This window comes from Dendrobates tinctorius, unplaced genomic scaffold, assembly GCF_039654945.1.
Source record: "Dendrobates tinctorius isolate UK_male_01 unplaced genomic scaffold, ASM3965494v1 ptg000322l, whole genome shotgun sequence".
NCBI lineage: Eukaryota > Metazoa > Chordata > Amphibia > Anura > Dendrobatidae > Dendrobates > Dendrobates tinctorius.
Genome location: NW_027361989.1, coordinates 1,593,734 through 1,733,233, shown reverse-complemented (window position 1 = coordinate 1,733,233; position 139,500 = coordinate 1,593,734). Strand labels below are relative to the sequence as shown.

Sequence of the window (139,500 nt, the reverse complement as noted above, 5' to 3'; positions counted from 1 at the left end):
GATCAACGCACCCTATGGACCGGGAATTTACACATTACTCTCATGCGCATAAGACATGGTCGAGGTTAGACATGTTTATTCTTTCAGACAAGCTTTTGCTTAAAATGCTGGCTGTCAATATTGAAGACATGGTGATCTCGGATCATAGTCCTGTAACTCTGGACCTGGCTGATATACACCAGAAAGGGACAGACTACATATGGCGTTTTCCGGGAACCATGACGAAAGATTATGATTTTGTTAAACGGATGGGAGAATGGTGGACAGAATTTACATCCCATAATGAAGAACACAAATCCAACCCTAGACTTTATTGGGAAACAGCGAAGGCGGCATTAAGGGGAAACATCATAGCCCACACACAAAGATTAAAGAAGCAATTAAAAGACCAATTTTTAAGGGCAATTAACGAAGTCAGGACAACATATACAAAGTATAAAAACTCCCTATTGGATGAGGATAAAAACAATTGGATGAGAGCTAAAAAAGATTTTGAGGAATGGGCAGAAAAAAGGGAACAAATACATAGGAGCTACTTAGACATAGAATTAAATAGGTATGGCGACAAAGCAGGGAAAGTAATGGCCAATTTAGCCAAGGGAAGGTATGCTCCTACATCTATAATGGCAATTAGGAATAAGGAAGGACAACGACTGACGGACCCTATAGATATAAATAGGGAGTTAGGGAAATTCTACGCTGACCTATACAGAGAGGAAGGACGACAAGACGCAACAGGGGATGACGCATGGCTTGACAAAATTAATATCCTGAAACTTACGGATGAGGAGTTACAGGACTTAAATGGTTATATCACAGAGGAAGAAATAAGTATGGCAATAAAGGGGTTGGGGTCCAATAAAGCTCCTGGACCCGATGGGTTTAATGGATCTTTCTATAAATCATTAAATGGACAAATAACTCCCATACTTAAAGATCTATTTAACAGTATTCTGCAAGGGGAAGCCCTGTCAGAAATTATGAATACGGCTTACATAAAACTCCTCCCGAAGGAAGGGAAAGATCTAGAAGATCCCTCGGGATATAGGCCAATATCATTAATAAACCAAGATGTCAATCTCCTTTCAAAAATAATGGCCGATAGACTGGCTAGAATACTACCTAGGTTAATCTCGAATCATCAAACAGGCTTTGTAAAGGGAAGGTCAGCCGTTACTAATATTAGGAAAGCTATGCTGCTACTAGTCGTGACTAGAAATAAACACCTGGAACGGGGGGAAGATCCAGCCATGGTCACACTAGTCGCAGAAAAAGCGTGTGACGTGAGGTGGCCGTGGCTGGGTCAAGTATTAGACAGAATACATTTGGTGGGCCCATTTAGGGATTTTGTGACAGCTCTATATCATAACCCAAGAGCAAGGATATATACGCCCGGATTTTTGTCAGAAACCTTCAAGCTGAAAAAAGGAACGAGGCAGGGGTGCCCTCTGTCTCCTCTACTGTTTAACCTGGCAATAGAACCCCTGTCAAGATATCTAAATGATCATGATATATACAGGGGAGTGGCGGTGGAGGGACAGATGGCTAAATCTGCATTATTTGCGGATGACATAATTGTATTTATGAGAAATCCAGAAGAAGATCTCCCTAGATTACTATCAGAGATTGAAAAATTTGGAGAATTTTCGGGCTTTCGGTTAAATAAGAGTAAATGCGAGATTTTGTTTATGAGAAATGGTGAGAAACGAAGCCAGGAAAATAATATAGTGGGTATCCCGAAAGCGACAACATCTATAAAATACTTGGGAATAAATTTGGGGACATGCCCGAAACAGATATATGATCTAAACTATAAACCAATTACTGACAAAATAGAAAAAGAATTGGAAAGATGGGGGAGCTTACCCCTCTCACTATTAGGAAGATGCCATCTAATCAAAATGACAAGTTTTGCAAGACTTTTGTACCCATTGCAGACTGTTCCAATGCTGATCAGACACGTGGATGTTCTAAGACTGAATAAGGCCTTTTCTAGGTTCATATGGAGAGGGAGAAGGGCAAGACTTGCTTTGAGAGTTCTAATGCGCTCAAAAGAGGGAGGGGGGTAGGATTTCCAAACATTAGAGGCTACAATCTCTCATGCTTAATGAGAAATGTAATTGATTAGATTAAAAAGACGGGGCGTTATACTGATTATGCGCTAGAATCGGAATTTTGTGGTCCATGGGACCTGACGGCATTGCTTCACACACCATTGTCACCTATTCCTCCAGATATTATGCACTCGGTAATCTGTAAGGACACCATTGCCACATGGAAGGCAGTACGGAAAAAACGGAAAATGTCATGGAGGGTATCAAAACATCTTAATTCTTGGGCGTTCCCAGCTTTTAAATTGGGTAGAGAAAATAAACTATATTCGGAATGGATCCAATAAGGTATACAGACGTTAGATGACTTAATACATGTTCAGGGATGTCATTGGTTGACGGGACCAGAGGTGATAGACAAATATAAAATGCCACGTTTCCATCTGATGCTCTATAGTCAATTAAAGCATTATGTATTAGATAATTTGCAGGATGTGAGGAAGGAAATCGACTCCGAGGTATGGGGTGACATGGTTACCAGGGACATTGGGGAAGTATCGATCTCCTCAATATATGGGGAACTGAGGGACACGCTACGCCCATCGGGAACAGACAGAGTTTTTCACAAATGGGAAAAACATATACAAGATGGAGAACTCAATCATAAAATACTACAAGGTTGGGAACTGGTAAGGAAACATATTATCAATGAGCAGTGGAGGGACAGCCAGTTTAGGATAATGCACAAAACGATATGCGGATTTAATATACAGCCTACTCCACAAAAACCTGATAGACAAACGAGTTGTCCTAAATGTAACACTCCTAAAACAGACATGGAACATGGAATATGGTCGTGCCCTAAAACACAAGAACTCTGGGTCAAGATCCAAGACATGTATTTACAGATATGTGGGATTCGGGTGGATATCGATCCAATGAGCTGGTTGTTTCACTAAACGATAGGCAAAACAAGTGGTGGAAAACTGCTTATACTCTGACTCTGGTAACAAAGCGTCTAATTTTACAACATTGGCTTGCCAAAACGCTTCCAGGGGTAAAAGACGTAAAGGCAGGGCTGCTTTCTGTCTTGTATTTGGAAGAAAAAGAGGCAGAAAGACAGAAAGATAAAATTACAGAAAAGTTTTTCAGAAAATGGAAAATGTTCATGGAATCGATGTTGTCTACTGGAGAAATACAGGGGATAACGGTGTCTTTCATTAACTCAGATTGGTATCTATTAGAAGACTTGCACTCTCTTTCAAACCACATATCCAAACCCTCGCCTCCTCCCGCCGCCTCAAACTCAAAAATATTTCCCGGATCCGCTCATTCCTCAACCACGAAACCACAAAAACACTAGTGCATGCTCTTATCATCTCCCGCCTCGACTACTGCAACCTCCTACTCTCTGGCCTCCCCTCTAGCACTCTGGCTCCACTCCAGTCCATCCTGCACTCTGCTGCCCGACTAATCCACCTGTCTCCCCGCTATTCCCCAGCCTCCCCCCTATGCCAGGCCCTTCACTGGCTTCCTATTGCCCAGAGGCTCCAATTCAAAACCCTGACCATGACATACAAAGCCATCCACAACCTGTCTCCTCCATACATCTGTGACATGATCTCTAGGTACCTAACCGCACGCAACCTTCGATCATCTCAAGATCTCCTTCTCTACTCCCCCCTTATCTCCTCTTCCCACAACCGCATACAAGACTTCTCCCGTGCTTCCCCCATACTCTGGAACTCTCTGCCGCAACACATCAGACTCTCACCATCAACGGAAACCTTCAAGAAGAACCTGAAGACCTACCTGTTCCAACAAGCCTACAGCCTGCAATGATCCTCGGTCTACTGAACCACTGCACGACCTGCTCTACCCTCTCCTACTGTATCCTCATCCATCCCTGTAGACTGTGAGCCCTCGCGGGCAGGGTCCCCTCTCCTTATGTACTTGTGTGTCAATGTCTTACACATGTTTACTATACTTGTCTATATTTCCCCTTTTCCACATGTAAAGCGCCATGGAATAAATGCTCGTAGCTATTGCACTGTATACAATGGTCTTTATGTTGTATTCTATATAAATTCAATAAAAAAGAAGTTTTTTTTAAAAAAAAAGAGATAGAGGCTACTGCGCAGGCGCCGCTGGTGTCATTTTGCTGGATGTAATTTTTTTTCTAAGCCTCACAATAGCCACAATATTATAGGCATTATCACCAATAATATCAATGCTATTATATGCATTATGTAATAATGGGGGCAGGTCAGTGAGGGATCAGCGACCTTTCATAAGCCAATACAGAGGAATATGTAATCAGTGTACCACATAAAGCCACGCCCACAGCCCCGCCCACAGCCCCACCCCAGAGCATGAGAATCTCATGTCAGCACATTCTAAGTACCCTGTCATTTGGCTTTATAGTTACAGATCTGGGCAGGTAACGGTCAGCGTCTCTTAATCCCAGGGGGTAGGTGAATCCTCCAGGTTGTAAGTTCTATAGAAAAGGGCTTTCAATGCCCAAAGTTACTTGAACAGTTTTGGGTGGAGGAGAATGTTGTGGTCGGGAGACAAAATGGTGATCATGGTAATACGGCCGGACTACACCACCGATAAAGCAGCCACAGCCGGTGACTGAGAGGAATCTGTGACTTCTCTGCATTCAGTGGTCACTACTCACCTGGGTAGTCATATGTGGGAATCTCCTCTTTACACCACTCATCACCCCTCACATATGTCTCTGTAGTATTAATATGGGTCAGATCTTCTCCCTGAAACAAATATTGTAAAAGTCACAGACAGATGGAGAAGTCCCCTCTATGATCAGCTCTAATCCTGCCATCTCCACCGTTCTCATTACACAAGTATAAAACATATAATACTGGTGGATAAAACAAGACTGAGCACAAGACCTTCACAGCCATCTACACATCATAGGGGAGATCTCCTGACACCTTCTCTCCTCCTACCTGATGATCCTGAGGAGCACTGGGATCTTCTTGGTTACAGTCCTGTGGAAGAAGAGGACGGGGACATCTCTCTGGTGTTGTCCTCTTACTGGATAGATCTGGAGGAAACACATACAGGGACTGAATTCATTCTCTACATACAGATAATTATAGGCCGTGTGTATTTAGTCCTGTCTATTACCTGGAGATGTGAGGGGCTGGGGAACCTCCATTATGACGTTCTTGTACAGATCTCTGTGTCCTTCTAAATACTCCCACTCCTCCATGGAGAAATAGACAGCGATACCCTGACACCTTATAGGAACCTGACACATACAATGATACCGTCATCCCCCCGATCCCTTCATAGTGTTACTGTATAATGTCCCAGCATTCTCAGCAGTGTCACCTCTCCAGCCAGCAGCTCAATCATCTTGTAGATGAGTTCTAGGATCTTCTGGTCATTGATGTCCTTATGTGTCAGGGGGTGAGGTGGAGGCCCCGTGATTGGGCTCAGGGGTCTTCCCCATCCCTCAGACACAGGGTCCTTACAGCGATCACTAGAGGTCTTCTTCACCACTGTGTAATCCTGGTTATGGAGAGACACATTAATAAATCTCACTACAGACATTCCCAGAGTCCTCACCTCTCCAGTTCTGTCCATCTGTTCTTCCCATAGATAAGAATGATGTAATGTGACGTCATCAGAATCTCTCACCTCTCCAGTGAGACGGAAGAGGATCTCTAGGGTGAGGTGTAACATCCTCTCCGCCATCTTGTCTCTGTCCATATCCATCCTTGATGGGTAAATCAGGAAAATTCTCTTTTGTAGAAGATCTTCACTGAGAGGATCCGATATTGTAGAGACCTGAATGAGAAGAAGATGATCCGATGTAACATCATAAGAATCCTGTGTAATAATACAATTACTGGAGATAATAAGGGAAACATATGAGGAGATTTATTATCTTACAGGGTTTAGTTTTCTTCCCTGACATCTACTAATAAAACCTATATATTTAGGCCACAGACAACAAGCAGTTTCCTCCTCGGAGTCGGCAGCTGAACACGTTCCTCATAGACTCATCTTCCATAACGCTAATTCTTGTCTCATTACCGACACTGGAATCGGCATTAGCAATACTGCAGGAGATATTCATTACACGCGACATGAGAAATAACTCCTTCATGATGAGGACGACATCTCCATCTTCTACTACGGCTCTAGAGACAGATTTGGCCAGAGTCGGTCACTGCCTCCATCCCCACCGGCCGTCTATATGAAGGTTTCCCGTCTTCCCCGCACTGGAATCTTCTCTCCCGTTAGATCTCAGCTCTGAGTCACACACAGAAGTTTGAGGCTTTTCTGGAAGAACAGGACAGGAGAGATCTGAGGCCGATGTCTCCATGTACAGGGTTTCCCCTCGGGATAAGAGGCTTTTCTATCCCTTTCCCCCAATTAGAGGAGACACCTGTGGATATCGGGGTCTTTACCGGCTGCAGTCCTGGGGGGATTTACTCGGTAACGTGGACGTTGGACAAACGTCACCATCAATTCCCATCAGAGTGAAGGAACATCGCTCCTCTATTCAGCTCTATGGATCCAGGATGAAATCCACTGCGGCCCCTGCAAGAAAAGAGCGAAGTCTGGTGAGACCCCCGAGGCCGGAGATTTCTACAGCTGCTCTGTGCACACAGGACCTGTGATGAGGTCACAGGAGGGGCGGAGTCAGGGGTCACATGATCAGGGGCCTCAGTGTGTGCAGGACTCTGCTGTGCTGGTTGTCATGGTGCTGGATGAGGAGAAGTTTATGTGTGGGGTCAGGAGGGGTTTACAGGGTGGATGTAGCAGAACTGTGTGTGTACGAGGTGTACGGAGCAGAGCCGTGTGTGTACGAGGTGTACGGAGCGGAGCCGTGTGTGTACGAGGTGTATGGAGCGGAGCCGTGTGTGTACGGAGCGGAGCCCTGTGTGTACAAGGTGTACGGAGCGGAGCCCTGTGTGTACGAGGTGTACGGAGCGGAGCCGTGTGTGTACGAGGTGTACGGAGCGGAGCCGTGTGTGTACAAGGTGTACGGAGCGGAGCCGTGTGTGTACGAGGTGTACAGAGCGGAGCCGTGTGTGTACGAGGTGTACGGAGCGGAGCCGTGTGTGTACGAGGTGTACGGAGCGGAGCCGTGTGTGTACGAGGTGTACGGAGCGGAGCCCTGTGTGTACAAGGTGTACGGAGCGGAGCCGTGTGTGTACGAGGTGTACAGAGCGGAGCCGTGTGTGTACGAGGTGTACGGAGCGGAGCCGTGTGTGTACGAGGTGTACGGAGCGGAGCCGCACGTGTACGAGGTGTACGGAGCGGAGCCGCGCGTGTACGAGGTGTACGGAGCGGAACCGCGCGTGTACGAGGTGTACGGAGCGGAGCCGCGCGTGTACGAGGTGTACGGAGAGGAGCCGCGCGTGTACGAGGTGTACGGAGAGGAGCCGCGCGTGTACGAGGTGTACGGAGAGGAGCCGCGCGTGTACGAGGTGTACAGAGCGTAGCCGCATGTGTACGAGGTGTACGGAGCGGAGCCGTGTGTGTGTACGAGGTGTACGTAGCGGAGCCGCGCGTGTACGAGGTGTACGGAGCGGAACCGCACGTGTACGAGGTGTACGGAGCGGAACCGCACGTGTACGAGGTGTACGGAGCGGAGCCGCGCGTGTACGAGGTGTACGGAGAGGAGCCGCGCGTGTACGAGGTGTACGGAGAGGAGCCGCGCGTGTACGAGGTGTACGGAGAGGAGCCGCGCGTGTACGAGGTGTACGGAGAGGAGCCGCGCGTGTACGAGGTGTACGGAGAGGAGCCGCATGTGTACGAGGTGTACGGAGCGGAGCCGTGTGTGTGTACGAGGTGTACGTAGCGGAGCCGCGCGTGTACGAGGTGTACGGAGCGGAACCGCACGTGTACGAGGTGTACGGAGCGGAGCCGCGCGTGTACGAGGTGTACGGAGAGGAGCCGCGCGTGTACGAGGTGTACGGAGAGGAGCCGCGCGTCTACGAGGTGTACGGAGAGGAGCCGCGCGTCTACGAGGTGTACGGAGAGGAGCCGCGCGTCTACGAGGTGTACGGAGAGGAGCCGCGCGTCTACGAGGTGTACGGAGAGGAGCCGCGCGTCTACGAGGTGTACGGAGAGGAGCCGCGCGTCTACGAGGTGTACGGAGAGGAGCCGCGCGTCTACGAGGTGTACGGAGAGGAGCCGCGCGTGCACGAGGTGTACGGAGAGGAGCCGCGCGTGTACGAGGTGTACAGAGAGGAGCCGTGTGTGTACGAGGTGTACGGAGCGGAGCCGTGTGTGTACGAGGTGTACGGAGTGGAGCCGTGTGTGTACGAGGTGTATGGAGAGGAGCCGTGTGTACGAGGTGTACAGAGCGGAGCCGTGTGTGTACGATGTGTACGGAGCGGAGCCGTGTGTGTACGAGGTGTACGGAGCGGAGCCGTGTGTGTACGAGGTGTACGGAGAGGAGCCGTGTGTGTACGAGGTGTTAGGAGCGGAGCTGTGTGTACAAGGTGTTAGGAGCGGAGCTGTGTGTACAAGGTGTTAGGAGCGGAGCTGTGTGTACGAGGTGTACGGAGCAGAGCCGTGTGTGTACGATGTGCACGGAGCGGAGCCCTGTGTGTACGAGGTGTACGGAGCGGAGCTGTGTGTGTACGAGGTGAACGGAGCGGAGCTGTGTGTGTACGAGGTGTAAGGAGTGGACCCGTGTGTGTACGAGGTGTACGGAGCGGAGCCGTGTGTGTACGAGGTGTATGGAGAGGAGCCGTGTGTACGAGGTGTACAGAGCGGAGCCGTGTGTGTACGATGTGTACGGAGCGGAGCCGTGTGTGTACGAGGTGTACGGAGCGGAGCCGTGTGTGTACGAGGTGTACGGAGAGGAGCCGTGTGTGTACGAGGTGTACGGAGCGGAGAAGTGTGTGTACGAGGTGTTAGGAGCGGAGCTGTGTGTACAAGGTGTTAGGAGCGGAGCTGTGTGTACGAGGTGTACGGAGCGGAGCCGTGTGTGTACGATGTGCACGGAGCGGAGCCCTGTGTGTACGAGGTGTACGGAGCGGAGCTGTGTGTGTACGAGGTGAACGGAGCGGAGCTGTGTGTGTACGAGGTGTAAGGAGCGGACCCGTGTGTGTACGATGTGTACGGAGCGGAGCTGTGTGTGTACGAGGTGTACGGAGCGGAGCTGTGTGAGTACGAGGTGTAAGGAGCGGAGCCGTGTGTGTACGATGTGTACGGAACGGAGCCCTGTGTGTACGAGGTGTACGGAGCGGAGCCGTGTGTGTACGAGGTGTACAGAGCGGAGAAGTGTGTGTACAAGGTGTACGGAGCGGAGCCCTGTGTGTACGAGGTGTACGGAGCGGAGAAGTGTGTGTACAAGGTGTACGGAGCGGAGCCCTGTGTGAACAAGGTGTACGGAGCGGAGCCCTGTGTGTACGAGGTGTATGGAGCGGAGCCGTGTGTACGAGGTGTACGGAGTGGAGCCGTGTGTGTATGAGGCGTACGGAGCGGAGCCACGTGTGTACGAGATGTACGGAGCAGAGCCGTGTGTGTACGGAGCGGAGCCCTGTGTGTACGAGGTGTACGGAGCGGAGCCGTGTATGTACGAGGTGTATGGAGCGGAGCCGTGTGTGTAATAGGTGTACGGAGCGGAGCTGTGTGTACGAGGTGTACGGAGGTGAGCCGTGTGTGTACGAGGTGTGCGGAACGGAGCCGTGTGTGTACGAGGTGTGCGGAGCGGAGCCACATGTGTACGAGGTGTACAGAGCAGAGCCGTGTGTACGAGGTGTACGGAGTGGAGCCGTGTGTGTATGAGGTGTACGAAGCTGAGCCGCGTGTGTACGAGGTGTACGGAGCAGAGCCGTGTGTGTACGGAGCGGAGCCCTGTGTGTACGAGGTGTACGGAGCGGAGCAGTGTATGTACGAGGTGTATGGAGCGGAGCCGTGTGTGTAATAGGTGTACGGAGCGGAGTCCTGTGTGTACGAGGTGTGCGGAGCGGAGCCACGTGTGTACGAGGTGTATGGAGCGGAGCAGTGTGTGTACGAGGTGTACGGAGCAGAGCCACGTGTGTACGAGGTGTACGGAGTGGAGCCGTGTGTGTACGAGGTGTGCGGAGCAGAGCCATGTGTGTACGAGGTGTACGGAGCAAAGCCGCCTTTGTGCGGACCCTTCTGTGTACTTTGTATACCCCAGCTTCAGTCACAGACACCACTGCATAATCTGTATACACCCGTATACCCCCAGCTTCGGTCGCAGACCCCTGTGTACACTGTATACACCCGTATACCCCCAGCTTCAGTTGCAGACCTCTGTGTACACTGCATACACCCGTATTCCCCCAGCTTCAGTCGCAGACCCCTGTGTATACTGTATACACCCGTATACCCCCAGCTTCGGTCACAGAACCCGCATCTCTCACACTGTAGAACTGATGTCAGACACCAGGGGCGTATCCAGGGGGGGCAGCTGGGGCATTTGCCCAGAGTGCAGCCGACAGGGAGCACCATCGGGCTGCCTGATGCGGTGGTCCAAAGAGGAGACTCCCCGCTGGCAGCATTCTGCCGCCCCCACACTCAGATTCTCCAGTTCTCTGAGCTGGCTGTCAAACTTGCAGCTGGCGCAGAGAAAGTGCTGCACGTCTGTGTACTAGTACATACACTGTCTGACTCACTTGGAGAGGTGTAAGCGCCGCTACGCCGCCACTGCCAGCGGCGCCTCACCGCCACCGGCACTTCCGCATGCGCCAGCAGCATGATCAGGTCACATGATCACGCTGCTGACATCACATGCCAGCTCTACAGAGGCGAAGACTCGGGCAGTGAGGCAGCGTTGCGGTTGGTGCGGTAAGTGCTTCAGACGGGTAATGGAGCTGAAGACACCACCGACTGTGCAAGGGAAGATTGCGGGATGGCTGCAGAGTCCCATGGAATGGATAGGGAGGGAGCAGGGGGAGTAAATTTACTGAGGACAGTGTATGAGGACTCGGCGCAAGGCCAGGATGCAGACATATTCATGTGGTGTGGTGGAGAAAGATGAGGAACATATGGGAGGAGGAGAGGGAAACCTGAGGACATTATGGGGGTTAATGTGGGGTTGGGGGGTTAATGAGGGGGGAAGGGGTTTAATGAGTGGGGGGTTAATTTGGGGAAGGGGGTTAATGAATTGGGATGGGAGGTAATGTGTGGGGGGGTTAATGTGGGGATGGGGGTTAATGAGTGGGGATGGGGGTTAATGTGTGGGGGGGTTAATGTGTGGGGGGTTAATGAGTTGGAATGCGAGTTAATGTGTGGGGGGTTAATGAGTGGGGATCGGGGTTAATGTGTGGGGGGGTTAATGAGTGGGGATGGGGGTTAATGTGTGGGGGGTTAATGAGTGGGGATGGTGGTTAATGTGTGGGGAGTTAATGAGTGGGGATGGGGGTTAATGTGTGGGGGTTAATGAGTGGGGATGGGGGTTAATGTGTGGGGGGTTAATGAGTGGGGATGGGGGTTAATGTGTGGGGGGTTAATGAGTGGGGATGGGGGTGAATGTGTGGGGGTTAATGAGTGGGGATGGGGTGAATGTGTGGGGGGTTAATGAGTGGGGATGGGGGTTAATGTGTGGGGGGATTTGGAGTGGGGGTACATAATGTGTTGGGGGATTTGGGAGTAGGGACGGGGGTTATTTAATGTGTGGGGGGATTTGGAGTGGGGATGGGGGGTTATTTAATGTGTGTGGGGATTTGGAGTGGGGATGGGGGGTTATTTAATGCGTGGGGGGATTTGGAGTGGGGATGGGAGGTTATTTAATGTGGGGGGGATTTCGAGTGGGGATGGGGGTTATTTAATGTGTGTGAGGGATTTGGAGTGGGGATGGGGCATTTAATGTGGGTGGGGGGATTTGGAGTCAGGATGGGGGGTACTTAATGTGTGTGGGGAATTGGGGATGGGGGATTTAATATGAGTGGGGAGATTTGAGGACACAAAATGAAGAGTATGTATGAGGAAACAGTATGGGGGATGGGTGCAGACAGTATGGGGAGCAAACGGGTTAATGTATGTGGACACAGTATGGGGAGTGAGGGTGATGGGATGTGTGCAGACAGTATGGGGAGTCAGGGGTATGTGTGAGCAAACAGTATAGAGAGTGAGGGGGTAAATATATGAGGAGACAGTATTGTGAACAGAGGGATGATAGAGGAGACAGTATGAGGAGGGAGGGGAATAGTGTGAGGCGACAGTATATTGCAGATATTTGTATTTAGGAGCTTTATAATGACACTTCTATCTTTAAGGGCGTCATGTGGAGATTTGCTGCAGAAGACCGGAGAAGATGGAAGTCTGCAGAGATGAGATGTGGATGAGAAAACTCATCATGGGGTCTGGACAAGATGAAGAAAAGGAGAACGACTCCAGAGACGACATCATCTATAAGGTACCTTGAGGTAAATGTTATTTGTGATACTGACTTATTCTCATGTTTTTATTTGTTAGTAACATTAAAGGGGTTGTCCAGGTTTGTGCTGAGTCTGCAGACATTCTATGTGACTGCAGACGTCTGAATTCTCACAGTGCTCACTGCACGCTGTCAGGATTCTCTCGTGCCGGTAATTTACATACATACGGTCACATGCTGACTAGACGTGTGTGGCCTCACTCAATGAAAATGAACGGAGTGAGGCCGGGCATGTCTAGTAGGAATGTGGCCAGAAGTATATAAATCACATACTTGTGCTGACATGACTGTACATCGGCAAGTGAGAATCCTAAAAGTGTGCAGTGCATTCGTTGTGAGAATTCAGAAGCTGCAATGTCAGGATTCAGCTCTGCAGGTTCCCGTGTCATCACACGGACACTTCACTCACATGCGACTCTCATACTTATGGTCCTGTGACAACGAGCTTCTCTTCCTGCTTCTCTCAGATTCTCACTGAACATTGAGGGCATTAGGGAGAGCAGCTCGTGGGTACATGGCTAAGTGTGCAAGTCGCATGTGTGTGTGTGGGGGGGGCGAACCAAATTCTTGCGCCGGGTGCCAGAAAGCCTAGATACGCCTCTGTCGGACACACACGGTAAAACTGCGGTCGTCGGTCTCTCATCTCTCGCACTTATACTAATATTGCTGTAAAAGAGAAATAGCACAATAGTGCATTATCCGGAGTGCAGATAACAATCGCAAGTGATACACTCACCAAATGGAGATTTGTAACCGGCAATGGAGGATTCGCTGCTGCAGAACCACAGATCCACGAGGGACCAACATAGAAGATTCAGGACAGGAAAAATGTGGTCAGTCAATCCGCGCTGCGAATCACGAAAAACTCAGATTATTAATACAGTGGACTTTATTCTACGCGTTTCAGAGTCTCACAGAACTCATTCCTCAGTGATTCACAGCGTGGATTGACTGACCACATTTCTCCTATCCTGCACTTATACTGATAACATAAGATGGAGTCAGACGAACCCTCCTACAAAACGTGAGAACAAAGTCATTACTACAGGACTGTGTGAGAAAGGGATTTATTCTACAGGAAACGCTGGGGCCACAAATGAGAGACTCCGGGCCCCGTGGCTGGATACTCCGGGCCCCCAGCGTGTTAGGACCAGACGGGGTCTTTGTCCCTGGAGCTTCTCTACTCGGGGTAATGAGACTCTGATCTTGGTCATCCGTATGGATAATGGAAATGGAATTACAAAGCTTCTCATAGACTTTCCATGTTACACACGGACGGCACATGTACAACACACGGACGGCACATGTACAGCACACGGACGGCACATGTACAGCACACGGATGGCACATGTACAGCACACGGACGGCACATGTACAGCACACGGACGGCACATGTACAGCACACGGACGGCACATGTACAGCACACGGACGGCACATGTGCAGCACACGGACGGCACATGTGCAGCACACGGACGGCACATGTACTGCACACGGATGGCTCATGTACAGCACACGGACGGCACATGTACAGCACACGGACGGCACATGTACAGCACACGGACGGCACATGTACAGCACACGGACGGCACATGTACAGCACACGGACGGCACATCTGCAGCACACGGACGGCACATCTGCAGCACACGGACGGCACATGTACAGCACACGGACGGCACATGTACAGCACACGGACGGCACATGTACAGCACACGGATGGCACATGTATAGCACACGGACGGCACATGTACAGCACACAGACGGAACAAGTACAGCACACAGATGGCACATGTACAGCACACGGACGGCACATGTACAGCACACGGACGGCACATGTACAGCACACGGACGGCACATGTACAGCACATGGATAGCACATGTACAGCACATGGATAGCACATGTACAGCACACAGGCGGTACATGTACAGCACACAGACGGCACATGTACAGCACACGGACGGCACATGTACAGCACACGGACGGCACATGTACAGCACACGGACGGCACATGTACAGCACACGGACGGCACATGTACAGCACACGGACGGCACATGTACAGCACACAGACGGAACAAGTACAGCACACAGATGGCACATGTACAGCACACGGATGGCACATGTATAGCACACGGACGGCTCATGTACAGCACACGGATGGCACATGTACAGCACACAGACAGCTCATGTACGGCACACAGATGGCACAGGTACAGCACAGGTACAGCACACAGACGGCACATGTACAGCACACGGACGGCACATGTACAGCACATGGATGGCTCATGTACAGCACACGGACAGCACATGGACGGCACATGTACAGCACACGGACGGCTCATGTACAGCACACGGACGGCACATGTACAGCACACAGACTGCACATATACAGCACACGGACGGCTCATGTACAGCACACGGACGGCACATGTACAGCACACGGACTGCACATGTACAGCACACGGACGGCACATGTACAGCACACGGACGGCACATGTACAGCACACGGACGGCACATGTACAGCACACGGACAGCACATTTACAGCACACGGACGGCACATGTACAGCACACGGACGGCACACAGACGGCACACGGACGGCACACGGACGGCACACGGACGGCACACGGACGGCACACGGACGGCACATGTACAGCACATGGATAGCACATGTACAGCACACAGGCGGTACATGTACAGCACACAGACGGCACATGTACAGCACACGGACGGCACATGTACAGCACACGGACGGCACATGTACAGCACACGGATGGCACATGTACAGCACACAGACAGCTCATGTACGGCACACAGATGGCACAGGTACAGCACAGGTACAGCACACAGACGGCACATGTACAGCACACGGACGGCACATGTACAGCACATGGACAGCACATGGACGGCACATGTACAGCACACGGACGGCTCATGTACAGCACACGGACGGCACATGTACAGCACACAGACTGCACATATACAGCACACGGACGGCTCATGTACAGCACACGGACGGCACATGTACAGCACACGGACTGCACATGTACAGCACACGGACGGCACATGTACAGCACACGGACGGCACATGTACAGCACACGGACGGCACATGTACAGCACACGGACGGCACATGTACAGCACACGGACGGCACATGTACAGCACACGGACGGCACATGTACAGCACACGGACGGCACATGTACAGCACACGGACGGCACATGTACAGCAGACAGACAGCTCATGTACGGCATACAGATGGCACAGGTACAGCACAGGTACAGCACACAGACGGCACATGTACAGCACACGGATGGCTCATGTACAGCACACGGACAGCACATGTACAGCACAAAGACGGCACATGTACAGCACACGGACGGCACATGTACAGCACACGGACGGCACATGTACAGCACACAGACTGCACATGTACAGCACACGGACGGCACATGTACAGCACACGGACGGCACATGTACAGCACACGGACGGCACACAGACGGCACACGGACGGCACACGGACGGCACACGGACGGCACACGTACAGCACACGGACGGCACATGTACAGCACATGGATAGCACATGTACAGCACATGGATAGCACATGTACAGCACACAGGCGGTACATGTACAGCACACGGACGGCACATGTACAGCACACGGACGGCACATGTACAGCACACGGACGGCACATGTACAGCACACGGACGGCACATGTACAGCACACGGACGGCACATGTACAGCACACAGACGGCACATGTACAGCACACAGATGGCACATGTACAGCACACAGATGGCACATGTATAGCACACGGACGGCTCATGTACAGCACACGGATGGCACATGTACAGCACACAGACAGCTCATGTACGGCACACAGATGGCACAGGTACAGCACAGGTACAGCACACAGACGGCACATGTACAGCACACGGACGGCACATGTACAGCACATGGATGGCTCATGTACAGCACACGGACAGCACATGGACGGCACATGTACAGCACACGGACGGCTCATGTACAGCACACGGACGGCACATGTACAGCACACAGACTGCACATATACAGCACACGGACGGCTCATGTACAGCACACGGACGGCACATGTACAGCACACGGACTGCACATGTACAGCACACGGACGGCACATGTACAGCACACGGACGGCACATGTACAGCACACGGACAGCACATTTACAGCACACGGACGGCACATGTACAGCACACGGACGGCACATGTACAGCACACAGACGGCTCATGTACAGCACACGGATGGCACATGTACAGCACACAGACAGCTCATGTACGGCACACAGATGGCACAGGTACAGCACAGGTACAGCACACAGACGGCACATGTACAGCACATGGACGGCACATGTACAGCACATGGATGGCTCATGTACAGCACACGGACAGCACATGGACGGCACATGTACAGCACACGGACGGCTCATGTACAGCACACGGACGGCACATGCGCAGCACACGGACTGCACATGTACAGCACACGGACGGCACATGTACAGCACACGGACGGCACATGTACAGCACACGGACGGCACATGTACAGCACACGGACGGCATATGTACAGCACACGGACGGCACATGTACAGCAGACAGACAGCTCATGTACGGCATACAGATGGCACAGGTACAGCACAGGTACAGCACACAGACGGCACATGTACAGCACACGGATGGCTCATGTACAGCACACGGACAGCACATGTACAGCACAAAGACGGCACATGTACAGCACACGGACGGCACATGTACAGCACACGGACGGCACATGTACAGCACACGGACGGCTCATGTATAGCACACGGACGGCACATGAACAGCACACGGACGGCTCATGTACAGCACACAGACGGCACACGGACGGCACATGTACAGCACACGGACGGCACATGTATAGCACACGGACGGCACATGTACAGCACACGGACGGCACATGTACAGCACACGGACGGCTCATGTACAGCACACGGATGGCACATGTACAGCCCACAGACAGCTCATGTACGGCACACAGATGGCACAGGTACAGCACACAGACGGCACATGGACAGCACATGGACGGCACATGTACAGCACATGGACGGCACATGTACAACACGCGGACAGCACATGTACAGCACATGGACGGCACATGTACAACACGCGGACAGCACATATACAGCACTTGGACGGCACATGTACAACACGCGGACAGCACATGTACAGCACACAGACGGCACTTGTATGGCAGACAGATGGCACAAGGACAGCACATGTACAATACACGGACAGCACATCTACAGCACACGGACAGCACATGTACAGCACACGGACTGCACATGTACAGCACACGGACGGCATGTTTATACGGACCCATAGACTTGTCTTGGTCCTTTGTCATCTGTGATGCTGGGAAAACACGGACATGAGAGCAGCACCGTAGGTCAAATAGGGGACACGTGGCATCTGTGAAAAACATGACAGGTCGTGTGAAGGGGCCGTACAGTCACATAATAGAAAACATTAGCAGAATTGCCGTCTTTTTCTACATCCTACCTCACAAACAGCAGAATAAAAAGAGATTAAAGTCCTATATGTCCCCCAAACTACTCTGCTAAATCCCCTCTGGCTCCGTGGCCGATGGTTCGGGGGCCCTGATGGTTTTTATTCATTTTGCAGCTATAATATAAGGTGAAGCCACAAGACCCCTGCAGCCCAGTGCTAAGACTGATGGAGACCCCTGGAGCCACAAGACCCCTGCAGCCCAGCGCTGAGACTGACGGAGAACCCCAAAGCCACAAGACCACTGCAGCCCAGTGCTAAAACTGACAGAGATCCCCGGTGCCACAAGACCACTGCAGCCCAGTGCTGAGACTTATGAAGATCCCTGGTGCCACAAGACCCCTGCAGCCCAGTGCTAAGACTGATGGAGACCCCCGGAGCCACAAGACCACTGCAGCCCAGTGCTAAGACTGACGGAGACCCCTGCAGCCACAAGACCCCTGCAGCCCAGTGCTAAGACTGACGGAGACCCCCAAAGCCACAAGACCCCAGCAGCCTAGTGCTGAGACTGGCAGAGACCCCCGGAGCCACAAGACCTCTGCAGCCCAGTGCTAAGACTGACAGAGACCCCTGGAGCCACAAGACCCCTGCAGCCCAGTGCTGAGACTGGCAGAGACCCCTCGAGCATCGGTGCTGGAGCCACGGGGAATTTATCAGTTCATGCTAATTATTTTTACATTCTCAGAAATCCCCTGTAGTGTCTGTTCACACCCACCATTGTTGCTGTGGATTTATTTACAGTGTTGGCAGGAAATATTCTGAAAGACAACAGCAACAGATTTATAAAAAAAAGTGTCTTCTGGCTGATGTCCGTGTCTGCCAGGTGTCCATGTCTGCCTGGTGACCGTGTGTGGCCGGTGTCCATGTCTGGCTGCTGTCCCTGTCTGTCTGCTGTCTGTGCCTGGCCAGTGTCTGTGTCTGGCCGGTGTCCATGTCTGGCCGGTGTCCGTGTCTGGCCGGTGTCCGTGTCTGGCCGGTGTCCGTGTCTGGCTGCTGTCCGTGTCTGGCTGCTGTCCGTGTCTGGCCGGCGTCTGTGTCTGACCGGTGTCCTTGTCTGCCCGGTGTCCATGTCTGCTTGGTGTCCGTGTCTGGCCTGTGTCCATGCCTGGCTGGTGTCCATGTCTGGCCGGTGTCCATGTCTGCCTGGTGACCGTGTGTGGCCGGTGTCCGTGTCTGGCTGCTGTCCCTGTCTGTCTGCTGTCTGTGCCTGGCCAGTGTCTGTGTCTGGCCGGTGTCTGTGTCTGGCCGGTGTCTGTGTCTGGCCGGTGTCCGTGTCTGGCCGGTGTCCTTGTCTGCCCGGTGTCCATGTCTGCTTGGTGTCCATGTCTGCTTGGTGTCCTTGTCTGCCCAGTGTCCATGCCTGGTTGGTGTCCCTGTCTGGCCGGTGTCCGTGTCTGGCCGGTGTCCGTGTCTGGCTGCTGCACCTGTCTGGCCAGTGTCCATGTCTGTCTGCTGTCTGTGCTTGGCCGGTGTCTGTGTCTGTTCGGTGTCCGTGTCTGGCTGCTGTCCGTGTCTGGCCGGAATCCGTGTCTGCCCGGCGTCCGTGTCTGCCCGGCGTCCATGTCTGCCCGGCGTCCATGTCTGCCCGGCGTCCGTGTCTGGCTGCTGCACTGGGACAGTGTGAATAGTATAGTAGACGGCACTATTCCACACAATAGGATATTAAGCCCTGTTCACACTGCGCTTCTGCAGTGCGTCCGGGGGCTCTGCCTGAATCCCCCTAAAATAGGAATCACATAAATCCCCGTTGGGGCCACAGACGGCACTGACACCAGCAGAGGTCAGAGGAATTTGTTTTTTTTCTGAAATTGACTGATTTATTCCCTTAGGCCGGTGCACACGATCAGGAATTGGCAGCGCTTTGTACGCAGCACACGTCCGCTGCCGGCTACTGAACGCAGGTGACTCCACATGTGATCACTGAACCGTGTGGATTCACCGCGTCCAATACATTGTAGGGTGAGATCTATCGCGTCTCCGCAAATAAACAGACATGTTGTGATCTGGAAAGACGCGCCGCATGTCCGTCTCTAAAGATAGGGAATGTAGATTGTGAGCCTCATTGGGGACAATGCCACTAATGTCTGTAAAGTGCTGTGGAATTAATAGAGCTATATAAATGAGTAAATATAAATATATAAACTGCGGGGGTTCTGTCCTTTCACAAAATGTCGGCAGAGCCCCCGCAGCACCGTACACCCACAGCGGCGCGCCACACATTCAAATGACCCCTCATCCCAGCCTGCGGCCGGCAGCAATGCTCCCCTCTTGGCTCCTCCAGCAGTGTCCCTGGGTGTTATAATAATTGTAATAAAGTTCTTTTTTTTATGTGCATGTATATATATATATAATTTGCCTATTGCAGGAGCCTCTGCGGTTTCCAAACACTTTGCTAATGTGCATAAAGGAGATTTAAAAAGCTTTTCCTTTAGGGGAATAGAGGTGGTTACAAAACCACGTAGGGGTGGTGAGTATAAAAGTAAAATCCTCTCTAGAGAAAGTAGGTGGATCTTTTTATTAGAGACTAGAGTTCCTGACGGATTGAACAGTAGAATGGATCTCATTACACAATATTAAGTAAGAAAATAAGAGTAGAATTTTTTTTTTTTTTTTTTTTATAGAGTGCATATATTAGTTTTCAAAAGATTATATCTCTATCTTATACCTACTCCAATATATTATTCCTTTTGAGAGTTATATTTGTGATTGTCTCTGATATTTAGATCGCGCCTACTACTTGATGTATTTTTTCATATATGTTTATAAAATAATTTTTTTTTTTTTTTTTGTGGCAGTTATTCCACATCACTGTTGATTTATTACCAAATGTTTATATCATTGGTCTATGTATAAAACATGTTCAATATATGTATTTTTCTAGCAATATTTTTGAACTGAGTTTCAACCATCTACTCAGGTGTTTTTAATTGGTTTGTTTCACTGCTTTTAATTAAGGGTCATTTGAATATGTTCCACAAAGGAGGATATATTGTCAGTGTTGGAGCTCAGTTCAAATAGGACCGTGAAGAAGGCACATAGTGCTGAAACATGTAGTCCCTTGCTGGAATGTTACCAATTGTTTGGAGTTCCTCATATATTTTTTACATGAATTAATGGATAAATAAAGAAGAAGATTTTATAATTCTGGTGAACTTTCATCTTTTTGCTGGATCCCAATTCTCTTATATTTATATATATATATACACACTCACTGGCCACTTTATTAGGTACACCTGTCCAACTGTGTGTTAAGACTTAATTTCTAATCAGCCAATCACATGGCGGCAACTCAGTGCATTTAGGCATGTAGACATGGTCAAGACAATCTCCTGCAGTTCAAACCGAGCATCAGTATGGGGAAGAAAGGTGATGAGTGCCTTTGAACGTGGCAAGATTGTTGGTGCCAGAAGGGCTGGTCTGAGAATTTCAGAAACTGCTGATCTACTGGGATTTTCACGCACAACCATCTCTAGGGTTTACAGAGAATGGTCCGAAAAAGAAAAAAAATCCAGTGAGCGGCAGTTCTGTGGCCGGAAATGCCATGTTGATGCCAGAGGTCAGAGGAGAATGGGCAGACTGGTTCGAGCTGATAGAAAGGCAACAGTGACTCAAATTGCCACCCGTTACAACCAAGGTAGGCAGAAGAGCATCTCTGAACGCACAGTGCGTCGAACTTTGAGGCAGATGGGCTACAGCAGCAGAAGACCACACCGGGTACCACTCCTCTCAGCTAAGAACAGGAAACTGAGGCTACAATTTGCACAAGCTCATCGAAATTGGACAGTAGAAGATTGGAAAAACGTTGCCTGGTCTGATGAGTCTCGATTTCTGCTGCGACATTCGGATGGTAGGGTCAGAATTTGGCGTAAACAACATGAAAGCATGGATCCATCCTGCCTTGTATCAACGGTTCAGGCTGGTGGTGGTGGTGTCATGGTGTGGGGAATTTTTTCTTGGCACTCTTTGGGCCCCTTGGTACCAATTGAGCATCGTTGCAACGCCACAGCCTACCTGAGTATTGTTGCTGACCATGTCCATCCCTTTATGACCACAATGTACCCAACATCTGATGGCTACTTTCAGCAGGATAATGCGCCATGTCATAAAGCTCGAATCATCTCAGATTGGTTTCTTGAACATGACAATGAGTTCACTGTACTCAAATGGCCTCCTCAGTCACCAGATCTCAATCCAATAGAGCATCTTTGGGATGTGGTGGAACGGGAGATTCGCATCAGGGATGTGCAGCCGACAAATCTGCGCCAACTGTGTGATGCCATCATGTCAATATGGTCCAAAATCTCTGAGGAATGCTTCCAGCACCTTGTTGAATCTCTGCCACGAAGAATTGAGGCAGTTCTGAAGGCAAAAGGGGGTCCAACCCGTTACTAGCATGGTGTACCTAATAAAGTGGCCAGTGAGTGTATATATATATATATATATATATATATACGTATGTGTGTATGAGTATGTGTATATATATATATATAATATACACATGATTGCATTCTTATGCTTCGACTGAAACTCTTTTCAGCTGGTGTAATGAGAAGACATGGGTGTAATGCTTAGTTTGCTATCCTTGTCTTGCATGCAAATAAAATGTCATACTTCTCTGGTAACATAGATAAGGATTGCTAACAGCTAAGCATATTTCAATGTATGTACTATTTTGCAAACGTAGTATTTTGAACGCCCTCCTCTTTTCTTATTTAAACTCTTTGAATATGTATAGAGTCAGACAGACTGCTCACATATGGTGTGCCTGTCATTCTGCCTCCATGCCGGCATGATCAATAAAGAAACATCTTACTTATTCAGGTCTGGAAGATTTCTAATTGGAAGACTAAAACTCCACTGACATTACTGAGATCTCACTGTAAAGACCTTATTTTGCGGCCTCCAGTCATTCAGCAGAGTATGGGGGTCCGGCACTGTGGGGGCTCTTGTTATCACTGCCTCGCTTACAGATGGGGGCGCCCTCCCTACTGGCTGTGTTACAAGGTGAGCTGGACAGGATATAATCAGCCCTTTTATCAATCCCACATCTGCAGGTCATGTGGACCACAACGATTCTGGGTATGTGATCAATTCTTCCTCTAATTCTAGGAAAGGATCAGCATTTCTCACTCGTTCCCCTGCCTCGCTGCAGGTGGACACTGGGTTTAGAAATGGTGTTCCACTTTAGAACTTGTGAACATGCCTGCAGTCTGGTATTGTAAAATAAGCCATCACCCAAATCCTCCCATTGTTACTTTCCTTACACTCTTTAACAAAATCACAAAGGAATTTCCATGATCTACTTTACATCTGGAGAGGGAAACATGTGGCACAGAACCTCTAAAAAGCAAAAAACAACAATTTAATTAGTTCTGCCAGTTTAAAACTGATGACACATTTCCCTTCATGATCCCAGTATAGAGTGTCCAAGAACAATCTAGAGCATGGAAATTCTCATATTTTACATCAGGACCCCTAAATACCTGTAGTACATGGTGCAGTGTAGTTCTTCAGGTGTGTGAAAATCTACATTTGTATACCTTTATCTATTGCTTCCTTGATAAAGGATGGTCCTGCAGTTACTAGATCTAGACTGTAAAAGTATCTAGATTCCCCATACCCCTGGATCACCATTGTCTCAGCCATGGATTTCACCTATAGTCCGGCAGCAGTAGGAATTATTCCCAGGCTCAGGGCTTGCATCATATCCCTCCCACACAGTTGATATTATAATTTGTATAATTGCATTTTTACCTGTGCCGAGGGCCCGGTGTCTCCACAGGCGTAGACAATGGTTCTCTGTGGCCCTTACCACTTGCTCCTTTTACCACTATGCAGGCAGCAGACAGTCCAATAGTCGGTATCTCTTCTGGATGTACTAAGGTTCTAGTGCTGCTGCTGAATCAACAAGAAAAGTGACCTCATGGCTTACCACAAGGACGGTTACTTCTGGAAATACAGTGTTTTATAAATGTATTTCTACTTTAGCCAAATTAAATTTTTCCTCTCATTACCCCTTTCTTGTACCAAATTTTCACATTTTATCAAAGTAAGTTTTATCATCAAATACAACCCATCTGGTCAGGGGACACCCTCAGCTCTTCTAGTGGTCCCTTCTTATCTTAAAACCACAAACAACCACATTCCAAAACATTTCTCATGCTCACAGCTTATCTCCCCACCTCAGGACTGTGTGCTCTGGGTGGTGCCTTCTCCTAGTTTTTCAAGATTAAAAAGACAATGTCAGGGATCTACAATGTTTACTCTCTATTTGTTATAATATATAAGAGTTAGGCCTATAAGTTACCAATAAGGACACATTGCACATCTGATCTGAAGACTGTTCTCTCTGGGTACCCGATGAGAAAGGACCATATCCAGTTTCATTCCATGGATACCCTCTTGGTACAATCTTAATAACTTTCCAGCCATCACATGAAATGGTCAATAACATTACTGCCTTACAATGAGGACAAGACCTTAAAATATATATATCTGTATCTATGGGATAAAGTCCCATAATGATGTTACATAAAATTCTTAAACACAAAAAGACAAACAAGATGAGGACTATACACAATATAAACCCTGGAGCACAATGGATTTCTACCCACTTATAAGAAGTCTGACAAATATCAGTGAAATTCATATGTCAACAAGAAGATAATAAACCAATAGCAACAATTCAATTACTGCTACTAATATCCAGGATCTAAATAATCCTCACTGATTACACCATGTCCTAGATATTTACCAGCTTGTATCGCTATATCCTGCCACCTCCACCCAATGAAGGCCTGTAAGGGGCGAGTGTCACAACACAGTGTAATAATAACAAAGTTCCCCAAAGACTATGGTCACTGATATCACAAAGATACATATACTCACAAGGACTTCTGACTAGTGTAACAGTACAAACACACAACGATCTTCACAGTTAGGGACTGGACATACACACATACGCAGAGACATATAAGACAAGAGAGTAAAGTTCCCTCGTACTCCTACACCTGAAGTGCTGAGATAAAGTCCAATGACACCGCCTCTTTATAAACAGAGACGTTCCCGTTCTTAATATCAGGTATTCAGAGCACCACCGGCGCGGACTCTCCTCAGTGAAACGAGGAGGTTCAGTCACTCTGTGCTATTAAAAGAAAAACATATAACAAAACTACATAGAATATTCTCTATGGGAATCAGGTGGCATGTATCTAGGTGATTTATACCACTATAATAAACTATGATTTGTCTCCAGTCCACAGGTGAATGTCAACCACGCCTACTGGACTCCCTTATACACCCAGGATTTTATATTCCAATCCTTATACATTCACTCAAGAGATCACTCAAGGAGTCTCATGTGTAACATAAAACATATAGTTATGGCGTTTTCGTTCTATGTAGTTTTAAAAGACAGACAAAACAGCACACTTACCAGAAAACAACATTCAAACAATACCGGCAAAATTTTATACTGGGTTCTATTTTAATGAAACATACTGATCATTGTAGACAATACGCTACTTCCTGATCAAAAAAGTGTGATAGAAATACTCATTAAAAATTCCAATCTTTATTCCAACATATACATATAAAATAAAGTGCCTCATACCATAGAAAGATCAAAATTTAGCGTATACACAAGTTTCAGGGACATAAAAGGAGTCATATATACCCAAATGCATATAATAGTGCAAAAAATATTTACTATAATATCTACAAACATATAAGACCAAAATGTCTCTAAGATCTCACATTATTAAAAGTATATTATTTAATTTGTTATACAAAGTTAAATTGCCTCTTACAGCTTATTTCTCCATAGCAAATATTTATTTTATCTTTGTAATAACCACATGGCTTAATAAATTACAATTCACATAATATTTTAGATTAGCACTGTAGTAGTCACATATAACATAATGAGAACCGTATCCACTAAATATTTTGCACATCAAAGGCGTATAGTAAATGCTCCTATTAATAACAAAATTCTTTATGACGTGCTTCTTCCTATTATGTATATTTAGCCATATGGTCTACTTTAAAGTTACCAGCTCAATCTTTTCATGGCCAAGCTTGAAAGCGACTTTCTGTCCTCATGCCCCATCAGGCCCCTGGCCTACTACCACTTCATTGATGATATTTTAATCATCTGGACGGAGTCTGAGCAACAGCTAAAGACGTTCCACGAACAGTTTAATCAATTTCATCCCACCATCAATTTAACATTCAACTACTCCAGCACTGAGATTAACTTTTTGGACACCATCATTAAGCTAAAAAACAATGAAATAGAGACATCCCTGTATCAGAAGCCAATCGACCGTCCAACATACCTGAAATGGGACAGTTTCCATCCAAAACACATAAAGAACTCTATCTATAGCCAAGCCATCAGATACAATCGTATATGTTCCAACCCCATGGATAGAGACAAACACCTTGGTCGCCTCAAAAAGTCCTTTTTGAGTCAGGGCTACCATCCAAGAACAATTCAAAACCAGATTACAAGAGCCACCAGAATGTCAAGGAATCACCTGCTACATTACAAAGCTGAAGAAGAGAATAACCGGGAGCCTCTAGTGGTCACCTACAACCCAAATCTGGAAGTGCTAAGGGGAGCGGCACGGAAATTACAGCCTTTACTGCAAAAAGATGCCCGATTACAATCCATGTTTCCAGACCCCCCACTGCTGTGTTTTAGGCAGCCCCCAAATGTAAGAAGCATCATTGTCAGAAGCTCCCTGTCCTCTCCATCAGCTGCAGGAACCTTTCCTTGAAACCAGAAAAAAATGTAAAACCTGTCCATTTATAATGACCACGGACAAGATAAAGATCCCCAACTCACATCAGGACTACAAGATCCCAGGTACTCTCAGCTGCATCACATCTAATGGGGTGTACTTAATTATCTGTACTAAATGTCCAACTGGGAGTCTGTATGTGGGGGAGAACGGGCAAAAGCTTAGAACAAGGATGAATGCTCATCATCACACAATAAGAGAAAAAAGAAGGGATCTACCTGTGGCAAAACATTTTTGTATGATGGACCACAACACCACGGATATGAAATTACTGGTATTGAAAGGTAACTTCACATCTCAGAGAGAGAGAAGAGTCTGTGAGTATAAATTTATGACGACCTTTGACACTCTCAGTGCTGGAATGAAAGTGTCGCATGGATTTATGTCTTTTTACATCAATTAAGGAATTTGCTTCCAAGACCTTGTAGGGGCATCACAACACATTAGGAGACCCCAATCAGAGGACTGTAAAACTCCTTATCTATGTACTGGTCCAATATTTATGTTTCTCCCTCTCCCATATTGATAGTTCTGCTTCACGTCACTTGTCTCATCTATTGCATTTTTTCTGTGTTGTATTGTGCATAAATATGTGACTCTTCAGATTTTGTATTAGTCTAGCCTGATAAAGAGACCTGAGTAGTCTAGGAAGCTTGCAATGTGTTACCATCTTTTCAGTTAGCCATTAAAAGGTATCAACCACTGAGGACTCTCAATTCTGAATATTTTTCAGCTCAATATAGACATAGTATAGCACACTCAAAGCCACACTATTAAATGAGTGTGTATCCTGCATTGAAAACACAGGAATCTCATTAAGGCAGTTCCCAATGCTGCCATGTGCCTTGCATAGTGCAAAGTCTCATTATAGACCTAAGCATATAAGGCGGCTGCAAGTGCTGCCATTGTATTACACAGAAAGCTATACTTATGAAGGCTAACAATCAGATATGCGAATAACGCTATAGATGTCTCATAAATACATATTACCTGTTCCCAGCTCTTGTTACATAAATGCCAAGTGGCCCGCTAAAAGATCCTAAACCCCGACGCGCGTTTCGCTGTCAATGCTTCCTCAAGACGGAGGACTTACTTAAGGAGTTCCAGACTCCCCCGTGCATGGGTTACAGTACTCACCGGTGAGGGAAAGGTGTTGGATTTCCTGGCCAACACACCAAATGTCAGTGGAGTTTCAGTCTTCCAATTAGAAATCGTCCAGACCTGAATAAGTAAGATCCTTTATTTGGTCATGCTAGCATGGAGAGAGAATGACAGCCACACCAGATGTGAGCAGTCCTTTGTCTGCCTCAATACATATTCTTAGAGTTTAAATAATAAAAGAGGAGGGCGTTGAAACATACTTCGTTTGCAAAAATAGTACATACAATATACTTAGCTGTTAGCAATCCTTAATAATAATAATACATTTTATTTCTATAGCGCCGACATATTCCGCAGCACATTACATTTCAGAGGGGATTTGTACAGCCAATAGACATTACAGCATAACAATAATCACATACAGTAGATTATAACAAATACCAAGAGGAATGAGGGCCCTGCTCGCAATCTTAGTCTATGAGGAAAGAGGGAGACACGAAAGGTGGGTGGTAACAGTTGCCCTGATTGTATGGACCAGCCATAATGTTAAGTGTGTAACAGTACAGACACAGAGGGCTAATGGATGCATAAAGCATGTGGGAACATGATGCGAGGAACCTGGTTATGGCAAAACTTTTGGCTGTGCCACCCAGGGATAGATTAGGTTAATGTGTTGAGGCGATAAGTCAGTCTGAATATATGCGTTTTCAGGGCACGCTTAAAATTGTGGAGATAAGATATCCTTATCTACGTTACCAGAGAAGTAAAGGTATGACTTTTTATTTTTGTACGTTAGATAAGGATAGCAAACTAAGCATTACACCCATGTATTACATCAGCAGAAAAGAGTTTCAGTCTAAGCATAATAATGGCATATATGCAATCATGTGTATATATATATATATATATACTCACACACATACACGTATGGATATATATGTCTATATACACGCACATAAAAGAAAGAACTTTATTACAATTATTATAACAATCACACACCCCCTGCACCCTCTTGCTCCCCTCTATCACACACCCCTGCACCCTCTCGCTCCCCTCTATCACACACACACCCTGCACCCTCCTGCTCCCCTCTATCACACACCCCCTGCACCCTCTTGCTCCCCTCTATCACACACCCCCTGCACCCTCTTGCTCTCCTCTATCATACACCCCCTGACCCTCTTGCTCCCCTCTATCACACACACTCTGCACCCTCTTGCTCCCCTCTATCACACACCCCCTGCACCCTCTTGCTCTCCTCTATCACACACCCCCTGCACCCTCTTGCTCCCCACTATCACACACCCCCTGCACCCTCTTGCTCCCCTCTATCACACACCCCCTGCACCCTCTTGCTCCCCTCTATCACACACCCCGTGCACCCTCTTGCTCCCCTCTATCACACACCCTGTGCACCCTCTTGCTCCCCTCTATCACACACCCCCTGCACCCTCTTGCTCCCCTCTATCACACTCCCCGTGCACCCTCTTGCTCCCCTCTATCACACACCCTGCACCCTCTTGCTCCCCTCTATCACACACACCCTGCACCCTTTTGCTCCCCTCTATCACACACTCCCTGCACCCTCCTGCTCCCCTCTATCACACACCCCCTGCACCCTCTCGCTCCCCTCTATCACACACCCTCCTGCTCCCCTCTATCACACACCCCCTGCACCCTCTCGCTCCCCTCTATCACACCCCCTGCGCCCTCTCGCTCCCCTCTATCACACACCCCCTGCACCCTCTTGCTCCCCTCTATCACACACCCCCTGCACCCTCTCGCTCCCCTCTATCACACACCCCCTGCGCCCTCTCGCTCCCCTCTATCACACACCCCCTGCGCCCTCTCGCTCCCCTCTATCACACACCCCCTGCGCCCTCTCGCTCCCCTCTATCACACACACCCTGCACCCTCTCGCTCCCCTCTATCACACACCCCCTGCACCCTCTTGCTCCCCTCTATCACACACCCCCTGCTCCCTTCTATCACACACCCCCTGTCCTCCCCATGTTCCCTGTTCCCGCCATTACCTCTCACAAGTTTCCCATCTCCTTCAGCTTCCAGCCTGCAAATGCTGTGGCTCCTCCCCCTTGAGTCACATGATTGTGATGTCATTGCAGGTCCTGTACCATTCCTCCACTGTGGAGAGCGCGCAGCAGAGTAGCAGAGCAGTCAGCTCGGCACAACACACCAAGAAGCCCGGAGGAGGGAGCGGCCGATACCCCGCAGAGGACAGAAGGGAGACGGTGTGTGGAGGGGGGAGGAAGAGTGTGGGGGGAGCAGAGGCTGGGCATGGGGAGGAGCAGAGGCTGAGCATGGGGGGGAGGAGCAGAGGCTGCGCGTGGGGGGGAGGAGCAGAGGCTGGGCGTGGGGGGGAGCAGAGGCTGGGCGTGGGGGGGGAGCAGAGGCTGGGCGTGGGGGGAGCAGAGGTTGGGCATGGGGGGAGCAGAGGTTGGGCGTGGGGGGAGCAGAGGCTGGGCATGTGGGGGGAGCAGAGGCTGGGCGTGGGGGGAGGAGCAGAGGCTGGGCGTGGGGGGAGGAGCAGAGGCTGGGCGTGGGGGGAGGAGCAGAGGCTGGGCGTGGGGGGGAGCAGAGGTTGGGCATGGGGGGAGCAGAGGTTGGGCATGGGGGGAGCAGAGGCTGGGCATGGGGGGGAGCAGAGGTTGGGCATGGGGGGAGCAGAGGTTGGGCGTGGGGGGAGCAGAGGCTGGGCATGTGGGGGGAGCAGAGGCTGGGCGTGGGGGGGAGCAGAGGCTGAGAATGGGGGGTCAGAGGGTGAGCATGAGGGAGCAGAGCCAGAGCTGGCGTGTGGTGGACGGGAGCAGAGCCGGAGCTGGAGTGTGGTGGACGGGAGCGGAGTCGGCGTGTGGTGGATGGGTGTAGGGGCCGAGCTGGTGTGTGGTGGACGGGAGCAGAGCCGAGCTGGTGTGTGGTGGACGGGGGCAGAGCCGGAGCCGGCGTGTGGTGGATGGGAGCAGAGCCGGAGCTGGCGTGTGGTGGACGGGAGCAGAGCCGGAGCTGGCGTGTGGTGGACGGGAGCAGAGCCGGAGCTGGCATGTGGTGGACGGGAGCAGAGCCGGAGCTGGAGTGTGGTGGATGGGAGCAGAGCCAGAGTTGGAGTGTGGTGGATGGGAGCAGAGCCAGAGCCGGCGTGTGGTGGATGGGAGCAGAGCCGGAGCTGGTGTGTGGTGGACGGGAGCGGAGCCGGAGCTGGTGTGTGGTGGACGGGAGATAAAACATACCCTTTAGTAAACATACCCTTTAGGGCGGCACGGTGGCTCAGTGGTGGCGCTGCAGCCTTGCAGTCTGGGGTCCTGGGTTCAAATCCCACTAAGGACAACATCTGCAAGGAGTTTGTATGTTCTCCCCGTGTCTGTGTGGGTTTTCTCCGGGTACTCCGGTTTCCTCCCACATTCTAAAGACATACTAATAGGGAATTTAGATTGTGAGCCCCATCGGGGACAGTGATGATGATGTGGGCAAACTGTAAAGCGCTGCGGATTATGTTAGCGCTATATAAAAATAAAGATTATTATTATTATACATATAAACAATGTATCGGTGAAGTCACAAATAGAGGGGCGTGAGGAGGAATGATTCCCACTTGCAATGGCTGAACTGCAATCAGCAAGTCCCAGAATCTCTCGTGGATCTGGGAGAATCCCACAGAACCCTGCAAACAACGACTGACAGATTCTGGCTGCATATAACAGTAATGACTGGAATCTGGATGAGATTAGTAGAGTTACACTTACCACCCGGAATATGCCAGAGCAATAAGTGAGAAAAAGCACAAGCTCAGCAATTCATGAAGCAGGTGCGGGAGGAAAAGTAGATCCTGGGTCCAGGATGATCCATGCAGGACAAGGGGAAGAAAATGCCCTACAAGACCCTAAAGGGCGAACCATAGTCTATCCCCAAGACTCCACCCTGACAGTCCACAGCTCCCCCTGTGCTAAACAAGCCCTGCACTCCCCCATGGAAGAGCCCAATGTGTTTCTTCCAAGCTGAGTCATCAGGGGACTTATCCTTGTGATAGGAGGTGAGGTGCCATAGTGCTGAGCTAGAGAGGAATGGATCCCTTGCACTCCCTGTCTAAAGTTGTGAGGAACGGGAGGGGACAAAAAGGGTTAACTTTAAATAGATGATGAATTACCACTGCACATTAGGAATTCCCACAGGTGTTAACATTGAACATACCCCATATGGTGTGCATGCCATTATGTCTCCAATCAATAGAGCGTCCTACAGACACGTGTTACCCAGAGAAAGGGGGAGTATGAAAAAACATACCATGGTACTTCTGGTGGATGGAACGCACGCCAGTGTGCCATAAAGGCGCATGAGCCGCAAGAAAAAAATCCGACACCCAAATGAAGGCGGGCTACTAATTGTGTCCAATGAGGCCGAGGTGTGCGCTCCACAACCTAGTGTTTCCAGCAAGTGTAACGCACGCCAATGCCACATCCGGCAAGTGGAACGCATGCCATCGCCAAATCTGGCAAGTGGAATGCACGCCAATGCCACATCCTGCAAGCGGAACGCACGCCAACACCACATCCTAGAAGCGGAACGCACGCCAACGCCACATCCTGCAAGAGGAACGCACGCCACATCCTGTCAGCGGAACACACGCAAACGCCACATCCGGCAAGTGGAACGCACGCCAATGCCACATCCGGCAAGTGGAACGCATGCCATCGCCACATCCGGCAAGTGGAATGCACGCCAATGCCACATCCTGCAAGCGGAACGCACGCCAACACCACATCCTAGAAGCGGAATGCACGCCAACGCCACATCCTGCAAGCGGAACGCACGCCACATCCTGTCAGCGGAACACACGCAAACGCCACATCCGGCAAGTGGAACGCACGCCAATGCCACATCCGGCAAGTGGAACGCATGCCAACGCCACATCCTGCAAGTGGAACGCATGCCAACGCCACATCTGGCAAGTGGAACGCATGCCAACACCACATCCTGCAAGCGGAATGCACGCCAACGCCACATCCGGCAAGTGGAACGCACGCCAATGCCACATCCGGCAAATGGAACGCACGCCAACGCCACATCCGGCTTTGATGGCACCTTCCCTTTAAACTGCCAGGGTTTTTATTGCAGCCACTCCTGTGCTGTCCCTGTGGTGTACATCTATGTTATGGGGCCCAAAAGAGTTCATTTGTAAAAAAAATGTTTCACTTGTTGAAACATAATAAAATGTGTCTTCTGCTTTTTGCATATTTTTTTCTTCTTACAAGAATTGTTGGAGCCAGTTTTCTTCAGAAACATTTTAATATCGGCTTTTTCTGATGTTTCTCTTGTAATATAGGAAAGCCTAAGGCCAGAAATAAACCCCATAAATCACTGTACATGGAGACTTTGGGGTCAGATCATTTCTGTCCGTTGTGTTTGTGGAAACAAAAAATCTTTTCTAAAAGCCTCAAACTTCTGTGTGTGAATCAGAGCTGAGATCTAACGTAGATGGGGAGAGGGTTAAATTAACCCTTCACGGTTGATCCAGTGATTTCCAAATTAATCCACATGGCGTTCCTAGCAACTGGGAATGACCACACGTAGACGGGGGGTCTCTGTACGGGAGGATCAAGACAGATCACTAGTCCCCTTTATTTTAGTCACTTCTTTTATAATATTTTGCTTAATTATGCAAAGTTCTCAACTACCAAAAGCATCATGGTAATGCTTCACTTTATAAGCCAATAATATTGCAAGAAAACCGGAAACTACATATATGTCCGTCATAGAAAGGCGTATAATGGCATATTCTTCAGAGTATTACACCCCAGGGTCCCTTATCTTGTACCTGATGAGGAACAGTTTGGTTTCATAACAGCCTGAACTTTTCATCCCAATTACAAAAAAATTATCTTAAAGCAACAAAAATGGAGAAACGAAACCTTCAGAAAATGGAGAAAATAAAACTTCAGCTCTGATTTTAGTTTTAACCCTTCACAACGTGATAGAAGATTACAGTGCGGGGAAGACGGGAAACATTCATATAGACGGCTGGTGGGGATGGAGGCAGTGACCGACTCTGGCCAAATCTGTCTCTAGAGCCGTAGTAGAAGATGAGGATGTCGTCCTCATCATGAAGGAGTTATTTCTCATGTCACATGTAATGAATATCTCCTGCAGTATGGCTAATGCCGATTCCAGTGTCGGTAATGAGACGAGAATTAGCGTTATGGAAGATGAGTCTATGAGGAACATGTTCAGCTGCCGACTCCGAGGAGGAAACGGCTTGTTGTCTGTGGCCTAAATATATAGGTTTTATTAGTAGATGTCAGGGAAGAAAATTAAACACTGTAAAATAATCTCATATGTTTCCCTTATTATCTCCAGTAATTGTATTATTACACAGGATTCTTATGATTTTACATCGGTTCTTCTTTTCATTCAGGTCTTTATAATATCGGATCCTCTCAGTGAAGATCTTCTACAAAAGAGAATTTTCCTGTTTTACCCATCAAGGATGGATATGGACAAAGACAAGATGGCGGAGAGGATGTTACACCTCACCCTAGAGATCCTCTTCCGTCTCACTGGAGAGGTGAGAGATTCTGATGACGTCACATTACATCATTCTTATCTATGGGAATAACAGATGGACAGAACTGGAGAGGTGAGGACTTTGGAAATGTCTGTAGTGAGATTTATTAATGTGTCTCCATAACCAGGATTACACAGTGGTGAGAAAGACCTCTAGTGATCGCTGTCAGGACCCTGTGCCTGAGGGATGGGGAGGACTCCTGAGCCCAATCACGGGACCTCCACCTCACCCCCTGATCCATGAGGACATCAATGATCAGAAGATCCTAGAAATCATCTACAAGATGATTGAGCTGCTGACTGGAGAGGTGACACTGCTGGGAATGCTGGGACATTATACAGTAACACTATGAAGGGATCGGGGGATGACGGTATCATTGTATGTGTCAGGTTCCTATAAGGTGTCAGGATGTCGCTGTCTATTTCTCCATGGAGGAGTGGGAGTATTTAGAAGGACACAGAGATCTGTACAAGAACATCATAATGGAGGTTCCCCAGTCTCTCACATCTCCAGGTAATAGACAGGACTAAATACACACGGCCTATAATTATCTGTGTGTAAAGTATGAATTCAGTCCCTGTATGTGTTTCCTCCAGATCTATCCAGTAAGAGGACAACACCAGAGAGATGTCCCCGTCCTCTTCTTCCACAGGACTGTAACCAAGAAGATCCTAATGCTCCTCAGGATCATCAGGTAGATGGAGAGAAGGTGTCAGGAGATCTCCCCTATGATGTGTAGATGGCTGTGAAGGTCTTGTGCTCAGTCTTGTTTTATCCACCAGTATTATATGTCTTATACTTGTGTGATGAGAACGGTGGAGATGGCAGGATTAGAGCTGATCATAGATGGGACTTCTCCATCTGTCTGTGACTTTTACAATATTTGTTTCAGGGTGAAGATCTGACCCATATTAATACTACAGAGACATATGTGAGGGGTGATGAGTGGTGTAAAGAGGAGATTCCCACATATGACTACCCAGGTGAGTAGTAACCACTGAATGCAGAGAAGTCACAGATTCCTCTCAGTCACCGGCTATGGCTGCTTTATCGGTGGTGTAGTCCGGCCGTATTACCATGATCACAATTTTGCCTCTAGACCACAACATTCTCCTCCACCCAAAGCTGTTCAAATTTGTTTGGGCATTGAAAGCCCTTTTCTATAGAACTTATAACCTGGAGGATCCACCTACCCCCAGGTATTAGTGTGAGGGTGATCCCTTAAAGCGAGATCTATATGATTGCTTGTACCTGACCCAATATAGGCCGAGTGTCACACCGAACACAGAGTTAGATGTCTACTTCTTTCTTAGCAAAGGCTTTTACACAACTGAAGTTTATTCTCAAGACAAAGAGACAGGAAACGGGTGTCACACAATCTTCTGAGTAGCCAGTGTCAGTCTATGATAGGTCCATTTCAACTTCACTTCCATATATGACCCAGCATAATAGGATTGTGAATTCTGGCTGATGAATTGGGACATATATAAATTTGTAGGATAATATGCTCTAGCAAGCTATCTGTCATAAACAAATGAAAAAAAAATTAGTCCAAATTTTTCCACCTCCACATTTACACTTGGAATGAAATTAAAATTAGGGATGAATGGAGTAGCCGAATCCGAAGCCTCCCATCTGGGAAATGCTTCATCAAGAGGCAAAGCCCCTTGGACATTGGTATGCGCCAATTCACGAGCACTAGGGACAGCGCTAGTACTGGGCATTGTTCCCTGAGTTGGAGACATTTCTCCAGAAGCACTATTTGTCTTTCTTGTTGTACTGGTCCTTGTGTCTGAGAATGGACCAGAATCACTGCTCATTTCTAAGCTATCACTGTCGCTGCTACTAAAGCCCTCGAAATCCACATCGCCATCTGACACTGCACTTTCTTCAATGTCAGAACATAAAAGTGCATAAACCTCCTCTGCACTATAATACTGATGGGCCATTTTATTAGTTTTGATTTTTTTTTTTCCGGAAAAAGAAAACTCTGACATGACTGATGTGACGTGACCCAATTATTGGGGAGACAATTGAGAAAAGCCTAATTCTTTGGCCTAATCCTAACTTTAGCCTAACAGTAACTCTAACTTTAGCCACAACATTAACCATAACTATAGCATTAACTCTATCCTGCCTTATCTGTTTTTCTATTGACAAATGATGGACCTGATTGGGGACTTGTTTTTGTGAGATGAGAATTGGTATTATTTTTGCCTACATAACATTGATTGGTTTCTTTTTATTCGATATTTGGGAGGCAGAATGAACCAACAGTTGAACACCACACACTACTGGTTCATCCAACAAGGTTTTCTATTAGACTGTGAACTGTCATTGTCTTGGTAAATAATTAAAGTTTTTTACATAAACTGTCCATAAAAATGGCAAGCTAAGTAGAAATATTCAAAAATATAAAACTCAAGGATATTTTATTAAAAAAAAATTGTTTATCTTGGCAGATGACTGTACCAGGAGATCAGAGGGACAGCTGACATCTTCAATTTTTAAATCTGATGATCTTGAGATCCTACAAGATACAACTGAAGTGAATGCCATTACTCCAGATATACCATCATCCATTCACAGCAAAGATCTGTCATCTGATCCTATGAAACAGGTCCCATCTCCTGATTCATTACCGACTACTAAGGAAAATCAAAGTCACAAAAGAGGCATTAAAAAACACACTGCTCCTAAAGCAAAGAAGTCATTTTCATGTTCAGAATGTGGGAAATATTTTAACAAGAAATCTCATTTTGTTACACACCAGAGAACTCACACAGGGGAGAAGCTTTTTTCATGTTCTGAATGTGGGAAATGTTTTAACTGGAAATCACAATTGGTTAATCACCATAGAACTCACACAGGGGAGAAGCCTTTTTCATGTTCAGAATGTGGGAAATGTTTTAACTGGAAATCACAATTGGTTAATCACCATAGTACTCACACGGGGGAGAAGCCTTTTTCTTGTTCAGAATGTGGGAAATATTTTAACCGGAAAGAACATCTTATTAGTCACCAAAGAACCCACACAGGAGAGAAGCCTTTTTCATGTTCAGAATGTGGGAAATGTTTTAACCAGAAAGCGATTCTTGTTACACATCACAGAATTCACACAGCAGAGAAGCCATATTCATGTTCAGAATGTGGGAAATGTTTTAACAGGAAATTTCATTTTGTTACACACCAGAGAACGCACACAGGGGAGAAGCCTTTTTCATGTTCTGAATGTGGAAAATGTTTTAACTGGAAATCACAATTGGTTAATCACCATAGAACTCACACAGGGGAGAAGCCTTTTTCCTGTTCAGAATGTGGGAAATGTTTTAACCAGAAAGGAAGTCTTAATGAACACTATAGAACTCACACAGGGAAGAAACCTTTTTCCTGCTCAGAAAGTGGGAAATATTTTAACAGGAAAGCACTTCTTGATCGCCATCAGAGCAGTCACACAGAGGAGAAGCCTTTTTCATTTTCTTAATGTGGGAAATATTTTACTTGAAAATCAACTGTTAAATAACATCAGAGACGTCACATAGGGGAGAAGCCTTTTTTATGTTCATAGTATTGGAATAGTTTTAACCAAAACTGAATCTCCTTACATGGGTTGTCTCTTGTCACTCCTCATGTTTGCTGACAAAAGGATAAAACTAAACTTTATTAATTCCAAATGTAAAACTATACCCATAATTTACCCCCTGAGGCTATGTGTACACGTGTGGAATTGCGGGAATTCCGGAATTCCATTCCGCGGGATATATGCGAGAAAATTCCCACCTATTTCCCGCTTAAAAACTAGTGATTTGCAAGTGTAATTAGTTTTCCAAATGCTAGCGTTTTCCAAGCGATCTGTAAGGCCTCTTTCACACTTCAGTTTTTTGCATCAGTTCAAATCCGCCAAAAAGTCATACAAGCGGATCCGTTGTTAACTGATGTGAACGGATGGCACAGGATCCGTTTTGAGACGGATCCTGAAAATGAGGAAATTTAAAGGAAACGCTGGCCGGGAGCGAGAGAGAGATATTTTTTTTTTCATCCAGCACCCAGAAAGAATTTCGGGTTAAATGAGTGTCTGGAGGATCCGCCATAGAAAAAAACGTTACAAGGTCCGTTTTGAAACCTTTGAGGATGGTGACGGACAGCAACTTTTGGCGGATCCTCAAAAAAACGGATGCAACGGACAGCAATCCGTCACAATCCGCCATTAATGCAAGTCAATGGGGAAAAAAACGGATCCTCAAAAAAAAATTGAGGATCCGTTTTTTTAAAAACCTGGCGGATTGTGACTGATTGTAAAAAACGGAAGTGTGAAAGAGGCCTAACTAATCTCCAAGCAGTGAGGGAAAAACTATGCAAATAGTTTAAATAATCAAGTAATGCTATTTGATTTCATCTTCATTCTTACCCTTTAAGCAAATACTGAATGTGGGACACTTGTTAAGTCTAAAAATAGGTTACATACCTGTATATAAAGAGTAAAGACACAGAGGGAAAAAGCCAGAGAGATTCTGCCAAGACATCCATACATCCCAAAAGGACCAGAGACAGGACGGCAGCCATTTACATCATGGCTTCATTGCGAGGGACACGGATCTATGATTCTATATAGGAAACAACCTAGGGGTTTTCAGCCTCAGTTGGAAGAATACAGATCTGCTCCATTGACCATTGCTGAACTATGGATACGTTTCCTGACAGGTTATGATCCTCAGATCAACTAGCCTTGTTCCTTGTATGGATTCAATGGACTGCCATCTTCCTGCACTTGTTGTCACTTCCTCTCTGTGTGCGTGCCACAGGTGGAGTAACCGACCCTGGAATATGAAGCCAGGTTGTGATCTTCGGATCAACTGGCCGTGTATGGACTGTCATCTTCCTACGCTTGTTGTTACCTCCTCTCTTTGTGCGTGCCACAGGTGAGGTAGCGACCCTGGAAGTTATGTAGTCACAGCTGCTCTTATCCCAGTGGGTCAGTGGAGGGTGAGACTCGGTAATGTGCCCCATCTTGGGTATTTTCCTGGGACTGTTCTATGTGTTATCTGCCTGTTTTGTGGTACAATAAAGCATTGCCACACTGTTTTACCCTCACCCTGTGCTGTATGAGTAGCGTTTTGCCCACTAAAAAAGGAGAGCAGGAGTTTGGCAGGGGAAGAGTCCTGAGGAGATCATTTGCATATTCCCAGTGCCTTCTGGAATAAGTGAAGAGTCTCCGCGAGCTCAACGATCACTGGATTTTGGCCGTTGCAGCTGAAAAGAGGAAATCGGAAAACCAGGGGAAGAGTCTTGAGGAGATCATTTGCATATTCCCAGTGCCTTCTGGAATAAGTGAAGAGTCTCCGCGAGCTCAACGATCACTGGATTTTGGCCGTTGCAGCTGAAAAGAGGAAATCGGTAAACCGCGCGCCTATCAGCACGTGAATTTTGGCTCATTTTTCATCGATTCGAAATTTCTTTAACAATAATATGGAAGAGGCCAGGAGCCATTTGGTGAGCTGCATTTCTTGCTACATGTTCACAGACTTAACAGTGGAAAAGCCAAACTTCACCTGCCACAAATGCAAGCTTGTGTCCCTGTTGGAGGAAAAGTTGCAAAATCTCGAAGAGAGGTTAGCTACATTGAAGATCATTAAGGAAGGTGAAGAGTTCTTAGACAGAGCAGAATTATGTCTTCATGTTACAGAAAGAGAAGAAATTTGAAGTGCACCTGAAGAAACAGAGGAATGGAAACGTGACCCAGAGAAGCAGGAGGATTGGGAGGCAGTCAGCACCCATACTGCTCAGGAACCAGTACCAGGCTCTCACGCAGGAAAACGATGAAGAAATACATCAGGATAAGACTTTGCCAACAAACAGCAACCTTGTACGCCTTCAGAGTCCTCCTGGATGGAGAAAGAAAAATGTTGTGAAGAAGAAACGGAGAGTGGTGGTCATGGGGGATTCCCTGTTGAGAGGAACAGAGGCCGCTATCTGCAGACCGGATATAACTTCAAGAGAAATGTGCTGTCTTCCAGGTGCAAAAATTAAAGATGTGTCTGACAGGATATCAGGACTCTTCAGACCTACAGATGACTACCCATTCCTGCTACTACATGTGGGGACAAATGACACCGCAAGAAACGACCTGGAAACCATCTGCAGAGACTTTGAAGACTTAGGCAAGAAAGTGAAAGAACTGGGAGCGCAGGTGGTCTTCTCTTCCATCCTCCCAGTGGATGGCCATGGAACAAGGAGGTGGAATAAGATTCTGCAGGTGAACAACTGGCTACGTCGATGGTGCCGTCAGCAACGATTTGGATTTCTGGATCACGGAGTGAATTATCTGTACGATGGACTACTTGCCTGAGATGGGGTGTGAAGAAAAAATATCTCTTTCTTACTTTTTTCTTTAGTAAGAGCACAGTGAGGATAGAATGGAAAACAATATTAAATTGTGTGGATAAAGCAAATCTTGTTTACTGTTCATTCAAAAAAAGATTACAAAAATGAAGAAAAGTAAGTTCACAGCACACAGAATATAAATATTAGATTAAAAGAAGAGAAAAAACAAGCATTCATTGGTTCTTACATGTGGTCTTGAGGCATGTGGTATGTGTTGGAGATTCTCAAGGTATGAGAAATCTCCCTGTAAACGACTTAGGTCGGCTTTTATACTATTTTGACCCATAGACTTGCATTAGTGTCTATTTTTCCTGTCTCATAACCACATCTGGTGATCTGCCGCTATGTTCATAGCTTCTACCATGTTAGAACAACAGTAGTAACTTATAGAATATGTATATTAGTTTTTATGCATTACCTTTGAAAAACTTAAGCCTATGGCCTTTGACCTTTGGAACCATTTACAACCTCCAAATAGCCACATATTGACAGTTCTGACAAATGCCCTATAGTTCTGACAGAGAACAGATGTATCAGCCAAAGTACTCAGAATAGCTCAGTCACCCACTAACCAGAGTCTCTGCTTCCCTGCATATGTTAAGCAATCTATATTATTTTTTATTATAGAAATACTGATATTTTAGAGTCCCCCTGATTATGATTTGAGAAATATCATAATCCTAAACTTATTCTCTCACCATTCGTATCACATTCATTCTTTATTCTGAAAACCTTGTATCAACATCTGCTTTGAATGTCATCTGAATTCTCAAACCTATTGTAAAAATTACGTCAGAGAGTTATATTTTTTCCGTTTTAACATCTCTCTTAAAATATCCTCTTCCTTTTTCATTTCTATCTTTATATTTTTATAAATTCTCTTAATTTTACACATAATAACTATTTGATATATTATACACAGCAAAACTATAATAAACCCAGCAAAGAGCAAACAGATGAACGGCATACTAGGGCACACAAATCACCACATTACCAGACGGAGCTCTTTATCTGAAGTATTGCGGTATATGATTCAGTCAAAAAACGGAGGTGCTTGCATGAAAAAACATGAATATTTCAATGTGAAGCGAAAAAAGAAGAAATATGCAGTACTCACCGATGTAGCTGAAAAACTGTGCGTCTTTATTTCACATATTTTCCATCAAATGTGTGGACATGCAGGACGTGGAGGAATGCTAGGGGAGGGAGGTGCCGGACATCGGCCGTTTCGCGATTACTCTCTTCTATGGGTCCAGGCGAGGGGATTAGCTAAAGGTCATTCCCTTTATAGGATCACAGACCTTACTAATTAACATACATAGCAAGTTGTGAAACTAACATTTACAAAAAAATATATAGTTATACAATATACAGAGTGCAAGATACTAGTAAGGAATAAATCTTTCCATATCGATTTACAAGATAATCTATATTTTTACAATATCATAGGAAGATAATCTAAATAACTTTACATACAATTTTTTATATAACATTTTTTTATAGAAATACTGATAGACCGATCCGGTCATTTAGTCCCAAAGGACCTTGTGCGTTCGCTTTCAGGATCCATTTTGCTTCTTGTTGCAGTAAAGCTTTGTCATGGTTGCCTCCTTGAGGTGGAAAATTGACCTTTTCAATCCCTGCAAAACTCAAAATTTCTGGGTTGGCTTTCTGCACATCTTGAATATGCTTAATTAGTCGCAGTGAGCCCTTTCCTGATGTAATAGATCTATAGTGTTCACCAAAACGTATCGTAAGTGGTCTTATAGTTTTTCCAATATAAAAATAACCACATGGACAAAAAATAACATAAACCACGAATTTAGTTTGACAAGAAATGTAGTTTTGTACCTTATGTTCCATAGAGCCGAAATGTATAGAATTCCCTGTCAGATGAGGATGACAGTATTTGCAGTGACCACATTTATAATTTCCTTTTATTGATAAATCTCGTAGCCAATTTTTTTGAGGGGGACGAAGTCTATGATGTACTAATAAATCCCCTATATTATGTGCCCTCTTATATGCAAATTGAGGAACTAATTTACCATCTGTGTGTAAGGTTTTTTCTGTGTCAATGAGATGCCAGTGTTTTCTCACTGCTGCATGTATTGCTCTATCTATTGCACTATGTTTGAAACAAAAATTAAATTTTTTTGTAGGTTTGACTACACTATTTAATTTTTTAGTCCTTTCCTCTAATAAATCCATCTGAGAAAATTTTTTTACCCTTTCATATGCTTCATTTAATAAAGTCATAGGATATCCCCTTTGCAAAAAACGTTGTTTCAGCTCAGAAATTTGTTCATTAAAAATGGTTTCATCATTATTCAGTTTTCTTACTCTAGAGGCTGAGTTCACACGTGGTGTTTTTTTCGCGTTTCCGCTGCGGTTTTAACTGCGCAATTTTGCTGCGAAAACGCGAAAAATAAGCATCCCATGCATTCCTATGGGATTCCGCAATGCTGTGCTAATGCTGCTGTTTTTATCGCGGCGGAATCGCTTTGCGGTAAAAAACGCAGCATGCTCATTAATTTGCGGAATCGCGGCGAACCCGCACCCATAGGAATGTATTGTTCCGCTTACTTCCCGCATGTGGCTGTGCACACCATGCGGAAAGTAAGCAGAATTGCGGATGGTACCCACGGTCCGGAGGAGAGGAGACTGTCCTCCGGGCTTTGGGTACCATATCCCTGTAAAAAATAGAATTTTAAAATAAAAAATATTGTTATTCTTACCTTCCAGCGTCCCGCGCAGCCTTCCCGCCTCTCTCCACGCTTCCGTTCCCAGTAATCCTTTGCGAAAATGCCCGCGATGGCGTCCGTTCTCGCGAGTCTCGCAGTCATTCGCGCGACGTCATCGCGAATAACCGCGATCCCGTGAGAACGGACGTCATCGCGGGCATTTTCGCAAAGGATTACTTTGAACGCCTGCGCGGGACGTCGGAAGGTAAGAATAACACCATTTTTTATTTTTTTTACATTCTATCTTTTACTACTGATGCCACATAGGCAACCTCAGTAGTAAAAAGTTGGTCACACTCGTCAAACACTATGTTTGACGAGTGTGACCAACCTGTCAATCAGTTCTCCAAGCGATGCTACAGATTGCTTGGAAAACGCTAGCATTTTGCAAGCTAAATACGCTTGCAAAATGCTAGTTTTTCCGCGGGAAAATCGTGGGAATTTAAAATGCGATTTTCCCGCGGAATGGAATTCCGGAACTCTCGCGGGAATTTCCGCGAGAGTTCCGGTACGTGTGAACTTAGCCTTAGCATTTGCCTATATGGAAGTCTCTTTTTAGTGTGTAATGGGTGAGCTCTCTTATAATGTAAGTAATTATTTGTTGCTGTTTCTTTTCTAAACACTTCTGTTTTTAAAGAACCATTTTTTATTTTAAATTTGACATCAATAAAATCTATTGTGTTTCCCCCAAATGAAAATGTGAAGCGCATGTTGTCACTGTTCACATTGTTCAGGTATTTTACAAAATCTGCGAATTCTTCCTGAGAACCCCACCAGATAATAAAAATATCATCCACAAAGCGAAAATATGCTTGTAAATGTCTTAAGTGTGGATTTAGGGCTGTTTTTATATAAAACTCTTCAAATCGTGCTAGAAATAAATTTGCATAAACACAAGAGACTGGCGTGCCCATTGCTTTGCCCACCCTTTGTATGACACAAGAGACTGGCGTGCCCATTGCTGTGCCCACCCTTTGTATGACACAAGAGACTGGAGTGCCCATTGCTGTGCCCACCCTTTGTATGACACAAGAGACTGGCGTGCCCATTGCTGTGCCCACCCTTTGTATGACACAAGAGACTGGAGTGCCCATTGCTGTGCCCACCCTTTGTATGACACAAGAGACTGGCGTGCCCATTGCTGTGCCCACCTTTTGTATATACCACTTATCCAGAAATTTGAAGGCATTATGTGTCAAAACATAATCAAGTGACTCGATAATAAAGGAAATAAAATCCTGTGATTTGTTTGTGTAAAATCTCCTTTATTGCTGCTATGCCTTTATCATGGGGGATGCGGGTATATAGACTCTCAACATCAATAGATGCAAAGGAGAAATGTGGTTGCCAATGGAAATCTTTCAATTTTTTCAATAAATCTCCTGAATCTTTTACAAAAGATGGCACAGCTTTTAGTAAAGGTTTTAGTAGCCAGTCCAAGTATTGTGAAAGTGGTTCAGTCAAAGAGTTTTCCCTGAAATTATAGGGCGACCCGGAGGCTCTTTTAAAGACTTGTGCACTTTTGGCACACTATACCAATAGGGAATTTCTGGGTATTCTGGAAAGAGTTTTTCTGCTCTCTTTTTTGATAATATCCCCAATTGAACATACTTTCTTAAAAGAGATCTTAATTTGTCCTTATATTTATGCAAAGGGTTGTCATTTAGCATACAGTAGGTATTACTATCATTCAAGTGATTTAGGGCATCTTGTATATAGTATGTCTTATCCAAAAGAACCAAATTTCCTCCTTTATCAGATCTCCTGAACACAGTATCACTCCATCCCTTCATTTCTTGCAAAGCTTTCATCTCAGATGCTCTCAAATTTTTTTCTGACATGGGATAGAGTAAAGCTTCTACATCCTTGATGACCATATCATGGAAAAGATCGATACTGTTCCCAGGAGATATAGGAGGCATGAAATTTGATTTTATTCCTCCTTTAAAAGGTATTGGTATTTCTTCATTGGAATTAACTGATTCCAGGGAGAAATCCGGTTCAGTTATACTCATTAACATTTCAACATCACTTAAGAATTGTCTGGGACAGATATCTGAATTTAGCATAAAGCCTAAAGGACCAATAGTTGGAGGTTTCTCACCTTCATGTATAGGAACAGAAACTGCAGCTGAAACACTGGAAAAAATTTTTTTAAGATGTAGCTTTCTTATACTTTTAAACAATTCAATCCTAAAATCGACATAATCAAATTTTTCTGGAATACAAAAATTTAAGCCTTTAGATAGAACTTCAGTATGTTCACTGGATAATTGGCGCTTTGAAAGGTTTATTATACGTAGATTGTCCTTGGAGGTGTTATTTCCTCCATGATACTTGCTTGCGTTTCTTTCCTTGATTTTGTAATTTTCCGGCCTCGTCTTGTTTTTTTCCTAAAGGGGGCGTATTATTAGAGGTAGAAGGAAAAGTAAGCATGCTTGAGTCCTCTCGATCGTCTGCAACACTTGAGTCCGAATCCGTGGTCCATCCTTCATAGTTATTTTTATGAGCCATGTTGTATCTCCGCTTTTTAGAAAAAGAGGAACGATTTTTATTCCAGGAAAAAATCATGTTATTTTCGTAGTCATTTTTATCTCTCAAAAACTTTTCTTTTTTCTTCTTCTTAATATCGATTTGTTGTAATACGAGTTTTTTATCCAATTTTTTGTAAAAATTTGTATTTTGGTTTTCTGTGTAGCGTGACTTTATTTCTGATTTCGCTTTCTCCAACTGTTCAGTCAGATGATCATACTCCTGCTCATTTTTCTCTGCTACCAATTGTAATAAATTGAGAGAACATTGGTGAAGGAGATCAGTCCATTTCTTTTGGAAAATAGGATCATCTTGAAATTGTGAAATTTCCTTGAAGATACGTAAACCTCTCGGGACTCTCTTGCATTCAGTGTATGATTTCAATGATTTTACAGTCCAGAATGATCGGATTTCTCTCTCAGCTAATGATTGTATTTTAAATTCAAGTGATCTTGTGCTGATAATATGCAGCTCTTCCTTACGATTGCATCCTCTCGTCCTGCTAAAAGTCCCTGTTCAACCGCATTCATATCAGAAAGCTCCATATTTACGTCTGTGTCCATAGTATAGATAAAAAGTGAGTGAAATAAACCCTGTGCTCAGTTCAATTACACAAGTTGAATGATCCCAGCAAAGAGCAAACAGATGAACGGCGTACTAGGGCACACATCACCACATTACCAGACGGAGCTCTTTATCTGAAGTATTGCGGCATATGATTCAGTCAAAAAATGGAGGTGCTTGTATGAAAAAACATGAATATTTCAATGTGAAGCAAAAAAAGAAATATGCAGCACTCACCAATGTAGCTGAGTTTTGCAGGGATTGAAAAGGTCAATTTTCCACCTCAAGGAGGTAACCATGACAAAGCTTTATTGCAACAAGAAGCAAAATGGATCCTGAAAGCGAATGCACAAGGTCCTTTGGGACTAAATGACCGGATCGATCTATCAGTATTTTTATAAAAAATGTTATATAAAAAATTGTATGTAAAGTTATTTAGATTATCTTCCTATGATATTGTAAAAATATAGATTATCTTGTAAATCGATATGGAAAGATTTATTCCTTACTAGTATCTTGCACTCTGTATATTGTATAACTATATTTTTTTTGTAAATGTTTGTTTCACAACTTGTTATGTATGTTAATTAGTAAGGTCTGTGATCCTATAAAGGGAATCACCTTTAGCTAATCCCCTCACCTGGACCCGTAGAAGCGAGTAATCGTGAAACGGCCGTTGTCCGGCACCTCCCTCCCCTAGCATTCCTCCACGTCCTGCATGTCCACACATTTGATGGAAATTATGTGAAATAAAGACGCACAGTTTTTCAGCTACATCGGTGAGTGCTGCATATTTCTTCTTTTTTTGCTTCACATTGAAATATTCATGTTTTTTCATGCAAGCACCTCCATTTTTTGACTGAATCATATGCCGCAATACTTCAGATAAATAGCTCCGTCTGGTAATGTGGTGATTTGTGTGCCCTAGTATGCCGTTCATCTGTTTGCTCTTTGCTGGGATCAGACTACAGGGGAATGCAGATGCCCTGTCCAGAGTTCACTGTATGTCATGTGTCCACCCCTTAGGGTTGAACATAGGAGGGAGGTACTGTATGTGGTACAGTAAAGGGTGTTTTACTGGATGGAAGATACATTTCTCCCAGCAGGTTAATGTTTGGCTGGGTTTTTCCCTAAAGGCAGGACCTGCGATGATGTCATGGTCACGTGATCATCAGCCCATGTGATGTTTACCTCACTTGTAGGAGGGGTTATGGGCTATGTAATGGAGGTTGATGTTTGGCACATGGTGAGTGTGTGTCTGGAAGTTACAGGACCTTGGCTGGACTTAGCCTGGACACGTACACAGGATCCCCGTGCTGCAGGACTATAGCAGCAAGACTCTCAACAACCATGGGAATGGCACCTGGCAGATGCCGCGGACCTGTCAGCCGCTTAGTTAAGCCCGTCTCGTGCAAGTGGTGAGTATGGGACCAGTGGTTCTCCAAGCTGGAGTATATTTCTGTTTTTCCTTACTTTCTGTTAATCTGCTGTTTACAACGTGACATTAAACCACTGAAATTGGACTTTAAGCCTGTGTGTTGCCTCGTTACTGCAGCCCTGCCATTACCTACCAGAGTGAATCCCTACACCTCCTTAAAACTATTGCACAGAGTCTATTTGGTGGTCTTGTACAATGGTTTCTGGGTTTTGGGATAAGGTGAAGCGTCTGATAGCACAGATGTATGGTGGACCGGTTGTTCTGGAACCTTCTACCCTTTTACTGGGAACCAGGCCTTCCCGGCTTCCAAAAAGCTTTCAGAAGCTAGTAAACTACTTATGTATGGCCACTAAAATCCACATTGCGGCAAAGTGGAAGTCGCCCTCACTGTCAATACAGTTGTGGCCAAAAGTATTGACACCTCTGCAATTCTGTCAGATAATACTCAGTTTCTTCCTGATAATGATTGCAAACACAAATTCTTTGGTGTTATTATCTTCATTTAATTTGTCTTAAATGAAAAAACACAAAAAGAATTGTCCTAAAGCCAAATTGGATATAATTCCACACCAAACATAAAAAAGAAGGTGGACAAAAGTATTGGCACTGTTCGAAAAATCAAGTGATGCTTCTCTAATTTGTGTGATTAACAGCACCTGTAACTTACCTGTGGCACCTAACAGGTGTTGGCAATAACTAAATCACACTTGCAGCCTGTTGACATGGGTTAAAGTTGACTCAACCTCTGTCCTGTGTCCTTGTGTGTACCACATTGAGCATGGAGAAAAGAAAGAAGACCAAAGAACTGTCTGAGGACTTGAGAAACCAAATTGTGAGGAAGCATGAGCAATCTCAAGGCTACAAGTCCATCTCCAAAGACCTGAATGTTCCTGTGTCTACCGTGTGCAGTGTCATCAAGAAGTTTAAAGCCCATGGCACTGTGGCTAACCTCCCTAGATGTGGATGGAAAAGAAAAATTGACAAGAGATTTCAACGCAAGATTGTACAGATGTTGGATAACTCGACTAACATCCAAACAAGTTCAAGCTGCCCTGCAGTCCGAGGGTACAACAGTGTCAACCCGTACTATCTGTCGGCATCTGAATGAAAAGGGACAGTAAGGTAGGAGACCCAGGAAGACCCCACTTCTTACCCCGAGACATAAAAAAGCCAGGCTGGAGTTTGCCAAAACTTGCCTGAAAAAGCCTAAAACGTTTTGGAAGAATGTTCTCTGGTCAGATGAGACAAAAGTAGAGCTTTTTGGGCAAAGGCATCAACATAGTGTTTACAGGAGAAAAAAAGAGGCATTCAAAGAAAAGAACACGGTCCCTACAGTCAAACATGGCGGAGGTTCCCTGATGTTTTGGGGTTGCTTTGCTGCCTCTGGCACTGGAATGCTTGACCATGTGCATGGCATTATGAAGACTACCAACAAATTTTGCAGCATAATGTAGGGCCCAGTGTGAGAAAGCTGGGTCTCCCTCAGAGGTCATGGGTCTTCCAGCAGGACAATGACCCAAAACACACTTCAAAAAGCACTAGAAAATGGTTTGAGAGAAAGCACTGTAGACTTCTAAGATGGCCAGCAATGAGTCCAGACCTGAATCCCATAGAACACCTGTGGAGAGATCTAAAAATGGCAGTTTGGAGAAGGCACCCTTCAAATATCAGGGACCTGGAGCAGTTTGCCAAAGAAGAATGGTCTAAAATTCCAGCAGAGCATTGTAAGAAACTCATTGATGGTTACCGGAAGCGGTTGGTCGCAGTTATTTTGGCTAAAGGTTGTGCAACCAAGTATTAGGCTGAGGGTACCAATACTTTTGTCTGGCCCATTTTTGGAGTTTTGTGTGAAATGATCAATGTTTTGATTTTTGCTTCATTCTCTTTTGTGTTTTTTTCATTTAAGACAAATTAAATGAAGATAATAATACCAAAGAATTTGTGTTTGCAATCATTTTCAGGAAGAAGCTGAGTATTATCTGACAGAATTGCAGGGGTGTCAATACTTTTGGCCACAACTGTATCTATGAACGACATTATGTTATTCTCATTTGTGGCCCCAGCGTTTCTTATAGAATAAATGCCTTTCTCAGACAGTCCTGTAGTAATTACTTTGTTCTCACGGTTTGTAGGAGGGTTCGTTATCAGTATAAGTGCGAGAGATGAGAGACCGACGACTGCAGTTTTACCCTGTGTGTCCGGCGTCAGTTTTACAGTGTGAGAGATGCGGGGTCTGTGACCGAAGCTGGGGGTATATGGGTGTATACAGCATACACAGAGGGGTCTGTGACCGAAGCTGGGGGTATACGGGTGTATACAGCATACATAGGGGTCTGTGACCGAAGCTGGGGGTATACGGGTGTATACAGCATACATAGGGGTCTGTGACCAAAGCTGGGGGTATACGGGTGTATACAGCATACACTGAGGGGTCTATGACCGAAGCTGGGGGTATACGAGGGTATACAGAGTAACAGGGGTCTGTGACCAAAGCTGGGGGAATACAGGTGTATACAGCGTACACTGAGGGGTCTGTGACTGAAGCTGGGGGTATACGGGTGTATACAGCGTACACAAGGGTCTGTGACTGAAGATGGGGGTGTACAGAGTACACAGAGGGGTCCACACAAACGCGGTTTTGCTCAGTACACCTCGTACACACGGCTCCGCTCCGTACACCTCATACACACGGCTCCGCTCCGTACACCTCGTACACGCACGGCTCCGCTCCGTACACCTCGTACACACGCAGCTCCGCTCCATACACCTCGTACACGCGCGGCTCCGCTCCGTACACCTCGTACACGCGCGGCTCCGCTCCGTACACCTCGTACACACAGGGCTCCGCTCCGTACACCTCGTACACGCGCGGCTCCGCTCCGTACACCTCGTACATGCGCAACTCCGCTCCGTACACCTCGTACACGCGCGGCTCCGCTTCGTACACACAGGGCTCCGCTCCGTACACCTCGTACACACGCGGCTCCGCTCCGTACACCTCATACACACACGGCTCCGCTCCGTACACCTCGTACACACAACGGCTCCGCTCCGTACACCTCGTACACATAGGGCTCCGCTCCGTACACCTCATACACACACAGCTCCGCTCCGTACACCTTGTACACACGCGGCTCCGCTCCGTACACCTCATACACACACGGCTCTGCTCCGTACACCTCGTACACACACGCGGCTCCGTACACCTCGTACACATACGGCTCCGCTCCGTACACCTCGTACACACACGGCTCCGCTCCGTACACCTCATACACACGCGGCTCCGCTCCGTACACCTCATACACACACGGCTCCGCTCCGTACACCTCGTACACACACGGCTCCGCTCCGTACACCTCGTACACACACGGCTCCGCTCCGTACACCTCGTACACACACGTGGCTCCACTCCGTACACACATGGCTCTGCTCCGTACACCTCGTACACACGCGGCTCCGCTCCGTACACCTCGTACACACGCGGCTCCGCTCCGTACACCTCGTACACACACGGCTCCGCTCCGTACACCTCATACACACACGGCTCCGCTCCGTACACCTCGTACACACACGGCTCCGCTCCGTACACCTCGTACACACACGGCTCCGCTCCGTACACCTCGTACACACACGGCTCTGCTACATCCACCCTGTAAACCCCTCCTGACCCCACAAATAAACTTCCCCTCATCCAGCACCATGACAACCAGCACAGCAGAGTCCTGCACACACTGAGGCCCCTGATCATGTGACCCCTGACTCCTCCCCTCCTGTGACCTCATCACAGGTCCTGTGCGCACAGAGCAGCTGTAGAAATCTCCGGCCTCGGGGGTCTCACCAGACTTCGCTCTTTTCTTGCAGGGGCCGCAGTGGATTTCATCCTGGATCCATAGAGCTGAATAGAGGAGCGATGTTCCTTCACTCTGATGGGAATTGATGGTGACGTTTGTCCAACGTCCACGTTACCGAGTAAATCCCCCCAGGACTGCAGCCGGTAAAGACCCCGATATCCACAGGTGTCCCCTCTAATTGGGGGAAAGGGATAGAAAAGCCTCTTATCCCGAGGGGAAACCCTGCACATGGAGACATCGGCCTCAGATCTCTCCTGTCCTGTTCTTCCAGAAAAGCCTCAAACTTCTGTGTGTGACTCAGAGCTGAGATCTAACGGGAGAGAAGATTCCAGTGCGGGGAAGACGGGAAACCTTCATATAGACGGCCGGTGGGGATGGAGGCAGTGACCGACTCTGGTCACATCTGTCTCTAGAGCCGTAGTAGAAGATGAAGATGTCGTCCTCATCATGAAGGAGTTATTTCTCATGTCGCGTGTAATGAATATCTCCTGCAGTATTGCTAATGCCGATTCCAGTGTCGGTAATGAGACGAGAATTAGCGTTATGGAAGATGAGTCTATGAGGAACGTGTTCAGCTGCCGACTCCGAGGAGGAAACTGCTTGTTGTCTGTGGCCTAAATATATAGGTTTTATTAGTAGATGTCGGGGAAGAAAACTAAACCCTGTAAGATAATAAATCTCCTCATATGTTTCCCTTATTATCTCCAGTAATTGTATTATTACACAGGATTCTTATGATGTTACATCGGATCATCTTCTTCTCATTCAGGTCTCTACAATATCGGATCCTCTCAGTGAAGATCTTCTACAGAAGAAAATTTTCCTGATTTACCCATCAAGGATGGATATGGACAGAGACAAGATGGCGGAGAGGATGTTACACCTCACCCTAGAGATCCTCTTCCGTCTCACTGGAGAGGTGAGAGATTCTGATGACGTCACATTACATCATTCTTATCTATGGGAATAACAGATGGACAGAACTGGAGAGGTGAGGACTCTGGGAATGTCTGTAGTGAGATTTATTAATGTGTCTCTCCATAACCAGGATTACACAGTGGTGAAGAAGACCTCTAGTGATCGCTGTAAGGACCCTGTGTCTGAGGGATGGGGAAGACCCCTGAGCCCAATCACGGGGCCTCCACCTCACCCCCTGACACATAAGGACATCAATGACCAGAAGATCCTAGAACTCATCTACAAGATGATTGAGCTGCTGGCTGGAGAGGTGACACTGCTGAGAATGCTGGGACATTATACAGTAACACTATGAAGGGATCGGGGGGATGACGGTATCATTGTATGTGTCAGGTTCCTATAAGGTGTCAGGATGTCGCTGTCTATTTCTCCATGGAGGAGTGGGAGTATTTAGAAGGACACAGAGATCTGTACAAGAACGTCATAATGGAGGTTCCCCGGCCCCTCACATCACCAGGTAATAGACAGGACTAAATACACACGGCCTATAATTATCTGTATGTAGAGAATGAATTCAGTCCCTGTATGTGTTTCCTCCAGATCTATCCAGTAAGAGGACAACACCAGAGAGATGTCCCCGTCCTCTTCTTCCACAGGACTGTAACCAAGAAGATCCCAGTGCTCCTCAGGATCATCAGGTAGATGGAGAGAAGGTGTCAGGAGATCTTCCCTATGATGTGTAGACGGCTGTGAAGGTCTTGTGCTCAGTCTTGTTTTATCCACCAGTATTATATGTTTTATACTTGTGTAATTAGAACGGTGGAGATGGCAGGATTAGAGCTGATCATAGATGGGACTTCTCCATCTGTCGGTGACTTTTACAATATTTGTTTCAGGGTGAAGATCTGACCCATATTAATACTACAGAGACATATGTGAGGGGTGATGAGTGGTGTAAAGAGGAGATTCCCACATATGACTACCCAGGTGAGTAGGGACCACTGAATGCAGAGAAGTCACAGATTCCTCTCAGTCACCGGCTGTGGCTGCTTTATCGGTGGTGTAGTCCGGCCATATTACCATGATCACCATTTTGCCTCTAGACCACAACATTCTCCTCCACCCAAAACTGTTCAAATGACTTTGGGCATTGAAAGCCCTTTTCTATAGAACTTACAACCAATTACATTGTTTTCGATCCTAAGGAATTCAGATTACTGCACAATCTCTCCTGAAATGGGGAGCAATATTATTTTCTCTAATCTTCTGGTCAGGATCCATAGTAGCTCCAATGGTCCACCATAAATGAGGGCAACTCTGGTTTACTGTTGTGTAATCTGTATTTGTAGTTTTCAGTTAATGAGATTCTCGTGCTCTGGGGCGGGGCTGTGGGCGGGGCTTTATGTGGTGCTCTGATTACATATTCATCTGTATTGGCTTATGACAGGTCGCTGACCCCTCACTGACCTGCCCCCATTATTACATAATGCATATAATAGCATTGATATTATTGGTGATAATGCCTATAATATTGTGGCTATTGTGAGGCTTAGAAAGAAATTACATCCAGCACAATGTCACCGGCGATGGCGGCGCCTGCGCAGTAGCCTCTATATCAACTATATCAAATTTTTTTTGTTAGGAAGTTATAAGGGTTAAAAGTTAAACAGCGATTTCTCATTTTTACAACAAAATTTACAAAACCATTTTTTTAGGGACCACCTCACATTTGAAATGAGTTTGGGGGGTCAATATGACAGAAAATACCCAAAAGTGACACCATTCTAAAGAGTGCACCCCTCAAGGGGCTCAAAACCACATTCAAGAAGTTTATTAACCCTTCAGGTGCTTCACTGGAATGAATGAAATGTGGAAGGAAAAAATAAACATTTACTTTAATTTTCTTTCACAAAAATTTTCCTTTAGACCTATTTTTTTTTCACTTTCGCCAGGGTAACAGGAGAAAATGGACTATACGTTTTGTTGTGCAATTTCTCCTGAGCATGCCGATACCCCATATGTTGGGGAAATCTACTGTTTGGGCGCACGGCAGGGCTCGGAAGGGAAGGAGCGCCATTTGACTTTTTGAATGTAAAATATGCTGGAATAATTAGCGGTTGCCATGTCGTGTTTGTCGAGACCCTGATGTGCCTAAACAGTGGAAACCACCAACAAGTGACACCATTTTAGAAACTAGACCCCTTAGGGAACTTATCCAGATGTGTATTGAGCACCTTGAACCCACAGGTGCTTCACAGAAGTTTATAACATGGCGCCATGCAAATAAAAAAAAAATACGATTTTTCACAAATCTTTTTAGCTCCATATTTTGCATTTTCATAAGGGTAACGGGAGAAATTGCTCCATACAATTTGTTGTGCAATTTCTCCTGAGCTCGCCGATACCCCACATGTGGGAGAATACCACTGTTTCGGCGCATGGCATGGCTTGGAAGGGAAGGAGCGCCATATTGGAGAGCAGATTTTGCTGGAAGTGTTTGTGGGTGACATGTCACATTGTCAGAGCCCCTGAGGTGCCAGAACAGCATAAGCCCCAAAAGTGACTGCATTTTACCAAATACTTCCCTGAATGAGTTCTTCTAGTGGTGCAGTGAGCATACTGACACCACTGCTGTTCCATAGAAAATTATACCATTGGGCAGTGAAGAAAAAATAATTACTGTATTTTTTGGACTATAAGACGCACCCCAAATTTTCAAAAGGAAAATAGGGGAGAAAAATGTGCAAAATGGGGGTCCATCTTACATCCGAATTCAGCTTACCGGGGGGGTGGAATCAGCACAGGTGCAAGAGTGGTCACAGACGTTGTTCGATGGTCCAGGCTGGTGCGGTGGCCTCCGGAAGCTCCCATTCCAGGCTGGTGTGGCAGCGGTGCTCTGTGCTTGGGTGGAAGTGCTCTGCGTTGGGTCGGCAGCGCTCCACCTGTGGCGGCGGCAGCGCTCTGTGCTGGGGCAGCGGCACTCTGTGCTGCGTGGGGGGCTTTGCCGCCATTTTGTCAAAGCCTTAAGCCCCTGCAGCTCCATTGCTGTGATGCGATGGCCTCCGGGAGAATGGCAGGTGGGGGCGGCACATGCTCAGATTTAGATCTCGGCAACGAGATCTCGGGGCGAGATCTGAATCTGAGCATGCGCCGTTCACAGCGGCCATTTTTCTGGAGACCACCGCATCGTAACAATGAAACTGCAGGGGTCTCTGGACTTTGACAAAATTCCAGTGGAGCCCTCCACGCAGCACAGAGCGCCGCCGCAACAGCATTTGTAAGTAAATTCCTACTATAAGACGCATCCCCATTTCCCCACTAAATTTTTTGGCAAAAAGTGCGACTTATAGTCTGAAAAATATGGTACATTTTTATCACTAAAATGTTGTTTTAACCCCAGATATTACATTGGAAATTAGGTAGATAGGTAAATGGTCACTACACCCAGAGATGAATTCACAGAGGGGGGGTCATTTCTAATTCCCAGAGGGGTGTCATTTCTAAAATGGGGTCACTTCAGGGGGGATTCTGCTGTTGTGGCACTTTGGAGAGCCGCTAAGTGCTAGAACAACAGAATCCCCCTGAAGTGACCCCATTTTGGAAATGACAACCCTCTGGGAATTCATCTATGAATATAGTGACCATTTTCTCTACATGGATGATTTCCAGAAACTCGTAGTGGAAGTTTTAGAGCAAAAATTGCAAAAATGTCATTGTAGTGCCCAATATATTGTGCCCAGCTTGTGTCTCTGGAGACCTCCCCCACCTACCCCCGGAAATTGTTACGTCAGCTCTACTCAAATGTGTCTGTCACTAAATAAACCAAATGCTTGAATGTCAAAACAGTTCAAAAACGTGGTTCTGTGTGGAAGATTGTAAAGCCGTCATGGAGGCATAAGGCTGGCAGTGATGGGCATTGTGGGTAATAATAGCGGGGATCATGCCTCATTCCTCTCTAGGAACATACACGACATCTTCTCTGGGGGTTCTTTCTTGTTTCAGTTACTGGGATGAGTGCAATAAAATGTCGCTCAGTGAGTCTTCTGACATCTTCAGATTCTAAAGGATTGGTGGGGACAAAATTATCAAAAACAAGATTTTCAGTGACCTTTTCCTGATAATCAAGGAAAGTATCTGCATTTCCGGCTTTTTTGTATAACACAAAAGAATTCTATGTGGCCACCTGAAACAAATACATGACTAACTCTTTGTACCAGATATATGATTTTCTTGATACCTGGTATGGCTGTAGAACCTGATCTGCAAGGTCCACACCCCATATATTTGTTGTAGTCAATGACAGACACAGGTTTTGGAGTAGTGGATCCCTGTTGGTCTGCAGTGGCCCTTGTGGCATCTGTGTGGATCGAGCTCAGGATAAAAATATCTTTATCCTTAAGGCCCCGTCTCACTAAGCAATCTTGGTAGCGAGATCGCTGCTGAGTCACAACTTTAGTGACGTAACAGCGATCTCACCAGCGAGATTGCTGTGTGTGACAGCGATCAGCGAGCGGCCCCCCTGCCGGTATCGCTGATCGCTGCAAGAAATCTCTGGACATTTCTTTTGTCGCTGGTCTCCCGCTGGCCAGCACGCATCGCTGTGTGTGACAGGCGGGAGACCAGCGATCAGGAGTAAAAAAATAATAAAAAAAATAAAAAATAGAGTTATTCTCACCTTCCGATGTCCCGTTCAGCCATCCTGCCTCTCTCCACGCTCCGGTCCCAGTGATCCTTTGCATGAATGACCGCGAGACTTTGTTATCCCTCGAGACCGTGACATCTCGCGGTCATTCGTGCAAAGGATCACTGGGACCGGAGCGTGAAGAGAGGCAGGATGGCTGAACGGGACGTCGGAAGGTGAGAATAACTATATTTTTTATTTTGATTCTATTTTCTACAGCGATAGCCAGCGATGCCGGGCGATCACATAGCGACTTACTAGCGATCCTGACACCTTCATATCGGTGTCGGGATCGCTGGTGAGTCGCTTAGTGTGACGGGGCCTTTATACTTAAGGGCAAGCAGCTCTCCATTGTGTAAAGCCCCTGACTGCCACTTTCAGAACTTTTTGCTGACCAATGATTGTGGAAACACCTGACGGTTTTTGCGAATAGTCCCACAAGCCCCTATTTTATGTTCAACCAGACTTTTAAATAGAGGTATGCTGGTGTAGTAGTTGTCAAGTTACAGATTGTAGCCTTTTTGTAAAAATGGAGTTATCAGCTCCCAAACGATTTTTCCCTATGTCCCCAGATAAGTAGGGCATCCTGGTGGGTTTAGTTTGCTGTCTTTCCCCTCATAAATGCGAAAAGCTGATGTGGATCCGGTTGAACTCTCGCACATTTTATAGAGCTTTATTCCAAAAATTGCCCTCTTAGAAGGAATAAATTGCTTGAGGTGCAGTCTTCCTTTTCCTTTTCTGTGATGATGGGTCTGATTTTGAATAGTCTGTCATGTTTTGGGGCATTTCTGGGCAGGCATTGACTATTGTCGTTAAAATGACAAAATCTCATGAGCATTTCATAACAGGTCCTACGAAGAACAGCAGAAAACATAGGGGTGGCTTGAACAGGGCGGTTGGACCAATATGACAGAATGGTTATTTTTTTAAACAAGTTCCATATTGAATGTAAGTCCTAAAAATGCTTTCCTTTCTAGGACATTAGTTGGTGTCCATAAATTTGACCTAGCACAATAGGATCGTGGATTCTGGCTGATGAATTGGGACACATATAAATTTGTAGGACAATATGCTCTAGCAAGTTATCTGTCATAAACAAATTAAAAAAATAATCGTTCCAAAATTTTCCACCTCCACATTTATACCAGGAATGGCATTAAAATTAGGGATGAATGGAGTAGCCGAATCCGAAGCCTCCCATCTGGGAAATGCTACATCAAGAGGCAAAGCCCCTTGGACATTGGTGTGCGCCAATTCACGAGCACTAGGGACAGCGCTAGTACTGGGCATTGTTCCCTGAGTTGGAGACATTTCTCCAGAAGCGCTATTTGTCCTTCTTGTTGTACTGGTCCTTGTGTGAGGATGGACCAGAATCACTGCTCATTTCTGAGCTATCACTGTCGCTGCTACTAAAGCCCTTGAAATCCACATCACCATCTGACACTGCACTTTTTTTGCTGTCAGAACATAAAAGTGCATAAGCCTCCTCTGCACTATAATACTGACGGGCCATTTTATTCGTTTATAGTTTTTTTTTTCCGGAAATAGAAAACTCTCACGTAACATGACTGACGTGACCAAATTATTGGGGAGACAATTGAGAAAAGCCTAATTCTTTAGCCTACCCCTAACTGTAGAATAAACCCTAACTTTTGCCTAACAGTAACCCTAACTTTTGCCTAACAGTAACCCTAACTTTTGCCTAACAGTAACCCTAACTTTTGCCTAACAGTAACCCAACTTTTGCCTAACAGTAACCCAACTTTTGCCTAACAGTAACCCTAACTTTTGCCTAACAGTAACCCTAACTTTTGCCTAACAGTAACCCTAACTTTTGCCTAACAGTAACCCTAACTTTTGCCTAACAGTAACCCTAACTTTTGCCTAACAGTAACCCAACTTTTGCCAAACAGTAACCTTAACTTTCGCCTGACAGGAACCCTTTAGCCCCCGTCTCACATAGCGAGATCGATTTTGTGACGCATCAGCGATCTCGCCTGCGTTCTCGCTACTTGTGACACATAGTGGCGATTGGGCCCCTGCTGCGGTGTTGCTGATCATGCTCGAATGTCCTGGGCCATTTTTTGATCGCTGGTGTCCCGCTGGCCAGCATGCATCGCTGTGTTTGACAGGGACAATGAGGAATGACCTCAGTACTACAGGTCTGAGAGACTGGGTCCCAACGACTGTCGTATCATTCTATATCGCTGCTGCATCGCTGTGAGATCTGACTTTGACATCTCACCAGCGACCATGTAGCGATGCACCAGCGATCCCTATTAGGTCATATCATTGTCGGGATCGCTGGTGCATCGCCAAGAGTGACAGTACTCTTACTTTAGCCCCAACACTAACCCTAACTATAGCATTAACTCTAACCTGCCTTGACTAAGGGTGCTGAGACTCTAGAAATGCGTTGAGAATGCAAGCATCTGTATTTTCTATGCAGGCATTTTAACTTCCTCTTTGTAACGTCTGATGTGAATAAAGAAATCTGTTTTCACAACATCGTGGAGCTGGAGAACTTCTTCCAATTATTTTTGCCTATGTAACATTGATTGGTTTCTTTATATTTGATATTTGGGAGGCAGAATGAACCAACAGTTGAACACCACACACTACTGGTTCATCCAACAAGGTTTTCTATTAGACTGTGAACTGTCATTGTCTTGGTAAATAATTAAAGTTTTTTACATAGCTTGCCATTTTTATGGACAGTTTAAGTAGAAATGTTCAAAAATATAAAACTCAAGGATATTTTATTAAAAAAATTGTTTTTTATCCTAGAAGATGACTGTACCAAGCGATCAGAGGGACAGCTGACATCTTCAATTTTTAAATCTAATGATCTTGAGATCCTACAAGATACAACTGAAGTGAATGCTATTACTCCAGATATATCATCACCTATTCACAGTAAAGATCTGTCATCTGATCCTATGAAACAGGTCACATCTTCTGATTCTTTACCGATTACTAAGGAAATTCAAAGTCACAAAAGAGACATTAAAAAACAAACTGCTCCTAAAGCAAAGAAGCCATTTTCATGTTCAGAATGTGGGAAATGTTTTAACAAGAAATCACAATTGGTTAATCACCATAGATCTCACACAGGGGAGAAGCCTTTTTCCTGTTCAGAATGTGGGAAATGTTTTAGCCGGAAAGAGCATCTTATTAATCACCAGAGAACTCACACAGGGGAGAAGCCGTTTTCCTGTTCAGAATGTGGGAAATGTTTTAAACAGAAAGAGCATCTTATTAATCACCAGAGAACTCACACAGGGGAGAAGCTTTTTTCATGTTCAGAATGTGGGAAATGTTTTACTCAGAAACCAAATCTCATTACACATCAAAGAATTCACACAGCAGAGAAGCCATATTCATGTTCAGAATGTGAGAAATATTTTAAATGGAAAGTAAGTCTTGATAGCCATCAAAGAACCCACACAGGGGAGAAGCCTTTTTCCTGTTCAGAATGTGGGAAATGTTTTAAATGGAAAATATATCTTGATCGCCATCAGAGAACTCACACAGGGGAGAAGCCTTTTTCCTGTTCAGAATGTGGGAAATGTTTTAGCCGGAAAGAGCATCTTATTAATCACCAGAGAACTCACACAGGGGAGAAACCTTTTTCCTGTTCAGAATGTAGGAAATGTTTTAACCAGAAAGAGCATCTTATTAATCACCAGAGAACTCACACAGGAGAGAAGCTTTTTTCATGTTCAGAATGTGGGAAATGTTTTACTCAGAAACCAAATCTTGTTACACATCAGAGAATTCACACAGCAGAGAAGCCATATTCATGTTCAGAATGTGGGAAATATTTTAAATGGAAAGTAAGTCTTGAAAGCCATCAGAGAACTCACACAGGGGAGAAGCCTTTTTCCTGTTCAGAATGTGGGAAATGTTTTACTCATAATTCAAATCTTGTTAGACATCAGAGAATTCACACAGCAGAGAAGCCATATTCATGTTCAGAATGTGGGAAATGTTTTAAATGGAAAGTAAGTCTTGATCGCCATCAGAGAACTCACACAGGGGAGAAGCCTTTTTCATTTTCTTAATGTGGGAAATGTTTTACTTGGAAATCAACTGTTAATAAACATCAGAGATGTCACATAGGGGAGAAGCCTTTTTTATGTTCAGAATGTTGGAAACGTTTTAACCAAAATTAGATCTTCTTAAAGGGGTTGTCTCTTGTCATTCCTCATGTTTGCTGACAAAAGGATAAAACTAAACTTTATTAACTCAAAATGTAAAACTATACCCATAAATTTACCCCCTGAAGGTTAGTCAGAAGATGACTAATAGAAAAAAACATGTACCCCACGTTTCAGTAGATAGGGTGATAGGGTATACACACTCACTCTCCAAGCCTCTCATTTCTGTGAGTTTTGTCATCCTCACCAAAGGCGACTCATCAGCAGACTACATTTAATATTGACCTATATTCAAGCCAGACTAGATGGAAAAAAAACTAAAATCATGTATCATGTTATCCGAAACAGTCAGAAAACTAGCCCCATATTGGCAGATCCCAGACCTCAAACTATATACTGTGTAAGTTTATAAGCCCCTCCAGTGTCAGGAATAGATAGTATGTGAAAATACAGTATAATTCTTGTGATTTTCTCCTATAGGGACTGCCCTAGTTTGGTAATGTAACTGCTGTTAATTAGTAGTGCAGACAAATTGTCCTAGACTAAACTCATTATGTACCACTCAGGGAGAACTTACCTGCTCCAAAGATCATTAGCAGCTTCTAACTAATGGCCATGCTGCGGTCTGTCAGGGAATGAGTGCAATATCGTTATAAAGACTAGGGATATGTGCAGTCATAATGTCTGGGAGATCTGTGCCATTATTTAGTATGAATATGGAAATTATCTCTGAAAGGTAAGTGCTCCCTGAGCGGTATATACGGTATTATCACATACTATCTATTCCTGACACTGGAGGGGCTTATAAACTTACACAGTATATAGTTTGAGGTCTGGGATCTGCCAATATCTGGCTAGTTTTCTGACTGTTTCGGATAACATGATACATGATTTTAGGGTTTTCTTCATCTAGTCCCGCTTGAATATAGTTCAATATTAAATAATCTCCTGATGAATGAATGATGAATCCAATGAATATTCATTTCTCTTAAGTAGCAGCACATGTGACTGCCGGCAGCAGCAGGATGTCGGTGGCTGATACTGCACTCTACTGAAGAGCAATGAATACTCACCGTGATCTTTGAGGAACAGTCCTGGCGAGTACTCTGGCAAATATAATATTTTTTTTGTTTTCTGATGGGGCCATGCATACCAGGATGGGGGTGGGGGCAATAGGGATGGGGCCATACATAACAGGATCGGGATGGGGGCCAATCGTACCAGAATAGAGATGGGGCCCTGCGTACCAGGGTGAAATGGAGGCCCTGCATACTAGTATAGGGATGAAGGCGATCATTCCTGTCAGGATAGGGATGAGGGATCCATGCATACCAGGATAGGGGATGAGGGATCCATGCATACCAGGATAGGGATGAGGGATCCATGCATACCAGGGTAGGGGATGAGGGATCCATGCATACCAGGATAGGGGATGAGGGATCCATGCATACCAGGATAGGGATGAGGGATCCATGCATACCAGGATAGGGGATGAGGGATCCATGCATACCAGGATAGGGATGAGGGATCCATGCATACCAGGGTAGGGGATGAGGGATCCATGCATACCAGGATAGGGGATGAGGGATCCATGCATACCAGGATAGGGATGAGGGATCCATGTATACCAGGGTAGGGATGAAGGGGCCATGTGTATCAGGATAGGGATGAGGGGGCCATATATACCAGGATAGGGGATATTAAGTACAGAATTGACCACATTTTTTACTTCAATTTTTTTCCTAATTTCCTCCTCTAAACCTAGGTGTGTGTTTATAGTCCAAAAAATACGGTATATATCTTAAATAATAGAGTGACACACTGGCGCTAGTCCACTTGGCCCAGAAGAAAAAATTGGGCGTTCCCAGATGCTGCTGGTGATTGACAGGTTCTGTGCTAATACCTGCTAAAAAGAGACAAGCTTAAAATAGTAATTACACCGTGCTATACTGGGAAAGACAAGGGTTAACATTAGACTACTCACTTGATAATGTATAGAAAAAACAAGATGTCCTGGAGGCTGGTTGCCTGGTCTTGGAAATATGGATAGCTGGCACAAAAAGTGAGATGAATAAATGAATGAATAAATAAATAAAGCCTATTTTTTTTTTTTGGTTTTGTTTTAGAAAATAAGCTACTTACTTGTTAGTGTATAGAAAAAACGCAATGCCCTTAAGGCTGATCGCTTTGTCTTGAAAATGTAAGTAGCTGCCAATAAAGTGAATGAATAAATAAAGAAGTGGAGTACGCTTATCTTACAAAAAAGGGGGGGCAAACCCTTAAGGGTTAAAAGAGATTCTGCTAGACTTACTTATTAATGAATCCGACCATAGTGCATCCAACCTTGGAACTGTTACTGGGATATTGGCTGGCACATGTCCCCTAATCCTGGTTTAAATATATTTACTAATAAAAAAAAAAGATTTGAATATCAGAAAAAAAGCCAAAAGGTACCAAGGAATAATGATAGATGGTTGGGGTGGAGGCTGAGGCTAACCTTGCCGAATGCTTGTGGCTGAATATCCTTAGATAAATCAAGAGCACCTGGTACTAGACTGTTCTATGCAGAGGCAGACCTGTGACATGGGTGAGGGTTAGAGGAGGCTTGTGCTGGCTGGTATAGTGCAGGGAGGGGTGGCACTTGGAAGCTGGTGGTCGGTGGTGCAGTCAAGCGTGCTAGATGGGGTGGGTGATGACCGCTGCTGCGGGGCAGTGAAGCAGTGCGGATCGCCGCTACCTTGCGTGCTCCGGCCGTGAGCGACGCTGAGGAGGTCGGCGTGTGGTGGGGGCAGGGTGTAGCGTGACGTCACACTGGGAAAGGACGGTGGCTGGCTAATGGCACAAAACCAACGCGTTTCGAGAGAACGTCTCTCTTCATCAGGGTTGTGCCTGCCATTGCATAGAGCGTCCTTATAACGTATCCTGAAGCCCTGCAGAGTAATCACCTGACCCACAGCTGCCTGATAAGAAAGCCTCATTAGGAGGAGAGATTGTGGATTCAGTGAGAATCAGAAAGGGAGGAGGGGAGGACGGCAGTGTCTGCATCTAACCCTAAAACAAGTAGAGGTTGCATGAGACTGAATCCAAATGGATGGACATCGAGAATATGTGTATATAAAAGGGAATGAATGATGAGATTAAGAAAGACATAAATAAAATATGCATGTGGTGTAACCTTTATTTATTAACATAATTAAAATAGATTAAAAAATGAGAATGCAAATATATATAAAAAATATATATATCAAGAATAATACTAAAAATAGGAAAAAATATAAAAATTAAAATAAAAAGTATGTGCATATTTCAAAAAGCCCCATTTTATCGGGCCCTGTTTTTCATTTATGGGCTGATCAAAAGGTCCGACATTCATATGAAATCATGTCCATACTTCTGATGTAGCTTCACTTTTAAGCCCTTTTGTTTGGGGCTTAGAACTTGTACCACAAAGTGAGGAAAAAACTAGAACGCATAGAGCTCAATTTCGTGATTCAAACCTGCTGGGGCTAGAGTGTCCAGGGTAAAAATCCATCTGGATTCCACTCTGGACATTGCTTTGAGATAGTCGCCCCGTCTATGATTTGGCTTAACTAATTGTATGCCCATATAGGAGACACCTCTGCGTGATCGATTGTGCATGTCTGCAAAGTGGCGGCACAATGGATGTCCCTTATATCCCTTTCTAATGTTGTTAAGGTGCTCCTTGATCCTTACTTGCAGAGGTCTCTTAGTTCTGCCTACATACAATATGGAATCCAGATGGATTTTTACCCTGGACACTCTAGCCCCAGCAGGTTTGAATCACGAAATTGATTGTGTTATGGAGCCAGTTTGTTGACTGCTAAAGCAAAAAAGGAAAAACTATACAAATAGTTTAAATCAGGGGTCTCAAACATGCGGCCCGCGGTGCACCACATGCCTCACTCCCGAGGCAAGGGGAAGGCATGCATTCAGGAGCGGCGATGGCATTGGCTGTTCTGTGTGCACACACTGCACAGGACCTGTGATGAGGTCACAGGAGGGGGAGGAGTTAGGGATCACATGATCAGGGGCCTCAGTGTGTGCAGGATGGACACTGCTGTCTGTGTGGTGGTTGTCATGGTGCTGGATGAAGGTAAGTTTATGCGTGGGTTCAGGAGGAGTTTACAGGATGGATGGAGCAGAGCTGTGTGTGATTGAGGTGTACGGAGCGGAGCCCTGTGTGTACGAGGTCTATGGAGCGGAGCCGTGTGTGTACGAGGTGTACGGAGCGGAGCCGTGTGTGTACGAGGTGTACGGAGCGGAGCCGTGTGTGTACGAGGTGTACGGAGCGGAGCCGTGTGTGTACGAGGTGTACGGAGCAGAGTCGTGTGTGTACGAGGTGTACGGAGCGGAGCCGTGTGTGTACGAGGTGTACGGAGCGGAGCCGTGTGTGTACGAGGTGTACGGAGCGGAGCCGTGTGTGTACGACGTGTAAGGAGCGGGGCCGTGTGTGTACGAGGTGTACGGAGTGGAGCCGTGTGTGTACGAGGTGTACGGAGCGGAGCGGTGTGTGTACGAGGTGTACGGAGCGGAGCCGCGTGTGTACGAGGTGTACGGAGCGGAGCCCTGTGTGTACGAGGTGTACGGAGCGGAGCCGTGTGTGTACGAGGTGTACGGAGCGGAGCGGTGTGTGTACGAGGTGTACGGAGCGGAGCCGTGTGTGTACGAGGTGTACGGAGCGGAGCCACGTGTGTACGAGGTGTACGGAGCGGAGCCGTGTGTGTACGACGTGTAAGGAGCGGGGCCGTGTGTGTACGAGGTGTACGGAGTGGAGCCGTGTGTGTACGAGGTGTACGGAGCGGAGCCGTGTGTGTACGAGGTGTACGGAGCGGAGCCGCGTGTGTACGAGGTGTACGGAGCGGAGCCGCGTGTGTACGAGGTGTACGGAGCGGAGCCGTGTGTGCACGATGTGTATGGAGCGGAGTCGTGTGTGTACGAGGTGTACGGAGCAGAGCCGTGGATGTATGAGGTGTACAGAGCGGAGCCGCGTGTGTACGAGGTGTACGGAGCGGAGCCCTGTGTGTACGAGGAGTACGGAGCGGAGCCGTGTGTGTACGAGGTGTACGGAGCGGAGCCGCTTGTGTACGAGGTGTACGGAGCGGAGCCGTGTGTGTACGAGGTGTACGGAGCGGAGCCCTGTGTGTACGAGGTGTATGGAGCGGAACCCTGTGTGTATGAGGTGTACGAGGTGTACGGAGCGGAGCCGTGTGTGTACAAGGTGTACGGAGCGGAGCCCTGTGTGTACAAGGTGTACGGAGCGGAGCTGTGCGTGTACAGGGTGTATTAAGTTTGAAAGGAATGAGGCCCCCCAGCTCAAATTTTTTTTATGTGCGGCCCATTTACTCTGCCGAGTTTGAGATCCCTGGTTTAAATAATCAAGTAATGCTATAATAATCTCATCTCCATTCTTACCCTTCATGTAAATACTGAATGAGGGACACTTGTTAAGTCTAAAAATAGGTTACATGCCTCTGTATAAAGAGACTGAGAGAAAGAAATAGAGAGATTCTGCCAAGAAATCCATGCATCTCAAAAGGACAAGAGACAGGACAGCAGCCATTTTACATCATGACTCCATTATGAGAAACACGGATCGATTATTCTATAGGAAATAACCTAGGGGTTTTCAGCCTCGGTTGGAAGAATACAGATCTGCTCCATTGACCATCGCTGAACCATGGATACGTTTGGAGAAACCAGGTTGTGATCCTCAGATCAATTGGCCTTCTACCTTGTATGGACTGTCATCTCCCTACGCTTGTCGTTACCTCCTCTCTGTGTGCGTGCCACAGCTGGGTAGTGACCCTGGAAGATCTGAAGTCACAGCTGCTATTATCCCAGCAGATCAGCGAAAGGGTGAGAGTCTGTAATGTGCCCCATCTTGGGTCCTGTGCTGGGACTGTTCTATGTGTTATCTGCCTGTTCTGTGGTACAATAAAGCATTGCCCACACTGTGTTACCCTCACCCTGTGTTGTCTGAGTAGCGTTTTGCCCATGTTAAAAGGGGAGCAAGGTTCGGTGGGATGATCCCTGGTCCATGTGGTTTTGTCTAGCGGGCGGCGCTCATAGCATTCCGGCAGTGAGAAGCATAGAGGTCTGCTGGAGACCTCTGGTTATCATGCCAACCCATCGGTGACCCATGATCATGTGACGGGGTCACCGATGGGCGGGATTTCCGGCACGCTTGCTGGAAGTGCGTATTGAATGCCGCTGTCAGAGGCTGTTCGGGGCAAATGGCAGATGTTCAAAACAGCTGACATGTGCCGGAAAAGATGTGAGCTCACCGCCGGAGCCCACATCAAAGGGAGGAAGTACATTTACACCCGAGGTCAGAAAGGGTTAAAGGGGATAATTTTTACAGAGACAGAAGTGGTAATTAATCATGTATACATACAAATAATTACAGAAATACACAGCTCCTAATGGTAAATAGTATAGAGTTACCACAAGAAAATATAATTTGTGTAAACCATGTGTAGATATAAAAATTCAGGCAAATGTCAAATGTTGTAGCGCCATCTAGTGGCCATGTGCAAAAGTGCCATCATAGAGTAACGTATCCTAAGAGAGCGTCACTATCAAGGTGGAGATGAGATAAGTGCACCGTATTTATTGAGTGTAAGATAAATCCATACATAGATATATGTAACCGGATTGTAGATCTATCCCTGGATATCAGTGTATAAGGGGAATAGATCCTGTGCACTTATAGATGAATAGCTTATATAATGAGAGGACACAGAGCAAAGGGTATAAATAGTGAGAGAATAAAGAGCTGACAGCGCATTACATCCCTGGGATACAGAGAGGAGATATAAAGTGCAGCCAGTGCTATATGGGATATCCCGGGAATACAGCACAGCCCATATAGTGTAAAGGAGGAACCATCCTAACAAGAGATGGAGATTACAGATCCTACAGACGACATGCCGGGAGTGTACAGAGAAAGATGGCAGAGTCACCACTATTCCCTCTTACTGGCGTTTCGCCCCGTCAGCTTCCTCAGAGGGTACGGATAAGTGTTTCCAACACACCAAGGTCCTGCACTAATCCAGGCAAGGGGAGTAACTCTGGGGTAAAGTGGGGGTGTTCCTAAAGGAATTGGGGCTGTTCCCCGGTCACATCTTCCCCAGTGAAGCAGGAGGTTCAGGATGAAAACCTGTTGGTAAGACCAAGATGAATAATGCTGCATAGAGCCATCTGGTAGCGACCAATCAGGTAAAGTGATAGTGAGGGGGGTCCGGAAACAAAACAATGCAGGTGAAAAGAGCCAAATGTGACCCCACCAAGTGACCAGTGAGAGTGCAACTGTGCAACGGGTAAGAAAAGAGAATAAACAGTGATATGGTAAAGATATAAAGAGAAAAGCAGCTTAATAACAGTGATGATAATAAAATCTATGGGAAGTGTTTGTGGTGAAGTGTATACACTCCTAGAAATGTTTCCTCTATAATATAGAGATATAAATGATCAGTATTAGGACGTGTAACAAAGAGGAATCTGTTATTATATAGAGAGAATGTAATGAGCAATAAATGACGGGAATAACCGGGAATGAAATTGTTATTAGTAATATAATGAGATCCCAGCACCTGACACTTCCCGGGATATATGGGCTTATATTAGAATCCCAATTACCAACCGGAAAGATAACAACAAAGGGAAAAGGGCGGAACAAAAAACAAGCCCCAAACACCTCATAACCCACAATGTAAGGGCAGAAAAATACCGGAAATATAAGTTTCTATTCACACTGCAATATTAGTCACATGTGATCTGTGTCTCTCCCAGAAGAGAAGTCATCACAGCGTCATTCCCCGTAATAACCGTATAGAGGAGGAAATGATCGCGGAGAGAGCGTCCATTGTTAGAATAGTGGGGAGACACAGATGGGGTCCAATGCTCCTGACTGTCCGGATGTCTAGAGGATCATCACCATCGGAGAGTAAAGTGCAGATCGGCGATCTTGTGACCGTTGTATTATGGGGAGATAAGAAACAAATAAGACACATTGAGATCAGAGAAAACTGTTCTATGTAATAAAGAGTGTAGAGAACGAATTCCACCAAACCCCCTATAGGAAAGGGGAGAAGCTGAGAACTTCATCTACACCATTGGGATGTCAGGGATTTAATTGCCGGATCCATTTAGTCTCTAATTGTGACCAGATCTTTTCCAGTCGCCCCCTATTGGTAACCAGGACCCTATCGGTGCCAGAGACACGGAGGAAGCTGGAATCACAGGTATGTGTTTTATAGTCAACTCCTCTAAATCAGAAGCCATGAACATAACGCTGACCTGACACAACTAATTTCTAACTTTCCCTGTAAGTGGCAGAAAGACGCAATTAACCCCTTCATGCTGCGGCCCATTTTCGTTTTTTTGTTTCTATTTTTCCCTTCCCTTCTTCCCAGAGCCATAACTCTTTATCTCTCTGGCCACATAGACATATGAGGCTTGATGTTTGCGGGGCGAGTTGTACTTTTCAATGACTCCCTTAATTTTACCACATAGTGTACTCAAAAACGAGGAAAAAATTCCAAGTGCAGTGAAATTGTGAAAAAACAATTCTAACATTGTTTATTGTGAATTGTTTTTGTACATTTTGTGGTATAATTGACCATGTAATATGATTCTCCTCATCACTATGATTACGGTAACACCAAACATGTCCAGTTTTTATTATTCTTTTAGTGGAGAAAAAAAATCTGAGGTTTGGAAAGAAACATTTTTGGAGCAGTTTCTCCATTTCCCGAGACCCGTAACATTGTTATTTTCCTCCGGTGGAGCTGTATGATGGATTATTTTCTGCAGGACGAGATAACGTCTTTATTAGTACAATTGTGATCGCTCGTTACAGCATTTTTTGTGGAATTGTGCCATCCATAAATACGTAATTTTGTCATTCTCACATTTTTCTATTTCCGGTGTTTACTGATCGGGTTAATTGTTTTTATGTTTTTTACAGAGGGGTAAAAGACACACAGGCAGTGCTGTACAAAAACAACAGATAATGTAACAGAAAAGAACAGCGAGCACTGAAGGAGATAAAAACTGCCAAGATCCTGTTATTAGAGAAGCCGATAAAGGCAATAATGTAGTGTTAGTAGCAATGGACAATATAGTAAGGAGCAGAAAGACAGCGATCAGAGAGCAGCACAGAGAAAAACAAGCGCTGATCCCACAAATAACGAGAAGGAACAACTAAGATCTTCTCTGAGATTTCACATAGAGAAGGGACGATTGTCTAAGAAATACCAGAGAAACTCTTCCCTGAATTTCCACACAAGCCGCATTGGTGTTATATTCCTAAAGTCCACAAAGACGCAGCGCCCCCACCAGGCCGCCCGATAGTGTGCGGGGTCGGATCAGTAACAGAATCTTTATCTACATTTATAGACCGGTGTCTGACACCATTACTGAGAATAGCACCTGCTCACATCAAGGACACCGGAGATTTATAGAGAATTGTGTCCGGTATAGATTGGCAGGAGGGTTATAAATTGGCTTTGATCGACGTCAGGAGCTTGTACGCACAAATTCCACAAATCACAGGACTGGAAGCAATAAAAAATCTATGGAAAAAACTGCTGAAACAGATGACTATATTGGATTCATCCTGGAAAGCCTGAATGTTATATTGTCCCATAAGGCCTTCTCTTTTGGGGGCAGCTGGTCCACCCAGATGACGGGGACAGCGATGGGGGCGCCAGATGCTGCAGATTCGCTAATTTGTTCCTCCCAGACTGTGAAAATAAATATATTTATGGTGTAAACCCACCTGACACCTCCGTGCGGACCACCGGTACGTGGATGATGTGTTTCTGGTGTGGGCTGGTACAGAAAGGGGTTAATGATTTCATTACATATATGAATGAGGAGAATAAGGTTAATATGAGATTTATTCACAATTTGGACAGAATAACTTAGATTTCTCAGATGTGAATAATAAAATAGTGGATGGTAGAATAATAACCAGCACCTATAAAAACCTACAGCCACCAATATGTCCCTCCATTCTAATAATGCGCACCTGGAACATACTAACAGAGGCCGACCATACAGCCGGTATCTGAGGCTGAGAACAATGAATAGTAGAGAAGAAGGTTTCCTACAACAAGCGAATGACCTGACAGACGACTTATTACACAGAGGTTATCCGCCAACATTATTACACTGTGCTAGAGCGATGGAGGAACCCATGTGGGTCTAGTTACAAGATCCAGGAGGAAGAGCAGAAAGAAGGACGAGATAATAAAAGGTTTATTGTTACTTTTACACCTAATCCCAATATGGATGTAATAAAATCAGCGATAAACAGGAATTGGCATTTGTGAGGAGATAAAGATTTATCCGTAGCAGCAAAGAACAACCCTCGATTGCTTCTAGAAGAAGCGGTGACTTAGATGACTTATCGCTACAGGAAAGATTCCAGGAGAAGAACAATAAAGTCACCTGGTTACATGGAAGACGTCCAAGAGGCCATTTCCATTGTGGGGATTGCTCCTTCTGTCATCTCCATCTTACAGGAGAAATCTGAGGATCGGGGCGATGACGGTAGATAAACTAATCACAGGCCGCACAGAGCAAGTGCTTTATGTCATATACTGCCCAGGACAATTATTATATTGCCCCGACTATTAGACCGCGGCACATCAGGCTCAGAGAACATTTCCATTCAGTCACACAGGAAAAGGATCTGTGACATTAATGATATAAGAGAGGTCCATAATGCGGACCCCAATGTGCTGAGATCTGCAGGAACTGAGCCCGGTGATTATCCCGTACAAGGCGGTGACCAGAATAGATTACTACTAACAAGAGAAGCAGCATGGATGGTGGATTGCGATGCACAAGTTCCCCTTGGCCTCAATGATACATTGAATATGTCTGTGTGGCTATGATCTATGTAATATTTCTTTTAATTTTTTATATTAATTGTTTCACTGTACTCACTGTAAATGTTTTACACTTCTCAGTTAACCATTCCCTAACCCTTGTTATAAGGAAGTGGTGTAACCCCCTGACAAGCATGGACCGGTAGAAGCGCTAAGTGCAAAACGGCCGTAGTCGTCAGGCTCTCTCATCTGTATAGCTCCCTGCTACCTGCACGCCGCACTCTAATATGGTTTGATGTCACGTTTCACCATGGAATAAAATTGTAAGAAGGATCTGGGTGACAATTCTTTCAATTACTTATGATTACTCTTATACGTATACACAATGGTGATGAATGGAAGGCTGCATTCAATACACCGGAGGGGCATACTGAAAATTTGGTGATGCCAGATTAAACAATGCTCCGGCAGTCTTTGAAAATGTCATTTTTTTTCTCACCGATGGGTAGATTTGCGGTAGTTTACCTGGATGATATATTGAGTTACTCACGTCCTCTGCAGGAGCATCATGAGCATGTCAGACAGCTGGAGTGGGAAAAACATTACCCAGCAATCCGTTTTTGATATTTTGAAGACCTCCATCATTGAAAAATGTCCTAGCACCAAGAAAAATAAAAGAGAAGAAGGAAGATTTGCTAAAAATCGCCTGTCTCCCGAATAAAATCATTACATGCAATCTGAAAACTTGCCTCTGTTGTGACTCGATCTGCCATGGTCTCTCTGAATTCACCCTTATTTCTACTGGTGAAACTTTCCCAATCTAAAGTCCCATGTCATGTTCCACCAGTTATGTTACACACGTGATTATATGCTCATACCAGAAATTATATGTGGGAAGGACGACCCGACCCCTCCACAAAAGGCTGAACTCACACCGTTCCAATACTCCATAGGGTTTTCTCCAACATGGGCTTTCACGTCACTGCACCATCAAACACAAGAAAGATTCCACACAACTGAGAATATTCCCCACAGAGGAGATTCCCCCACAGGGTCAGAATCGCATTGGACAACTACATCGGGAAGAAATCTTCTGGATTTATAAACTAAACCCCCTTACTCCAAATGGCCTCAGTGAGATTACAGATGTTACAGAGCCTCCTGCTGCACCAGCCTGGGATAAGTGAGATCATCACCGGATCCCCGAACACCTCCTGTGACCCGGCTCCACCAGCGCTGCCGATCCCCCCCGGGTTTACTGAATTCGGACTCTGGGACTGACCCCCATTTGGCATATTAACTTTTGCCCTATTTTCCTTCTGAGAATTTGGGGTGCGTCTTATGGTCTGGTGCGGCTTATACTCTGAAAGATACAGTATATCTTTATTCATTCTTTTAGGTGACCGCACTTCATTCATAGGCACTTTATAATATAATTATTGTATGTAAGTGTGTTCTGTTTTCTCATGATCTATAATTTATCTTTGTGTGATGGACTTTCTCATGAACTTTGACATTTTGTGCTTTCTTGGCTTTTTTTCATTCTAAAGACATACTGATAGGGAATTTAGATTGTGAGCCCCATCGGGGACAGTGATGATAATGTGTGCAAACTGTAAAGCGCTGCGGAGTATGTTGGCGCTATATAAATATAAAGATTATTATTAATAATGTTATAAAGACTGCATATAAAATGTTCCAGGGTTGACATGTTTATCCGCTGTCAGGTTTCGTCCTGAGGAAGACGTCCTGCGTGACTGTGAAACGCTTGACTTTGAAAACCTATTTGAATAAACGTTCTTAAGGAAAATCTCCATCTCCGATCGTCTCCATCAGCAGCGCAGGTACAGACACATTATACCCGGATCAGCTCTTCTGCTCGGTCTTTGGCCCCGGGTCCTGCAGCAGCTGATTTATGCATTGAGCATGGTGTAAAGGCGCCACTCCATCAGGTGAGTGTAATACTCCCCTACTCTCATTACATCTGGTTATCAGGTAAGACCCTATTTTTCGCTTGTTTGTTCCTCAGTATCTCGACTACAAGAAATCTCTGTAACGCTTTCAGGTCACTTGGAAAAAACCAATGAAGGGACTGCTGGGACCGTAACGGGGTCCATCTGAGACCCCAATGCAGAAGCCACATGTCCTGAGAACTGGACCTGCTGGACCACAAATTGTCATTTCTCCAGGTTACCAAATAAATAGTTGTCACGTAGAACCTGGAGACCCTGTCTGACATGCTCAGCATGCTCCTCCAGAGGACGCAAGTAACTCACTATATCATCCAGGAAAATTACCACAAATCTACCAATCAGTGAGAAAAATATAATTACTGACATTGTCACAGACTGCCGGAGCATTGGTGACCCCGAATGGCGGCATCAGGTTGGGTTTTCTTACAGCGAATATTGGATTTATGTTGGGGTCCCCTGTCCCTGACAGCCGGTGTCGTTTCCCCTACATAGGCTAATCCACAAGGGCACTGAGGTGCGAGACTCGGGCGAGTTTCTCCCAAGTGTGACCCCGGCCTCAGCCGGACTCTGGAAGGGGGGAAATAACCGAGATTTGAGCATTTTAGCTCCTGGTGTGGAGTCGATAGCACAATCATGCTGCCATATAGTAGACGGCCGGTGACTGGTGATAATTCCCTCATGTGTGGGGTCTATTTCCCTCCAGAGAAATCACACGTTACATTCCACACATAACACTGAGTAGAGAAGGCGGCGCGGGGTAATTGTGCCAGTAGTGAGGGGCGAATAATGGCGGGAATGTCAATGACTGAGGAGAAGGCTCCATGGAGGTCTGCACTCCGGAGATCATGTGACCCCTGACTCCTCCCCTCCTGTGACCTCATCACAGGTCCTGTGCACAGAGCAGCCATATATGTGGAGTGCGGCTCTGCAGGTTAGTGATGGGCAGTCTGGCTCTTCTGGCTCCTTTCCCCACTTTTCTCCCTCCTGTCCCTTCACTATAAAGCCTGGGTCTCATTATACAGCTGTACAGGGGTCTAGTGAAGGCTTTTTAGCCCTTTCCTCAGACTGTAGCTCCTGGGAACAGGCCCTCACTCCTGTCCCTTCACTATAAAGCCTGGGCCTCATTATACAGCTGTACAGGGGTCTAGTGAAGGCTTATTAGCCTTTTCCTCAGACTGTAGCTCCTGGGAACAGGCTCTCACTCCTGTCCCTTCACTGTAAAGCCTGGGCCTCATTATACAGCTGTACAGGGGTCTAGTGAAGGCTTTTTAGCCCTTTTCTCAGACTGTAGCTTCTGGGAGCAGGCCCTCACTCCTGTCCCTTCACTATAAAGCCTGGGCCTCATTATACAGCTGTACAGGGGTCTAGTGAAGGCTTTTTAGCCCTTTCCTCAGACTGCAGCTCCTGGGCACAGGCCCTCACTCCTGTCCCTTCACTATAAAGCCTGGGCCTCATTATACAGCTGTACAGGGGTCTAGTGAAGGCTTTTTAGCCCTTTTCTCAGACTGTAGCTTCTGGGAGCAGGCCCTCACTCCTGTCCCTTCACTATAAAGCCTGGGCCTCATTATACAGCTGTACAGGGGTCTAGTGAAGGCTTTTTAGCCCTTTCCTCAGACTGTAGCTCCTGGGCACAGGCCCTCACTCCTGTCCCTTCACTATAAAGCCTGGGCCTCATTATACAGCTGTACAGGGGTCTAGTGAAGGCTTTTTAGCCCTTTTCTCAGACTGTAGCTCCTGGGATCAGGTCCTCACTCCTGTCTCTTCACTATAAAACCTGGGCCTCATTATATAGCTGTATAGGGGACTAGTGAAGGTTTTTTAGCCCTTTCCTCAGACTGTAGCTCCTGGGAACAGGCCCTCACTCCTGTCCCTTCACTATAAAGCCTGGGCCTCATTATACAGCTGTACAGGGGTCTAGTGAAGGCTTTTTAGCCCTTTTCTCAGACTGTAGCTCCTGGGATCAGGTCCTCACTCCTGTCTCTTCACTATAAAACCTGGGCCTCATTATATAGCTGTATAGGGGACTAGTGAAGGTTTTTTAGCCCTTTCCTCAGACTGTAGCTCCTGGGAACAGGCCCTCACTCCTGTCCCTTCACTATAAAGCCTGGGCATCATTATACAGCTGTACATGGGTCTAGTGAAGGCTTTTTAGCCCTTTTCTCAGACTAGCTCCTGGGAACAGGCCCTCACTCCTGTCCCTTCACTATAAAGCCTGGGCCTCATTATACAGCTGTACAGGGGTCTAGTGAAGGTTTTTTAGCCCTTTCCTCAGACTGTAGCTCCTGGGAACAGGCCTTCACTCCTGTCCCTTCACTATAAAGCCTGGACCTCATTATACAGCTGTATAGGGGACTAGTGAAGGTTTTTTAGCCCTTTCCTCAGACTGTAGCTCCTGGGAACAGGCCCTCACTCCTGTCCCTTCACTATAAAGCCTGGGCCTCATTATACAGCTGTATAGGGGACTAGTGAAGGTTTTTTAGCCCTTTCCTCAGACTGTAGCTCCTGGGAACAGGCCCTCACTCCTGTCCCTTCACTATAAAGCCTGGGTCTCATTATACAGCTGTACAGGGGTCTAGTGAAGGCTTTTTAGCCCTTTTCTCAGACTGTAGCTCCTGGGCACAGGCCCTCACTCCTGTCCCTTCACTATAAAGCCTGGGCCTCATTATACAGCTGTACGGGGGTCTAGTGAAGGCTTTTTAGCCCTTTCCTCAGACTGTAGCTCCTGGGAACAGGCCCTCACTCCTGTCCCTTCACTATAAAGCCTGGGCCTCATTATACAGCTGTACAGGGGTCTAGTGAAGGTTTTTAGCCCTTTCCTCAGACTGTAGCTCCTGGGAACAGGCCCTCAATCCTGTCCCTTCAATATAAAGCCTGGGCCTCATTATACAGCTGTACAGGGGTCTAGTGAAGGCTTTTTAGCTCTTTCCTCAGACTATAGCACCTGGGTACAGGCCATCACTCCTGTCCCTTCACTATAAAGCCTGGGCCTCATTATACAGCTGTACAGGGGTCTAGTGACAGCGTTTTAACCCTTTCCTCAGACTGTAGCTTCTGGGATGAGGCCCTCACTCCTGTCCCTTCACTATAAAGCCTGGGCCATATTATACAGCTGTACAGGGGTCTAGTGAAGGCTTTTTAGCCCTTTCCTCAGACTGTAGCTCCTGGGCACAGGCCCTCACTCCTGTCCCTTCACTATAAAGCCTGGGCCTCATTATACAGCTGTACAGGGGTCAAGTGAAGGCTTTTTAGCCCTTTCCTCAGTCTGTAATTCCTGGGAACAGGCCCTCACTCCTGTCCCTTCACTATAAAGCCTGAGCCTCATTATACAGCTGTACAGGGGTCTAGTGAAGGCTTTTTAGCCCTTTCCTCAGTCTGTAGCTCCTGGGAACAGGCCCTCACTCCTGTCCCTTCACTATAAAGCCTGGGCCTCATTATACAGCTGTACAGGGGTCTACTGAATGCTATTTAGTCCTTTCCTCAGTCTGTAGCTCCTGGGAACAGGCCCTCACTCCTGACCATTCACTAGAAAGCCTGAGCCTCATTATACAGCTGTACAGGGGTCTAGTGAAGGCTTTTTAGCCATTTCCTCAGACTGTAGCTCCTGGGCACAGGCCCTCACTCCTGTCCCTTCACTATAAAGCCTGGGCCTCATTATACAGCTGTACAGGGGTCTAGTGAAGGCTTTTTAGCCCTTTCCTCAGTCTCTAGCTCCTGGGCACAGGCCCTCACTCCTGTCCCTTCACTATAAAGCCTGGGCCTCATTATACAGCTGTACAGGGGTCTAGTGAAGGCTTTTTAGAAATTTCCTCAGACTGTAGCTCCTGGGCACAGGCTCTCACTCGTGTCCCTTCACTATGAAGCCTGGGCCTCATTATACAGCTGTGCTGTACAGGGGTCTAGTGAAGGCTTTTTAGCCCTTTCCTCAGACTGTAGCTCCTGGGCACAGGCCCTCACTCCTGTCCCCTCACTATAAAGCCTGGGCCTCATTATACAGCTGTGCAGGTGTCTAGTGAAGGCTTTTTAGCTCTTTCCTCAGACTGTAGCTCCTGGGAACAGGCCCTCACTCCTGTCCCTTCACTATAAAGCCTGGGCCTCATTATACAGCTGTACAGGGGTCTAGTGAATGCTTTTTAGTCCTTTCCTCAGTCTGTAGCTCCTGGGAACAGGCCCTCACTCCTGACCATTCACTAGAAAGCCTGGGCCTCATTATACAGCTGTACAGGGGTCTAGTGAAGGCTTTTTAGCCCTTTCCTCAGACTGTAGCTCCTGGGCACAGGCCCTCACTCCTGTCCCTTCACTATAAAGCCTGGACCTCATTATACAGCTGCACAGGGGTCTAGTGAAGGCTTTTTAGCCCTTTCCTCAGTCTCTAGCTCCTGGGCACAGGCCCTCACTCCTGTCCCTTCACTATAAAGCCTGGGCCTCATTATACAGCTGTACAGGGGTCTAGTGAAAGCTTTTTAGCCCTTTCCTCAGACTGTAGCTCCTGGGAACAGGCCCTCACTACTGTCCCTTCACTATAAAGCCTGGGCCTCATTAGAGAGCTGTACAGGGGTCTAGTGAAGTCTTTTTCGCCCTTTCCTCAGACTGTAGCTCCTGGGCACAGGCACTCACTCCTGTCCCTTCACTGTAAAGCCTGGGCCTCATTATACAGCTGTACAGGGGTCTAGTGAAGGCTTTTTAGCCCTTTCCTCAGACTGTAGCTCCTGGGAACAGGATCTCACTCCTGTCCCTTCACTATAAAGCCTGGGCCTCATTATACAGCTGTACAGGGGTCTAGTGAAGGCTTTTTAGCCATTTCCTCAGACTGTAGCTCCTGGGAACAGGCCCTCACTCCTGTCCCTTCACTGTAAAGCCTGGGCCTCATTATACAGCTGTACAGGGGTCTAGTGAAGGCTTTTTAGCCCTTTCCTCAGACTGTAGCTCCTGGGAACAGGCCCTCACTCCTGTCCCTTCACTGTAAAGCCTGGGCCTCATTATACAGCTGTACAGGGGTCTAGTGAAGGCTTTTTAGCCCTTTCCTCAGACTGTAGCTCCTGGGAACAGGCCCTCACTCCTGTCCCTTCACTGTAAAGCCTGGGCCTCATTATACAGCTGTACAGGGGTCTAGTGAAGGCTTTTTATCCCTTTACTCAGTCTGTAATTCCTGGGAACAGGCCCTCACTCCTGTCCCTTCACTATAAAGCCTGAGCCTCATTATACAGCTGTACAGGGGTCTAGTGAAGGCTTTTTAGCCCTTTCCTCAGTCTGTAGCTCCTGGGAACAGGCCCTCACTCCTGACCATTCACTATAAAGCCTGGGCCTCATTATACAGCTGTACAGGGGTCTAGTGAAGACTTTTTAGCCCTTTCCTCAGACTGTAGCTCCTGGGCACAGGCCCTCACTCCTGTCCCTTCACTATAAAGCCTGGGCCTCATTATACAGCTGTACAGGGGTCTAGTGAAGGCTTTTTAGCCCTTTCCTCAGACTGTAGCTCCTGGGCACAGGCCCTCACTCCTGTCCCTTCACTATAAAGCCTGGGCCTCATTATACAGCTGTACAGGGGTCTAGTGAAGGCTTTTTAGAAATTTCCTCAGACTGTAGCTCCTGGGCACAGGCCCTCACTCGTGTCCCTTCACTATGAAGCCTGGGCCTCATTATACAGCTGTGCTGTACAGGGGTCTAGTGAAGGCTTTTTAGCCCTTTCCTCAGACTGTAGCTCCTGGGCACAGGCCCTCACTCCTGTCCCCTCACTATAAAGCCTGGGCCTCATTATACAGCTGTGCAGGTGTCTAGTGAAGGCTTTTTAGCTCTTTACTCAGACTGTAGCTCCTGGGAACAGGCCCTCACTCCTGTCCCTTCACTATAAAGCCTGGGCCTCATTATACAGCTGTACAGGGGTCTAGTGAATGCTTTTTAGTCCTTTCCTCAGTCTGTAGCTCCTGGGAATAGGCCCTCACTCCTGACCATTCACTAGAAAGCCTGGGCCTCATTATACAGCTGTATAGGGGACTAGTGAAGGTTTTTTAGCCCTTTCCTCAGACTATAGCTCCTGGGAACAGGCCCTCACTCCTGTCCCTTCACTATAAAGCCTGGGTCTCATTATACAGCTGTACAGGGGTCTAGTGAAGGCTTTTTAGCCCTTTTCTCAGACTGTAGCTCCTGGGCACAGGCCCTCACTCCTGTCCCTTCACTATAAAGCCTGGGCCTCATTATACAGCTGTACGGGGGTCTAGTGAAGGCTTTTTAGCCCTTTCCTCAGACTGTAGCTCCTGGGAACAGGCCCTCACTCCTGTCCCTTCACTATAAAGCCTGGGCCTCATTATACAGCTGTACAGGGGTCTAGTGAAGGTTTTTAGCCCTTTCCTCAGACTGTAGCTCCTGGGAACAGGCCCTCATTCCTGTCCCTTCAATATAAAGCCTGGGCCTCATTATACAGCTGTACAGGGGTCTAGTGAAGGCTTTTTAGCTCTTTCCTCAGACTATAGCACCTGGGTACAGGCCATCACTCCTGTCCCTTCACTATAAAGCCTGGGCCTCATTATACAGCTGTACAGGGGTCTAGTGACAGCGTTTTAACCCTTTCCTCAGACTGTAGCTTCTGGGATGAGGCCCTCACTCCTGTCCCTTCACTATAAAGCCTGGGCCTCATTATACAGCTGTACAGGGGTCTAGTGAAGGCTTTTTAGCCCTTTCCTCAGACTGTAGCTCCTGGGCACAGGCCCTCACTCCTGTCCCTTCACTATAAAGCCTGGGCCTCATTATACAGCTGTACAGGGGTCTAGTGAAGGCTTTTTAGCCCTTTCCTCAGTCTGTAATTCCTGGGAACAGGCCCTCACTCCTGTCCCTTCACTATAAAGCCTGAGCCTCATTATTCAGCTGTACAGGGGTCTAGTGAAGGCTTTTTAGCCCTTTCCTCAGTCTGTAGCTCCTGGGAACAGGCCCTCACTCCTGTCCCTTCACTATAAAGCCTGGGCCTCATTATACAGCTGTACAGGGGTCTAGTGAAGGCTTTTTAGCCCTTTCCTCAGACTGTAGCTCCTGGGCACAGGCCCTCACTCCTGTCCCTTCACTATAAAGCCTGGGCCTCATTATACAGCTGTACAGGGGTCTAGTGAAGGCTTTTTAGCCCTTTCCTCAGACTGTAGCTCCTGGGCACAGGCTCTCACTCGTGTCCCTTCACTATGAAGCCTGGGCCTCATTATACAGCTGTGCTGTACAGGGGTCTAGTGAAGGCTTTTTAGCCCTTTCCTCAGACTGTAGCTCCTGGGCACAGGCCCTCACTCCTGTCCCCTCACTATAAAGCCTGGGCCTCATTATACAGCTGTGCAGGTGTCTAGTGAAGGCTTTTTAGCTCTTTCCTCAGACTGTAGCTCCTGGGAACAGGCCCTCACTCCTGTCCCTTCACTATAAAGCCTGGGCCTCATTATACAGCTGTACAGGGGTCTACTGAATGCTTTTTAGTCCTTTCCTCAGTCTGTAGCTCCTGGGAACAGGCCCTCACTCCTGACCATTCACTAGAAAGCCTGGGCCTCATTATACAGCTGTACAGGGGTCTAGTGAAGGCTTTTTAGCCCTTTCCTCAGACTGTAGCTCCTGGGCACAGGCCCTCACTCCTGTCCCTTCACTATAAAGCCTGGGCCTCATTATACAGCTGTACAGGGGTCTAGTGAAGGCTTTTTAGCCCTTTCCTCAGTCTCTAGCTCCTGGGCACAGGCCCCCACTCCTGTCCCTTCACTATAAAGCCTGGGCCTCATTATACAGCTGTACAGGGGTCTAGTGAAGGCTTTTTAGAAATTTCCTCAGACTGTAGCTCCTGGGCACAGGCTCTCACTCGTGTCCCTTCACTATGAAGCCTGGGCCTCATTATACAGCTGTGCTGTACAGGGGTCTAGTGAAGGCTTTTTAGCCCTTTCCTCAGACTGTAGCTCCTGGGCACAGGCCCTCACTCCTGTCCCCTCACTATAAAGCCTGGGCCTCATTATACAGCTGTGCAGGTGTCTAGTGAAGGCTTTTTAGCTCTTTCCTCAGACTGTAGCTCCTGGGAACAGGCCCTCACTCCTGTCCCTTCACTATAAAGCCTGGGCCTCATTATACAGCTGTACAGGGGTCTAGTGAATGCTTTTTAGTCCTTTCCTCAGTCTGTAGCTCCTGGGAACAGGCCCTCACTCCTGACCATTCACTAGAAAGCCTGGGCCTCATTATACAGCTGTACAGGGGTCTAGTGAAGGCTTTTTAGCCCTTTCCTCAGACTGTAGCTCCTGGGCACAGGCCCTCACTCCTGTCCCTTCACTATAAAGCCTGGGCCTCATTATACAGCTGCACAGGGGTCTAGTGAAGGCTTTTTAGCCCTTTCCTCAGTCTCTAGCTCCTGGGCACAGGCCCTCACTCCTGTCCGTTCACTATAAAGCCTGGGCCTCATTATACAGCTGTACAGGGGTCTAGTGAAGGCTTTTTAGCCCTTTCCTCAGACTGTAGCTCCTGGGAACAGGCCCTCACTACTGTCCCTTCACTATAAAGCCTGGGCCTCATTATAGAGCTGTACAGGGGTCTAGTGAAGTCTTTTTCGCCCTTTCCTCAGACTGTAGCTCCTGGGCACAGGCACTCACTCCTGTCCCTTCACTGTAAAGCCTGGGCCTCATTATACAGCTGTACAGGGGTCTAGTGAAGGCTTTTTAGCCCTTTCCTCAGACTGTAGCTCCTGGGAACAGGCCCTCACTCCTGTCCCTTCACTGTAAAGCCTGGGCCTCATTATACAGCTGTACAGGGGTCTAGTGAAGGCTTTTTAGCCCTTTCCTCAGACTGTAGCTCCTGGGAACAGGATCTCACACCTGTCCCTTCACTATAAAGCCTGGGCCTCATTATACAGCTGTACAGGGGTCTAGTGAAGGCTTTTTAGCCATTTCCTCAGACTGTAGCTCCTGGGAACAGGCCCTCACTCCTGTCCCTTCACTGTAAAGCCTGGGCCTCATTATACAGCTGTACAGGGGTCTAGTGAAGGCTTTTTAGCCCTTTACTCAGACTGTAGCTCCTGGGAACAGGCACTCACTCCTGTCCCTTCACTGTAAAGCCTGGGCCTCATTATACAGCTGTACAGGGGTCTAGTGAAGGCTTTTTAGCCCTTTCCTCAGACTGTAGCTCCTGGGAACAGGCCCTCACTCCTGTCCCTTCACTGTAAAGCCTGGGCCTCATTATACAGCTGTACAGGGGTCTAGTGAAGGCTTTTTATCCCTTTACTCAGTCTGTAATTCCTGGGAACAGGCCCTCACTCCTGTCCCTTCACTATAAAGCCTGAGCCTCATTATACAGCTGTACAGGGGTCTAGTGAAGGCTTTTTATCCCTTTCCTCAGTCTGTAGCTCCTGGGAACAGGCCCTCACTCCTGACCATTCACTATAAAGCCTGGGCCTCATTATACAGCTGTACAGGGGTCTAGTGAAGACTTTTTAGCCCTTTACTCAGACTGTAGCTCCTGGGCACAGGCCCTCACTCCTGTCCCTTCACTATAAAGCCTGGGCCTCATTATACAGCTGTACAGGGGTCTAGTGAAGACTTTTTAGCCCTTTACTCAGACTGTAGCTCCTGGGCACAGGCCCTCACTCCTGTCCCTTCACTATAAAGCCTGGGCCTCATTATACAGCTGTACAGGGGTCTAGTGAAGGCTTTTTAGAAATTTCCTCAGACTGTAGCTCCTGGGCACAGGCCCTCACTCGTGTCCCTTCACTATGAAGCCTGGGCCTCATTATACAGCTGTGCTGTACAGGGGTCTAGTGAAGGCTTTTTAGCCCTTTCCTCAGACTGTAGCTCCTGGGCACAGGCCCTCACTCCTGTCCCCTCACTATAAAGCCTGGGCCTCATTATACAGCTGTGCAGGTGTCTAGTGAAGGCTTTTTAGCTCTTTCCTCAGACTGTAGCTCCTGGGAACAGGCCCTCACTCCTGTCCCTTCACTATAAAGCCTGGGCCTCATTATACAGCTGTACAGGGGTCTAGTGAATGCTTTTTAGTCCTTTCCTCAGTCTGTAGCTCCTGGGAACAGGCCCTCACTCCTGACCATTCACTAGAAAGCCTGGTCCTCATTATACAGCTGTACAGGGGTCTAGTGAAGGCTTTTTAGCCCTTTCCTCAGACTGTAGCTCCTGGGAACAGGCCCTCACTCCTGTCCCTTCACTATAAAGTCTGGGCCTCATTATACAGCTGTACAGGGGTCTAGTGAAGGCTTTTTAGCCCTTTCCTCAGTCTGTAGCTCCTGGGCACAGGCCCTCACTCCTGTCCCTTCACTATAAAGCCTGGGCCTCATTATACAGCTGTACAGGGGTCTAGTGAAGGCTTTTTAGCCCTTTCCTCAGACTGTAGCTCCTGGGAACAGGCCCTCACTACTGTCCCTTCACTATAAAGCCTGGGCCTCATTATAGAGCTGTACAGGGGTCTAGTGAAGTCTTTTTCGCCCTTTCCTCAGACTGTAGCTCCTGGGCACAGGCACTCACTCCTGTCCCTTCACTGTAAAGCCTGGGCCTCATTATACAGCTGTACAGGGGTCTAGTGAAGGCTTTTTAGCCCTTTCCTCAGACTGTAGCTCCTGGGAACAGGCCCTCACTCCTGTCCCTTCACTGTAAAGCCTGGGCCTCATTATACAGCTGTACAGGGGTCTAGTGAAGGCTTTTTAGCCCTTTCCTCAGACTGTAGCTCCTGGGAACAGGCTCTCACTCCTGTCCCTTCACTATAAAGCCTGGGCCTCATTATACAGCTGTACAGGGGTCTAGTGAAGGCTTTTTAGCCATTTCCTCAGACTGTAGCTCCTGGGAACAGGCCCTCACTCCTGTCCCTTCACTGTAAAGCCTGGGCCTCATTATACAGCTGTACAGGGGTCTAGTGAAGGCTTTTTAGCCCTTTCCTCAGACTGTAGCTCCTGGGAACAGGCCCTCACTCCTGTCCCTTCACTGTAAAGCCTGGGCCTCATTATACAGCTGTACAGGGGTCTAGTGAAGGCTTTTTAGCCCTTTCCTCAGACTGTAGCTCCTGGGAACAGGCCCTCACTCCTGTCCCTTCACTATAAAGCCTGGGCCTCATTATACAGCTGTACAGGGGTCTAGTGAAGGCTTTTTAGCCCTTTCCTCAGACTGTAGCTCCTGGGAACAGGCCCTCACTCCTGTCCATTCACTATAAAGCCTGGGCCTCATTATACAGCTGTACAGAGGTCTAGTGAAGGCTTTTTAGCCCTTTTTAGCCCTAATGGTTGAGGAGGTAAAAGTGGCTGGGACCCTAGGAGGTAGCGACCATGCTATTTTAGAATTTTGGATAACTAGAGGCGGAAGACCTGTGAAGACTCAGACGTCAAGGTTAGATTTCAGAAAGGCAGATTTTAAGGGATTCAGAAAGAGAATTGGAGGGATCCAATGGCTGGATATCCTTAAAGACAAAAATGTCCAGGAAGGATGGGAAATCTTGAAAAATGAAATTCTCAAAGCACAGTTGTTAACAATTCCGAAAAGAGGGAAGAATAGGAAGCATTTAAGGAAACCAGGATGGATGAACACAGAACTTAAGCACATGCTAAAAAGGAAGCAAAAAATGTTTATAAAATGGAAAGAAGGAGGCATATCTAAAGAAGAATATAATGCTGTCTGCAGAACCTGCAAGGCACAAATCAGATTAACTAAAGCTGAAAATGAATTGAGGCTTGCAAGAGATGTCAAAAGCAATAATAAAGGATTTTGGGGATATGTCAAAAGTAAAAGAAAAGTCAAAGATGCTATAGGATTTTTACAGGATGAAAATGATGAAATGGTAAGACAGGATGTTGAGAAGGCTGAACTTTTAAATTCCTATTTTGCATCTGTTTTCTCTCAGAAAGGAAATGTAACATCAACTGTTATTCACTGTCCTATTAAGGGAATAGAAGAATCCAGGATATCTATAAACAGAAAGATAGTGAGGAAACACTTAGCTAACCTAAATGTCTTCAAGTCTCCAGGTCCAGATGAATTACACCCCAGAGTACTGAAGGAGATAGCAGAAGAAATTTTTGAACCCCTCTCCATAATCTTTGAAAATTCTTGGAGAACAGGAGAAGTGCCAGAAGACTGGAGAAGAGCAAATGTTGTTCCTATCTTCAAAAAGGGGAAGAAGGTGGACCCAGGCAACTATAGGCTGGTGAGTCTGACTTCTATACCAGGAAAGATCTTTGAACAAATTATTAAACAACATGTATGTCAATACCTGGATAAGAATGAAGTGATTAAACAGAGTCAGCATGGGTTTGTAACTAATAAGTCATGTCAGACTAATTTAATTTCCTTCTATGATGGTATCACTGATTGGGTGGATCGAGGAAATGCTGTAGCTATAGTATATCTTGACTTAAGCAAAGCATTTGACAAAGTCTCTCATACAATCCTTATTGAAAAAATGACTAAGTATGGAATGGACAAGGCAACTGTTAGGTGGATTCATAACTGGCTTAGTGATCGGACCCAAAGAGTGGTCGTAAATGGCTGCACATCCAGTTGGAAGAATGTCTCAAGTGGGGTACCACAGGGCTCTGTCCTGGGCCCTGTATTGTTCAACATCTTTATCAACGATTTAGATGAAGGAATTGAGGGTAAACTGATTAAATTTGCTGATGACACAAAGCTAGGAGGGATAGCTAATACTAGAGAAGAGAGAGAGAGGATTCAAAAAGATTTAAATAAACTGGAGAAGTGGGCAGCAACTAACAGAATGGTTTTTAACAGGGAGAAATGCAAAGTACTACATCTGGGCAATAAAAATGAAAAAAGCATATATAGAATGGGAGGAATAGAGCTAAGTGACAGCACATGTGAAAAAGACTTGGGTATACTAATAGATCACAGACTGAATATGAGTCAACAGTGTGATGCAGCAGCAAAAAAGGCAAATGCAATTCTAGGATGTATTAACAGAAGCATACAGTCTAGATCACGTGAAGTAATTATTGCCCTCTACTCCTCTTTGGTCAGACCTCATCTGGAATATTGTGTCCAATTTTGGGCACCACATTTTAAAAAAGACATCAACAAACTGGAGCAAGTTCAGAAAAGAGCGACCAGAATGGTGACCGGTCTGCAAACCCTGTCTTATGAGGAAAGGTTGCAGGATTTGGGAATGTTTAGTTTGCAAAAGAGAAGACTGAGAGGAGACTTATTAGCTGTCTACAAATATCTAAAGGGCTGTCACATTGTAGAAGGATCAACTTTATTTTCATTTGCACAAGGAAAGACTAGAAGCAATGGGATGAAGCTGAATGGGAGGAGACACAGATTAGATATTAGAAAAAACTTTTTGACAGTTAGAGTGATCAATGAGTGGAACAGGCTGCCACGAGAAGTGGTGAGTTCTCCTTCAATGGAAGTCTTCAAACAGAGGCTGGACAGACATCTAACTGGGATGATTTAGCGAATCCTGCTTTGAGCAGGGGGTTGGACCAGATGGCCCAGGAGGTCCCTTCCAACTCTACGATTCTATGATTCTATGATTCTATGATTCTGGGCTTAACAGGAACTGTACCTGTGTTCTTCCATTTCCTTACTATGTTCCTCACAGTGGAAACTGACTGGTTAAATCTCTGATACAACTTTTTGTATCCTTCCCCTGAAAAGCTATGTTGAATAATCTTTGTTTTCAGATCATTTGAGAGTTGTTTTGAGGAGCCCATGATGCCACTCTTCATAGGAGAATCAAATAGGAGAACTTTCCTCAGACTGTAGCTCCTGGGAACAGGCCCTCACTCCTGTCCCTTCACTGTAAAGCCTGGGCCTCATTATACAGCTGTACAGGGGTCTAGTGAAGGCTTTTTAGCCCTTTCCTCAGTCTGTAGCTCCTGGGAACAGTCCCTCACTCCTGTCCCTTCACTATAATGCCTGGGCCTCATTATACAGCTGTACAGGGGTCTAGTGAAGGCTTTTTAGCCCTTTCCTCAGACTGTAGCTCCTGGGAACAGGCCCTCACTCCTGTCCCTTCACTATAAAGCCTGGGCCTCATTATACAGCTGTACAGGGGTCTAGTGAAGGCTTTTTAGCCCTTTCCTCTGACTGTAGCTCCTGGGAACAGGCCCGCACTCCCAGGGCCGCCATCAGGGCATGACAGGCCTTACATGTGTATGGGGCCCGGTGATTAGGGGGGCCCGACCATGCTGGCAGCCCGATCCACGCTTGGGCCCCCCTACATTTTATACAGGCTTCTGCAGCTATATTTTAAATTCAGACTCAGCGCCTGCCGGGCCCCCGGGCCCCCGGGCCCCTCGGGCAGGCCCCCCCCCCCCGCACCATGGTCCAGCCAGCGCCGAAATCCCCCCCTGCACAATGGTCCAGCCACAGCTCTGCCCTCACCTGACGTCACACACTGCTCTGATCCTCCACTTCCTCATTCAGTCAGTGTGCCACGTGGGACTGGGAGAGGGAGGGAGCCTCGCCGCTGGAGCACAGCCAGATAACAAGGTAAGAAGAATTTTTTTTTTTTTTTTTTTTGAGAGCGGCTATCCAGGGGGCCTGGGGCAGAATGCTGGACACTGGGGCAGAATGCTGGACGCTGGGGGCAGAATGCTGGACGCTGGGGGCAGAATGCTGGAGGCAGAATGCTGGACGCTGGGGGCAGAATGCTGGAGGCAGAATGCTGGACGCTGGGGGCAGAATGCTGGGGGCAGAATGCTGGACGCTGGGGGCAGAATGCTGGAGGCAGAATGTTGGACGCTGGGGGCAGAATGCTGGGGGCAGAATGCTGGACGCTGGGGGCAGAATGCTGGACGCTGGGGGCAGAATGCTGGGGGCAGAATGCTGGATGCTGGGGGCAGAATGCTGGACGCTGGAGGCAGAATGCTGGGGGCAGAATGCTGGACGCTGGGGGCAGAATGCTGGGGGCAGAATGCTGGACGCTGGGGGCAGAATGCTGGGGGCAGAATGCTGGACGCTGGGGGCAGAATGCTGGACGCTGGGGGCAGAATGCTGGGGGCAGAATGCTGGACGCTGGGGGCAGAATGCTGGGGGCAGAATGCTGGACGCTGGGGGCAGAATGTTGGACACTAGGGGCAGAATGCTGGGGGCAGAATGCTGGACGCTGGGGGCAGAATGCTGGGAGCAGAATGCTGGACGCTGGGGGCAGAATGCTGGACATGGGGCAGAATGCTGGACATGGGGCAGAATGCTGGGGGCAGAATGGACATGGGGCAGAATGCTGGACGCTGGGGCAGAATGCTGGACATGGGGCAGAATGCTGGACGCTGGGGGCAGAATGCTGGACATGGGGCATAATGCTGGACACTGGGGGCAGAATGGACATGGGGCAGAATGCTGGACGCTGGGGACAGAATGCTGGACGCTGGTGGCAGAATGCTGGATATGAGGGCAGACTGTGAGACGGGGCAGAATGCTGGACATGGGGCAGAAGAATGCTGGACGCTGGGGCAGAATTCTGGACATGGGGCAGAATGCTCGAAGCTGGGGCAGAATGCTGGAGACTGAGGCAGAATGCTGGACGCTGGGGGGCAGAATGCTGGAAATGGGGGCAGGCTGTGAGCTGGGGCAGAATGTTGGATGCTGCAGGCAGAATGGTGGACGCTGGGGGTAGAATGCAAGACACTGGGGCAGAATGCTGGACATGGGGGCAGAATGTGACAGTGAGACACAGGAGGGGGCAGAATGTGACAGTGAGACACAGAAGGGGGCAGAATGTGACAGTGAGACACAGGAGGGGGCAGAATGTGACAGTGAGACACAGGAGGGAGCAGAATGTGACAGTGAGACACAGGAGGGGGCAGAATGTGACAGTGAGACACAGGAGGGGGCAGAATGTGACAGTGAGACACAGGAGGGGGCAGAATGTGAGACACCGGGCATGATTGGAGATAGATGGAGCAGGGTCATGGGGCAGGATGGATACGATTTAGACAGATTGGTCAGGAGGGGAGATCATATGGGGCAGAATGGATACTGATGAGGGTGGGATGGGAGAACATATGGCTGAAGCCAAAAATGAGACACACGGGAGTCAGGATGGGGGATATTATTACCATAGGGGCTAATTAAGGGATATTATTACTGCAGTGATCGATTTTATTTTCTTGAGGATACTGTTGTAAATGGGGGGGCGGTCCTGTTACTGTGTAGAGTGATACTATGTCGCCTTTTTTTCTTCATGTGGTGTAATGTAGAAGTTAGGAAAAAATAAGTAATGTGTTCTGCAAGCGGAGCTCTAGATAACTGTGTTATTTCCTGCAGAGACAAGTCCTGGCTGGAAGACGTGATGGCGATCTGTGCTGGATGAAAGATGAAAAACAAAGATGAAGGACTTCACCTAGAGACATCACTGGTGAGTTAGTGTGTTACCTGTACACTGACACTATGTACAGAGGTCCTGTGTATAATGTCACCGGTGATCACTGTGTTACCTGTACATTATATACAGAGCTCCTGTGTATAATGTCATTGATCACTATATTACCTGTACACAGACACTGCATACTAAGTACAGATCTTGTGTGTATAATGTCTCTTATGGTCATAGTATTATGTTTTTTTAATTAATGTCAGTATTGTAGTATTCAGTCTCCATGTGGTGGTAATATGTGGTCTGGGCGTGGTGCAGTGGTATTTGTCCCTTGTATATTCTATTATTTGGTCACTTTGTGGTGGTAATTTGCGGTCTGTTCATGGTGCGGTGGTATTTGTTCATTGTATGTGATATTATTCGGTCACTATGGTAGTAATATGTGGTCTGGTCATGGTATGGCGGTATTTGTTCCTTGTATGTCTTATTATAGGTCACTATGTGGTGGTAGTATGTGGTCTGGACATGGTGTAGCGGTATGTGTTCCTTGTATGTGGTGGTAAGTTGTGGTCTGGACATGGTGCGGTGGTATTTGTTCCTTGTATGTGATATTATTGGTCATTTTAAAAAATTGAAAAATAAATAAAAATATACCTAAATTGTATTGCATATTTTAACAAATATTTAATAGGTTACAGTAGAGTAGGGCCTGGCCAAAAGTGTCTACCCTGTTATGGTGGCGACTTAAAACAATCTTTTGGCCAAAGCAAAAGCTGCTGGCTATATGTGTGACCTGGTGATGGGAACTGTTAATGTGTGATAGGTGAGAAGTGGAGTTTATCCAAGAGAGAGCGGTGGGACTGTGGACAGTTCGAGTGGTGGAGGCGGGGCTGGATGGAGCCTGGGCGGAGTCTAAAGGGGGCCCCGAAAATTTTGCCAGTATGGGGCCCCGAAATTCCTAGTGGCAGCCCTGCGCACTCCTGTCCCTTCACTATAAAGCCTGGGCCTCATTATACAGCTGTACAGGGGTCTAGTGAAGGCTTTTTAGCCCTTTCCTCAGACTGTAGCTCCTGGGCACAGGCCCTCACTCCTGTCCCTTCACTATAAAGCCTGGACCTCATTATACAGCTGTACAGGGGTCAAGTGAAGGCATTTTAGCCCTTTCCTCAGACTGTAGCTCCTGGGAACAGGCCCTCACTCCTGTCCCTTCACTATAAAGCCTGGGCCTCATTATACAGCTGTACAGGGGTCTAGTGAAGGCTTTTTAGCCCTTTCCTCAAACTGTAGCTCCTGGGCACAGGCCCTCACTCCTGTCCCTTCACTATAAAGCCTGGGCCTCATTATACAGCTGTACAGGGGTCTAGTGAAGGCTTTTTAGCCCTTTCCTCAGACTGTAGCTCCTGGGAACAGGTCCTCACTCCTGTCCCTTCACTATAAAGCCTGGGCCTCATTATACAGCTGTACAGGGGTCTAGTGAAGGCTTTTTAGCCCTTTCCTCAGTCTGTAGCTCCCGGGAACAGGCCCTCACTCCTGTCCCTTCACTATAAAGCCTGGGCCTCATTATACAGCTGAACAGGGGTCTAGTGAAGGCTTTTTAGCCCTTTCCTCAGACTGTAGCTCCTGGGAACAGGCCCTCACTGCTGTCCCTTCACTATAAAGCCTGGGCCTCATTATACAGCTGTACAGGGGTCTAGTGAAGGCTTTTAGCTCTTTCCTCAGACTGTAGCTCCTGAGCACAGGCCCTCACTCCTGTCCCTTCACTATAAAGCCTGGTCCTCATTATACAGCTGTACAGGGGTCTAGTGAAGGCTTTTTAGCCCTTTCCTCAGACTGTAGCTCCTGGGAACAGGCCCTCATTCCTGTCCCTTCACTATAAAGCCTGGGCCTCATTATACAGATGTACAGGGGTCTAGTGAAGGCTTTTTAGCACTTTTCTCAGACTGTAGCTTCTGGGAGCAGGCCCTCACTCCTGTCCCTTCACTATAAAGCCTGGGCCTCATTATACAGCTGTACAGGGGTCTAGTGAAGGCTTTTTATCCCTTTCCTCAGACTGTAGCTCCTGGGCACAGGCCCTCACTCCTGTCCCTTCACTATAAAGCCTGGACCTCATTATACAGCTGTACAGGGGTCTAGTGAAGGCTTTTTAGGCGTTTCCTCAGACTGTAGCTCCTGGGAACAAGCCCTTACTCCTGTCCCTTCACTATAAAGCCTGGTTCTCATTATACAGCTGTACAGGGGTCTAGTGAAGGCTTTTTAGCCCTTTTCTCAGACTGTAGCTCCTGGGCACAGGCCCTCACTCCTGTCCCTTCACTATAAAGCCTGGGCCTCATTATACAGCTGTACGGGGGTCTAGTGAAGGCTTTTTAGCCCTTTCCTCAGACTGTAGCTCCTGGGAACAGGCCCTCACTCCTGTCCCTTCACTATAAAGCCTGGGCCTCATTATACAGCTGTACAGGGGTCTAGTGAAGGTTTTTAGCCCTTTCCTCAGACTGTAGCTCCTGGGAACAGGCCCTCATTCCTGTCCCTTCAATATAAAGCCTGGGCCTCATTATACAGCTGTACAGGGGTCTAGTGAAGGCTTTTTAGCTCTTTCCTCAGACTATAGCTCCTGGGTACAGGCCCTCACTCCTGTCCCTTCACTATAAAGCCTGGGCCTCATTATACAGCTGTACAGGGGTCTAGTGACGGCTTTTTAACCCTTTCCTCAGACTGTAGCTTCTGGGATGAGGCCCTCACTCCTGTCCCTTCACTATAAAGCCTGGGCCTCATTATACAGCTGTACAGGGGTCTAGTGAAGGCTTTTTAGCCGTTTCCTCAGACTGTAGCTCCTGGGCACAGGCCCTCACTCCTGTCCCTTCACTATAAAGCCTGGGCCTCATTATACAGCTGTACAGGGGTCTAGTGAAGGCTTTTTAGCCCTTTCCTCAGTCTGTAATTCCTGGGAACAGGCCCTCACTCCTGTCCCTTCACTATAAAGCCTGAGCCTCATTATACAGCTGTACAGGGGTCTAGTGAAGGCTTTTTAGCCCTTTCCTCAGTCTGTAGCTCCTGGGAACAGGCCCTCACTCCTGACCATTCACTATAAAGCCTGGGCCTCATTATACAGCTGTACAGGGGTCTAGTGAAGACTTTTTAGCCCTTTACTCAGACTGTAGCTCCTGGGCACAGGCCCTCACTCCTGTCCCTTCACTATAAAGCCTGGGCCTCATTATACAGCTGTACAGGGGTCTAGTGAAGGCTTTTTAGAAATTTCCTCAGACTGTAGCTCCTGGGCACAGGCCCTCACTCCTGTCCCTTCACTATAAAGCCTGGGCCTCATTATACAGCTGTGCTGTACAGGGGTCTAGTGAAGGCTTTTTAGCCCTTTCCTCAGACTGTAGCTCCTGGGAACAGGCCCTCACTCCTGTCCCCTCACTATAAAGCCTGGGCCTCATTATACAGCTGTGCAGGTGTCTATTGAAGGCTTTTTAGCTCTTTCCTCAGACTGTAGCTCCTGGGAACAGGCCCTCACTCCTGTCCCTTCACTATAAAGCCTGGGCCTCGTTATACAGCTGTACAGGGGTCTAGTGAAGGCTTTTTAGTCTTTTCCTCAGTCTGTAGCTCCTGGGAACAGGCCCTCACTCCTGACCATTCACTAGAAAGCCTGGGCCTCATTATACAGCTGTACAGGGGTCTAGTGAAGGCTTTTTAGCCCTTTCCTCAGACTGTAGCTCCTGGGAACAGGCCCTCACTCCTGTCCCTTCACTATAAAGCCTAGGCCTCATTATACAGCTGTACAGGGGTCTAGTGAAGGCTTTTTAGCCCTTTCCTCAGTCTGTAGCTCCTGGGCACAGGCCCTCACTCCTGTCCCTTCACTATAAAGCCTGGGCCTCATTATACAGCTGTACAGGGGTCTAGTGAAGGCTTTTAGCCCTTTCCTCAGACTGTAGCTCCTGGGCACAGGCCCTCACTCCTGTCCCTTCACTATAAAGCCTAGGCCTCATTATACAGCTGTACAGGGGTCTAGTGAAGGCTTTTTAGCCCTTTCCTCAGTCTGTAGCTCCTGGGCACAGGCCCTCACTCCAGTCCCTTCACTATAAAGCCTGGGCCTCATTGTACAGCTGTACAGGGGTCTAGTGAAGGCTTTTTAGCCCTTTCCTCAGACTGTAGCTCCTGGGAACAGACCCTCACTCCTGACCCTTCACTATAAAGCCTGGGCCTCATTATACAGCTGTACAGGGGTCTAGTGAAGTCTTTTTCGCCCTTTCCTCAGACTGTAGCTCCTGGGATCAGGCCCTCACTCCGGTCTGTATTGTGACTTGTCTTTTCCTCTAATATCTGACATTTGTCCATGTGGTTTGTACATTAGTCAGTGCGGTGACATCGGCCAGCGCTGTAGAAGATTCTTATCAGTAAATCCTTGGAGACGTGTTCTCGGCTCTTACATAGTAACTCTGATCTCTGCACCGCACACATGCAGAATACAGGATGGAACAAAGCAGATGAAATAGAAAAATTAGTTTTTTTCAACTTGACACAAAGATGTCTAGATGCTCCCTACGTTTCCTGCTGTTTGTGCACAGCACTACAATTCCCAGCAAGTCACACAAAATCTGGCTGCATCACTGGTTACATACTATAGTGACAGTGTCGTTATAGTAATGATCATTGACAGTCTTCAGCCCCCGTTACTCATAGCGATATCGCTGTAAAGTCACCGATTTTGTGACGTAGCAGCGATATTGCCAGCGATATCGCTGCATGTGATTCTTACCTCTGACCGGCTCCCCCGCTGCTCATCGCTGGTCGCGCGAGAAGGTCCTGGACCATTTCTCGTCGTGCGCTTCCTGTGGCGCCGACGAGCAACGCGTGGACGCGGGCGGGAGGACGTCAGGATCTCCACGTCTGACAGGTAAGTAGCGACCCCCGACCCCTGCGATGTCGCTGGTGAGATCTGCCTGTGTGGCAGCTCACTAGCGACCACTTAGCGATGCACCAGCGATCCATATCGTTGTCGGGATCGCTGGTGCATCGCTAAGTGTAACGGTACCCTTAGGGCTTATACACATATGCGAGAAATACAGACGAGTGCAATCCGATAAAACAGAGGATTGCACTCAGGCCAATGTTATTCAATAGATGACATGTCATATGGGAGTTTTTTCTCAGCTGAAGTCGAACTGAGAAAAAAATCGCAGCATGCTGCGTATCTCGGACAAGACTCGCCAATACAAGTCAATGGGTGCAAGAAAAAAATCGAACAGCACTCGTACCATGCGTATGCCGTCCGATTATTACGCACCGGTTGTTAGGGATGCGGATCACACTAAATGTAAAATATAATAAAATGCGATTGCAACCCGTGCAGAGATGGTAAATTGCTGCTCGGTAATGGCGGACACCCGGTGTGCGCAGGAGCGAACTCTGTTACAGCACAGAGCCACAGAAAGAGATGCCAATGCCTGTTACCTCACAGACTACAGCTTAGAGAACTGCTACTGTGGCGCCAGGGATTAACCCTAGAGAAACGCTGTGCCCTGTTAGCAGTCACAGGGTGCAGCCGACAGTTGTGGTACTGCACTGCGCGCGTACAGTGCCGCCCTGGCGGATGCCACTAGCCAGCCTAAGTTTAGCGCTGGCAAGCGCAGTAACAGCGCACGACACCGCTGAGATGGACACTGCGGAGTATGCGGTACAGAGGTGTCTTGTGCAGATGACACTCTCTGGCATAACGTGTGAGAGGAGCTGGAAGCACTGCGGCGCTATGCAGTGCCACCGCTTGGCGCTGACTCCACCAACTACCTACCCTAAGCCTGGGTGCTGGACAGGCTAGGCTACACAACACATGCGTACCAAGGGTAGGGGTTTCATAATAAGTCATTCACTAGTCTCATGCATCCATCATCACACATCATACCACAACTTAATACTATAAGAGTCTATACTAGCGCATGGCCATGAGGCCATGTGACTCTTTTATAGCAGCGTCCTTCCGGGACCTTCCTAGTGGTCCAATGGGATCAGCAATATGACCTGCGCATGTGACCTCAGACCTCCAATGAGAGGACTTCTCACGGGCATGCTCAGTGGGCCGAAAGAAGGACTTGGTCCCAAGAGCTGCTCGCTGATGGCTATTGCAGGTTACCATAGCTGAACCCTGATTGGCAGCAGTAACCAAGCCAACAGTAGTAGACTGAGAAAGATGCTGGGAATGATGTCTTTGCTCCTCTGCGGCCGGAGATGAATGGAAGACCGCAGAAGGCAAGTGTCATGATCTCAGTGCGTGTTTGACTCGCACACGTGGGGTTAATGTCTGGAACCAGTGCTGATGACTGGCATTTCTGGGGTTAAAGGTTGTGATCCCAGTGCAGGCTTGCCTGCACACCTGGGGCTTATGATTGTGGCCTCTCCCAGGTTCTGGGAAAGCTTCTTATAGCCTCAGGACGCTCCCATCCCCGTCAGTTATACTTTCGCCCTTGGCATAGTGTGGTGACCCCTGAGTGTGTTTGTGCTGTGTTCTTGTTTATCTGATACTCTGTGTATGACTCAGTCTGTTCTCTGGATACTGCTTGTTGGATTCTGCTTGGTACCTTCTATGTCTGTTTGGTTTTGATCTCTGCTTGGCCCCGACTCTCCGTTCTGTCTCATCCCTGGTACTTTACTGTTATCTCTGTGTATGACCCGGTTTGTCTGACTTTGAGAATTCCTGTATTAGTGTTCTGCTTATCTCTGATAGCAGGACGCTAAGCCCCGCCCCCTTGTGGTCACATGCCCGTAGGTCCTTCACTGCTCACTGACTTTAGCTTCTCCAGGTCCTGTTTGCTTGAACTATCCGGCCGTGTCTGACCCCGGGCCCCTCTGCAGTGTGGGTGAGTCCTTGCTCAGCAGTGGCTGCACGCCGACCTTAACAGGACCGTGACAGCAAGGCTTCGAGATTCCTTCTGTGCAGAGGCAGTAACCTGACGACTAACATTGCCTCCCCTCCTAGGTCCCCCTCCCCCCTGTGCCTCGCTCTGCTCAAAGGCCGCAATGAGCAAGGGAGCACAAATATTCTCCACAGGTTCCCAGGTCCTATCCTCTGGGCCATGACCCTTCCAGTCCACTAGATTAATATTTTTTTCCCTGTACCACCTTACACCCCACGATGGCATTCACCTCGTCCGAGGACAAGCTTGATGTCCCGGTAGGTGACTCCGAAAACCGGGACATGTGAACGAGCTTAAGGAGGGACACGTGGAAGGTGTCAGTGATACCCAGGTGTGGAGGAAGGGCCCGACGGTAGACCACAGGGTTAAGTTGCTCAAGGATCTTGAAGGGACCTATAAAGCGAAGCGCTAACTTAGTGGACTCAACCCGCTGCCGGATGTTACGAGCGGAGAGCCGGGAACAAAGGTGGTAGCGGGGCGTCGGTGTGCTTCAGCGGAAGACCTCATTCTCTCCTTGGAGGCCCATATCGCATCCTGAGTGCGGTCCCAAATGTCACGTGCCTCCACCGCCCAGTCTGCCACCCTAGAGTCGGTGGGCGACACAGGCATGGGCACAGGAACGCGCGGATGCTGGCCGTAATTAAGGTGGAATGGTGTTATGATTTGGTCACCGAGGAGGAAGGAGGAAAGCAAGCCCAAGCTAAGCCACAGAAAACCATAGAGGTTGGAAACTAAGCGGAATGATTATTCACTGCTCTCCACACCCATGTATACGGTATATTTCAGTGAGCGAGTGAGTACATGGTGGCCATAATACTGCAGGACTGCATTATATTCTAAGGGGGACTGCATTATATTCTATGGGGGTTTTTGTTATACTATATAAGGTCATAATTGTATTCTATATAGGGACTGCAGGACTGCATTATACTCTATGGGGAGTGTTATGATTGGGTCACCGAGGAGGAGAGCAAGCCCAAGCTAAGCTACAGAAAACCAAAGACTTTGGAAACTAAGCAGATTGCAGACCCCTGATCCTATCCATACAACTAGCAGTAGCCGTGGAGCGTGCTTACGATGATCCTAGACGCCTTGGCACAGCCGGAGAGCTAACTAAGCCTAAAGCAAGAAAGGGGAAATCTAAACTGCCCCAGAGCAGACCCCAAAGGAATAGATAGCCCCCAAACATATATTGTCAGTGAGACAAGATGAAAACACAAACGCAGGTAGGAAAATAGATTGAGGGCCCACACTGACTAGACAGGACAGGAAAGGAAAGAAACTGTCTGCAATCACGCAAAAAACCCTGCAAAAAAAACCAACACGTCTGATGCAAAAAATACTGACGTTGCACGACTTCGCCCACTATATCAGCACTCTGGTATATTCTGAAAGCAGAGCAAAAAGAGGCCAATCTAATAAGGGACAAAAACCAACTGGCACAAGCAGTAACATATGGATGGTGATCCAGCACAGCCCCAGCCGGAGCCGGCTGACCCACACAAAACTGAAATAGACAAAACCGGATCAAATGTGAACAGAATAGCAAAAGAACACTTAGCTGAGCATGCAGGGACTGAGCTGGAAACTAAGACCTCAGGAGGCAGGAAAAAATCACCAGCAGGGATAGAGGGAGTCGGCTGTCTTAAATCCAGTCTGAAACTCCAGATCTCCAATCGTCATCCTCATTATCAGGTGGCAAGCCTCTGTCAATCAGATCAGCTCCTTTACTTCCAGTAACCACCAGAGGGAGCCCAGAAAGAGAACTCGCAACCCCTCTGTCAATTTGACCAGCTCCACTACCTTCATTAGTAACCAGAGGTAGGCCAGAAAGCGAATTCAGAACAGAATGGGGTCTGACCAGTGGAATCGGCCAGAGCGTAGTTCAAAGCATACTCCGCCCATGGCATCAAGGAAGTCCAGTCATCCTGCCTGGCTGAGACAAAATGTTGTAGATATGTGACCAGGGTCTGTTTGGCTCTCTCCACCAACTCATTTGTTTTATGTTTATAAAATGGAAAGAGGGAGGCATATCTAAAGAAGAATATAATGCTGTCTGCAGAACCTGCAGGGCATAAATCAGATTACTAAAGCTGACAATGAATTGAGGCTTGCAAGATATGTCAAAAGCAATAATAAAGGATTTTGGGGATATGTCAAAAGTAAAAGAAAAGTCAAAGATGCTATAAGATTTTTACAGGATGAAAATGATGAAATGGTAAGACAGGAAGTTGAGAAGGCCGAACTTTTAAATTCCTATTTTGCGTCTGTTTTCTCTCAAAGGAAATGTAACATCAACTGTTCTTCACTGTCCTATTAAGGGAATAGAAGAATCCAGGATATCTATAAACAGAAAGATAGTGAGGAAACACTTAGCTAACCTAAATGAATTCAAGTCTCCAGGTCCAGATGAATTACACCCCAAAGTACTGAAAGAGATAGCAGAAGAAATTTTTGAACCCCTCTCCATAATCTTTGAAAATTCTTGGAGAACAGGAGAAGTCCCAGAAGACTTGAGAAGAGCAAATGTTGTTCCTATCTTCAAAAAGGGGAAGAAGGTGGACCCAGGCAACTATAGGCCAGTGAGTCTGACTTCTATACCAGGAAAGATCTTTGAGCAAATTATTAAACAACATGTATGTCAGTACCTGGATAAGAATGAAGTGATTAAACATAGTCAGCATGGGTTTGTAACTAATAAGTCATGTCAGACTAATTTAATTTCCTTCTATGACGGAATCACTGATTGGGTGGATCAAGGAAATGCTGTAGATATAGTATATCTTGACTTCAGCAAAGCATTTGACAAAGTATCTCATACAATCCTTATTGAAAAAAATGACTAAGTATGGAATGGACAAGGCAACTGTTAGGTGGATTCATAATTGGCTTAGTGATCGGACCCAAAGAGTGGTCGTAAATGGCTGCACATCCAGTAGGAAGAATGTCTCAAGTGGGGTACCACAGGGCTCTGTCCTGGGCCCTGTATTGTTCAACATCTTTATCAACGATTTAGATGAAGGAATTGAGGGTAATCTGATTAAATTTGCTGATGACACAAAGCTAGGAGGGATAGCTAATACTAGAGAAGAGAGAGAGAGGATTCAAAAAGATATAAATAAACTGGAGAAGTGGGCAGCAAATAACAAAATGGTTTTTAACAGGGAAAAATGGAAAGTACCACATCTGGGCAATAAAAATGAAAAAAGCATATACAGAATGGGAGGAATAGGGCTAAGCAACAGCACATGTGAAAAAGACTTGGGTATACTAATAGATCACAGACTGAATATGAGTCAACAGTGTGATGCAGCAGCAAAAAAGGCAAATGCAATTCTAGGATGTATTAACAGAAGCATACAGTCTAGATCACGTGAAGTCATCATATCGCTCTACTCCTCTTTGGTCAGACCTCATCTGGAATATTGTGTCCAGTTTTGGGCACCACATTTTAAAAAAGACATCAACAAACTCGACCAAGTTCAGAAAAGAGCGACCAGAATGGCGACCGGTCTGCAAACCCTGTCTTATGAGGAAAGGTTGCAGGATTTGGGAATGTTTAGTTTGCAAAAGAGAAGACTGAGAGGAGACTTAATAGCTGTCTACAAATATCTCAAGGGCTGTCACATTGTAGAAGGATCAACTTTATTCTCATTTGCACAAGGAAAGACTAGAAGCAATGGGATGAAACTGAATGGGAGGAGACACAGATTAGATATTAGAAAAAACTTTTTGACAGTTAGAGTGATCAATGAGTGGAACAAGCTGCCACGAGAAGTGGTGAGTTCTCCTTCAATGGAAGTCTGGATAGACATCTGACTGGGATGATTTAGCGAATCCTGCTTTGAGCAGGGGGTTGGACCAGATGGCCCAGGAGGTCCCTTCCAACTCTACGATTCTATGATTCTATGTCACAGGATGATAGACCGAGGAGAGATTTAGCTCAATGCTGAGCAGGCTACAGAGCTCTCTCCAGAACCGAGATGCAAACTGGGGACCCTGGTCACTGACAATCTTGTCCGGCATACTGTGCAGGAGGAAAACGTGCTTAATGAACAATGCTGCCAGGCCCCATGCAGAAGGTAACTGGGAGAGTAGTACCAGGTACACCATCTTAGAGAAATGGTCGGTGACAACCCCAATGACCGTGCTGCCACTGGACTTGGGCAGTCCCACCATGAAGACCATACCAACCATCTCCCAGGGCCTCTCCACTACCGGCAGGGGGTAAAGTAGGCCAGCAGGCCGCTGCCGAGGAGACTTATTCTGGGTGCAAAAGACGCATGCCTGAATATAGTCCCTGACATCACAGGCCATATGCGACCACCTGTACGTCCTCACCAGAAGCTGTGGGCACCACATTTTAAAAAAGACATCAACAAACTGGAGCAAGTTCAGAAAAGAGCGACCAGAATGGTGACCGGTCTGCAAACCCTGTCTTATGAGGAAAGGTTGCAGGATTTGGGAATGTTTAGTTTGCAAAAGAGAAGACTGAGAGGAGACTTAATAGCTGTCTACAAATATCTCAAGGGCTGTCACATTGTAGAAGGATCAACTTTATTCTCATTTGCACAAGGAAAGACTAGAAGCAATGGGATGAAACTGAAAGGGAGGAGACACAGATTAGATATTAGAAAAAACTTTTTGACAGAGTGATCAATGAGTGGAACAGGCTGCCACGAGAAATGGAGAGTTCTCCTTCAATGGAAGTCTTCAAACAGAGGCTGGACAGACATCTGACTGGGATGATTTAGCGAATCCTGCTTTGAGCAGGGGGTTGGACCAGATGGCCCAGGAGGTCTCTTCCAACTCTACGATTCTATGATTCTATGATTCAGAGGTCCTTTTTGTCCCAAAATGTCCACCCACCCTGGATGACCCAAGAGATGACCTCCGGTCGCAGACGGGCAGGGACAAATGTTTTGCCCGGAGGGACTGACAAAATGGCGACCGGAGCCACGGTCCTCAGGGTCTCGGATGGGACAATCAGCCAAGGCTCCTCCTCCGATGACACCACTGAGCGAGAAAGAGCATCGGCGCGGACATTCTTCTCCCTGGAGAGAAAATGTAGGGTAAAATGGAACCGGGAGAAGAACAGGGACCATCTGGCCTGGCGAGAGTTGAGCGGCTGGGCCATTTGCAAATGCACCAAGTTCTTGTGGTCGTCGAACACCTGGAAAGGGTGGCGAGCCCCCTCCAGGAGGTGTCTCCACTCCGAAAAGGCAAACTTCAACGCTAGAAACTCCCTGTCCCTGATGAAATCATTCCTTTCCGCCGGTGTGAAGGTCTTGGAGAAAAAGAAGCATAGCGGCTTCCGACCTTGCGTGTCCTGGAAAAAGACCGCTCCAGCACCGACGGAAGAAGCTTCTACCTCCAGTATGAAGGGCTTATCTACATTGGGGTGATGTAGAATGGAAGCGCTAGCGAAATGGGACTTAATGGCGAAGAAGGCCTTGGAGACAGATACCGACCACAACTTGGGGTTTGCGCCCTTCTTGGTGTGGGCCACCAAGGGGACTACCAGAGTCGAGAAGTGGGGGATGAATTGGCGATAGTAGTTTATGAACCCCATAAAGCTCTGCACCGCTTTGAGAGAATGGGGCTCCTGCCAATCCATCACCGCCTGTAGCTTGGCAGGATCCATGGCCAATCCCTGGGCGGAGATGATATAGCCCAGGAAAGGCAAGGACTCCTGCTCAAACACACACTTCTCCAACTTGGCATAGAGGGATCTTGCCCGCAGGAGGTCGAAAACTTTGCGAACATCTCCGATGGGAGTCGATATCTGGAGAGTAGATGAGAATATCATCCAGATAGACTACTACCAAGGTGGTAAGGATATCCTGGAAGATATCGTTCACAAAGTCTTGGAAGACGGCCAGAGCACTACAGAGCCCAAAGGGCATCACCAGGTATTCATAGTGCCCCATCCCTGGTGTTAAATGCTGTCTTCCATTTGTCCCCCTCACGGATACGAATCAGGTTGTAAGCCCCCCGCAGATCGAGTTTGGTAAACACTCTTGCTCTCCGTAGCCTATCAAACAGCTCTGATATCAGGGGCACTTATTCTTAACGGTAATAGCGTTAAGACCCCTGTAATCGATTCAGGGACGCAGTTCTCCGTTCTTCTTCTGGATGAAGAAGAATCCCGCCCCTGCATGTGACACTGACTTCTTAATGAAACCCCTTGCCAGATTCTCCCTGATATATTGAGACATGGTCTCTCCGGGAGAGAAAGGGGATAGACTCAGCACCAGGGAAGAGCGGAAGAGTCTCCTCCGCCCTTTTGGAGAACACGTCTGCATACTGTTGATAGTGTTTGGGAAGAGAGGAAAGATCTACGGGGACTTCAGTGGAAGCAACCTGAATGAACTCCCTCTGACATCTACCCTCACATGCTTTACGCCAACTGAGAATCCACCCCGAGGATCACTCTATATGGGGAGAGTGGAACCGTAACCAGGGAACCCCTAAGAGGACCTGATCGATACCCTTGGGCATGACGATGAGGGATATCATCTCCTGATGAGACGGAGACAGCAAGAGTATTTAACGGGACGGTCTGGTGGGTAATTTGATAGGGTAGAGTCGCGTCATTCACCACCCTGACGGTGACTGTCTTGGCCATCATAACCAGGGGTATTGCGTGCTGTTGAGCGAAGGCTGAAGACATGAAATTGCCTTCCGCTCCAGAGTCCATACAAACATCCACCGCCAGAGTGGAAGAATCAGCCTCAAGCGTTCCTTTAAAGGTCAGCTTGGAGGAAAGGAAAACGCCGCTGATTCTAGTGAGCCCCCTCCTATAACCACTAGAGGCAAGCATTTTCCCAACCGTTGTGGGCACTGGTTGGCAAGGTGACCAGACTGCCGGAAAACAGGACAGACCACAGGTACTCGAGCGGACCGGGGCCTGGATCCCGAGCCAGAAGACCCCATGGCCCCCTGAGGCTCGGACCCCCGATCGGAAGATCCCAGAGGTTTAGCAAAACTAGGTGCCAACCTAAACCTTTGCCTACACTGGGACCGCCCCAACCTTTGCTCGGTAATGCGAAGGTCAATATGGGTGAAGACGGTGATGAGCTCCTCCAGTGTGGCGGGAACCTCCCTGGTGGCTAGGGCGTCCTTCACATGGTCAGCCAAACCTCTCCAGAATGCCGGTATGAGGACCTTATCTGGCCACTCTAACTCAGAGGCCAGTGTCCTAAACTGGATGCGAAGTGGCTGACCAAGGACGAGCCCTGTGATAATGCCAACAGCCGGAGTGCGGTGTCATGGGTGATTTGCGGTCCCAAGAAGACCTGCTTCAGAGTGGCCAAGAACTGAGTCTCACTCTGCACCACATGATCACCAAGCTCTCACAGTGGTGTGGCCCACTCCAAAGCCCTGCCCGACAAGAGGGAAATGATAAATCCCACCTTAGCCCGCTCAGAGGGGAATTGTGCAGCCAGCAACTCTAGCTGTATAGAGCACTGGCTCACGAAACCCCTACATGATGCACTATCGCCTGCGCCTCAGAACTTCTCGGGCAGCGGGAGGTGGGACAAAGTCGGGACAGGGATGGCAGTGGACACACGGGAGACAGCCTCAGTGGCTGCCTGGAGCGCAACCGTGGTAACATCCGCAGCTGAGGCTGGATGCTCAAGAGCCGCCAACCTGCCCTCCAGCTGCTGGATGCACGCATAAAGTCACTTCTCGTCCGCCATTAGAGCCAGATTCTGGCGCTAGTATACTGTTAGGGTTGTGGATCGCACTAAATATAAAATATAATAAAGTGCAATTGCAACCTGGAGTCCACCGTGCAGAGATGGTAAACTGCTGCTCGGTAACGGCGGACACTAACTGAACACCGGCGGGGTAACCGCCCTCCCGGTGTACGCAGGAGCGAACTCTGTTACAGCACAGAGCTGCAGAAAGAGACGCCGAAGCCTGTTACCTCACAGACTACAGCTTAGGGAACCGCTTGTGAGGCTGGGTGGACTCCAGGGGTGAACCCTCAGGACCGCGATGACGAACCTCCCTTGGGCGAGCTGGCTAGGTGTACCATACCCTATACAGGGAGCGTATGGGGCAGGCCCAGGGGAGACTATCGCCGCGGAAGCTGATACCTGGGGACTGCCGGAGAGGGACACAGACGGTTGGCGGACTGGAAGGTGGGAAGGAAAAGTCGGCGACCCCAGGAGAGACTGCTGCAGGTCAGGGAGGAGGTTGGCGACACGGGTGAAAGCAGACACGGATCGGGATGGACGGACACTGGAAAGATACTGGTGCAGGCAGGCACAGGCAGGGGAGTATGGACTCTGGAAAGGAATACAATAGGGTCACAAGGAGAGGTACGAGAGCGCGATCGGTACGGAACATAGCGCTGGGCAAGTGGATCGCAGGAGAGCATGGACCCGAAATCAGTCGTGAGACACAAATGATAATCAGGCACCGAGCAGGGGGCGAGGCTACCTGATATAGATCGCGCTGCAGGACTTCCGGATTAGGGTCCTCCAGGATCACGGAGACCAAGGGATAGGGCGGCTCAGTCTGGAGGAGGTGTGCCGCAGTCTATGGTACGAGGCGCGCATGCGCACCCGACGGGTGACAGAGGCCTGCCGCGGGACCGGAAGTGGATGAGCTGGGTAACGCGCGCCTACTGCGGGAGCGCGCTGGGAGAGGCGAGCATGCCAGGGAGCAGAGGACGGTGCAGGCACGACAGGGGAGGCAGAGGCAGCAGCGGCTACATTGGCACCGGCCGTGGAGAGGTTAGGCGTGACACCTCTACTGCGGCGCCAGGGATTAACCCTAGAGAATTGCTGTGCTGTTAGCAGTTACAAGGTGCAGCCAACAGTTGTGTTACCGCACTGCGTGCGTGCAGTGCCGCCCTGGCGGATCATAGAATCATAGAATCATAGAATCATAGAATCGTAGAGTTGGAAGGGACCTCCTGGGCCATCTGGTCCAACCCCCTGCTCAAAGCAGGATTCGCTAAATCATCCCAGTCAGATGTCTGTCCAGCCTCTGTTTGAAGACTTCCATTGAAGGAGAACTCACCACTTCTCGTGGCAGCCTGTTCCACTCATTGATCACTCTGTCAAAAAGTTTTTTCTAATATCTAATCTGTGTCTCTTCCCATTCAGTTTCATCCCATTGCTTCTAGTCTTTCCTTGTGCAAATGAGAATAAAGTTGATCCTTCTACAATGTGACAGCCCTTTAGATATTTGTAGACAGCTATTAAGTCTCCTCTCAGTCTTCTCTTTTGCAAACTAAACATTCCCAAATCCTGCAACCTTTCCTCATAAGACAGGGTTTGCAGACCGGTCACCATTCTGGTCGCTCTTTTCTGAACTTGCTCCAGTTTGTTGATGTCTTTTTTAAAATGTGGTGCCCAAAACTGGACACAATATTCCAGATGAGGTCTGACCAAAGAGGAGTAGAGGGAAATAATGACTTCACGTGATCTAGACTGTATGCTTCTGTTAATACATCCTAGAATTGCATTTGCCTTTTTTGCTGCTGCATCACACTGTTGACTCATATTCAGTCTGTGATCTATTAGTATACCCAAGTCTTTTTCACATGTGCTGTCACTTAGCCCTATTCCTCCCATTCTATATATGCTTTTTTCATTTTTATTGCCCAGATGTAGTACTTTGCATTTCTCCCTGTTAAAAACCATTCTGTTAGTTGCTGCCCACTTCTCCAGTTTATTTAAATCTTTTTGAATCCTCTCTCTCTCATCTCTAGTATTAGCTATCCCTCCTAGCTTTGTGTCATCAGCAAATTTAATCAGTTTACCCTCAATTCCTTCATCTAAATCGTTGATAAAGATGTTGAACAATACAGGGCCCAGGACAGAGCCCTGTGGTACCCCACTTGAGACATTCTTCCAACTGGATGTGCAGCCATTTACGACCACTCTTTGGGTCCGATCACTAAGCCAGTTATGAATCCACCTAACAGTTGCCTTGTCCATTCCATACTTAGTCATTTTTTCAATAAGGATTGTATGAGAGACTTTGTCAAATGCTTTGCTGAAGTCAAGATATACTATATCTACAGCATTTCCTTGATCCACCCAATCAGTGATACCGTCATAGAAGGAAATTAAGTTAGTCTGACATGACTTATTAGTTAGAAACCCATGCTGACTCTGTTTAATCACTTCATTCTTATCCAGGTATTGACATACATGTTGTTTAATAATTTGTTCAAAGATCTTTCCTGGTATAGAAGTCAGACTCACCGGCCTATAGTTGCCTGGGTCCACCTTCTTCCCTTTTTTGAAGATAGGAACAACATTTGCTCTTCTCCAGTCTTCTGGCACTTCTCCTGTTCTCCAAGAATTTTCAAAGATTATGGAGAGGGGTTCAAAAATTTCTTCTGCTATCTCCTTCAGTACTCTGGGGTGTAATTCATCTGGACCTGGAGACTTGAATTCATTTAGGCTAGCTAAGTGTTTCCTCACTATCTTTCTGTTTATAGATATCCTGGATTCTTCTATTCCCTTAATAGGACAGTGAATAACAGTTGATGTTGCATTTCCTTTCTGAGAGAAAACAGATGCAAAATAGGAATTTAAAAGTTCAGCCTTCTCAACATCCTGTCTTACCATTTCATCATTTTCATCCTGTAAAAATCCTATAGCATCTTTGACTTTTCTTTTACTTTTGACATATCCCCAAAATCCTTTATTATTGCTTTTGACATCTCTTGCAAGCCTCAGTTCATTTTCAGCTTTAGCTAATCTGATTTGTGCCCTGCAGGTTCTGCAGACAGCATTATATTCTTCTTTAGATATGCCTCCCTCTTTCCATTTTATAAACATTTTTTTCTTCCTTTTTATCATGTGCTTAAGTTCTGTGTTCATCCATCCTGGTTTCCTTAAATGCTTCCTATTCTTCCCTCTTTTCGGAATTATTAACAACTGTGCTTTGAGAATTTCATTTTTCAAGATTTCCCATCCTTCCTGGACATTTTTGTCTTTAAGGATATCCAGCCATTGGATCCCTCCAATTCTCTTTCTGAATCCCTTAAAATCTGCCTTTCTGAAATCTAACCTTGACGTCTGAGTCTTCACAGGTCTTCCACCTCTAGTTATCCAAAATTCTAAAATAGCATGGTCGCTACCTCCTAGGGTCCCAGCCACTTTTACCTCCTCAACCATTTCCTCCCTGTTTATAAGGATTAGATCCAAGGTAGCAGTTCCCCTTGTTTTCTCCCCTACCTTTTGGAAGATAAAGTTGTCAGCAAGAGAGGATAAGAATTTCCTTGACCTGTTAGTTTTGCCTGAGAGAGATTCCCAACAAATGTCTGGATAGTTGAAATCTCCCATGACAACTATGTCATATTTTTTGGAGAACTTGGCCATCTGATGCATAAAGAGTTCATCTATATCTTCGGCTTGCACAGGCGGCCTGTAGTAAATGCCTACAATGGTGTCCTTTCCATTGTTCTGTCCTTGTATTCTTACCCAAACAGTTTCCACAGAACTCCCAGTCTCTGAAGCTTCAATCTCTGTGCAGATATACGCGTTTCGAACATACAATGCGACACCCCCTCCTCGTTTATCAAGTCTGTTTCTTGCAAATAAGTTGTATCCTTCTAGTCTTGTATTCCAATCATGTGTATTGTCCCACCAAGTTTCAGTGATTCCAATTACATCATATTTCTTTTCCTGTGTTAGTAGTTCCAATTCTCCTTGTTTGTTGCCCATGCTTTGTGCATTAGTATAGAAACATTTTAGTTTGTGATTGGTTTCTCTTTCTCCAATATTTTTATTAATTAGATTCTTTCGTCTTTGTTCTTCCTTTCCACTTCTAATAGCAGAGTTCTCAATAGCATTTGTCAGGTGTATGGCTTTTTCTGGTCTTTTGCTTCCCTTCCCATGTTGTTCTAGTTTAAAGCTCTCCTTACAAGTGTAGCAAGGCGACTTCCAAATACATGCTTTCCAGTCTTCGTAAGGTGCACCCCATCTCTAGCAAGTAGTCCATCGTATAAGTAGTTCACTCCGTGATCCAGAAATCCAAATCGTTGCTGACGGCACCATCGACGTAGCCAGTTGTTCACCTGCAGAATCTTATTCCACCTCCTTGTTCCATGGCCATCCACTGGGAGGATGGAAGAGAAGACCACCTGCGCTCCCAGTTCTTTCACTTTCTTGCCTAAGTCTTCAAAGTCTCTGCAGATGGTTTCCAGGTCGTTTCTTGCGGTGTCATTTGTCCCCACATGTAGTAGCAGGAATGGGTAGTCATCTGTAGGTCTGAAGAGTCCTGATATCCTGTCAGACACATCTTTAATTTTTGCACCTGGAAGACAGCACATTTCTCTTGAAGTTATATCCGGTCTGCAGATAGCGGCCTCAGTTCCTCTCAGCAGGGAATCCCCCATGACCACCACTCTCCGTTTCTTCTTCACAACATTTTTCTTTCTCCATCCAGGAGGACTCTGAAGGCGTACAAGGTTGCTGTTTGTTGGCAAAGTCTTATCCTGATGTATTTCTTCATCGTTTTCCTGCGTGAGAGCCTGGTACTGGTTTCTGAGCAGTATGGGTGCTGACTGCCTCCTGATCCTCCTGCTTCTCTGGGTCACATGTCTCCATTCCTCTGTTTCTTCAGGTGCACTTCGAATTTCTTCTCTTTCTGTAACATGAAGAGATAATTCTGCTCTGTCCAAGAACTCTTCACCTTCCTTAATGATCTTCAACGTAGCTAACCTCTCTTCGAGATTTTGCAACTTTTCCTCCAACAGGGACACAAGCTTGCATTTGTGGCATGTGAAGTTTGGCTTTTCCACTGGTAAATCTGTGAACATGTAGCAAGAAATGCAGCTCACCAAATGGCTCCTGGCCTCTTCCATCTTGAGATTTCTTAAAAACGATGAAAGATGAGCCAAACTTCCGATTTTTCCGATTTCCTCTTTTCAGCTGCAACCGCCAAAACCCAGTGATCGTTGAGCTCGCGGAGACTCTTCACTTATCCCAGAAGGCACTGGGAATATGCAAATGATCTCCTCAAGACTCTTCCCCTGGTTTTCCGATTTCCTCTTTTCAGCTGCAACCGCCAAAACCCAGTGATCGTTGAGCTCGCGGAGACTCTTCACTTATCCCAGAAGGCACTGGGAATATGCAAATGATCTCCTCAAGACTCTTCCCCTGGTTTTTGCCACGAGACAGCCTAAGCTTAGCGCTGGAAAGCGCAGTAACTGCGCACGACACCGCTGAGATGGACACTGCGGCGTATGCAGTACAGAGGTGTCTTGTGCAGATGACACTCTCTGGCGTAATGTGTGAGAGGAGCTGGAAGCACTGCGGCACTATGCAGTGCCACCGCTCGGCGCTGACTCCACCAACTACCTACCCTAAGCCTGGGTGCTGGACAGGCTATGCTATACAACACATGCGTACCAAGGGTAGGGATTTCATAATAAAACATTCACCAGTTTCACGCATCCATCATCACACATACCACAACTTAATACTATAAGAGTCTATACTAACCGTGCGGCCATGCGACTCTTTAATAGCAGCGTCCTTCTGGGACCTTCCTAGTGGTCCAATGGAAGCAGCAATAGGACCTGAGCATGTGACCTCAGACCTCCAATGAGAGGACTTCCCACGGGCATGCTCAGTGGGCCGAAAGAAGGACTTAGTCCCAAGAGCTGCTCGCTGATGGCTATTGCTATTAGCTGAACCCTGATCAGCAGCAGTAACCAAGCCAACAGTAGTAGACTGAGCAAGATGCCAGGAATCGATGTCTTTGCTGAGCAGGCTCCTCTGTGGCCAGAGAGGAATGGGAGACCGCAGAAAGCAATGCTTGAGATTCCTCGTGGGCAGAGGCAGGAGCCTAACACTGGTGTCCTTTGAAAAGCTGGCATTTCATGTACAGAAACATCACACTGATGGGTTATAATAGAAAAGATGGAATAGATTTATACACATAGAATACATATATACATGTCAGTGACACATACATATGTATTTATCTTACATAGATAAAAAGGATAGCATCGATGGTTTACATACAGAATAGATAGATTTATAGATGTGTGTGATGTATAGTGTGTGTAAATGTCTTTAATAAAACGTTATTTTTGTGAAATAAATGGCGTGGGCTCCCGTGCAATTTTTCTAACCAGACAGGGAAAGTCAGTGACTGGGGGCCTATGTTTATAGATTGGGAAGGGGTTAATACCCATGTAGCTTCCTAGGCTATGAATATCAACCCGCAGCTGTATATTTAGCGTTTACTGGCTATTAAAATAGGGGGAAACCCCCCCAAAAAAAATAACGTGGGGGTCCCCCTATAATTAATAGCCAGAAAAGGCTATGCAGACAGCTGCGGGCTGATACTCTTAGCCTAGGAAGGGGCCATGGATATGGGCCCCTGCAGCTACAAGCACCAGCTCTCAGCCGTCCCAGAAATGGCGCATCTCCAAAAATGCGCCAATTTCGGCACTTAGCCTCTCTCTTCCCACTGCCCTGTAGTGGTGGCATATGGGGTAATAGTTTGGGGGTTGATGTCACCTTTGTATTATAAGGTGATATCAAGCCCAGCTTAGTAATGGAGAGGTGACAATAAGACACCTATCCATTACTAATCCTATACTTGTTAAGGAGTTAAATAAACACAGCCAGAATAAAGTCTTTTAATGAAACACAACACAGATTGCCATCTTTATTGTACAGCTAATCCATGCGACACCCTCGTTCTCCTGTAATTAAAAGCAAATTAACAAACCAACAATATACCATACCTGTCCACCATTGTGTCCCACACCGTAATCCATATCTGGGGAAAATACAGTTTGCAAACGGGACAGTGCTAAGATGGACCGTCCTGACTGTAAACCACTGCCGGGATGAATGTCTCAACCCAGGTGTCTATAAAGGTAGGTACACCTATACCCTAGGGTTAAGACATCATGGTCCGTGAGGGTCATGTGCCTTCTCGAGGTGCTGTTTGGTGAATACCACCACTCCGGTGACACCCGTTGCTGTCAGTAAGCCTGCGGATCCGTTTTCCGCTATTTTTGCGGATTTAGACTGACCTTAAAAACTGATGTGCGAAACAGGCCTTACCTCTAAACCACAACATTCTCCTCCACCCAAAACTGTTCAAATGACTTTGGGCATTGAAAGCCCTTTTCTATAGAACTTGCAACCTGGTAGATCCACCTACCCCCTGGGATTAGAAGACGCTGACCGTTACCTGCCCAGATCTGTAAACTATAAAGCCAAATGACAGCGTATGTAGAATGTGCTGACAAGATAGAAAATCACTTGTAGAAAAATATTATGCTGGCCTGTAAGAGAAAGCGGAGGGTAATGATGCTGTTGGCTTCCTACATCCCTGAGATCTTATCGGATGAATCTTCTCTCCCTTCTGTGCTGCTGAATGTCTCACGGTCCCTACAAGACCAGGTCCAGTCTTTCTGGCCAAACTTCCCTTTTATGATTGACAACAGTAAATGTACAGTGAGGCCGAGTGTGAATTTCTGTCCAATAACAGCAGAGTTTCCCGTTATCCTGACTTTTCAGTTTGTATTAAAACCAACTAACTTCAAACAGGATCGCGTTAAACTACATAAAAAATATTCCACCTGTGCCATGATATATCTCAAAGCTGTATGTGGTTGATGGCTGTATTCATTTATTCGTGCCTGCCGGAGATACTGTATTTTTCTGATTAAGGCCTCTTTCACACATCAGTTTTTTGCCTTCAGGCGCGATCCGGCTTTTTTTGGAAAAAACGGATCCGGCAAAATGCAATGCCGGATCCGGTTTTTCCCCATTGACTTGCATTAGCGCCGGATCGTGCCGGATGGCATTGCGTTTCATCCGTTTTTTGCCGGATCCGGCAACTTGTCTCATTCCGGCGTCTTGAAAAAACGTCTACTGTAACGTTTTTTGTCTCCGGCGAAAAAGCCGGAAGCGCCGGATCCGGCGCTTCCAGCTTTTTGCTACAATGAAAGTCTATGGGCGCCGGAATGCGCCGGATCCAGAAAAAGACGGATCCAGCAACTGGATCCGTTTTTTTTAAGTCATAGAATCATAGAATCATAGAATCATAGAATCGTAGAGTTGGAAGGGACCTTCTGGGCCATCTGGTCCAACCCCCTGCTCAAAGCAGGATTCGCTAAATCATCCCAGTCAGATGTCTGTCCAGCCTCTGTTTGAAGACTTCCATTGAAGGAGAACTCACCACTTCTCGTGGCAGCCTGTTCCACTCATTGATCACTCTAACTGTCAAAAAGTTTTTTCTAATATCTAATCTGTGTCTCTTCCCATTCAGTTTCATCCCATTGCTTCTAGTCTTTCCTTGTGCAAATGAGAATAAAGTTGATCCTTCTACAATGTGACAGCCCTTTAGATATTTGTAGACAGCTATTAAGTCTCCTCTCAGTCTTCTCTTTTGCAAACTAAACATTCCCAAATCCTGCAGCCTTTCCTCATAAGACAGGGTTTGCAGACCGGTCACCATTCTGGTCGCTCTTTTCTGAACTTGCTCCAGTTTGTTGATGTCTTTTTTAAAATGTGGTGCCCAAAACTGGACACAATATTCTAGATGAGGTCTGACCAAAGAGGAGTAGAGGGAAATAATGACTTCACGTGATCTAGACTGTATGCTTCTGTTAATACATCCTAGAATTGCATTTGCCTTTTTTGCTGCTGCATCACACTGTTGACTCATATTCAGTCTGTGATCTATTAGTATACCCAAGTCTTTTTCGCATGTGCTGTCACTTAGCCCTATTCCTCCCATTCTATATATGCTTTTTTCATTTTTATTGCCCAGATGTAGTACTTTGCATTTCTCCCTGTTAAAAACCATTCTGTTAGTTGCTGCCCACTTCTCCAGTTTATTTAAATCTTTTTGAATCCTCTCTCTCTCTTCTCTAGTATTAGCTATCCCTCCTAGCTTTGTGTCATCAGCAAATTTAATCAGTTTACCCTCAATTCCTTCATCTAAATCGTTGATAAAGATGTTGAACAATACAGGGCCCAGGACAGAGCCCTGTGGTACCCTACTTGAGACATTCTTCCAACTGGATGTGCAGCCATTTACGACCACTCTTTGGGTCCGATCACTAAGCCAGTTATGAATCCACCTAACAGTTGCCTTGTCCATTCCATACTTAGTCATTTTTTCAATAAGGATTGTATGAGAGACTTTGTCAAATGCTTTGCTGAAGTCAAGATATACTATATCTACAGCATTTCCTTGATCCACCCAATCAGTGATACCGTCATAGAAGGAAATTAAGTTAGTCTGACATGACTTATTAGTTAGAAACCCATGCTGACTCTGTTTAATCACTTCATTCTTATCCAGGTATTGACATACATGTTGTTTAATAATTTGTTCAAAGATCTTTCCTGGTATAGAAGTCAGACTCACCGGCCTATAGTTGCCTGGGTCCACCTTCTTCCCCTTTTTGAAGATAGGAACAACATTTGCTCTTCTCCAGTCTTCTGGCACTTCTCCTGTTCTCCAAGAATTTTCAAAGATTATGGAGAGGGGTTCAAAAATTCAAAAAGTCTGCGCATGCTCAGATCCAATTGGCCAGCCGCCAGGAACAGAGACGGATCCAGCCAAAAAACGGATCTGTTTCTACAGTTCTCCAAAATTTATGCCGGATCCGTTTTTTCTAAAAAAAGCCGGATCATGCCTGACGGCAAAAAACTGATGTGTGAAAGTAGCCTTAGAGACCCACTTTTTTCTCCCAAATTTGGGATGAAAATGGGGGTGTGTCTTATAATTCAATTTTATCTTACCGGCTGCGGTGGAGCAGGGTCACTGCTGAAGGCGGCAAGAGTGGCGTGTTGCTTCAAGCCGCAAGCTGGGATGAGGGGGTGCAACACTGCTGGTTTTCGGTGGTGCGGGGGCTCAGCCGACTTTGTGAAAGCCCGGGACCCCCTCACTTCTATGGTTTACATTGTGGTGGATTCCGGGAAAATGGCAGCCGGGGGCAGCACGGGCACAGATGGAGATTGTGATGAAGGAGCGGCCGCCATCTTAGATGTGGGGCCACATATCTGAGCTTGGCATCCATTTTGGTCTAAATTCAGAAATTACAGGCAGCTAAAGGCTTCTATACCCCCAGGCGCTGTGTACTTAGTGAATACAAGCAGGATTTAGTGTTCCAATGCTAAATAGCCAGGGCATTGGTGTGATAATGAGGATAGGCCCAAAACAGAGCTTCAAAGCCCAGGTATGGAGCCGTGCCAGCAGGGGGCCAGATAAAGCCTGAGGGCTTCAATTAGAATGTGCGTGCTAGCAGACACAGGAATATGCATCCTTTGTGTGTCCCAGACACTGTGGCTCCATCCTATGAACACAAATTATGAACTCATGAACTCATCTTTAGAGTTATGGACACATGAAAATATCCGAGTGACCCTGAGGGAATCGTGCATCTGGCAGTGTGACTCCCGAGTCGATGAGAGCACTGATTCCTGAGATATAGAGATTGGCCCTCTACAGTGACCCAATAGGGCCATGTTTGCACTTCACACGACCGGCAAAGCAAACCGCATTCACTGGTACCTCTCATGTTCTGATTCGATCATGCTGTAGAAAGTTATCCCCTTTCTTAGATATTGGAAATAAGTTCTGCAAAGAGCTAAAGGGTGGAGATTATTAGCCCACCCTCTGACACAGGGGGAGGAACCCAGCGTGTTTAAGGGCTGGCAGCCCCTGGCATTCAGTCTTTCACAAAGAAGATCCAGACGATGATGATCTAAGAAGGACCTGGGGACAGACCTGCCGAGGGGAGCAGCGGCCCATGCTTTGGGGGTCTGTCCAGCAACTAAGATTCTTGTACCTGTGGACTGCAGAGCTCCCCGGCAACCGCATGCACCCTACAATACAATCTGGTAAATTGACCTCCAGCTTAATATCTCTAAGCCTTGTACCCTATTGTTATATCTTTTCTCTGACTGCAAATTTACTGTATATTTCTGTAATTATCTAGTGCGCCCTAAAGGCAATTAAACTATAAACTTAATCTTGGGCTGATGCTTTTACTCTGATCCCGAATCTTAGAACCCCCAGCGGGTAACAGGACCTCCTCCCCGGCGACCATTTGCTCTAGGTGCAGTTCCCTTACTGACCTGAGAGACAAAGGGGGGCGCCGGAGAGCTGTGCCTGTGTAGTTACGTCACGGTGGTGACGTGGGAGGAACGGGTCCGTGTGTGTGTTCCTCCACAATTGGTGGCAGCGGTGGGATCAGAGTAATAGTGTGCGTTGGACCCCTACTCTCAGACACTAGAGACTACCAGCGGTAACTTTCACTGCTGGGGTCTTAAGGTCAGCCCAGCACTAGACGGTCAGAGTGCCAATATAATAAGTTGTGTGCGAGGCCAGGGTTGCAGCTGTGTCAGTAACCAGTGGTGCCCAAGATGGCATAAGGCACCAGGAGTAAGGCAAAGGGAGAGGCCAATGCTATGGTCTATGAGGAGGTGGTGTGGACAATACCAATGAAGGCGAGGGGGAGCTCAGCCAGGGCTCCCCAAGGAGCCAGACCCCCGTGCTCAGTCCCACAGTGGACTGCCCACCACCTGCCCGCCCCAGCCTGTCCAGATCAGAGGCCCTGTTCCAAGCGGCTATGGCACAGCTCGAGGCTGGTAACGCCGCCGCCCATGACAGACTCCTGGTGGCGGCGGAGAAAGCAGCAGAGCATGAGCATGCCGAACTTGTGCTGCAGGCGGCAGAACGCCGTGAAGCTGCGGAGCGCCGGCACCGACTGGAGATGGCTCAGCACGGGCTCCCGCTGGACGCACCAGCCCCACCGGGGACCAAGGCTTCCAAGGTCCGGGCGGAGGACTTCCCCCTGCTTGAAAAGGATGGAGACCTGGATTCCTTTCTGCTGGCCTTTGAGAGAACCTGCCTCCAACACCATCTGGCCCTGGATCAGTGGGCAAGGTACCTGACCCCCCGTTTGAGGGGTAAGTCCCTGGAAGTTTTGGGGGACTTACCTGCCGGGGAGGAGCAGGACTACAACAGCATCAAGCAGGCCCTGATCCAGCACTACAACCTCACCCCGGAGTCGTACCGCAGGAAGTTCCAGAGCCTGCAGCGGGGCTCCAAGGACACCTGGACCGACCACATGCGGGCCCTGCTGAGAGCTGCGGAGCACTGGACCTCGGGTCTAGAGCTCACCACCCGCCAGGAGGTCCAGGAACTGTTTGTCACGGAGCAGTTCTTGTGGAACTGCCCAGAGGACCTCCAGCAGTTCCTCCGTGACCGGAAACCAAAGGGGGCTTCTGCTACAGCTGCCCTGGCAGACGAGTATGCCAACAACAGGGCCCCTGAGCCGAAGAAGCCTGCCAGCAGCACCTGGAGAGGGGGTAAGCCCAGTCCTGCCCCTGTCCCCCCAGCCCCCAGAGTGCAAGGGATGTACCCCCCTGCTGCCCTCTCCAGGCCAGGAGCAGAACCCAGACGTTGTCATCATTGCAACCAGCCGGGACACTTTAAGGCTGCGTGTCCCCAGCGCCATAAGGCCCCATCCCTGTCTCAGAAACCGTCCACTGTTTTGTGTGTGGGAGGGGGTGGTGGGAGGTCCCTGGACAATTACCAACCCGTCACCATCGGCCGCTCAGCGGTCATGGGACTGCGGGACACAGGCGCTGAACGAACCCTGGTACGTCCTGAGGTGGTGTCCCCTCAAGACTTGGTGCCTGGGAAAACCCTTTCCATCTCCGGAATTGGAGGTGTTGAACCGGCGCTGCCCGTCGCCAAGGTGTTTTTGAACTGGGGCGCCGGGAGGGGAATGCGAGAGGTGGGAGTAACGCCAAATATTCCTGCCAATGTGTTGCTTGGGACCGATTTGGGGCGGCTAGTGTCTCAGTATGTGGCCACTGAACCCCCAAGTCCGGCTCCCCAAGAATGTCATGTCTCTACTGTGAATGCTAATGTTAATGTGTTGAATGTGCCTCCAACAGTGGAGGAGGGGGTGAAACCTGATGGTAAGCCATGCACTGACACTACACACACAGGGCTCACAGTGAGGACAGGTGAGAAGACTGCAGGGTGGAGCTCAGAGGTGGAGGGAGGGGCTGCTATGGGCAGTATAGGGCCCCTAAGTGAATCCAGCCTGCTGAGTCTAGGTCCTCTGCAGAAGGAGGAACAGGCCATGGGGGGAGGGGGCGTCCCGGGAGAGGAGCCACCAGGTAAGACCCCAGGGCAGGAGTTCCCCACATCCGGGATGTCAGGAGGCCAGGGAAGTCTGCCTGACCCGGCGACTTAGTCGGGGGTCGAGGGGAAGCAGGCGCTACCTGTGGTCTCAGCGGTCGTGGCCGCTGTTACCAGGAGTAGGAGCGCCGGAGCCCAAGGAGCCTCGAGGAGGTCCAATGGTTCCCCTCTCTCTGACCAAGTGGCTGCCGAGTCAGACAGCGGCCAGGAGACAGATCCCGGGGAGCTGACAGAGGAGGTGGCAGTTTCGTCAATTCTTGCCACATCGAGTCAGGGATTTCAGGCAGCGTTGGAAGCTGACGCTAGCCTGAAAGCTCTCAAGGAGCAGGCGGCACAGCCTCCCCTGGAGTCCGACCGCGAGCAAGTGGTCTGGGACCAGGGACGGCTGTACCGGGTAACGGTCCAGCAGGGTTCACCAGAGACGTGGCCCAGGGACCGACAGTTAGTGGTACCCTATCCGTTCAGGGCAGAATTGTTGCGGATCGCACACGAGATTCCCATGGCCGGACACCTAGGGATCGCTAAAACCAGGGCCAGGCTAGCTCAGCATTTCTACTGGCCAGGAATGAGGACCGAGGTGATTGCCTACTGCCGTTCGTGTGACACCTGTCAGAGGGTGGGGAAGGCGGAGCGGTGCCCCAAAGCCCCACTGGTAACTCTGCCCATCATCGAAGAGCCTTTCTCGAGGGTGGCTGTGGTAACTCTGCCCATCATTGAAGAGCCTTTCTCGAGGGTGGCTGTGGATCTCATTGGACCTCTGTCCACTCCCAGCCGCTCTGGGAAATGCTTCATACTAACGGTAGTGGACTATGCCACCCGGTACCCGGAGGCGGTAGCTTTGTCGTCCATTCGGGCCAACAAAGTGGCCACTGCCTTACTGGAGATTTTCTCCAGAGTGGGGTTTCCCCAGGAAATGCTCACCGACCGAGGGACCCAGTTCATGTCGCAGCTGATGGAATCTCTCTGTAAGCAGGTACAAGTGCAACATCTGGTAGCCAGCCCGTACCACCCACAGACCAATGGCCTGTGTGAGCGGTTCAATGGCACCTTAAAGCAGATGCTGAGGATGTTGGTCGACTCCCACGGGAGAGACTGGGAGCAGTATCTCCCACACCTGCTGTTTGCCTACCGAGAGGTCCCACAGGCCTCAACAGGGTTCTCCCCCTTTGAGCTCCTGTACGGGCGACGTGTACGGGGGCCCCTTGCTCTGGTGAAGGAAGCATGGGAAGGGGATTTGGCTACCCCTGGAGTGTCGGTCATTGAGTATGTCGTGCGCTTCCGGGACAGAATTATGGCCTTGACACGGCTGGTGAATGACAATATGGCCCAAGCCCAGGCTGACCAGAAGCGGTGGTATGACCAGAATGCTTGTGAGCGGACCTATGAGGTGGGTCAAAAGGTGTGGGTACTGGTCCCCGTACCCCAAAACAAGCTTCAGGCGGCCTGGGAGGGTCCATACCTCGTGCACCAGCGGCTCAACGCTGTCACCTATCTGGTCACCCTGGACCACGCCCGTGGAAGGAGGAAGGCCTTCCACATGAACATGATGAAGGACCATCATGAGCGGGAGGCTTGTGCCCACCCAGTGTGCAACCTTCCCGATGAAGGAGAGGTAGAAACCCTCCTGGATCTGCTCACCCAAGCCAAGGCGGGTGGATCCATCGAGGATGTGGGCGTTGGCCACCAGCTCTCGGAGGACCAACATTCCCAGCTGAGGGTCACCCTACACCCCTTTCGGGAGCTGTTCAGCAGCCTGCCCGGAAGGACTGAGACAGCCGTCCATGACGTGGACACCGGCAACCACCCCCCGATCCGGCGTTCAGCATATCGGGTCTCTCTTGAGGTGCAGCAGCACATGCGCCAAGAGATAGACGAGATGCTGAGGCTGGGGGTGATCCAAGTGTCCAACAGTGCGTGGGCTTCGCCTGTAGTCCTCGTCCCTAAAAAGGACCGAACTACGCGGTTCTGCGTGGACTACCGGGGGCTCAACACTGTGACGGTCACCGATGCGTACCCAATGCCACGTATCGATGACCTGCTCGATCGGCTGGCCGGGGCCAAGTACCTGACCATCATGGATCTGAGCAGGGAAAATTGGCAGATTCCCCTGACCCCGGGGGCACGGGAACACTCTGCCTTTATCACCCCATTCGGACTGTACGAGTCCACGGTGATGCCATTCGGCATGAATGCCCGCTGCCACTTTTCAGAGGATGGTCAACACACTGCTCAAGGGACTGGAAGGATATGCGACCGCGTACCTAGACGACATCGCTATCTTCAGTCACACCTGGGAAGATCACCTAGAGCACCTGGTGCAGGTGCTCGGGCGGATCCACCGAGCAGGCTTGACCGTTAAGCCCAAAAAGTGCCAGCTAGGTATGAGTGAGGTCCACTACCTGGGGCACCAGGTAGGTGGGGGAGCTCTGAAGCCAGAGCCCGGGAAGGTGGATGCCATCGCATACTGGCCCACCCCCAGGACCAAGAAGCAGGTGATGTCCTTCTTGAGGACTGCCGGGTACTATAGGAGGTTTGTTCCACACTATAGTGCCCTGGCCAAGCCCCTGACGGACCTCACAAAGAAGAGGCTGCCCATCGCAGTCGACTGGACAGTCGCCTGCGAGACAGCTTTCCAGGCGCTCAAGACCGCCCTTTCTAGTTCTCCTGTACTATAGGCAGCCGACTTCACGTGGCCGTTCGTAGTGCAGACCGACGCCAGTGACTTCGGCCTCGGTGCTGTGCTCAGCCAGGTCGACACTACGGGCCATGAACACCCCGTTCTGTACCTGAGCCGGAAGCTCCTGCCGAGGGAAGTGGCCTATTCCATGATGGAGAAGGAATGTCTGGCAATTGTGTGGGCCCTGCAGCGTCTGCAGCCATACTTGTACGGACGCCAATTCACCGTGGAAACAGACCACAACCCCCTCAGCTGGTTACACACGGTCTCTGGGATGAATGGGAGGTGTGATGAAGGAGCGGCCGCCATCTTAGATGTGGGGCCACATATCTGGGCTTGGCATCCATTTTGGTCTAAGTTCAGAAATTACAGGCAGCTAAAGGCTTCTATACCCCCAGGCGCTGTGTACTTAGTGAATACAAGCAGGATTTAGTGTTCCAATGCTAAATAGCCAGGGCATTGGTGTGATAATGAGGATAGGCCCAAAACAGAGCTTCAAAGCCCAGGTACGGAGCCGTGCCAGCAGGGGGCCAGATAAAGCCTGAGGGCTTCAATTAGAATGTGCGTGCTAGCAGACACAGGAATATGCATCCTTTGTGTGTCCCAGACACTGTGGCTCCATCCTATGAACACAAATTATGAACTCATCTTTCAAGTTATGGACACATGAAAATATCCGAGTGACCCTGAGGGAATCGTGCATCTGGCAGTGTGACTCCCGAGTCGATGAGAGCACTGATTCCTGAGATATAGAGATTGGCCCTCTACAGTGACCCAATAGGGCCATGTTTGCACTCCACACGACCGGCAAAGCAAACCGCATTCACTGGTACCTCTCATGTTCTGATTCGATCATGCTGTAGAAAGTTATCCCCTTTCTTAGATATTGGAAATAAGTTCTGCAAAGAGCTAAAGGGTGGAGATTATTAGCCCACCCTCTGACACAGGGGGAGGAACCCAGCGTGTTTAAGGGCTGGCAGCCCCTGGCATTCAGTCTTTCACAAAGAAGATCCAGACGATAATGATCTAAGAAGGACCTGGGGACAGACCTGCCGAGGGGAGCAGCGGCCCATGCTTTGGGGGTCTGTCCAGCAACTAAGATTCTTGTACCTGTGGACTGCAGAGCTCCCCGGCAACCGCATGCACCCTACAATACAATCTGGTAAATTGACCTCCAGCTTAATATCTCTAAGCCTTGTACCCTATTGTTATATCTTTTCTCTGACTGCAAATTTACTGTATATTTCTGTAATTATCTAGTGCGCCCTAAAGGCAATTAAACTATAAACTTAATCTTGTGCTGATGCTTTTACTCTGATCCCGAATCTTAGAACCCCAAGCGGGTACCAGGACCTCCTCCCCTGCGACCATTTGCTCAAGGTGCAGTTCCCTTACTGACCTGAGAGACAAAGGGGGGCGCCGGAGAGCTGTGCCTGTGTAGTTACGTCACGGTGGTGACGTGGGAGGAACGGGTCCGTGTGTGTGTTCCTCCACAGAGATCTTGGCACCAAGATCTCAGGAGATGAGATCTCAGCGTCAAGATGTCCATCTGCGCATGCGCTGCCCCCTGGCAGCCATTTTCCCAGAGTCTACAGCAAAACGCAAAATAAACCATGGAAGTGCGGGGGCTTCGGGCTTTCACAAAATATTGATGGAGCCCCCCGCACCACCAAACACCCGCAGCATCGCAAATCCGAACACCCCTTTCTCACAGTCTGTGATCTGCAGCATTGCCCCACTCCTGCCTCTGCCAGCAGCGACCCTGAGACCCCGTTTCACCGCAGCCACCACCCCCAGTAAGCAGTAAGACTCATGGCTTGTAAGAAGCACCACCATTTTATTACAAAAAGGGTTTTTTTTTCTTTTTTTTACTATTTTTCTCCTCAAAATTTGGGGTGCTTCTTATAATATGGTGCGTCTTATAAACCTCAAAATACGGTATGTTGGCTTTGCTCGAGCCCTGGCTTCATGAATCTCTCCACGTCATAAATGACATTGTTTTCAATTCTAAGTACTTTAGATTACTGCACAATCTCTCCTGCAATGGGGAACACTAATATTTTCTCTACTCTTCTGGTCAGGACTCATAGTAGCTCCAATGGTCCACTATAAATGTGTGGAAGTCCTTTTGAATTTTGAATTCTTCCTTCATACATACTTTGTTGTCAGGGATGTAACTTTTTTTTATTTTGTCTGAGGGGCAGTTCAGGGGCCCAGGTTCCTCATCTCCTGTTTTCCCATTGCTCTTGTGACATTATAGTCGTCCCAAAACTTTACCTTCCGTGGATCCCATTGTTTCCTTGACTAGACAGTTGGAGGCTCTGTCCATCCAGGTTACAGAGCTAAAAGGGGGCGGTTCAGCAACAGGCTTGTCAGCTTCTGCGGTGCAATCAGAGGCATCAAACAGGTCATCTGAACCAAAATTGGCCCTTCCAGAGCAGTTTGCAGGAGATCGCAGTAAGTTTGTTTCTTTCCGTGAATCATGCAAACTGTATTTCCGTCAGTATCCTCTCTCTTCAGGGGTGAGGCTCAGCGTGTGAGTATAGTGGTCTCATTTGCATGGGCTTTTTCTCTACCCTTCGATTCCCCTGATTTTGAATAGGTGGACTTTTTTTTTTTCTGCACTCGGCCTTATCTATGATGATCCAGATAAACTGGCTTTGGCCGAGTTCAAGATTCATTCTCTTGTTCAGGGGAATCCGCCGGCCGAAGATTACTGTGCTGAAATTCGCCGCTGGTCCATGGATACTCAGTGGAATGACCCTGCTCTTATGATTCAGTTTTTGCAGGGAGTGTCTGAGAGGATCAAGCTGGCTTTGGTGATGTATGAGACTCCCACCTCTCTGGAGGTAGCCATGGCACTTGTAGTCCGTATTGACCGCCATTTTCATCAAAGGTCTCAGGAGACAAAATCGGTATGGGAGGGGGTAGCAACATCAATAGCAACCCCGGAGACCTCTGTAGAACCAATGCAGATCGCTGGGGCGTCGCATGAGGATAAAACACCCTTTATCCCTAAAAAAGGAGGGGTCTGTTTTTTCTTCAGCAAAAAGGGACATTATATTATCGCTTATCCCATGGCACCGAAAAATGGTGCGCCGGTGGAAAAGTGGTAGGCTCAGGGGGTTTGGAGGATTCCAGACTGAGTCTCCCTGCAAGGGTAATAATCGGGGGTCAGGAGGTTTTTATTGAAGTTTTCTTGGATAGCGGTTCTGCGGCGAATATTATTGACTAATATTTTGCCCGCACATCCGGGTTAAGAGATAACAAGCTTTCTAGTCCTTTACAGATTGTTGCCATTGATGCGTCTCCACTCTCTCAAGGGGTTTTTAAGGAGTGTGTATTGGATTTGGAACTCCGCATCGGGGTCCCCCATTCGAAGCCTTTAACATGCCTTGTGCTAAAAAAACTACCTGCACAGGTAGTTTTGGTGTTTCCTTGGTTGTCGGTTCACAATCCAGTAATTGACTGGAAGACATAGGACATAGTCCAGTGGAGTGCATTCTGCAGAGAACTGTCTAGACACGTGTATTTCAGCTATGATTCCTAGTATCCCTGAACCTTTACTGGAGTATTCTGATGTGTTCTCTGAAAAGGGGTGTCAGGAGCTGCTGCCGCCGCATCGGTCCTATGACTGCACTACAAGGTTGAAACCAGTGGCTAAACTTCCTAAGTGCAGAATGTATAATCTGTCCGGTCCGGAGACACAAGCCATTAAGGAGTTTATTACTGAAAGTTTGATCAAGGGTCACATTAGGCCATCGTCGGCTTCAGCCGGTTTCTTCTTTGTCAAGAAGAAAGATGCTGGATTACATCCGTGTCTGGACTTTAGGGAGGTTAACCAGATCACGGTCCATAATCCGTATCCTATGCCGCTGATTCCGGATCTGTTTAATCAGGTGTCGGGTGCCTAATGGTTTACTAAACTTGACCTCGGGGTGGGGGTGCACAACCTCAAAAGAGTTTGTCAGGGGGATGAGTGGAAAACAGTTTTTAATACTCCTGAGGGTCACTTCGAAAATTTCATAATGCCTTTTGGTTTAACCAAAGCGCCGGCAGTTTACCAGCATTTTATAAATGATGTATTCGCTCACCTCTTAGGTAAATTTGTGATTATTTGTTTGGATGACATACTCGTTTATTTGCTTGACCGTGATTCACACATGGAGCAAGTTAAACAAGTGTTGCAGTTGCTCAGGAAGAACAAGCTATACGCCAAGCTTGAAAAGTGTGTTTTCACCGTACAAGAATTACCATTTCTAGGATACGTCATTTCCGCCTCAGGGTTTATGATGGATCTCTCTAAGTTGCAGGCTGTGTAAAATTGGGACCGTCCCGATAACTTCAAAGCATTACAGCAGTTTTGGGTTTTTCGAATTATTACAGGAAGTTTATCAAAAACTTTTCCGTGGTTGCTAAACCTTTAACCATCATGACTAAAAAGGTACAGACTTTTTATTAACTGGTATGAGAATGCTGTGCACGCTTTTGATTGTTGGAAAATAAGGTTCACTTCGGAGCCCATCCTTGTTCAGCTGGATGTGTCCCTTCCCTTTACTGTGGAAGTGGCCGGTAATTATTGGATTTCACGATTTATAAAAACATCATTAAAATCTAGGACCAATTCTAAAGTAAACTTTGTATCGTGGGACCTAAATCTGGTTCTGACAGCCATAACGGACGCTCCTTTTGAACCCATGGAATCGGCATCCATGAAGGTTCTTTTGCTTAAAACAGGTCTGCTGGTAGCATTAACATCAGCCAGAATTGTCAGTGATATTCAGGCTCTTTCTATAGCCCCACCATTCACCCAAATCCTAGATGATAGGGTTATCTTTAAGCCCGATCCAGCCTAAATTTACAAAGTAGTGTCGCGATTCCATGCTACAAGAAGTTGACCTCCCTTCTTTTATTCTAATCCAAAGAACTAGAAGGATAAAAAAATGCATACTTTGGATGATAGGAGATGTGTAACTGGATTCCTGTCCACTTTGAAACACTGGAGAAAGGATAGGTCTTGGTTCGTATCCCTCCAGAGTTTTAGGAAAGGGTGTAGAGCCTCAAAACCCACAATTGCTAGGTGGGTCACAGAGGCCATTTCTCTAGCCTACTTAGCAAGTGGCAAGATGGCCCCGTAACGTCTCAAGGATCATTCTGCTCGCATTCTACTCGAGCCGTGGCATCCTCCTGAGTAGAGTTGAGTGAAACGGGTCGGTCAAATTCATAAGTCACCGACTTTCGCTGAAGTCGAGTTTCATGAAACGAAACCCGACCATAGCGTGAGGTCGGCCACGAGGTCGGTGACCAAAGCGCCAAAGTCGCGTTTCAAAAGATGCTTCCAGCGCCCTTTTTCAGCCAATGATGGAGGACGCACACTGTGGGCAATGCGATGACATGGGCATCGGTCAGCCACCATCTTTGAGAAGGGCATGCAAGTGATTGGCTGGCTTTGTGTGGCATCACAGGGGCTATAAAAGGGCGTGAACGCCGACCGCCATCTTACTTATGCTGATCTTAGCATAGGGAGAGCTGCTGCTGATGATGATTCTGTAGGGAGAGCATTAGGCAGGGAAGAAGAACTAAAAAACTGCTTCTGCTGTTAGCGATTTCCACTTACAACACAACACTTTGTGTGCAGTGACAGGGGAGGCTCTATTTTTGTGCATCAGCTCTGTTGGTTATTAGGCTGCCTTATAAGGCTCCCTGATAGCTGCATTGCTGTTTGCACACTGCTGTGCAAACTGCTTTTTTAAAAGCAAAAATACTTTTCTTCCTCTTTTCTGCACAGTTACCAAGCGTTCATTTTTCCACCTTTTGTGTGTGCACTGTGCAGCAGTCCTGCTTATTAGGCTGCCTGCGTCCATGCTTGGACTGAGAGCATCATTGTCAGCGTCCTCAAATCTCTAGTGAGATCCAAAATCTCACTAATCCTATAGACACCCTCCACCTTGTCATACACCATCCAATTTCAGCCTGTTACATTGAGGTGTAATCTCTCCTGGGCCAGAGACAATAGTTCTGCGTCCTCAAATCTATAGTGAGATTCAAATTCTCACCAATCCTATAGACACCCTCCACCTTGTCATACACCATCCAATTTCAGCCTGTTACATTGAGGTGTAATCTCTACTGGGCCAGAGACAATAGTTCTGCGTCCTCAAATCTATAGTGAGATTCAAATTCTCACCAATCCTATAGACACCCTACACCTTGTCATACAGCATCCAATTTCAGTCTGTTACTTTGAGGTGTAATCAATCTCTCCTGGGCCAGAGACAATAGTTCTGCGTCCTCAAATCTATAGTGAGATACAAATTCTCACCAATCCTATAGACACCCTCCACCTTGTCATACACCATCCAATTTAAGCTTGTTATATTGAGGTGTAATCTCTACTGGGCCTGAGACAATAGTTCAGCGTCCTCAAATCTCTAGTGAGATTCAAAGTCTCACTAATAGTAGATACAACTTCTACCTTGTTTTACCGTACCATATAGCTGGTGGTATTTTGGGTACATTTTCACAAAAATGAGCAAGTATGGTGTAAGACGTCATGGAAGTGGGCGGGGGTTGCCAGCTGGTCCCGATGGTGGTGGTGGTGTTGCATCTGTTGGTAGTGGCAAAAGCACAATAGCACCTAAGGCAGGAGGTGTTGAGCCTGCATCATCATCTGGCTCCACAAGGCCTCGAAGGCTCTCTTTTCTGGGAGTAGGTAAACCACTTTTAAAGTCGGAGCTTCAGGAACAAGTTTTGGCTTACATTGCTGACACAGCCTCCAGCTCTCTCGCCTCCTCTTCTGAAGTTTCAAAAAATAAAAGCACTGAGTCGTCATTGGAGGCTCCTGGTCAGGAACAACACCTTTCCTTGTGTCCTTCACCCCTACCAAAAGTGAAGGATGCGGCAGGCCACACTACCGATTACTCCATGGAGATCTTTTCACATAGTACCATGCCTGTGGTAGCAAGTCAAATCGTGAATTCCCCAGTCCAAGATGAATCTGACATGGAGTGCACTGATGCACAGCCACTGCTAGATTTTTCTGCTGGTACATTCACTCAGAGCACTACATTGTCCTCGTAGTGTACTGAGGCAGAATCAGACCCTGATGAAACTCAGGTTCCCCTTCCCACATACTGTACCACCTTACACGGTGACACAGAGGAAGTTGCACATGAAATTGAAGAGGAGGTGATGGATGACCCAGTTGTTGACCCAGATTGGCATCCAATGGGGGAAGAGGGTGCCACTGCCAATAGCTCAGAAGAGGAGGAGGAGGATCCGCAGCAGGCAACGACATCGCAACAGCTGTTATCTGGCAGGACCGTAGCAGTCCAAAAATGTGTTACAAAAACCAAAAGAGTTGCAGGACAGCTTGGCCACACGGTCAAATTAGCACAGCGTGCAAGGTCTCAAAATGTCTTCCATAGTAGGAAGAGTGCAGTGTGGCACTTTTTTGAACAAAATCCTAATGATCAGGCAAAGGTTATCTGTAAGAAGTGCACAAAGACCTTTAGCCGAGGGAAAAATCTGAGAAATTTGAATACCAGTTGCATGCTTAGACACTTAACCACCATGCACTTGCAAGCGTGGACGGACTACCAAACCTCACATACCACATGTGCAACTACTCCGAATGAAGGTAGTCAGCAACGCTACATTGCTTCCCCCATTGTAAGCCCACCGGTTAGCACACCACCAGCAGCAAATGTCGAGGTGTCGTCTCAAGGGCAAAGCAGTCATGGAATCACAATGTTATTGCTACGAAAGACTGAATCTAGGCCATCAGCAACACCACCATCACCATCACCAACCCTCTCTGTCCGCCATGTCCACCTCTAGTTCCACCATATGCAGCTCTCAAGTCCAGCTCACCCTACCAGAGACTCTGAGTAGGACAAGAAAGTACTCATCCTCTCATCCGCGTACACTGGCTTTGAACGCCCACATTGCCAAACTAATCTCGTTAGGGATGATGCCCTACCGGTTGGTTGAGAGCAAAGCTTTCCGCGAGCTCATGGCCTATGCAGTACCACACTATGACCTACCCAGTCGGCACTTCTTTTCGCGAAAAGCCATCCCAGCCCTCCACGTGTATGTGAAAGACCGGATTGTCCATGCACTCAAGCAATCAGTGAGTGGAAAGGTGCACCTCACAACAGATACATGGTCCAGTAGGCATGGCCAGGGCCGTTACATATCCATCACTGCGCACTGGGTTAATGTGGTGGATGCAGGCTCCACAGGGGACAGCGGTGGTGGGACGGTGCTGCCTGGCCCACGGTATAGGAAACAGTTGGCTGTAGGCGTTCGATCCTCCTCCTCCTCCTCCAGAAGCGAAAGCTGGTCCACAGAGCACAGTCGCACGAGCACGCCATCCGCAGCTGCCAGTGTTGCACATGAGGTGGCCCACTATCGAACAGCTAGTGGTAAGCGTCAGCAGGCTGTGTTGAAGATGATGTGTTTGGGCGACAACAGACACACTGCAGAGGTACTGGCCGACTACTTGCAGCGACAAACTGAGTCATGGCTGGGCAGTCTACATCTTGAGGCAGGCAAGGTAGTTAGTGATAACGGCCGGAATGTTGTGGCAGCCATAGCCCCTTCAAAACTCAGACACATACCTTGCCTGGCTCACACCTTGAACCTGGTGGTGCAGTGCTTCCTCAATAATTATCCGGAGTTAACACCCCTGCTCCATAAGGTGCGAAGACTGTGCTCGCACATCCGCCGGTCACCCGTACACTCCAGTCGTATGCAGAAGCTGCAGCGATTGCTCCACCTTCCCAAGCACCGCCTAATTATCGATGTTGCAACAAGGTGGAACTCCACCCTGCACATGGTTCAGAGGCTGTGCGAACAGAGGCAGGCTGTAATTCATTTGTGGGAGCATACACGGGCAGGCAGTTTGCAGGCAGACATGGAGTTGTCTGGTGTGCAGTGGTCAAAGCTGAAAGACCTCTGTAAAGTCCTTCAGTGTTTTGAGGAATGCACACAGCTGGTAAGCGGAAACGACGCCATCATAAGCATGAGCATCCCACTTATGTGTCTGCTCATGCAAACTTTGACGCACATTAAGGTGCAGGCGTCTGCAGCCGAGGAGGAAGAGGAGGAGCGAAGCCTTGATGACAGTCAGACATTTTCTGGTCAGGGAAGTCTCGTGGACGAGGTGGAGGAAGAGGAGGATGATGGGGATGATTATTTTGGGGAGGATGCTTCTCAGGGGGCAAGAAAAACTGTTGGCGTGGCAAGGTCAGGTACAGGGTTTGTGCGTGACTGGAGGGATGTGGATTTGCCAGAAAGTGCTCCTCCACCCAGCACTCGCAGTGCATCATTGACACCTGGAACATTGGCCCACATGTCTGATTATGCCTTGCAGATCCTAAAAAGGGACCCCCGCATTGCCAAAATGATGAACGATGACGACTACTGATTGGCCAGCATCCTGGATCCACGCTATAAAGGCAAATTACAAAACATCATGCCACAGGAGAACCTAGAGCTAATATTGGCTAGCAAACAAGCAACTCTGGTAAACCGTTTGAGGCATTCCCAGCACACAGCGGCAGTGATGTTTTTCCAACAAGCCGTAGGGGGCAACATGGAAGAGGTGTTTGTGGTGCATACATCCGAAGTGGCATTGGACACAGGAGTTTCATGACTATGTTGTGGACTGATTTTTCAAGTACTGCTCACACGATTGGTAATACTGCATCGAGTGAAAGTGACAGGAGACAGCAGTTGTCATCTATGGTTACAAACTACTTCTCCTCCCATATCGATGTTCCCCCTCACCGGTCTTACCCCTTTGACTATTGGGCCAGTAAACTTGACACCTGTCCTGAATTGGCGCAATATGCCTTACAGGCGCTCGCTTGCCCTGCTGCTAGTGTGTTATCTGAATGAGTCTTCAGTGCTGCTGGATCAATCCTGACAGAAAAAAGGACCCATCTGTCAACCCAAAATGTTGATGATCTAACCTTCATTAAAATGAACCATGCATGGGTTTCAAAGGATTTTGTCCCACCCTCCCCTGCTGACACGTAGGTTGACAGAAAAATGGCTTGCTTTTGTCCTCCACTTCCGCAGACTTCTACAATTACTCCATTTGCAGCTGCTGAATGTCCAACATCAACATATGCCAATTTTTCCACCTCCTTAACTGGGCTGCCTCCCCCCACAGGGCCGGGGTCACCACCTGGCGCACGCACCCGTGCGAGTGCCATTGCCCTGGACAGGTGGGTGGGCACACTCTTTGGCACTAACACAAGGTCCCACATAGTAGAATCAAGTGTCTCTGACGGTGGGGGGATGTCATCGCCAATGAGTGGGCCCCCCCTACTTGCTCAGGATCACAGCACTTGCAAAGTTGAAATACCTCTCCCTGCTCCACCGCCGTGACGTCTTCCACGTTTCCTGACAGTGAAATTCTGGTCAGAGAGCGCGATGACATCACGTCTGTACGCCTTCTGCCTAAACATGAATTGTGGCATGTGTTAAGGGGGTTTCACACATAGCAAGATCGCTAGCGATATCGCTCGAGCGTCACCGATATTGTGACGCAACAGCGATATCGCTAGCGATCTCGTTAAGTGTGAAAGGTAGCGGCGACCGGACCCCCCGCTGCCTATCGCTGATCGAGCTAGAATGAGCAGGTCCATTTTTCCATCGTTGGCGTCCCGCTGGCCAGCACTCATCACTGTGTTTGAAGCTTAAAAACGACGAGCGACGTCGTTAGCGATGCAGAGCTCAGCGATACAGGTCTGAATCGGTTACAATTAAGTTGTGTGAAAGGTACTCAACGACCAACGTGGTCGTTATGCAGATCGCTGATCTGTCTTGCATCGTTGATGAGATTGGACTGTTTGAAAGCTATCTAGCGATCATGTAACGATGCACCAGCGATCTTTGCCAGGTCGGATCGCTATCGTTATCGCTGGTGCGTCGCTATGTGTGAATGGGCCTTTAAAGGAGCCCATTGACACTCTTTGGCCCTGGGCCCATGAAAATCTGGAGCCAGCACTACCCCCCACAACTTTAGCCAAATAACCCCCAGTTTTCAATGCCTAACTATTATTATAAAGTAAATTAAGGTTGACAAGCTTAAGGAATAAGAATTGATGTTTTTGGCATTAAAATGGGCACTGTAGGTGTGTTTCCTGTCCTCCACTCACTGCCGACTTTTCTTCCCCATTGACTTGCATTGGGTTTCGTGTTTCAGTCGGCCTTCGACTTTTCACGATAATCGGCCGATTTCGTTTGACCCGACTTTTGAGAAAGTCAGGTTTCATGAAACCCGACTCGACCCGATAAAAGGCAAAGTCGCTCATCTATACTCCTGAGCAGAGAGGTCATACGACTCGTTAGACGACATCTGTAGGGCAGCAACCTGGTCCTATCCTTCTACCTTCTATATGCACTTTAGATAGGATATGGGTGATTCCTCCAACCTCACCATTGGGCAGGGGTGCTCCAGGTGGCAGTCCCACCTTAGATTATTATATTTCTCTGTGAATCTTTCATTGTGCTGTCATGGGTGATTGATAAAGTCTTAGTTACTTACCAGTAACGTGATTTTTCGGAACCCATGAAAGCACCCTTATATTCCCTGCCATTACATGTGGGTGAGCACTGCTTTCGCTAGCGTTGTGTTTCCACACCTTTAGTTTATTAGTTGGTAACATAGTTATTAAGGTTGAAGGAATACTTTAAGTCCATCTAGTTCAACCCATATCGTAACCTAATATGCCCTAACATGTTGATCCAGAGGAAGGCAAAGAAAAACCCATGTGGCAAACAGTAAGCTTCATTTTGGGGAAGAAAATTCCTTTTCGACTCCACATATGGCAATCAGACTAGTTCCCTGGACCAGCGCAATATCAAGAAAACTAATGTATATAAACTGTAACATTATACTTTTCGAGAAAGGCATCCAGTCCCCTCTTAAATTTTAGTAGGGAATCACTCATTACAACACCATACGGCAGAGAGTTCCATAGTCTCACTCCTCTTACAGTAAAGAATCCGCGTCTGTGATTATGCTTAAACCTTCTTTCCCTCAGATGTAGAGGATGCCCCTTTCTCCCCGTCTCAGGTCTATGAGTAAAAAGGTCATTAGAAAGGTCTTTGTACTGCCCCCTCATATATTTATACATTGTAATAAGGTCACCCGTTAGCCTTCGTTTTTCCAAACTATATAACCCCAAGTGTAATAACCAGTCTTGGTTTTGTAGACCCCCCAGTGCTCTAATAACCTTGGACGCTCTTCTCTGCACCCGCTCCAGTTCAGCTATGTCTTTCTTATACACCGGAGACCAGAACTGTACACAGTATTCCAAGTGTGGCCGCACTAGCAACTTATATAGAGGTAAAATTATGTTCTCCTCATTAGCATCTATGCCTCTTTTACTTGATCCCATGGTGTTAGTTGTTTTATGATATTTTTAATAATAACCATTGGAGGTCTTCTCATGCTGTGTAATCCAACTTATGCGAGGGAGAGGTGCCACCTCTTTAGCCTGTAGGTTTCATATGCATGGTGGGCAGATCCCCTCTCTCATGGTGCTGTCATGGGTTTAGAAAAATCCTGTTACCCGTAAGTAACTAATTCTTTTGAGTCCCCACTCATGGAACAAGGACCTGAGTGGGGACTTATTTTTTTTTTGCGAGATGAGTACCAGATTTTATTGGTGTTATTTTCACCTACATAAGATTGTTTAGTGGCTGTTTATTCCAATATTTGGGAGGCAGAATGAGCAAACATTTGAACACCAGGCTCCACTGGTTCATCCTATGAGGTTTTCTATTAGACTGTGAACTGTCATTGTCCTGGTGAATAATTGAATCGTTTTACATAACTTGCCATTTTTACTGACAGTTTAAGTAGAAATGTTGGTAAAATGTGAAATTGAAGAATTTTTTATTCCTAAATAATTGGTTTTATTCTTGGCAGATGACTGTAACAGGAGATCAGAGGGACAGCTGACATCTTCAATTTTAAAATCAGACTATCTTGAGATCCCACAGGATACAATTGAAATTAATGCCATTACTCCAGATATATCATCATCTCTTCGCAGCAACGATCTGTCATCTGATCCTTTGAAACAGGTCCTGTCTTCTGCTTCATTACTGACTACTAAGGAACATCAATGTCACAAGCTTAGCATTAAAAAACTAATTGCTCCAAAAGCAAAGAAGCCATTTTCACGTTCAGAATATGGAAATAGTTTTCCCCTCAAAAAGTCTTCTCTTAAACATCAAAAAACTCACACAAAGGAGAATAGATTTTCTTGTTCCAAGTGTGGGAAATGTTTTAATCAGAAAGCGCATCTTGATAGCCACCAGAGAACTCATACAGGGGAGAAGCCTTTTTCATGTTTAGAATGTGGGAAATGTTTTTACCGGAAATCAGATTTGGTCAGGCACTGGGGAACTCACACAGGGGAGAAGCCTTTTTCATGTTCAGAATGTGGGAAATGTTTTAACCTGAAAACGCATCTTGATAGGCACCAGAGAATCCACACAGGGGAGAAGCCTTTTTCATGTTCAGAATGTGGAAAATGTTTTAATCAGAAAGCGCATCTTGATAGGCACCAGAGAACCCACACAGGGGAGAAGCCTTTTTCATGTTCAGAATGTGGAAAATGTTTTAATCAGAAAGAGCTTCTTGGTAGACACCAGAGAACTCACACACGGGAGAAGTCTTTTTCGTGTTCAGAATGTGGGAAATGTTTTAACCGGAAAATGCAACTTGTTAGCCACCAGAGAACCCACACAGGGGAGAAGCCTTTTTCATATTAAGAATGTGGGAAATGTTTTTATCAGAAAGCGCATCTTGATAACCACCAGAGTACTCATACAGGGGAGAAGCTTTATTCATGTTCAGAATGTGGGAAATGTTTTTATCAGAAAGCGCATCTTGATAACCACCAGAAAATTCACACGGGGGAAAAGCCATTTCCATGTTCAGAATGTGGGAAATGTTTTAACCAGAAAGCAGAACTTGTTGCACATGAGAGAATTCACACAGCAATGAAGCCATATTCATGTTCAGAATGTGGGAAACATTTTATCCAGAAATAAGTTGTTGTACACCAGAGAACTCACACAGGGGAGAAGTCTTTTTCCTGTTCAGAATATGGGAAATGTTTTACTCAGAATTCACATCTTGTTGCACATGAGAATTTACACAGCAATGAAGCCATATTCATGTTCAGAATGTGGGAAATGTTTTAGAGATAAATCATATTTTGTTACTTACCAGAGAATTCACACAGGGGAGAAGCCATATTCATGTTCAGAATGTGGGAAATGTTTTTATTAGAACGCGCATCTTGATAACCAACAGAAAATTCACACGGGGGGAGAAGCCATTTCCATGTTCAGAATGTGGGAAATGTTTTAACCAGAAAGCAGAACTTGTTAGGCACCAAAGAATCCACACGGGGAGAAGCCTTTTTCCTCTTCAGAATGTGGAAAATGCTTTTTGAAGAAATCCTTTCTTCTTAGTCACCAGAGCAGTCACACAGGGTAGCAGCCTTTTTTTATTGAATGGCTCATCTTCCCGCCCCAGAGCCATTACTGCCTCACCTCAACATAGAAAAAGAAGCAGTCTTATCCCTCATGACACCTGACAGCTCAAGCCTGTAAGTCCTGCACCATCTTCTCCTCTCTTACTGTCGGCCTTAAAAGAAAAAAGCTCAACTAATCTCCCTGTACTCTCACCGAAAACCACACACTGAGCAGTGCTTGCTTCACAGTGAAATGTACCGCCCCCCGCCCTAGCCACAGTAGATTCTGATATTGAGAAGGCCATAATTGACTTGCAACATCATATTGTGTATTTCCCTACTACTCAAGACATTGAACAATATATACAGAGGCTGGAGACCACATACAAAATGAAAATACGTTTCCTCACTTCTAGAATAGTCACAGCTTACTGACAAGATACAGAGATTACAGGATGATGTCATACAAGTTTTGAGCCATCAAAATGCTCATAAACAATCACTGGATCTTCACAAAATAAACAGTCTGTTTAATATGGTTGACTACCAAGAACCAGGGCTGTAGAGTCTGAGTCGGTGCTCATTTTGGTGGAGTCGGAGTAGGTATAGAATGGACCGACTCCGACTCCTAAAATATATAATAAATTGGGTACAGTAGTTCAATGCAGAATGTGCTGAATATTTTTTCATAGGAATTTGGAAAAGTTATGAAATGTCCTATAAATGGCTGTTCTATTCCTGATCTAAGGCTACATTCACACACAGCGTTTTGGCTGCGTTTTTTGAGGATTCATTTGTCAGCTGCAAAAGCAGATCAGCTTTTTAAAAAACTGCATCACCTGAAAGGTTTTTGAGCTCATAGATAATGTTTTCAATAGAGCAGATTTCTAATCTGCTTTTGCTATCTATCCATCCATTTATCCATATCTGTCTATCCATATCTCATCTGTACCAAAATGAATGAAGGCTGGGTAGCACACAGACTAACACTCCTTTTTTTAGCACTAGTCAGGTACACCTCATAGCTGCCCAAAAGGATGCCCAGGACAGGCATTGCTCGCTCGTCTTCAGTAACACATCAACATCAATTGATAGTTGGAATAAATAGACAGCATTCACCACATCTGCAAGCTTTATTTTCAAGTGTAGGGGTGTGCACTATGAGGTTCTGCAGCAGCTGAGGTGTGCAGTATGAGGTTCTGCGGAACAGTATGAGGTTCTGCCCCCCCTAGGTTTGATCCTGGCTACGCCCATGGTGTGAATGTAGCCTGAGGATCTAGCTTTGTCTTAGCTGAGATACGTCAGTGCTGCACTCCAGCACCAGTGAAGCTCCTCCTCTACAGACAAGGGTGCAAAGTAAACACTCAGAAAGAAGGAAGGCCTGCACTCATCTCAGAAGAATTGCTAGAGTACAGAGGATAACAAGATTAAGGTAATTACTTCTTAAAGCATATTTCACCCTAGCATGCGTATTGGGGGTGTGATAAAACACTCCGGGATCGCCTTTGCTGGGGTCAAAGGCCACGTGGGTTTAGCATGAAACTCAGGTGCACAGCCGGGATCCAGACATAACTGACACTGGGTCAGGTTTATTTAAGGTGAAAGCCAAAACATACAGGGAATAAAACATAAAACAAATCCTTGCATGTCCGGCACTAACTATACAGGGTCTGAAATAACTACCAACTGGAGGGCTTCTCCCGTCCAGCCCAACCACAGTTACCGTGAGCACTGCTTTCACTCACAAGTGTCTCTCACACAGACATGCTCTCTGTGTTCCCCAAGCTGAGCGACTAACACACCACCTGGCGTCCTTTTATATCCGCCTCCCATTACTCATTAGTCATTGGGTGAGATACTGACCACACTAGGCCACATAGGAAAGGTATCTGGGCGAGATATACCTGCCCTCATCCATGATTCCCCCATGATTCTCACATATCCCCCCTCTGCTCAGACCACTCCGGTCGAGCAATGACACCTGCCACACAGTGCACTCAGGAAAGGGCATCTGCATTCCCCATCTGTACCCCTGGGCGGTGCTCCACCGTAAAATTGTAGGCCTGCAGGGCAAGGAACCACCGGGTCACTCGGCTATTCCATTTCTTGTGCAAGTGCATCCACTTGAGAGGGGCATGGTCAGTGATCAGCCTGAGCTTTCTGCCCACCAGATAATATTTGAGGGACTCTATAGGCCACTTAATGGCTAGGCACTCTTTTTCCACTACCGCTTACTTTTGCTCATGTTTATTCAGCTTCCTGCTGAGATAGAGGACCGGTTGTTCCACTCCGTCCCTCCCTTGTGACAGTACGACCCGAATACCGGTCTCAGAGGCATCAGTTTGTACCACAAACTCGCTGCGGAAATCCGGAGTCACCAGTACGGGTTGAGAGCAGAGTGCCCGTTTTAGGCTATGGAAGGCTTCTTCAGCCGCTAATTTCCATTTAACCATGATGGAATCTTTCCCTTTCGTAAGATCCGTCAGGGTAGTAGCGATGGCTGCAAAATTGGGGATGAACCGGCGATAATAGCCGGCGATCCCCAGAAAGGCTTGCACCTGCTTTTTGTTAACTGGTTGCGGCCAATCCTGAACCGCTTCAATTTTATCGACCTGGGGTTTAACAATACCCCTACCAATTACGTAACCCAAATACCGGGCTTCTTCTAGCCTGATGTGACATTTCTTGGAGTTCGCGGTTAGACCTGCCTCCCACAGGTCCTCAATCACAGCTTGCACTTTCCGGAGGTAAGTCTCCCAGTCAAGCTGTAAATGACAATGTCATCCAAATAGGCAGAAGCGTACTGCCTATGTGGCCTCAGGACTCGATCCATCAGTCTCTGGAATGTTGCCGGCGCTCCGTGCAGTCCAAACGGCATATACACATACTGAAATAAACCTTCCGGTGTAGCAAATGCCGTCGTCTCTCTGGCAGCTTCCGCCAGAGGGATCTGCCAATATCCCTTTGTTAGATCTAGGGTCGTAATATACCGGGCTTTCCCTAACCGATCTATTAACTCGTCAACCCGGGGCATAGGGTAGGCATCAAATTTTGAGACCGCATTCAGTTTCCTGAAGTCATTGCAGAACCGGATGGTGCTGTCCGGTTTAGGAATTAACACAATCGGGCTGGACCAAGCACTGTGCGACTCCTCAATGACCCCTAACTCTAACATTACCTTGACTTCTCGGGAGACGGCTTCACGGCACGCTTCCAGGATTCTGTAGGGTTTCACATGGACGGTGACCCCAGGTTCCGTTATGCCCGGGTTTTTCAGAGAAAAACCTTTGGTTGTGAAGTAGAAACTGCCTGACCTCAGTCTTTTGCCACTCCAAGAGAGTCTCTGCAATCAGTACCTCCGGT

General features: G+C 47.2%; 1 protein-coding gene, 1 long non-coding RNA gene and 1 pseudogene across 2 annotated transcripts; 2 read left to right on the top strand and 1 right to left on the bottom strand.

Moving 5' to 3' along the window:
- Positions 1 to 6,264: 6,264 nt before the first annotated feature.
- On the bottom strand, positions 6,265 to 30,102 carry LOC141074018 (uncharacterized). Its single transcript, XR_012227118.1, has 4 exons — positions 29,970 to 30,102; positions 27,973 to 28,056; positions 17,840 to 17,932; positions 6,265 to 6,626 (listed from the first exon to the last, which is right to left on the bottom strand). It is a non-coding gene; the product is annotated as an uncharacterized lncRNA (long non-coding RNA).
- Positions 30,103 to 35,376: 5,274 nt separating this feature from the next.
- On the top strand, positions 35,377 to 38,595 carry LOC141074014 (uncharacterized). Its single transcript, XM_073561528.1, has 2 exons — positions 35,377 to 35,493; positions 36,973 to 38,595. The coding sequence occupies exon 2, from the start codon at positions 37,122 to 37,124 to the stop codon at positions 37,992 to 37,994; it is 873 nt and encodes a 290-aa protein (XP_073417629.1). The 5' UTR covers positions 35,377 to 35,493; positions 36,973 to 37,121; the 3' UTR covers positions 37,995 to 38,595.
- A 21,753-nt stretch (positions 38,596 to 60,348) lies between these two features.
- Positions 60,349 to 136,800, top strand: LOC141074059 (uncharacterized; annotated as a pseudogene).
- Positions 136,801 to 139,500: the final 2,700 nt, after the last annotated feature.

Coding starts and splice junctions, on each gene's coding strand:
- LOC141074014 (XM_073561528.1), top strand. CDS start 37,122: ATGAAACAGGTCCCATCTCCTGATTCATTACCGACTACTAAGGAAAAT.